Source organism: Carcharhinus amblyrhynchos, chromosome 4, assembly GCF_965287045.1.
Source record: "Carcharhinus amblyrhynchos chromosome 4, sCarAmb.v2.hapA, whole genome shotgun sequence".
NCBI classification, from domain to species: domain Eukaryota; kingdom Metazoa; phylum Chordata; class Chondrichthyes; order Carcharhiniformes; family Carcharhinidae; genus Carcharhinus; species Carcharhinus amblyrhynchos.
In genome coordinates, this window is record NC_137327.1 from 98037762 (window position 1) to 98181940 (window position 144179).

At 41.0% G+C, this 144179-nt stretch overlaps 1 protein-coding gene across 1 annotated transcript; it reads left to right on the forward strand.

Annotated features, from left to right (window-relative positions):
* The first annotated feature begins 46067 nt into the window (after positions 1-46067).
* klf5l (Kruppel like factor 5 like) lies at positions 46068-108927 on the forward strand. The gene is made up of 5 exons (XM_080187618.1): positions 46068-46393; positions 64202-64300; positions 70521-71394; positions 73126-73185; positions 105624-108927. The coding sequence occupies exons 1-5, from the start codon at positions 46226-46228 to the stop codon at positions 105800-105802; spliced, it is 1380 nt and encodes a 459-aa protein (XP_080043744.1). The 5' UTR covers positions 46068-46225; the 3' UTR covers positions 105803-108927.
* Positions 108928-144179: the final 35252 nt, after the last annotated feature.

Below are 144179 nucleotides of genomic sequence, written 5' to 3' on the forward strand. Positions count from 1 at the left end.
TGTTGTTTGGACCCACGTGTCCTCAGGATAAGTTTGGGCCTCTGGATTACTATCCAGTGACATTACCACTACACCACCCTCTCCCCTGATTTGCAATACAGCACTGGCTAAACTTCAAAAACATTACTTCATTGGTGGTATGGCACTTTGCCTCCCAGTTCTTTAGTGACCTGTGACATAATTTAAAAACCACACTTTTCAACCCACATTTTCCTGAATTCAAACCAAACAAAGAAGAAGGACACAGCTCGATGCCAGGTCGAGCAAAATGCTGGGATTGTGTGTAGTTTGGGTCATCTTAAGTAAGCAGACGTAGAAGGAAGGCGGAGGCGAGACTGGCCCAGCTGGAGACCAAGAGGAAAACAGCCTTAGTCTCGCCACTCTTCAGTTCTGACAAACAGCCAAATAGGCTTGAAACATCAACACTCCTCCTGATGGACGCTGCCAGACCTGTTGAGTTTTCTCAGCACCCGCTGTTCTTGTTTCAGAATCCAGCATCTGCAGCATTTTACTCATTTCGGCCTCCTCACTGTTTGCTCTTGGAATTAAGAGAAAATGCTGGAAACCATTCCACAGGTCAGGCAGCTCACCTGCAGATAAAGAGAGAGAGAGAGAGAGAGGAACATGCGGAGCTAATGTTTCAGATCATAAACCTTTAGCCATGGTCTGACAGAGCTGAAATAGGTCACTGGCCAGAAATGTTGACCCCGGATAGCACAGTGGCACAGCGGTTAGCACTGCTGCCTCACAGCACCAGGGACCCGGGTTTGATTCCTGGTTTGGGTCACTGTCTGCGTGGAGTCTGCATGTTCTCCCTGTGTCTCCATGGGTTTCCTCCGGGTGCTCTGGTTTCCTCCCACTGTCTGAAAGACATGCTGGTTAGGTGCATTGGCCATGCTAAATTCTCCCTTTGTGTACCCAAACAGGCTCTGGCAGGTGGCAACGAGTGGATTTTCACAGTAACTTCATGGCAGTGTTAATGTAACTCTACATGTGATACTAATAAATGACCTGACAAATCATTGTCATTCCAATGTCATTCTAGGGTTATTTATTCAATTTCTCATATTCCTCCTAAGTATTATCTCATGGCCAAAGATCTGTGGTTCTGTTCCACACTACAATTGGTTATTTGAGAAAAAAGTATCCCTCCTCACAGGACCTCTGAGCCCTGGAATGTTCCCAGAAAAGGCTGCTTTTCTGCATTTGGCAGCCAGCTCCCCTTATTGCAGCACTACATTTCTTTATTTTAATGAAAGGCAATGTTGAGAGTATAAGAGATGGGCAAAATCGAACAAGAGGATTATTCTTATTTCAAGAATGAGGAAATGATTTTGGCATCATCCTGGGGATTTCTCTCTTGTGGATGCAAGTCAGTTACAGCAAGGTCCACACACATAATACACACACCTGTGGTACAGACAAAGTTGCCAATAGTCTTCATTGTGAGATTTCAGTGACAATTCATAACTGAGACACCAAAACACAAGTATGTTTTCAAGTGGCAAGATCCATCTGCCATGTGAGTCACAAGGAATGGTCAAATGTTATTATTTTACCCTTTCTTAGTCTTATCTAGAATTATGAAATCATTGAATCATAGAACCCTACAGTGCAGAAAGAGGCCACTCGACCCATCGAGTCCACACCAAACATAATCCCACCCAGTCCCTACCCCCATATCCCTGCATATTTTACCCACTAATTCGTCTAACTTACGCATCTCAGGACACTAAGGGGCAATTTTAGCATGGCCAATCAACCTAACCCACACTTCTTTGGACATCTATTCCTCACATTTCCTTATCTCTTGTTCTCTTTCTTCTTTTTTTCATTCTTGTTTGTTTTTCCACCTTGCTTTCATGTTTGTTTCTCCGTTGCATCTCTCCCAGCGTTTTGCGCTCTTTCCATTGCTTCTCTTCTTTTGAGAAGGAAAAGCTACAAGACACTGCAATGAAAACAAGAGCTATTCCAGTATTTATAATGTCAAAGAAACTCTTCTGTTAAGATTATGGAACCTTTATAAATTTAATACAGGGGTTTTCACTACTACAGTGGTCATAAGGATAACTTTAATGCTCCTCTATCTACAGCACAACCTGAAGCCCTGATTTATTCCATGTCAGATACTGTACAGATTAAACGCAGAGAATTGCACTGCTTGCTCCAAACATGTTAATCCCAGCATCAGAAAGCATCACTTGCTGCATCAATATCATAACTTTATTCTCAGACAAATAACTCCTAAAGCCCATTGTAGGAGATTACAAATGTTATGCTGAATTAGGGACATGTCTGGTTGCGACACCAGAACTGCAAGGTGAATCATTTCAGATGGAATGCTTACAGCTAATTGATACATGACACTTTGATTCAGTCATTCTGGATTTGAGCCAGGTGAGATGATGTGGAGATGCTAGCATTGGACTGGGGTAAGCACAGTAAGAAATCTCACAACACCAGGTTAAAGTCCTAGAGGTTTATTTGGTCGTACAAGCCACTATCATTCGGAGCGCTGCTCCTTCATCGGGTGAATGGGAGTTCTATTCGCAAACAGGGTATATAAAGACACAAGCTCAATTTGCAACATAATGGTTAGGATGCAAGTCTTTACAGGTAATCAAATCTTAAAGGTACAGACAATGGGAGTAGAGAGAGCATTAAGCACAGGTTAAAGAGATGTGTATTGTCTCCAGCCAGGACAGTTAGTGAGATTTTGCAAGCTCAGACAAGTTATGGGGGTTACATGACCCCATGATCCCAGTTGAGGCTGTCCTCTACTCAGCAGCTCTGTGTTGTCGTGTGTCATGAAGGCCACCTTGGAGAACGCTTACCCGAAGATCAGAGGCCGAATACCCATGACCGCTGAAATATTCCCTAACAGGAAGAGAACATTCTTGCCTGGTGATTGTTGAGCGATGTTCATTCATCCGTTGTCGTAGCGTCTGCATGGTCTTCCCAATGTACCATGCCTTGGGACATCCTTTCCTGCAGCGTATCAGATGGACAACATTGGCCGAGTTGCAAGAGTATGTACCATGCACCTGGTGGATGGTGTTCTCATGTGAGATGATGGCATCTGTGTCGATGATCAGGCACTTCTTGCAGAGGTTGCTGTGGCAGGGTTGTGTGGTATCGTGGTCACTGTTCTTCTGAAGACTGGGTAGTTTGCTGTGGACAATGGTCTGTTTGAGGTTGTGCGATTGTTTGAAGGCAAGAAGTGGGGATGTGGGGATGGCCTTGGCAAGATGTTCAACTTCATCAATGACATGTTGAAGGCTCTGGAGAAGATGTGGCTTCTTCGCTCTGGGGAAGTACTGGACGACAAAGGGTACTCTGTTTGCTGTGTTCCATGTTTGTCTTCTGAGGAGGTCAGTGCGGTTTTTTACTGTGGCGCATCGGAACTTTCGATCAACGAGTCGAGCGCCATATCTTGTTCTTATGAGGGCATTTTTCAGTGTCTGGAGGTGTCTGTTGTGATCCTCCTCATCTGAGCAGATCCTGTGAATACAGAGGTCCGTAGGGGATGGCTTCTTTAACGTGTTTAAGGTGGAAGTTGGAGAAGTGAAGCATTGTGAGGTTATCCCTGGGATTGCGGTACAGTGAAATGCTGAAGCAACCGCCCTTGATGGAGATGCATGTGTCCAAGAATGCAACCGATTCTGGAGAGTAGTCCATGGTGAGTCTGATGGAACTTGTTGATGTCATCATTTAGTTGTTTCAGTGATTGTTCATCATAAGTCCAAAGGAAGAAAATGTCATCGACGTATCTAGTATATAGCATTGGTTGAAGGACCTGTGCGGTGAAGAGGTCTTGTTCGAGCCTGTGCATGAAGATGTTGGCAAATTGAAGTGCAAATTTGGTCCCCATGGCTGTTCCATGTGTCCAGATGAAGAACTGGTTGTTGAAGGTGAAGATATTGTGGTTCATAATGAAGCAGATGTGTTGTAAAATTGCACCTGGAGATTGGCAGTTGTCAGCATTGAGTACTGAGGCAGTTATGGCAATGCCATTGTCATGGGGGATACTGGTATCAAGTGCCGAGACATCCATTGTGACGAGGAGTACTCCTGGTTCAACTGCTCCGTGTGTGCTGAGTTTCTGTAGGAAGTACAGAATCGATCGACCAGCAGCAACCAAGCCTCCCCGGTACCATAGTAGAACGTCTGACAACACCAGGTTTTAGTCCAACCGATTTATTTGATAGTAAACTCACTAGCTTTCGAGGGGTTTCCCTCTTCTTCAGGTGAATGGAGAGTTCTGGCCTCAGACAGAGCATGTAAAGCACAGACAGTTTAGATTACTGATTAGAATGTAATAACAGCACCAATGTTATTATATTCTAATCAGTAATCTGTAAACTGTCTGTGCTTTATATGCTCTGTCTGAGGCCAGAACTCTCCATTCACCTGAAGAAGAGGGAAACCCCTCGAAAGCGAGTGAATTTACTATCAAATAAATCTGTTGGACTAAAACCTGGTGTTGTCAGACTTTTTACTGTGTTTACCCCAGTCCAACGCCGGCATATCCACATCATGACCGTAGTAGAAAACAGTACCTCTGCAGGGAAGTCCATTGTCAACTTGTCTGACTACACACTTCAAGCCGATGAAATCGATGTTCTCAGCCGCGGGCTCAATTTCTGCCCCACCACCAAATTAGACCCCATCAGTCTCGCAGCAGACACAGAGGAATTCATCAGGTGAAAGAGGCTGCAGGAGCTCTTCCGTAAACCCCAAGAGGCCAACAGCAAACACAATGAGACAGCCAATGAACCGGAACAACCAACAGATCCGCAGAGGAAAGAGTCAAATTGGACTCCTCCTGAAAGCCGCTTCCCTCGCCTTGATATATATGCCCAAGCAGTCAGGAGATCAGTGACCACGACACCACACAACCCTGCCACAGCAACCTCTGCAAGACATGCCAGATCATCAATGCCGGATGCCATCATCTCATGTGAGAACACCATCCACCAGGTACATGGTACATACTTTTGCAACTTGGCCAATGTTGGACTTTAACCTGGTGTTGTGAGACTTCTTACTTTGAATCAGACTCCAGTGATTAAAGCACAATGTTGGTTGCCATTAGTAACCTGCTCCCCAACACTAGGATACAGCAAGAATGGAGCTGTTTGTAATCTTTGTGTGATGTCTTTTCCTCATTCACTGCATTAAGGTCTACAAGTTTATAATTTCCATCTTTGCATTAAATAAAGCTCATGGGTAGAAATTGGATATATAGGTGACAATTAGGCTACATTAGGGTCTATTTTGAGGGCCAGGTTTCCATGCTCAATGAATGCCTGAAACATGTCTGGCTCAAAATTGTGCTATGTAATTTTTCAGGCAATGCGGTGACTGTGTAGGAAGACTTTTAGCCCTCTTACAATGATGAGATGAATGTCTTTTTAGGACCCCTCACTGAAATTCAGTCTCACAAAATGGGGTCTGCTCTATTCGAGATTCTTAGGCTGAGCAACCACCACTGTTGCTATTGAGCCATAAGGAGCAAGACTGTTCCCCAGACGTATAAGATGATGAATGGGATGGATAGGATAGAGGTGGAGAGACTCTTCCCGCTCAAAAAAGACAGTAGGACTAGAGGGCACAGCCTCAAGATAAAGGGGAGGCGGTTTAGAACGGAGTTGAGGAGGAACTTCTTCACTCAAAGGGTGGTGAATCTCTGGAATTCTCTGCCCGTTGAAGTGGTGGAGGCTGCCTCGCTAAATATTTTTAAGAAGCGGGTTGATGGGTTCTTGATAAGAGAGGGGATTAAGGGTTATGGGGAGAGGGCGGGAAAGTGGAACTGAGCCACAACAGATCAGCCATGATCTTATTGAATGGCGGGGCAGGCTCGAAGGGCTAGATGGCCTACTCCTGCTCCTATTTCTTATGTTCTTTTGTTCTTATGTTCATACCTACATAGAATTAGTCTCCTATAACATCTTTGCAACTCTATCCAGACTTACACATACTTTCATTTGGTACTACTTCCACTATGAAATAATGCAACTGGGACAATGTCGGAAAAACTCCCATTATTAATCTTAAATTGTCTCATTAGCTGTCATGGGACTTGTGCTGCCTTCGAAATTGTAACAGCTCCTTTTCGTACTTGTTCCCTAGCTATCTCGTTCCTGCTCTGCTGAACTCCTGTGAAAGCTCCAATTACAAGGGGTTGCCCAGGGATTTTGCCAACAATATTCAGCTGCACTTTGTTTCCACAGAGACATTCTGAACATGCTCTGAAACAAACAAGCTGCAAAAAGAAAAAAAAGCACGTAAAGATAATATTATAATCCTTAAGAATAAAGCAATGAAAAACGTATAAAAATGACTGTACCATCTGCAAGGTGCATTGTAGAAACTCACCAACGTTCCTTAGGCAGCACCTTCCAAACTGATGACTATTACCATCTCGAAAGGTGAGAGCAGCAGATGTATGGAAACACCATCACCTGGACATTCCCCTCCAAGCCACTCACCATCTTGTCTTGGAAATATATCGCCATTCCTTCAATATTTCTGGGTCACAGTCCAGGACTGTGGATGTACCTGCACCACATAGGCTACACCAGTTCGAGAAGGCAGCTCACCACCACTTTCTTTTAATGATGGACAATGAACTCTTGCTTAGCCAGTGAAACCAACATCCTTTGAATTTGAGATACTTTTGCTCCTTTAAAAGCTCTATTCTGCACAGACCTTTACATCCATTATAGACTGGCTGAATATACTGTAGGGCCCCATCATTGAACCAGAGAAACTTTGTATGCTCTAGTTCAGATGCATTAAGACACTGAAACTTGAATGTAACTGAAAAGAGAGACAGGTTGCTGAAACTGTTAGTCTTATATCGATCAGGACAAAAGCAAGAAAGCCAAATTTTAAACCATCACAACAGATGAGAGAATCAGCCGATCAAATCCAAACAAATTTCCATGAATTCTGACGTCAGTCCAAAAATAAGTTCTGCTCCTTCACAATTGAGCGACATCAGGTATGAATTTCATTGAGATGCCAGGTTCATAGGCTGTACGTCCCAATAATTGGCCAATCAAATCAAGCAAGGCATTCCTCCAGCTGTTTGTAATAGAGTACAGACCGTACTCAACCAACCCATCCTTGCAAAGTACAAAACAATGTGATTGGGCAGCACTTGACAACCGAGTACACGGATAACTACATTAACAATCAATTTAAGATCACAGAATTCTTACAGTGCAGAGAGAGGCTATTTAGCCCATTGTGTCTGCACTTGCTCTCCAAGAAAGCATCGTGACTTTGTGGCTTTAACCTCTACCCCTGAACATTGCTTCTATTCAAGTAATCATCTAATGCCCTCTTGAATATCTTGATTGAACTAGTCTGCACCACACTTCCAGGCAGTACATTCCAGAGCTGAACCACTCATTCTGTAGAAATGTCTTTTTCACATCACATTTGCTTCTTTTGCAAATCATTTTAAATGTGCGCTCTCTTGTTCATCATCCTTTTACAAGTGGGAACAGTTCCCATCTATGCAGTCCAGCCACCTCATGATTTGATAGAGATGTTATCTCTATCAAATCTCCTCTTCGCCTTCTTCTTTCCAAGGAAAACAATCCCAATCTCTCCAATCTATCTGCATAGCTAAAGCTTCTCAACCCTGGAAGTATTCTTGTAAATGTTTTCTGTAATTTATCCAATGTAATCACATCCTTCCTATCGTGTGGTGCGCAGAACACTCCAGCTGAGGTCTAACTAGCGTCTTGTATAAGTTCAGCATAACCTTGCTGTTTTACTCCATGCCCCTATTAATAAAGCACAGGATACTGTATGCTTTACTAACTGTTCTCTCCACCTGTCATGCCACCTTCTATTACCATTGCACATTTACACCCAGGTCCCTCTGCTCCTGCTCCCCTTTAAGAAATGTACCCCTTATTTTATATTGTCTCTCTACATTCTTCCTACCAAAATGCATCACCTCACACTTGTCTGTATGGAACTTCATCTACCACCTATTTGCCCACTACCCCAACTTGTCTAGGTCGTATTGAAGTTCTACACTGTCCTCTTCACAGATAATCAGTCAAGCTCATTATGTGGTTCATTTACACTCACTAGAAGTTACATATATTCAGGGTCTCATTCTCTATATACAAAAGGAATATGTTCAAGCCTTCTGTCTTTTTTGAATTACTCAGAGTCATAGGGAGCCAATAGTTCTGCATTTCCTACTCCATGATAAGGCCTTTGTCAAGCAGAGATCCATTTCTACTGTAGTATATACTGTAATTGTTTGAAATTTGGCATTCTTGGTTATGTTCTGATAGTGCAAGATGAAACATTCCAGTAACATGTCTCTTTTTTCAGCAGTATTCAAGTCCTGTACTGCCAAGCAACTGTTCATATGAAAGTTACACTTTCACAAAATCTGTTCAGATGAACCTCTGGAGGCATCACATCTAAAAACAAAATTACAGATGCTCAGACTCCAGTGGTGACTGTGTGTGTGTGATCACACCTTGCTAGATTTCTCCTTCACAGCCTGGTCTCAATGGTCAGAAAATGTCCTCTAAGAATGCAGATCCCATACCATCTTTGAAAATGTAAACCTCAGGCTAAAAGGATGATCTTTTAAAACAGAGATGAGGAGGAATTTCTTCAACCAGAGAGTAGTGATTCTGTGGGCCTCTTTGTTGCAGAGAGCGGTGGAGGCCAGGACATTGAGCATCTTTAAGACAGAGATCGATAGGTTCTTAATTAATAATGGGATCAGGGGTTATGGGGAAAATGCAGGAGAATGGGGATGAGAAAAATATCAGCCATGATTCAATGGCAGAGTAGACTCAATGGGCCGAGTGGCTTAATTCTGCTCCCATGTCTTATGGCCTTATGGTCTTATGGCCTGATATTTTCTCCTGTTGGAAGGGTGCACTCAGTCAGAGTGGAAGTGAATGCAAAACACATTCCCAGTCATAGTCAGCCCCGGAAAGCAATTTCACACTGACTGGCAAGCCCCTTGCAAAGGTATAGAATATTAAAAGTAAAGTTAGGAAGAAGTCCCATTTCTGTTAAATGATTGAAAACATCTGTATTTGCAAGGCTGACTATTTTAAGAGTGTAAAATAATGATCATGACATTTTCTGTAACGAAGAGTGAAAGATCCAGTCAAAACATGACATTTAGCGGTTTGTGAAAAATGCTGTGGTATTTTTAAAATGCGAAAAAACAAAATTCTTTCTATAAGCTGTGTATTGGTGTTGAGAGACCCTGTGGTCCGCTGAGATAGTGTACAATGGGGATTTAGTCTTCAGTGGTTGACATTATGTTCACAGCCTCCAATAGTGATACCTCCCCCTGTGACAATAAAAACAATGTTGCAAACCTGTGAAAATATCCCCTAATGGTTACCACTGTGCGCAGTGTGGGAGAAGAAAGTGAACACCTGCGTCATGTTTAAAACAATTGTCTATGGCCCTGCCTCCTGTCACCACCCAAAAACTGCCAGAACTTGTCAAGTGAGAGTCACTATCAAGACAGCAATGAATTCAAAATGCATTGTAAGTGTTTTTTTTACATTTTGTGATGTCCCTACATAACTAGTGCAAGTGTTTGTGAATTGGGCCATGTGACTTTATTTCACATCTTCTCCATGCATATTGAGATACTGATCTAATAGGATTCATGATTATTGTGCCCCAGTCAATTTGCCTGTGTAGCATTTTAGCCCTCAGGTTTCTTGAGACTTCACCAATCCCCCAGTGGAAGACTGGAAGAGCTGTCCCAGTAAAAAGAGTAAAGGTGGAATTTCTCCACCTGCCCGCCCCAGAAATTGTAGTAGGTGGGACACAGACTCTGCAAAGCTCCATTGACCTCAAGGGGGATTTTTCAGCTTTGGGGCGAGCGCGACCGGAAACTCTGCCCCATGTTGCACTAAATCTCCATTAGTTGGTGAAGTTTATTTCTTCCCTTGTAGGGGGTGCAGTTTCTGTTGCCCATTTGATTCCAATGATGGCAAAGAAGTGAAGCCAGAGCAATAATTTACTACGCCACACACTCACACTCCTCAGACTCAATCAGGGCCTGGAACGTCAGTGAAGGCCTGTACTCTGAGTGAGCTGAGGTACAACAATGGTGGATGATGACTTTACTGGTGGCTCCAGGCCAGGAAAGAAGGAAAGAAACATGGAAACCCAAGAAAGTGTTTCTGTGACTGGTGAAAGCCAAGTCAGCCTTGGCTGGCGTTACTGTAGCGTATCCTCCTTCACCATAGCCAGATGTCAGGGATAAGCATATTCCATGCTTACTTAGAATCAAAATATAAAGCAACTTTTCACTGGCCAGCTGATTAGACGTTGCAAATGATACCAAGTCCAATGTGTCTGATACCAATGTGTCTATTAGGTTTTTCACTAATACTATCACCACAGCGGAAGACATTGCTTTTCATTGCCCCCATTAATTAGGTAGTAGGTGGCCTCAGTGCTCTGCCCATTTTGCACCCCAGTCCCACTTTCCTTGTGAAACTTCAATTAAAAGAAAAATTACATTTGATTTGATTTGATTTGATTTATTATTGTCACAGGCATTAGTACACAGTAAAAAGTATTGTTTCTTGCACACCAAATAGGCAAAGCATACCATTTATGGAGAAGGAAATGACAGAGTGCAGAATGTAGTATTACAGTCTGAGCTAGGGTTTAGGGAAAGATCAACTTAATGCAAGGTAGGTCTGTTCAAAAGTCCGATGGCAGCACGGAAGAAGCTGTTCTTGAGTTGGTTGATACATGTCCTCAGACTTTTGTATCTTTTTCCTGAAGAAGAAGGTGGAAAAGGGAATGTCCAGCGTGTATGGTGGTGTCCTTAATTATGCTGGCTGCTTTGCTGGGGCAGTGGGAAATGTAAACAGAGTCAATGGATGGGAGGCTGGTTTGTGTGATGGATTGGGCTACATTCACAACCTTTTATAGTTTCTTGCAATCTTGGGCACAGCAGCAGCCATACCAAGCTGTGGTACAACCAGAAAGAGTGCTTTCTATGGTGCATCTGTAAAAGTTGGTGAGTGCCACAGCTAACATGCCAAATATGGAGTGTAAGAAGGGTGATCAATTCTCTGCCAGCTTGTTTTCTGCCAATCTAAACATTTAAAATCAATTCCACTGCCTGCTGTGAGATTTGGAGCAGAATCTGTATCAATGTCAAGCAGACAGAGGATCCTGACAAACTTCAAAGCTTTATGTCAACAATTCCAACTCACGTCTTGCTCAAGGGCCCTTCTCAGGATTGCTACCCCATGTTACTGGGAGCTGGTTCTTTGTCTGTGATTCCCCCACTCAGCAAGCTCCTGATTTTAATCATGGCACACTATCAGTTGCCTGATAAAGAGCAAATGCTTGAAATCATGAACAGGGAGACTATTTACAAATGCATGTATGATATTGATACATCTAGCAACCAGAAGATACCTTACCCAGTAATGAAGCAGTTCTTGGATGGTGACAGGGTGCAGGGACATAGACAAGTTTTATATGTGTCAGTCAAGCAGGCTGCTTTATCCTGGACGATGTGGGCTTCTGGAATGCTGTTGGAGGTGCGCTCATCCAGGCAAATGGAGGCTCTTCCAACACACTCCTGACTTGTGCCTTGTGGATGGTGGGCAGGCTTTGGGGAGTCAGGAAGTGAGTTGCACAACATAGGATTCATAGTTTCTGATCTGTTCTGAAACTGCTCTATTTATCTGGCTAGACTAGTTCAGTTTCTAGCAATGGTTACCCCCAGTATGTTGGGGCTTCAGCTACGGTAATGCCCAATTCCCACTGACACCAGGTTTGCTAGGGTTTCTTGACGTCACATTTTGTCAAATGTGACCTTGATGGCCAGAGCAGTCACTCCCACCTTTCTTCTGGCTAGATGAGATGGTTAGATTGCCTCTTATTGGAGATGGTCATTGCTTGGCACTTGTTAGCCCAAGCCTGAAAATTGTCCAGGTCTTGCTGCATTTGGACATGGACTATGTCAGTATCTGGGGAGTTGCAAATGATGCTGAACATTGTGCAATCATCAGCAAACATTCCCATATCTGATTCTACGATGGAAGGAAGGTCAGTGATGAAGCAGCTGAAGATTCTTGTGCTGAGGACGCTACCCTGAGAAACTCTTGCAGTAATGTCCTATGGCTGAGATGATTGACCTCCAACCGCCACAACTGTCTTCCTTTGTACTTGGTATGACTCCAACTAGTTGAGAGTTTTCCCCCTGATTCCCACTGACTCCAGTTTTGCTAGGCCTTCTTGATGCCACACTTGGTCAAACATAGCCTTGATGTCAGGGACAGACACTCTTACCTTTCTTCTGGTGTTCAGCTTCTTTGTCCATGTTTGGACTAAGGCTGTAATGAAATCAGGATCTGAGTGGCCCTGACTGTCAGTGAGCAGGTTGTTTCTGCCTGACAGCACTGTTGACAACCACTTCCATTACTTTGCTGATGATTGAGAATAAAATGATGGGATGGTAGTTGCCCCAGTTGGATTTGTCCTGCTCTTTGTGTACACATTACACCTGAGCAGTCTTTCACATTGCCAGTCGATGCTGCACTGGAACAGCTTGGCTAGTGGCGTGGCAAGTTCTGGACCACAAGTCTTCAGTGCTATTGCTGGAATATTGCCAGAGTCTATAGCCTTTGCAGTATCCAGAGTCTTCACCCGTTTCGTGATATCACATGGAGTGAATCGAATTGGCTGAAGAATGATATCTGTGAAATTGGGACCTCAGAAGGAGGCCGAGATGGATCGTCCAGTCAGCAAATCTGGCTGAAGATTCTTGCAAATTCTTCAGCCTTGTCTTTTGCACTGATGTGCCAGGTTCCCCCATCATTGAGGATGGGGAGATTTATGGATCCTTCTTCTCCAATGAGTCACTTAATTAAACACCACCATTCACAACTGGCAGGGCTACAGAGTTTAGATCTGATTCATTGGCTGTGAGATCACTTAACTCTGTCTGTTATTTGCTGTTTGACACACAAGTAGTCCAATGTTCTCGCTTCGCCTGGTGCTGCTCCTGGCATGACCTCCTATGATCTTCATTGAACAGGGTTGATCTGCACTTTGATGGTAATGATGGATGGACAATATGCCAGGCTAAAAGGTTACAGATTGGAGTTATGTACAATCTTGATGCTGCTGATGGCCCACATCACCTCACGATTGCCCAATTTTAAGTTTCTATATCTGATCAAACTCTATCACATGTAGCATGCTGATAGTGCAATCCCCATTCCTTTAGCTACCTGGAATACAAGCTATCTGGACCACCAGGTTACATATCTACACAAGGCATAGCCAACCTTTCCAGAACCTTCTCACCTCTCTTTCAATTTCCATCCTATCCACTATTTCTACTACTACTAATATTTTGTCAAATTCCCTTTCTTTAGTAAAATCTGAAACAAAGAATTCATTAGGTATTCGAGCTTTGCCCTAAATCTCTAAGCCTAAATCACTTTCTTTATCCCTTATTACACCTCTTTGTCCCTAATAGAATCCACTCGACCTCTTAGTAACCTTATTACTAAAGATTGTTCCACAATGAACAGTCTAGCACAACTCTAGTTAATAACTGATAGATCGGCAGTGAGCAACCTGCAGCCCAAGGACCACATGTGGCCCATCAGGGTTCTGAGTGTACCAATGAGACATTTTGATGACCGGTGCCCATGCGCAAGTTTGCCACAATACACTGACTTCCATCCACAAAGATATTTTCCTACCAGTATGACTCAAGTGACACACACTTAAAGCAAGGGCAAGTGAGGTGAATGGTGATTGCACACAACATTTACTGTGAGAACCGTGTGATCCCTTTGCATCCAATCAAGCATAAGTATTTCTTTTGTTTTTACCATTTGAAGTTGATAAAAGTTCTTTGAATGCATAAGTGATTAAATATTTTCTATAACTTGTTATTAAATATTTGGTGGTTAATCTTATTCATGGGGCTATGATTAGTGAACAAGCCTGATTTCAATCTTGCAGCCACTGAGATGAAGGAGGACCACTCATACAGCCCACTCACTAGCCCAGGCTGCCCATCAGTGTGCCAGAATATGTATCCCCACTTCCCCATTCCCGACATTGCTATCTCCCACCCCTCCTGTAATGTTGTACAGCCTCACTCACAACAAACATGTAAAGGAAGCACGTTTAGCTTGTTCTTGGACCTGCCTTGGAAAGCTACGTCCTCTTAACATATCCCCACTCACCGCAGCAACCCAGCCACTGGTCATGAGAGATACAATCCCAGCCCACAATCCACCACCAGTACACAAGACCCCTTCCCACTGTCCCCAATTTGAACAAGTCATAGAATGAAGGACCTAAAATGCTTTGATGTTAATGTTTAAAATTATTTCCACGTGAAAGTTGTGTATTATTACAGCAAATGTCATACAAATGGATGCAGGCATTATTAGGTCTTAAAGAAACTTTCCTTTAATTATTCAATAATTCTTTTGCTCCAATTCAAAATAAACCCTGTCTGCAGAGAAAATGAAAAACGCACTCAAGTAAGTAATGAGGAATGCCCATTTTAAACTCACATACAATTAATATAGGTAAGGGAGGAAAACATACCTTTGTGTTACTGACATTGCTTCCATTTTGATAGCTTGTTGGAGGAGCTCAGAGGAAAACTCCCACAGCAAACATTGTAAAATTAATATCAGAGAAGGAAACAAAGGGCCCTTTAGAGGCATACTTCTCCATTGCATGCTTTAACGCGTTCATGTTTTATGCTTCCAAATAACTACCAAGAATTCTCTTATCCGGGAAACCAAAGATATCTGAGGATTTTATTGTCCATTTATGATTTTTGAGTTAAAGCAGCATTGTGAGCAATCTTACTGAATCAGATTTCTTCGTTCCCCCAACTCTGTGGTAAATATTAACTTCCTGCAAATCGAACAGTGTCTCATATTGCAACATTTAACCTGAGGTTAAGGAGCGTAGAAGCACAGTTTTATGGAAGGAGAGATAAGCTGGTCCTTTGGAGATAGCCCGGATTTAAAACTGCATTCATGCCGAGGCAATAGATAAAGAACATATAAAAGAACAAATACTTAACTCTTTCAAAAGTCCCAGCAGCAATGTCTGAGCTTTGTTTGTGTTTTGATAATTTAACCTCTGCAGTAGATTTTTACTGATCAAACATTATGCTGCATTATTTTTCATACTACCTGCCCTCAGGATTTTCAAGATGATATTGAAAACCTTTTTGCTGGAATCAATACCATTAAAATATCAATTTGTTTTCAAAACTGTAGAAATGTTAGAGACTGTAAATTTCTGTAAGCATAGAAAGCGGCCATTAGATCTGGTTCATTGAAAGATTAGAAATCATAGAATCATAGAAACTATATAATACAGCAGGAGGCCATTCAGCCCATCAAAGCTGCACCAACATCAATCCCAAGCCAGGCCCTATTCCAACAACCCAATACATTTATCTAGCTAATCTCCCTAATAACCTAAACATCCCGGGACACTAAGGGACAATTTAGCATGGCCAATCCACCTAACCGGCACATGTTTGACTGTGGGAGGAAACCAGAGCACCCAGAAAAAACCCACACAGACACAGGGAGAATGTGCAAACTCCACACAAACAGTGACCCAAGCCACGAATTGAACCCAGGTCCCTGGAGTTGTGAGGCAGCAGTGCTAATCACAGTGCCACCGTGCCGCCCTCAATTAGCATTTTTTTTGTCTCATGTTCCTGATGTTTTCTTTAACTCTGTAACTTCTGTAACAGTGGGTGGCATGGTAGCACAGTGGTTAGCACTACTGCTTCACAGCTCCAAGGACAGCTTCAAGGTCCCGGCTTGGGTCACTGTCTGTGTGGAGTTTGCACATTCTCCTCACGTCTGTGTGGATTTCCTCCGGGTGCTCCAGTTTCCTCCCACAGTCCAAAGATGTGTGGGGTATGTTAATTGGCCATGCTAAAATTGCCGTTAGTGTCCTGAGATGCGTAGCTTAGAGGGATTAGCGGGTAAATGTGCAGGGATATGGGGGTAGGGCCTGGCTGGGATTGTGGTTGAGTCAGACTTGATGGGCCAGATGGCCAGATGCTGGCCTAGTCAGGAATGGCCACATCCCATGAATGAATAAAAAAAATTAAAATTTCCCAGCAATGTAATTTCCCAGCAGCTCCACCTCTGCTCCTCAACTCAAATCAAACAAATTCAAGAACAACCTAATGAACCCTCTCTACTGTAGAATCTTAACATCCTCCTTAATCAATATACTCTCCACCCTTCTTTTTGCCTGCCTATTATTGCTGAATGCTTGGTAACCAGGGGTATGAAGAGCCATTTCTGGCCTTTTTTGAGCCATGCCACTGTTAATTCAACATAATAGAATCCCATGCACCAATTTGTGTCTCAGCTCACCAACCTTATTTGTTACACGACAGACAATATAATATCTTCATCACTTTTATTATTCATTTCAATCTGGTCTTTGCAATTTTGGGGCATTTTTAGATGTCGTTTTAACTTATATTTCTCTTTCATCTGATTTCATTCTTCCTTTGCCGGCTCCCTCCATAATCCCACCCACCAACCACCCCCCCCCCCCCTACCCCCCCACCCCCCCCCCCCCCCCCACCCCCCAATAACCCAGCCTGCAACCTTTCCCTTCCACATTATTTTAAACCCTCTCCAACTGTACCCCTTAACCTGTCAGCAAGGACAGTGTTCCTCCCAATTTTGTTCAGGTGCCATCGCCGCCCCATCCCCACCATTATTTTAGTGAGATGCTCCTTATCCCAGAACTGGCCCTAATGTCCCATGATTCTGATTGTCTCACACCACTTCTCCTGCAGTGCTTTTATTGCACTCTCTTCCTGTTTCTATACTCACTAGCACTTTGCATTGGGAGTTACCCTAAGATTACTACTTCTGAGACCCTTCTTAAATTTTTCTCTTGGCTCCTGAAACTCTGCTTGAAGGACCTCAAAAATTTTTCAACCTAGGTCATTGGTTCAAACACGGACCATAGCTCCTGGCTGTTCCCCTTCTTTTTGTAGAATATCCTGCATACCTCAGTGATATCCTTTACCTTGCCATTAGGGGGACAACATACCATTCAGGAATCATAAATATAGTTATACAAATGTGTATCCTTAACCACTGAATTCCCTTTGACTACTGCTGTTATACTCTTTTTCCTCTGCATGCAGACTGATGTCCTATGATATCAGGGGGATGATCCTTATTGCACTCCACTAAGAATCATCCTCCTCCTCAGTGTTCAAAACTGAGAACTCGATTAGCAAGTGCCACTGGCTTAAAGCATTCTTGCACTGCTCGCATCTTCCTCCTATTCTGTCTGGTGATCACACATTTCCCCAACTCCTGCATCTTCTGTAGCTTTGAAATGATCACTTCCAGGAACATACATCTAAGGAAAATCTTCAGCCCCTGATATACTGCAGGTATTGCAGCTGTCCCTCAAACTGTAAAGTTCAGAACTTGATCTCAAGCAACTGACAGGACTTACTGTACATCCAAAACATATGAAGTGTTTTAGAGTTCCCACATAGAAAAAGATTTGCATATGGTGGTCTCGGTTGGTCTCCCATAGTAGTCAATCCACTAACTTCCAAATCACTGACACCCTTATTACTAAAACTTTAGAATTGAACACTAACAAATCTAAGATGCTAACATGTAAACTTTCAAACAAAATCTGACCTATGAAAGGCCTAGGTATTAACTAATGGCGCTGGAAATAATGTCTAAATCACAGTTAAAACTACCATGAAGTGAATTTCGACAGGCTCATTCACGCCACTCTTCATGAACAGTAACTTGATTATTTCTATCCAATACTTTCTGAGGAGGGATTTTGGGAACATGGGGAAGTGCCAGTAAACAATGGGGAAAAAGAGATCAGAGATCATAGAGAGTGGTCAATAAGGGAGAGAGATGAGTGGCCCTGTCAAAGCTGAAGATAGCTTAGCAACCTATAGGAGTTAGGGATTAAGAGCCAGTGGCACAAAATAATTGAAGATCAGTGAAAGATAGAAATGAACACTGAATGGGTAAGAGACAGCAACGATTTTTTTCAAACATTCAGACCACAGCCAAGGTTCTTTAAATTAAAAACTCTTTGACAGCTTTCTGTCTGGTTGGGAAACCTGGATGTGGGAAGCAAATGCTGTGGTGTGACAAAGCTTGCTTTAATAACAAACAGCTTATTGATTCGAGATTGGCCTAGTGCTTCATGTCGTTAGTGTGTGCTTAAACTGGACCAGATACTGGGCAAGACGACAGCTCAGTGACTATCACTGTTTGCTGTGCAGACACATGGATTTGGGCCAGTGTCTGTGGGAGTTTGCGCATCCTCCCCGTGCTTGCGTGGGTTTTCTCCAGGTGCTCCGGTTTCCTCCCACACCCCAAAGATGTGCTATTAGGCTGATTGGCAGTAATAAATTGTCCCTAAATTAGTTTCCCTAAATGTGGATGGCCATAAAACATTGGATGAGGGTCATGGGTGGAGGGGGGGACTGGCGGTGTTAGGATGGCGGTGCGGGCTCGTTGGGCCGAAGGACCTGTTTCCCGGGCTGTTTTTGTTCTTTGCTCTTTGCTCTTTGTTCTTTGTACCACAGCATTTGCTTCCCATTTTCAAGTTTTCTCTACCAGAGAGAAAGCTGTCAAAGAAAGAGTTTTTAATTTAAGAAACCTTGGCCGTGGTCGGAATGTTTGAGCTGTACATGGATTCCTGTGTTCCATCACCACAGGAGTGGAAAGGGGGCCTCATGAGAACGTTCCCATGGTCTCAGGTTCATAGCTAGAGGTTTTGCCATGGGATTTGAGGATCTCGAGTGAGCTGATGTTCTCTAAGGACAGGAAGAAGAGACCAGTCACTCAAACCAGGTGGGTATTGATGGAAATGGCTGAGGAAGTGAGCCAATCAGTTGTGCTCCCTTGAACTTGGATGGATGTCGCAAGCGAACAAGAACATTAGGAGGGCAGGAAAGGTGATAGTGCATAATATTTTCAGATGCTGACCCTATGAAGCTGACCTCCTCAGCGTTCTCCTGCACAGCACTTCTCAGACTGAAAAGCCTTCTAACTCAGTCATTCCTCTCTCCAGGCACTTCATCACAAGCCGATCTGAACAGTCAATACTCACAGTCACCTTCATCATAGTACCCAATCAACCTACATCAATATTCCTACCTCTCTGCACAATTCACATCTAGCACTCAGAACTCTATGCTTTCTCTTCCTACTGAACTGCATGAAGAGCAGAGAAGAAGAGCATAGAGAACCTGGGGTATAGGAAGAGAGGATATGCCTCCTGCTGGCCAATATGATGACCCTGGCAATGGATACCCCCCTGAATAAATTCAAAGATAGAATGAAGGCGGGGATCCACTGGATAGATAATTTTAATTCTACCTTAATACAAGGTCCATGTGATTCACACCACCATGGAGATGGGCTTTGAAATGGAAAGAGTCCATAGGAAGCCATTGTAGGATCCAAAAGAGAGGGTTAATGAGAGAGATATAAAAAAATGCTGGCTCTTTTGGTCACCGTATGAAATATAGGTGGAAGTTCACTCCCTAACTGAAGAAATCAAGCTTCTCAGCATCTGAACAAGGCTGAAAGATTCACCCAGCTTTTACCAGTGAAAGGGATTGGCAGGGTAAACCTCACCCAGAGAGACAGTTTGGCAATTAGTGAGCTGTCAGAGCTGAGAGTAGCTTTGGATTGATTCCTGGAAAAGGGACAGAGTAAAGCATAATCATGGAAGGAAATTTTCCATTAGTTTAAAGGTTAAACAAGCAGTCTTCTATACAGTATAAGTTGTCTACTGAATAGTGTTTAAACAATATTGTTTTTAATTTGTTTATTACAATTAAGGTCTTAAAATTTGTTGAGTGATCCTTCCAGTAAGCCCCTAGAAATTCAATTATTTTTCTAAAACTTATGATTCTCTCTGGAGATTGTTGGGTGTTTTACTGATCAAAGATTTGCCAGCCTGTCCACATCAATTAAATTGTTTTCTTCATTATGCTCTCATCTCATATATGCAAATAGTCTCTATGTAGCTCAGGAAGTTTGTGCATTGGCTGCTGAAACCAGAATGTTGGGTTAAATTGTCAGTTTATTGCCTCATTGCATATTTTAATAACATACTCATAAATTCCACCAAGATTCTCTGTTTGCCTGTAACCTTCCCGGTTAAAAATGGGAATAGGTGGGTTCTTGACCTGACACCATTTTTTGGAGATTTAAACCAACCCACACCCTTAGCAGTTAAAATGGTGCCAGAATTTAGGAAAAACTGGTCTGCATTTCAAAGAGGAAGATTACTTAATTGGATATCTGAAGTAGTTTGCCTCCTTTCACAGCAAATGCAGTGGAAATGGTTTATCTATTTAGCTCAGACAGGCCATTGTTGACATAACTGGCCCAGCAACAGGAATAATCACTTGTAGCGACCTGGCTTGTTTTTATGGGTGTTACTTCTAGAATTCCAGAAGAGTAATTGAAACTAAGTTTATGGAAGGTTTTTAAAAATTATAGCTAAAACGAAGGGCTAGTTTCATCAAATTGAAAGTCTTTCCCATCAGAAACACCACCTATATCTTCAGGGAGTGAAATGTGGCTACACCCTTGTCTGTTTATTGTTCTCAAAGCCAGTATTATTTTAACCTTGCAACCATGTTGTTATTTATTTTTTATTAGGCCTGAAATGACATGTTCCCAAGCTGTTCCTAGCTAACGGCTGAAATCTGTACCTAATAACAGCTTTAACTTTATATCAGTAGAAAGATAAATTTGAGTTGCGATGTCAGACGTTGTTAGGTTTATGCATTTAAAATTTGGATTCCATTTGGATTGTCGTATACAGTTCTGAGAAAGTTGAAGTTGCTGTGTATTATTTTTCCGACAGGGGCGAATAGATTGATGTCAAATTCTCACGCATGCTGTTTGACAATGTGCGCTCACTGTCAAATCACCTTTGCACTTTCTTATAGCTAATGAAGATGTGGAGCAACAGCTCTGATTTTATATTCAGGTGGTTAAGTTTGATTATTGCATTAGAAGCACCAGGGTGTATCACTACAATAAAGAAAGACAGAAAACAGGGATAGGAGTAGCGTATTTGGCCTTTCAAGCCTGCTCACCACTCAATATGATCATGGCTGATCCTTTCTCTCAAAGCCATACTCCCACAGTCTCTCCATGCCCCATGACACCTTAAGTGTCTTTAAATTTATTTCCTCTCTAACTATATTCAATGACTTGGCTTCCATAGCCTTTCCACTGGTTCACCAACTTCTTGGGCCCAATTTTACCATTGCGTTGCGCCGGTTTTCAGGCACGAAAACTGGTAAAGTCGGGTATGAGGCAAATAGCGTGATCTGTGCCTGCCTGTGCACCAGTTCTCCCTTCACCAAGGCCTGAAAATGGCTGCAATTGGGACTGCACCCAAAATGGGCGTGATGGCAAATTAAATGCATTTACATGCATTTAAATTGACTTAATGGGCTGCATGCTCAACCTTACCGACACTTCCCCCTTTACCACCGTGTTCACTCATCCAGAGTTGGCACAAAACAGACATGCTGCACAAAAGTCTGATTTGGGCGCTCCAGTTAGTGAGGAGGTAGGTGCCGAGTGTCCGACTGCTCTCTGCCTGAGATCGATGGGGTGGAGGAAGAGGGATCCTCTGCCACTCTGCCTGAGATCAGTGGGGGGAAAGGGGGCCGACTGCCACTCTGCCTGTGATCGATGCGGGGGGAGGGGGTCCACTGCCTCTCTGCCTGAGATCGATGGGGGTGGGGGAAGAGGGATCCGCTGCCACTCTGCCTGAGATCAATGGGGGAAAAGGAAGGAGGGGCCCACAATTGGTCTGGGTGGCAAGGAGATAAGGGGGTCAATAATGTTGGAGGATGGGGGAATATCTGTTGGGGCCGGGGGAGGTTTTTCCAGCCTGGAAGATATGTGGCAGGGAAGCAGCATTCCATCATTTCTTTTCTGCGCATGTGCAGTTGGAGGCACTGATCGGAGCTGCAGGGTTTTGGGCAGGCTTCTACTGCACGATTTGGAATCGCTGATTTTTTTTGGGCAGAGTGCTAAAAGGGGGCGCCTGAGAAAGGGTCTAAAAGTCGGAACTGAAGCACTCCCAGTTTCAAGTGTGCCCAGTACTTAGAATCAAAATGGTAAAATAGGGCCCCTTGTGTGAGAAATTTCACCTTCTCTCAGTCCTAAATAGCCTATCCCATAATCTGAGACAGTGACCCCTTGTTCCAGACCCCCCAGCCAGCGGAAACAACTGCTGGAATTTTACTGGCATGCCTACCCTGAAATCATTGGCCTCGGGGGGGGATTTTGCGAGCCTCTCCCAAGCAAGATTGTAAAATATTGGCCAACATCTTTGTATCCAGTCTGCCCAGCCCTATCAGATCCTCTTTCATTCTAAATTCCAGTGAATACAGACCTAGTCAACACAATCTCTCCTCATACAACAATCTTGCCATCCCAGGAATCAGTCTGGTGAACCTTTGTTGTACTCTCCCATGGCAAGTATATCCTTTCTTAGCTAAGGACACCAAAACTGCACACATTGGTCTCACCAAGACTTTATACAGTTACAGTAGACCTCCTTGCTCCTGTACTCAAGTCTTCTTACAATAAGGCCAATGTACCATTTGATTTCCTAACTGTCACTGCACCTGTATGGTAACTTCCAATCACTCACGTACTAGGACAGCCAGGTCCCTTTGTACATCAACATTTCTCCATCTATCACCATTTAAATAATATTCTTCCATTCTTCTCCATCTGAAGTAGATAACATATTTTTCCATGTTATACTATATCTGCCATATATTTGTTCGCTCACTAAACTTGCCTAAATCACCTTGAAGCCTCTTAGTATCATATGCTCAATCTATTCTGGAATACCATAGTTATGCACTAGAGTTTTTAATTTTCTATTTTACATCAAGTATCCCTATCTGTTTGTGCAGATGTGGTTTAGGATTGTCCATACATTTCATGGAGATCAGAATCAGGGATCACCTTTTAGGTCTTTCATCACTTTTTTCTCACTTCTTGTGAATTCCATTCTGCTTCCCAAGCTTCACCAGGGTTGAAGGGTAAACATCTTGTTTCAAAAAGCCTTCTGTGACCTCAAGTGCAATAAAGAGATGTTGTTGAGGTTCTGGCGGATAGGGAGACATTCCTAATCACCGAGTTGCTGTACCTTGCTTGAATGCAGCTACAAATGGGATTGGGAGTTACAGATAGTTCTATGGCCTGATAGGTATGGATATGATCGGTGCAACTTGTGGGCCGAAGGGCCTGTTTGTGCTGTAGTGTTCTATGTTCTATCTGGTCCATGCCAATACACTGTACTTGACTGTAGACCATGCAGACACCATCACTAATATCTGTAGCACTGATTGTGGCATCCTCCAGCTTCTGGGTCAGGTTGATCCTGTCTTTGTGGCTACCCTCTTCAGGTGGTCATGGAAGATTAGTGTATGGTCCATCTTCACTCTGAGATAGCTAGTTTTATCCTCCAGAGAATCAGCTCCTGCTCAAGTCAGTGACTTCCAAAGAGCCAGCAATATCCCAGCATAATCACAGTCATTGTGATCAAGCTTTGGCCCTCCTAATGGACATGTAAGTTGGATTTCAGAAGAAAGCCAAGACCAATTACGATTTTTAGATCTGCCATTGGCCTACAAATAATTAAACAGCTGATATTGACACTCATATAAATCATCCCCTGCCTCAAAGCACTATACGTGGCATGGACAATGCTGGGTGATAGGCTGCTACTAGTCTTATTGTCAGCTGTTTCTAGATTTGTAGGTGGTGTCCATTCATGAGCTCCATTTGAATCCAGCTGCAAGCCCACTAATTGTATTTGAATGTGCGGATTTGTATATTAATAGGCTTCCTGCCTGCTCTGGCTGGGAACCTGATCAGTGCTGGAATGTGGCCTGGGAGTGTTGCACTAGCTTTGGCACCTGGCAGAAAACCACCTTCACACCATCTCCCAATTCTCCATCGAGATTCACGATTGGGGCTAATAGGCCTGGAAAATCTTCCCCCAAAATTGGCATGAACAATTTTGTTCCTTTTATTGCATTCAGTTGAAATATCAACTATCCACCAGGTCCAGTGATGTGAAGGTAAATATAACACTTCAGAGTCAACCAAACTAGGGGAATTTCACAGTAACTTCATTGCAGTGATAATGTAAGCCTTATTTGTGACTAATAAATAAACTTTTACTTTAAAAAAATGGAAGAATGCAATCGTCAAAATGTACCAGAGAATTATTAAAGAACACAAATAGATTTAGCATTGCAAAATGGACAATTATGACTAAAGCAAACAGCAACTATCAATGATATGTAATGTACCATAATCAGCCAGCAAACATTCAGTCCTCACTATCAGCTAGTAGTCAATAAATTTGGTCATTGGTCTTATGCTGCAGACATTTCAGTGTCAATAATATTTTACCATATATTAACAGAACCAACAACAGAAACTTGACTGAAAAACAATTGATAGTGGATAAGTTATTTGAAATGTTTCTTCAAACCACTTGCAGCTGTGTTTACATTGCTTCTGTTTTAATTCATATTCTGGAAGTTTGATCCCTGTGAACAAACTCCTTTTAAGGGAACCTGATCATTGATTCACACTTGGCCTGATCTGAATCTCAATGCTGCTCCGCACCTGGTTTCATACCCAGAAATCCTGCTACTGCTTTCCTGCCTGACCTGCCAACTCAAGCTGGTCAAAAACTGTCCAGTGGAGCACATTTCCAAGGCCCTGTGTCGAGAGCTGGAGAATCAGAGGTCAGCAAGCCAGGCTTCCTTTTTCATGGCAAATGCAAAATATTGTGAATGCTGGATTCTGAAACAAAGACAGAAAAATGCTGGAGAATTTCAGCAGATCTGACAGCATCTGTGGAGAGAGAAAAAGAATTAATGTTTTGCATCTAGATGACTCTTCGTCAAAGCCCGTAACCTTACAAAGCCAGAGCTCTGACAAAGGGTCATCTAGACTTGAAACATTTGCTCTCTTCTCTCCACAGATGCTGTCAGACCTGCTGAGATTTTCCAGCATTTTCTGTTTTTGTCCCTTTTTTACGACACTAGCTGCCATAAAGCAGGTAAGTTTAAAGTGTAGGGAGTAGGTAGGTTTGTATGGTAAGTGGGTGAGGTTGGCGGGGGTGGGGATTCAGTTGGGCGGGGGGGGGGTTGGTCAATTGGCCATTGAGGTTCAGTTGATTGAGGTGCGTCAGTTAGTCAATGGGGTGGGGAGCAGCCAAAACAAGGTCATTTCATCAGAGGGGGTTTGAAGGCGTTTGAATTAGAGATGGTTGGGGGTCAGAAGGAATTAGTCAGTGGTGTCAGTTGGGTCATGCTGGGTGCTTGGGAGGAGCCAGTCAGAGGCAAATTTGTTGATTTGGGGTGGCATAGTTGGAGGGGTAGTCAATTGGTTAGAGGGGTTGGCTGGTCAGTGGGAATTGGTCACCCTAGGCTCAGGTGGTCAGGATGGTCAAGTGATCAGTACAGGGTGCTCAGCAAGTGTGTGGGGCTCGGGTGATTCAAAATGTCAGGTGCTTGCAGGAAATTACAGGCCAATATTTAGGATAACAACAATAATCTTGCTATCGTTTGAATATTCTTACTTTGGAGTAAGAATATTCAATAGAGGAGGATCAGCCGTAGCGAGTGAGAATGGTCCTGATCCAGGTAATTTGGAACCAATGTTGGCAGACAAAACTGTAACCATTGGCTGCCTTTAAAGGTGAGATAGTTCAGGTACAACCAAGGTACATTCCCACATGGGAAAGATCCGACAATCAAAATCAGAGCTCCCTGAGTGACAAAATAAATTTAAGATGAAGCAGGAAGTGGGGGGCATTGGACAGAGGTGAATTGAGAGCCGAGCTGAATTTAGAAAGCTCAGAAGTAAGTGAAAATTGAAATAAAATAGGTAAAGAGAGTACAGTAAAATGCTGGCCTTTAACACAAAGGAGAATCCAAAGTTTTGTTGAGCATATAATTATTAAAAATGCAATAAGAGCAGTGTGACCAATTAGGGGGTAAAAAAGGAGATTTACAATTGGACACAGAGGGCATGGAAGAGGCAATAAGTGAGTAATTTGCATTTGTTTTTAGCAAGGAAGAAGGTGCTGCCAAATTCACAGTGAATGAGGAGGTAGTTGAGGTACAGGATGGGATAAAAATTGATAAAGAAGAGATATTAGAGAGACCAGCAATTCTTAAAGTTGACGAATCATTGGGAATGTATCCAAGAATACTGAGAGGTATAAGGTTGGAAATTGTGGAGGCAATAATCATAATCTTCCAATCCTGTTTAGATATACAGGTGAAGCCAGAGGACTAATTTGTAAATGTTTACGTCTTTGTTCAATAAAAGGTGTAGAGATAAACTCAGAAACTACAGGTCAGTCAGTTTAATCCTGAGGCGGGGTGGGGAGCTTTTAAAAACATTGGCCAGATTTCCTATTCTCGTTCACCCCACCACTACTGCCAGTGAGAACGGGGAATTTGGCATTCAGCCAAAATCCCTTTGACTGCGGTAGAGCCAGAGAATCCCAGCCATGGGCAAGGTTGGAGAATTCTGGCCATAATCAGTTCAAAATTTTAAAGTTCATTTATTAGTGTCACAGGTAGGCTTATATTAACACTGTGTCGTGGAACGCGAAGGGCAGGACAAAACACAAAAGGCGTCCTGCTCACCCACTGCGCCTAGTCCCACCTCCAGCCGTCTTGACTCTTGTCTTGCCACTGGATCTAGATGGGAACTGGGAAGAGAGTGAGGCTGACGCTGCGCAAGTCTCCCTCACTTTAATCCAAATCAAACACTAGTTTTGACAACATCATCATCATTATGTGTCCTGTTCAAACCTTGAAGTCCTGTGGCAATGGGCGAGCGATGAAGCAGCAGGTGTGGATACACTAGGAGCTGTAGTCATGGACCTGCACACAGATGGCTCAGGTCTAATGGTTGTTCTCCGCTGACCGAAGCAGCAGTGGAACTCGGCGTCTACCTGGGTGACTGAGCAGTCCTCTTCAGGAACACACTGCTCACCTCCATAGAATGAGGAAGGAGCAAGAAAAGGTGCCCTAAACATTGCCTGCTTCACTACACCCTGGCCAGTTTACTGCGGCTGGCGGGGATCCCATCTTGTAGTTGAACAAACAAAATAAAACACAAGGTGACACCGCTCACCATTGGCACTTGGAATGTGAGCATGCTTTTGGACAACCCTACAGCAGACAGATCAGAGAGAAGAACAGCCTTACTTGCCAGAGAGCTTGCAAGATACAACATTGACATTGCAGCTCTGAGCAAAACTCATCTTGCCAACGTAGGTCAGTTGACTGAAACTAGAGGTGGATACATTTTTTTCTGAAGCAGTCATGGCAGCAATGAGTGTCGTGCTGCTGGAGTTGGATTCGCCGTCATGAGTCACCATGTTCAGAAACTTGATAGTCTACCCAAGGGTGTGAATGACCGGCTTATGACATTACAGCTTCAGCTACAGAACAGAAGTCAAGCCACCTTAATCTGTGCCTATGTCCTCACAATTAACAACCCGGACGAGATGAAAGACAAGCTCTACAAAGAACTAGACACCCTACTATCAGCAATAAGCAGTTCCAACAAGCTGATCTTGCTTGGCAACTTCAATGCAAGAGTAGGGTGTGACTCTGCAATCTGGCAGGGAGTCATTGGGAGGCAGGGAGTGGGCAAGTGTAACAGTAACAGCCTACTCTTAATGAAGACCTGTGCAGCACATGACGTCCTCATCACCAACACAACCTTCCGTCTGCCTACCCGTAACAAGACCTCCTGGATGCACCCCCCCCGCTCTAAGCATTGGCGTCTTATCAACTGTGTCATTTGTCAGGAAAAAAGACAGGCAGGATGTCAGAGTAACCAAGGCCATGTGTGGTGCTGACTGCTGGACAGATCACAGGCTCATTGTCTCCAAAATGAGGCTCCGCATCAGACCCAAGAGGCGACCACAAGGAAGCAAGGTTATGAAAAGAATCAATGAAGCCAAGCTAAAGAACCCCAGCACAGCTTCAGCACTGGCTTGAAGGCTTAGAAATCAAGCTTGCTAACCTACACCTCGCAGGCAGCACTAAGGACGACTGGGAACACTTCAGCGATGCTATCCATACATCTGCGCTGAAGACGCTGGAGCCCTCCACCCGCAAGCAGCATGATTGGAATTCTCTGCCCGTTGAAGTGGTGGAGGCCACCTCGCTAAATATATTTAAGTCACGGGTAGATAGGTTTCTGATAGACAGGGGAATTAAGGGTTATGGGAAGAAAGTGGAACTGATCCACTTCAGATCAGCCATGATCTTATTGAATGGCGGGGCAGGCTCGAAGGGCTAGATGGCCTACTCCTGCTCCTATTTCTTATGTTCTTATGTTCTTATGATTGGGTTGATGAGAATGATGAGAAGATACAGGCTCTACTTGTTGAAAAGCACTGTTTTCATCGGGCCTGTCAGAACAACCCATCTTCAGCTGCCAAGAAAAATGCTTTTACCAGTGCTCACGGGACAGCCCAGGATAAACTGCGTAAAATGCAGGATGCCTAGCTGAGTGCCAAGGCAGATGAAATACAGGGCTACACTGACAGAAACGACTTGAAATGGTTCTGTGAAACCCTCAACACTCTCTACGGATCTCAATCTCTCAGGAGTTCCCCCCTCCTGAGTACAGATGGTACAGCCGAAGTCACGAAAGCTGTCGGCCAGCTATTCAGTGGTACTCACTACCCTCCTGTATGCCTGTGAAACGTGGACTGTGTATCAAAAGCTTGCAAGGCAGCTCAATCATTTCCACATGACTTGTCTTCGCAGAATATTACACATCTGATGGTAAGACAAAGTACCAGACGCCGAAGTTCTCTCTAGGGCAAGTCTACCGTCAGTCCACACACTGCTGATGAGAGCACAGACCCGGTGGGCAGGTCATGTCATCCGCCCTACCTGGCGCTGCCTCATCCACAAAGGCTGTCAAGCTCACGAACTGTGTATTGCTGAAGCACAACTTAAGCGCGAGCTGCACAAGTCCAGAGCCACCAGCGCAACAACTACAGTGTCTGCACAAGTCTGTCTAATATGTGCCAGGACATTCCGTGCCCGAATTGGCCTGATCAGTCATCTTCGGACACACCAAAACCAGCCTCAAAATGACTAATGGTGTTGAGGTCCTCATTGATGATGATGGATGAACAGCAATATTAACACTGCAATGAAGTTACTCTGAAAATCTCCTAGTCTCCAGACTCCAGCGCCTGTACACTGAGAGAGGATTAAGCATGGCCAATGCACCTAACCAGCATGTCTTTCAAACTGTAAGAGGCAACCAGAGCACTCACAGGGAGAATGTACGGACTCCACACAGACAATGACCCAAGTCAGGATTCAAACCTGGGTCCCTAGTGCTGTGAGGCAGTAGTGCTAACCACTGTGCCATTGTGCCACTCCATAACAGGCATTTGAACACATATGGACTAATTTAAAAAAGTTATTATGATGGCATGAATTGGATTATAAAACTGAGATAACAAATAGTATATCACTGATACTGCCTCATTCCTATGTATGCTCAGGCTATAATATCTCCCTGGCTTTTCTGCCATCTACCATCTGGTCAAATATCTAAACTTATATGATTATGGCACCATAAAACACAACACGAGGAATGTCAAGTTTGTTGTGAGTTTATGACATTCAGTCTGAAAAGAAATCAACACAAACATGGATCACATATTTCAGAATCAGCACAAATGCTCATTGGTTAAGGGTACATGGATATATTTCCTGATGTTAATTAGTTTTATTAGAAACCTCAGATAGTTGTCAGATAACCCCTCCCTATGCCCTGAACATGGACACATGCATGAAGGAATTAAGAAGAAAAACATAATCAATTTAGAGAGAACTCTCAGAAAAATATATTGAAATAAACTCTAATTACCAGGAGTTCACCGTACGTTTTTGATAAGGTCCAACCCATTAAACTGGGATGCAAACAGTGCAGTGTATCTATAGAAAATGGCCTCTATTGAATTTCACTTATCAACTGATATCACCTATGGCAGAAAACAGCAAATGATGAGAGTATAAAGTAAAGCGCGCAAATGAAAGCAGTAATTATCAGGCATGTTTGAAGAAGCACATTTAACTATGAACATATAAACTTGGCAGCCAGCAAAAGACCAGCTCGCCACATCACATAAAATAACTAATCATGAAAAACATTCAGGTTTCAAAACCTACTTTATTTGGGAACACAAGCAACAGAGAAAATGTTTAGGTTTAGCAGCTGGATACAATTGCCCCCAAAATTTGCAATTACTCTGGGATCTTGCCTAGTGATGCTCATTAGCACACCATAGGTTAGCAAGAGAACGCCCATGTTGCATGGGGCCAGCAAGTGGAAGTGCCATTGCACTTACATAGCTAATGCTTGCCTGCCTGATGCAGTCACTTTGTATGCTGGATTAACATTGGGGTGAAATGCTCAGGGTGGGACGCAGTGTTACGGATCTCAGTACCCTCACGGAGGCGCCATGAAGGGCATTGAAACAGATTTTCTCTTTCCTATGCATTTGCAGAAAAGTTGCAAGATGTTGCAAGTTGCAAGAGCAGTGCTCAGATAGATTATAACATGGAAGTAAAATGTTTGAAAAATCTGCTCTGGACATGCATTGCTGTTAGAACCAAGATGCAAGTGATGATTACAGAAGAGATGTGTGCTTGCCAACATTTAAAGTTTGGGTGTTTTGTGTGACTCCAGGATGTGGCTACTCACAAGCATCAGGAATGAAGATGCACAGGTGATATACCATCATAGCTAAAGGAGCTATCCTAGAATATGGCATCATCTCTGGCATACTCATTCCTATATCTGTAAAACAAGCAAAGGAGAAATTTAACAAATACTGTCACAATCAGTGAGTGTCTTCCTTTTCTTTCTCTTGTTGTTATTTTTACTCCCTCTCACTCACCATCACATAAAATAACTAATTATCAAAGACATTCCTGTTTCAAAGAGTATTTCAATTTGGGAACCCAAGCAACAGAGAAAATGTTTGGATTTACCTGTTGGATATAGTTGTCCCCAAAATTTGCAGTTACTCTGGGATCACAAAGACATTATCACACATCAGTAGAATAGCACATAGCATGTTAGTACCTTCCCTCTATGGCAGGTATGAAAACATCTTTAAAAAGACAACACAGGATAAAGATTAAATGGGGCAACTTCTCTAGTGTTGAATATAAAATACTTTCTATTCCTTGTACCATATCATCTACGTCCTCCTGCATGCTCTTCAGTGTGATATATGAAGCAGTATCTGTACACCACAGCTGATGTTTTCTGTCAGGAGAGGAACTGTGAATTATTGCCCTTTACATCAAAGCACCTTGTGACCGAATGATTCAAAAAATTCCATGTGAAACTGATATCAGCGGGATCAAAAGGTAAACTCTCCAGAGGCTGAAGTCATACCTAAAATTAGGTAAGCCCATTGTGGTAGTCGGAGGCCAACTACCTCAGCTTCAAGTCTTCACAGCAGGAATTCCTCAGTACGCATCCTAGCCCAACTGTCTTTAGCTGCTTCATCAATGACCTTCATTCCAGCATCAAGGCAGAAATAGTGCTGTTTAGTGATGGCTGCACAATATTCAGCTCCATTTACTTTTCTTTAGATAATGAAGTAATCCATTCCAACATGTAACAAGACCTAGATAATATTCATGCTTAGCCTTTTAAGTGGCAAGTAATGTTAAGCAATGACTAATTCAACAAGACAACTTAACCACTTTCCAATAATGCACAGCAGGAATATCAAACCCTGAGTCCACCACCATTGACACCTCAAGCATCACCATTGACCAGCAAATAAAATTAGATTAACCAAACAGCTGTTCTGGCTCCTCAACCAGTAAAGAAATTAGGTGTTCTGTAGTGAGTGATTCACTTCCTGACTCTTCAAAGCATCTCCAACATTAACAAGGTACAAATCAGGAAATAATGGAATATTCTCCACATGCATGGATGTGCTATAACTGCACTCAAAATGTTCAATACCAATTAGGACAAAGTTGTCCACTTGATCAGTCTTCCACCTCTTAGGTTTTTAAAATTCTTTCACAGGATGTGGGTGTTGCTGGCTGGCTAACATTTATTGCCCATCCTTAATTGTCCTTGAGCAGTGAGTGAGCTGCCTTCTTGAACCACTGCAGCCCATGTTGGGATGTAGATAGACCGACGGTGCTATTAGAGGGAGTAAGTTCCAAGACTTTGATCCAGTGGCACCGAAGGAACAGTGATATAGTTCCAAGCCAGGATGGTGAGTGGTTTCGAGGGGAACTCATAGATGGTAATGTTACCATGCATCTGCCACTCTTATCTTTCTAGGATATAGAAGTTGCAGGTTTGGTATGTGCTGTTGAAGTTTAAATATCAATATCCTGGATAGTGGGCACTATCTACAGGATGCTCTGAGCAAATTACCAAATCTCCTTCAGTTGCACCTCTCAAATCCACAGTCTTCACCACCTTGAAGAGTAATACAGCACTATGATACTATAATCTCCAAATTCTCCTTAAAGTCACACGGTATGCTGACTTGGACACAAATTGCATTTCTTTAATGTCACCAGACCATGGAACTCCCTCTGTCACAACATTGTGGAAGTAAGTATATTCACCAGCTGGACTAAAATGTTCACCCCAGCTTCTCAAGGGCAACTAAGGGATGGACAATGAATACCAACCAATTACACAAAATCCCAGGAAAGGCCACATGAAAAAGAATTGCATGGACTCTGTGGTTTGTATTTAGTGGGTGACCATATGGAAAGTATTTCCTAAAGTACAATGACTTATTGTCATTCAATCCCATCAATCTGATTGAAATGCTTTGTGGCCCTATCCTTTGGTGCTAAAATTTTACCCCTTTGTTGACTGAATCATCTCTGTGGTCAGTTCCACCCAGTTCATGGTGGTACCTTCAAAATTAGTGTGTACAGAAATCATAACCGAACAATCCATGAGGGCATAAAAAGCATTTTGGTATTAATTATCTGTGAATTGTACATAATCTGAACATAATAATATTGTGTAATGTATTTATTTATTTTGCACCTGGTGAAAACTGATGGTGTGCAAAAGTTGTCTTAGGTCTGATTTTAAGAAAAACAATTTTTACTTGAGAGTTAATTTTACTGACATCATTCTCCCAGGAGGTAGCTTTCTTTGGGTATACAGGGAGTCATACATTGGAAATAGGATAGCAACACTGCAGTGCTGATTCTCTGATCTGTTGTTCATTCAAACAAATCTGCTCACTGTGAATGTGGGACCAGTTCATTTATCTTGGTTTATAATGCCACCCCACTTCATTGTCACGCTTTTCAATCATGCTAATCATCCCTAATTTTGTGGCGAATGTGGATGTAGCATTGTATACTGCTGATGCATCCCTGACCCTTACGGGGTTGCAACCTGGAAATGGTTTATGCCCCATCATCAGAAGATACCGCCTGTTCCTCAGAGGGCTCAGAAAGAGCAGTTCTATTTTCCATTTGCCACTAATATCAAATATTTTCCACTTAGATTAGAGAACCTTGTTAAGGTGGGAATAAAAATGCCATTGGTTCCATACACCATAAGACCATATGACATAGGAGCAGAAGTAGGCCATTCAGCTCATCGAGTCTGCTCTGCCTTTCAGTAAGAACATGACTGATCTAATACGATAATCCTCAACTCCATTTTCCTGCCTTATCTCCATAATCCTTGATTCCCTTCCTGGTGAATAATTTGTCTTTCTCAGCCTTGAACATACTTAATGACCTTCTAAAGCCCTCTGCTGTAAAGAATTCCACAGATTCACTACCCTCTGAAAGAAGAAGTTCATCTTCATCTCTGTCTTTAATGGACAACCTCTTACTCTGAGATTAAGTCCTCTGGTCCTGGACTTTTCTGCAAGGAGAAAGAACCTCTCAGCATGTACCCTGTCAAGCCCCTGAGAATCCTACATGCCTCAATCAAGACACCTCATTGTTCTAAACTCCAGTGAGTACAGGCCCAACCTACTCAACCTCATCCCATAGGAAAATCTCTTCATATCTGGCATTAACCTAGTGAAACTTCTCTGGACTGCCTCCAATGCCACTATATCTTTCTTTAGATAAATGGACCAAATCTGTTTACTGCATTGCAGATCTAATTAGTGCCTTGCATAGTTTTAACAAGACTTCCCTATTTTTAACCTCCATTTCCTTTGAAATAAAGGCCAACATTCAATTTGCCTTCCCTATTCCTGTTGAACATGCATGCTAGCTTTTTGTGATTTTTACATGAGGACCCCCAAATCTTTCTGTGTTGCAGCTTTCTGCAGTCTTTCTCCATTTAAATAATAATCAGCTCCTCAAATTTTCCAACCAAACAGCATAACTTCGCATTTTCCTACATTATATTCCATCTACCAAGTTTTTACCCATTCACTTAACCTGTCCATATTCTTCTGTATATTCTTTGGGTGGGATCTTGAACCTCCACTCTCCGTCCACGAGATCACCAGCGGGCACTCAAGATCTACAGAGACCCAGAAATCATGAATCTCGCCAATGAGATTACTGTTTCTGATTTTCGCTGTCCCTCGCCAGTGATGTAACTATGTTTATATTCACAACGGGCAAGAACATGATTAGCATTCATTTTAATAAATGTAAATATAATTGCACAGCCTCTTGCCAGATCTTTCCCCCTCATAAGATTCCACATCTCGCGAATGTGACACGACGCTGGCGAGATTTACAACAGGTTCGCCCAGACATAAACCTGTTGAGGGGATCCATCCAGGGCCTCAAAGGTCAGTATAGCCCCCAGGGGAGAGGGATATGGGCAGGCAGTGATTTTCATAAATTATTGCATTGAAATATGATTAAATATATTTATGCCATATCAGATTCTTTCCCCCTGCTGGGGGGAATCACTACAGGTTTCTAAAACGGAGGAACAGTCAGAATGACCATGCCAGGGGCATAGAGGTGAGTATAGATGGGGTAGTGAGGAACATGGTTCAGCAATATACTGGCACTACCAAGTTGGCACTGTCAGGGGTGGGGCCTCTAACATACCTCATTGGAGGGTTCCAATTAAGTGGGGGAGAACGATATTGGAGAGAAGGCTTGGGCTTGCATGGCAGTGGGGAGGGGGCAGACGATGGGAAAGGGGATGGTGTGCCCCTAATGCTGGTAAAGATGGAGGAGGGAGTAGTGGTCAGGTCAACCTGATGCCTGCATGGTGTGGGAGGGATGGCCCAACCATTGAGTGATGGGGAGGGAGTTTAGCCCTCTGTGTTTGAGGGTTGAAGGTATTCCTCTTGTCTGCTGACAGTCCTGATGTCCGTGGGGTGCAGGGGAGAAGGCAGGCCTTTCACTTGACTTTCAGATCAGGGTGCCCCTTAGCAATAGTACCCCAATCTCTGTAAAGTTGGCTTTGCCCATTCTATCAGGCCCCACCCTGCCAGAATGATGGTGCAAAACACAACCCGTGCTTATTTTTGACAAAGTGTCAGAAGATCTAGAGTGAAAATCTGGATGTGTTTCTCGGGAGAAACATATTGGTTTTCAGTCAGAATCTCACACTTTGCCATTTTCTTCTGAAAATTCCACTGTCTATCTTTTGCTGATAACTGAGCAAATTCCAGTAGAAAGATACTGAACATTTTAGAAGTTTTACTTCTCATTATACACTTTCCTCAAGAGATTAATCGATATTGGGAGTTGGAGAAAGGGGAGTGGAATCCTATGAAGGCACTAATTGCATGTGAGTAATGGAATTAAGGTGACTCAATGTCTAAAGTATCAAGTTTCATTGATTTACAGTAAGAACTAATTATTTTGATGTAACATTCATTAATTCTGGTTTAAAACCGCACCTTCTTTCAAAACTCTGAAAAGCAAATGCAGTCTGAAGTCCTTAAAAGAGTTGAAATTCACCTTTGGGCAGTACAGTGGTTATCACTGCTGCCTCACAGTGCCAGGGACCCAGGTTTGATTCCAGCCTTGGGCGACAGTCTGTGTCAAGTTTGCCCATTTTCCCCATGTCCCCATGAGCTTCCTTCGGGTGTTCTGGTTTCCTCCCACAGTTCAAAGATGTGCAGGTTAGATGGATTGACTATGCTAAATTACCCCTTAGTATTCAAAAACATGTAGGTGAGGGAGATTAGCAGGGTAAATACATTGGGCTACTAGGAAGGGCCTAGGTAAGATGCTTAGTGCAGGCTCGATGGGTCAAATGGCCTCCTTTTGCACTGTAGGGATTCTATGATTCTTTTCCTTGCAAATCTCCCACCTAATAAATCCCCATGTTGACAATAGTGCTTAATGGACAAGTGCCCTTTTTCTTTAAACTTCAGGGGTTTTTTTCCATTATTATATGATATTTTTAAATGAATTTGTGGAGATCCCAACTAGCATACTGAACTTTGTAGCTGCAATAGTTTTGTAAGCATTACAATGGCAAAACATTGCAAATCATGTCTGTAAATATTTACAGTGGATAACTTTCTCTTTAACTCTTTCATCTTTTATTTATTTTTCTCCCAAATTTTGGGTTTGTGGTTAGTACATAACACACCCAGTTGGAAGGTCTCTTGAAGCTTTGAGAATATTGCTGAACCCAAATTTCAAGAGGTGCGCAAGAGCAGCCTGCACTAGCTTCCTCCTTATTATAGTCTCTTACCTTGAGAAAGTGTCAGTTCTTTGCTGTGGGTCTCCAACAGACATCTAAGTCAAGAACGTAATTCTTGAGGTGAGTTGTGTCACCTTCAATGTTCTTCAATTATTTTACTTTGAGAGTTGCTTCACATCACACTATGGCTGATGACCTTGTAAATAAACATAGAAACATAGAAGATGGGAGAGGAGGAGGCCATTCAGCCTGTCAAGCCTGCTCTGCCATTCATCACAATCATGGCTGATCATCCAAGCCAATAGCCTAATCCTGCTTTCTCCCCATAACCTTTGATCCCATTCACCCGAAGTTGCTACATCTAACCGTCTCTTGAATACATTCAATGTTTTTACATCAACTACTTCCTGTAGTAATGAATTCCATAAGCTCATCATTTTTCGAGTGAAGGAATGTCTCCTCATCTCCGTCCTTAAGGGTCTACTCTGTATCCTTGTATTGATATGAAAATGTAGACATGAAGATGGTGTTGTGGGAAATTTACCACTTCAGAGTCAGACTTGAAGGTTTCAACAATACAGTTTTTTTTCGGACACAAAGCTTCAGGAGAAAGTACTTGGCAGCTACCTTCTCAACTACACAATGGTAGTTGATCATTTTTATACCTTTTAAACAAAGGCAGTACAGACATTAGCAGTTAACACATTGTTACCAGTTGAGTAGGCAGATGCGGACATCGATAGTTAACATATCGTTACAAGCAGACAGGTACGGACATGAACAGTTAACACATCATTGTACATAGAATGGATACATTTATGCAGTTATGTCCTCTATCAATGACTGGTTTTGATCTATTCAGTGGCTGGTCTTGTTACATTTATGTATTTATGTCCCCATCTGTGGCTGACCTCAGACTCATTGTTCTGGCTCTGCCCTTATCTGAAGTGGCTCAAGCTCTGACCAGCTTCCTGCAGCATTTCGGATCCTGCATGTTTTAACTTTTAAGTAACTGTCTGTGCTAAAAGCCAGTGCCTATTAATGTCCCTTCCCAGGTAACCATTTTGTGTGCCAGGCAACCATTTTGTGTCCATCATTTTAATTCCCCCACAACAGTGGCAATGGATAGCCTTAGAATTTTTTAACGCTTCTCATTAGTTGGAGTTATAAGAATTAGACTGAACCTAGACTGAACCTAATGTATAATGCAGCTGAAAGATAAAACAAAACTTAAGAAAGTAGGAAGTAGAAAACACAGAAGAGACTGCCGAAGCTGAGAATAAATTGTTACAAACCTCTGAGTGCCATGAACAACATACAGGAGAAATAAATAGCCATTGAATGGCTACAACGATGAGTATGTTACTCACTGAGACAAAGAGTGAATTCCAAGACATAGAGAAAGAGACCACCTGGGTGAGATAACCACACTGGGAGAAATAAAAGCCAAAGACAATTAAATGTGAGGAACAAGTGGCTGAATGACACACAAATAGGAAAGTCAATCTGTTTGATAGTAGCAATAACACATGATCGGTATCAACAGTACAGATTATGCACATATATCTGTTGTGTCAAATTTAAGGGCGATACTTGATGAAGAGGTTTCAGTTATATTTGTTTTAACTTTGCAGTCAGTGCAAAGTTAACACAACGTAAGGGAGATTTTATTTACCTTTTCCGTCAACCAGGTTATGAGAAAGTTTGTTTTGCCATTTTTATATTCAGGCTAGGGAGCTAGTCTTCATAAAATTGTCAGCCTCCAATTTTATAGAGAATCATCATCGGAAACAAATATATAAAATCAGCCGCATATGTATTCTTAAATTACAAGTCAGAATCAGGCTAATCAATCCAACAAATCCATGTTTGCTTTAACTTTCCAAATGAACAAATAGTTATAATCATATTTATCAATCTTCTTCCAATACCTCTCTAATTTCTTGCCCTTCATCCACCAATCCAATCTAATTATGAATGCTGTCCCCTCCTCTAACCCTTAGAATTAATTCCCCCAAAGGCTCACAACAACCTGTGCCAAATGATTTCTCCTATCTGCTATATCTCCTATATTTAATCCTGCATCTATTCTCCTTTGTTCTTAGCATTTAATTATTTGAAATGGCCTGTTGCTTTCTATGCATCTCATCCTGTAACAGTTTTAAACACAGTTCTTATATCATCTCATAATCCACATTGGTCTAATTAAAAAGTACCAAGTTTTAAATATTTCTTTATACTTTAATTTACACATCACAGACAGCATCTGGGCTGTACAGTTTGTAAAGCCTCACTCCTGTGACAGCACTTTCCAAACCCACTTGTTTACCAACTAGAAAGGCAAGAGCCCCAAATGCATGGGAACACCACCACCAGCAAGTTTCCCTCCAAGGCACTCACCATTCTGACCATTCACTGTTCCTTCGCTGTCACAGGATCAAAATCTTGGAACTCCCTTCCTAACAGCACTGTAGGCATTCCTACAAAACATGGACTGCAGTGGTTTAGGATGGCAGCTTGTCACTATATTATATTTACAAATATAAAATTAGTAAAAAAGTGTTGTGACCATTGATAAAAGCTGGCCACATCCCATGAATGCATTAAAACAATTGGAGCCCAATGTTGCTTCTGGTACTCCAACTGAAAATTTCCTTAAGGTTTCACATTGGTTCATTGGTATCTTTTTGGTTTTATATTCTACACCTCTTGAAATAAAACCTAGAATTTAATTGGCTTTTTATGCAACCTTACCAACCTGGACTGACCTTTGCAGAGCGCCACTTTCCATTTTTATACATTAAAAAATCACCCTAAACTTCTAAACTCCATTTCCTCCCAGCTAACCAAGCAGTTTGCTATTTAGTCCATAAGTTCATAGCCTTTAATCTTCTCTACCCAATCTCCCCTGAAATTCTTTCTCAAATGTTTCCTAAAATCCATTATTCGTAAATGGGTAAAAATAAATTATTTCTACTGCATTTCTCTCATCTATCATGTTTGTTCTCTCCTCAAATAATTCCATGAAGTATGTCAAGCATGGTTGTCCCTTTGGAAATCTGTGCTGGTAAATTCTAATGATTTTCTTTTTCCAGTTTCATGGAATTGTTATTCCTAATCAAAGACTCCAAAATTTCCTCTTCCATAAATGCTTAATTAATTGGCATGCAATTGCCCCACACTATTTCATTGCTGACTTCAAAATCCAGGGCAAAGTTTTGGATGAAATCTTTCATCAGAACTGGAAGTCAAACTAAGATTCTGTTATATATCAACCTAAAGTAAACAGGAAGTGGGAGCATAGTAAGAAGCAATCAAGAATTCATATGGGCTAATGTTTTATTCCTGTCATTCTCTCTCCCTTAGTTTTGCTAAAGTTCTATAAAAAAGAATGAAGAAAGGTTTTACACTTGGCAGCTACAAATACCAAAATACTCCAAAGTTAACAAATTCCTTTGGAAATGCAGACACTATTGTTTTGAAGGTAAATATGACATCAAGGCCATATTCAAGCGAGTGTGGCATCAAGGAGCCTTAACAAAACTGGAGTCAATAGGTTTCAGGGGGCAAAATCTCTGATGGTTGGAATCATACCTGGCACATATAAAGATGGTTGTGGTTTTAGAGGGCCCATCATCCCAGCTCTAGAATATCTGTGCAGGAGTCTCTCAGGGTAATGTCCTAAGCCCAATCATCTTCAGCTGTTTCATCAATAACCTTCCCTCCATCAAAAAGTCAGATGTTGGGATGTTCGCTGATGATTGCACAATGTTCAGCACCATTCGCAACTCCTCAGGAGTAGTCTATGTTCAAATGTAACATTATCCAGACTTGGGATGGCAAGTGGCAAATAACATTGGTGCCACACAAATTCCAGGCAATGACCATTATCGTGACATTCAGTGGTGTTACCATCATTGAATCCTTGGGATTACCATTGACCAGGAGCTCAGCTGGACTCACTACGTAATCACAATGGCTACAAGAGCAGGTCAGAGACTAGGAATACTGTGATGAGTAACTCACCTTTTGACTCTCCAAAGCCTGTCCACCGTGTGTACAAGGCACAAGTCAGGAGTGTGATGGAATTCTCCCCATTTGCTGGATGGGTGCAGCTCCAACAACACTCAAGAAGCTTGACACCATCCAGGACAAAGCAGTCTGCTTGATTGGCACCACATCCACAAACACCTATTCCCTCCATCACAATGTTCAATAGCAGCAGCATGTACTATCTAAAGATGCTTTGTAATAATTCACCAAAGATCCTTAGACAGCACCTTCTAAACCCACAACGATTTTCATCTAGAAGGATAAAGGAGCAGATATATGAGAACACCACCACCTGCAAGTTCCCTTCCAAGCCACTCACTATCCTGACTTGGAAATATATCTCCTCTCCTTCACAGTCGCTGAGTCAAAATCCTGGAGTTCCTTCCCAAACAGCATTGTGGATCAATCCACAGCGCATGGACTGCAGTGGTTCAAGAAGGCAGCTCACCACCACCTTTTCAAGAGTAACTAGGGATGGGCAATAAATGCTGGCCAGCCAGCAATACCCATGTCCCACGAATGAATGAGAAAGATGACAGACAAATGTACACAGCAAGATTTCATAAATAATAATAAAATAAATGATCAGTCAATCTGTTTTGATTGTTTTGTTTTAGTGATGATTATTGGCTAAGAGACAAATATAACTCCACATTCTCTCCAAAGAGTCATTGAAAATGCCTGACACAATAATTTAGCACAGGGATATGAAATCATAGAATCCTACAGTGCAGAAAGAGGCCATTCAGCCCATCGAATCTGCACTAACCACAATCCCACCCAGGCCCTATCCCCATAACCCCATACATTTACCCAAGCTAGTCCCACTGACACAAAGGGGCAATTCAGCATGTCCAATCCACCTAACCTGCAAATCTTGGACCGTGGGAGGAAACTGGAGCACCTGGAGAAAACCCATGCAGACACAGGGAGAGTATGCAAACTCCACACAGACAGTGATCTAGAAACAGATCATTTGATTTAATCAGTCAATGCCATGCTCCATTCAAATTTCCTCCTGTTTTCCCTCACCTAAATCTACCGTCATCTACTACTTTTCCCCTCTCCTTTGTGTACTTATTTAACGTCCCTTTAAATACATCAGTACAATTTGCATCAATCACTCACTGTATTTGTGAATTCCACATTCTCATTACTCTTTTGGTAAAGAAATATCTGAATTCCGTATTGGAGAAAACTGCTTTCTGCTGCATGAAAAGTTGGAAACTTACCTGAATTGGAGAAATATGCAGAAATGTCAAGTATTTGATTCTTTTTGACAAGGACACATCTTTGCCTAAAAATGCATCAGGGGTTAGAGGGAAGTTGAAGTTAGAAACTTCCCCCAGGGTTAGTTCCAAACTTTTCTTGCTATGGCTTGTTCCTTTTCTCTGTCACTGACACAGGCATCAATACAGCTACATTTTTATCCACATTTTTATATATATATGAAGTCACTCACTTCACAACATCTCCAGGAGACAGCACTGTTAATGTAGGCTTGAAAGAACAACGTTACCAGGGCTCCTGGAAAGCTATAGGTTCAGAGTCTCCTGCTCCACTTTGGAAGCACCAGGATGCCTACACTGGCCCTGATGGTTACAGATAGTGAACTTCAAGACATTACATCAAACAAGCCACAGTGCAAGGATGAGAAGAAGCAAATCATGGTCCCAATAACAGCTGATTGCAAGGCTTCTTTGACCTTTTGTATGAAATCCTGAGAGAGTGCATTGAAAGTGATCAATGGAAAGGCAAGTGTAAAGAGTGGATGGATTTCTTCCCAACAGCTGATAATCTTGCAGACTTGATATTAGGTGGGATGAGGGTGTGAAATCAGGAAAACCAAGAGTTGTATTACTATGCCCCCCTTTGGCTAGTACTTTGGTACCTCATAATCTGTGTGTTCACAAGGTAACCTTTGGACATCTGCTTCCTGAGTTTCCACCAATAGGGATTTTTTTTTAAATATTCTTGTGTCACAAGTAGGTTTACATTAATACTGCAATGAAGTTACAGTGAAAATCCCCTAGTCGCCACACTCAAACCCCTGTTTAAGCACACTGAGAATTTAGCGTGGCCAATGCACCTAACTAGCATGTTTTTTGGACTGTGGAAAGAAACCAGAGCACCCAGAGGAAATCCATGTAGACATGGGGAAAACTTGCAGCCTCCAAATAGACAGTGACCCAAGCCTGGAATCAAACCTGGGTCCCTGGCGCTGTGAGGCAGCAGTGTTAACCATTGTGCCACTGTGCCACCCACAATGTGTACCATTTGTTGAGAAAGATTAGCTTCTACCTTAAGTCGGGTGACTTTTTAAAAATGTTTGAAAAAGAGACAGAAACTTCTTTGTTATCACAGAAACATTGACCTCTGATTTAGATTTTAAAACGTTCCTTCAGCATTTATAGAATGGAGACAACCACAAATGAAATTATTTATTTGTAATTTATCTAAGATTCCATTTGCTCTGTAAAAAACATCCAATTTACATTGTAAAAAACATCCAATTCCTGAAATTATAGTATTCCTTATTGCAGGTTGAACTTGCATAACAAGAGTTAACTGTGCGTATGTCATAATGTAGGGTGTGCTGCCAAAAGCAGTGATTCTTCTTCTATTCAGATTTAACTACAGATAGTCACTGGATCATACCAGTTAAACCTGTTTTGTAAGTGATACCACTTCAAAAAAAATCAACACATTTTATTCATACATTTTTGACCAATTCAGAACCACCTGCTCACATTTCATACGTTATTCCAGGTAGCTGATGAATTTATTGCTATGTACCACACTTAGATTTATTTAAGACAAAAATCAGCCACTAACCATACCAACAACTAACTTTCATTCCAGAAGGGTTGGTTTTGTTGCCTTTGACATTTCACTTTTTTAGTGGCCCAGTAGTGAAGGTGATGAACTTGAAAGGGATATGACAACTACTAACCTGAATTGTTGAAGCTGTCGCGTTAGCCCCTTTAACTGGAGGGTGACCTTGTTGTTACTGGAATGGATTAAACAGGAAGCAGGATGAGGGGTAGGATCATATCCTGAATTCTGAAATTTCCTTGTTGGTGATGATGCAATTAAATACAGGAATGATAACATATTGGTAATGTTACTAGACAAGTAATGCAGAGGCCCAGACAGAAGCTCTGGATTGCAAATCCCACCATGGCAGCTAGGGGAATTAAAATTCAATTAATTAACATATCTGGCATTAAAAAGCTAATAAACATATAAGATCCTGAGTGGGATTGACAGGACAGTTGGTCAGATGGTGGGACAATCTCAAACAAGGGGGCATAGCTACAAGATAAAGGTCATTTAAATCAGGTGTGTAGAAATTTCTTCTCTCAGAGCGGGGTGAATTTCTGGAATTCTCTGCCCCAAAAGGATAGAGGAGGCTGGATCATTAGGTGTATTTAAAGTGAAGGTGGATAAATATTTGATAGATCGAGGACAGGAAGGCCATGGGAAATGGCACAGATAAGGAGTTGAAGTTGACATAGATCAGCAATGATTGTACTGAATGACGAGCAGGCTAGGATGGCCTTGTGGCCTACTCCTGCCTCTATTTCATGTGTTCTTGTATGTAGTCTCAGTAATGGTAACCACAAAACTATTGGATTGAAGTAAAAAGCCATCAGATTTACTAAGGTAAGGAAATCTGCTAGCCTTACCCAGTCTAGCCTATCTGCGAGTCCAGACCCACAGCGCTGCGGCTGACACAGCCCTCTGACATGCCCTAATAGCTTGCTCAGTTGTGTCAAGCAACCACATAAATAACATATAAGAATAAAGCAGGATGGGACCACCTGGCATTAACCTAGGTACTGCATACAACAAAAACCATTCACTGTCACTGGCTCAAAATCCTAGAACTCCCTACCTAGCACTATTGTGTCTGTACCTCTACAACAGGGACTGCAGCAGTTCAAAAATGTTGTGCACCACCATCTTCGCAAGTGCAATTAAGGATGGCAATAAATGCTGGCCTTGTCTGTGATGGCCTCATCCTTGAACAAATAATAAAAAGTCATCTAGGCCCTAAGCTCTGGAATTCACTCCCTAAACCTCTCTGGCTCTCCAACTCTCCGTCAACCTTTAAAATCACCCTTTAAAATGTACCTCCTGGTTTTCTGTCCACACAGTTACTTCTTCAGCTGGATGTGAATGTTTCTCTGGTTATACTCATACAAAATGGCTTTAAACATTTCATTGAGTTACAGACGTCAATAAATGCAAGCTATTATAGGACAACACTGGACAGTAAAATGTCTTGAGTTTATGTGGCTAGTCCTAAAACAACACATTTTCAGCTGTTTCTTCCACTATTCAATTTTCCTCTTTAATTCTCCCCATTTTCTGTCTATTGTTTTCCTGTGCAATTGCCAAATCATCCCAAACTCTGCAACTTCACGTGAATTTATTTAAGGTTCACATTCTGTAATAGAAAAGTAACAACATTTTTTAATACAGGTTGAACTTGCATAACAAACTTTATAAACTTGAAGTTGAGCTTCCTGTTTATTTGTATACATACATAGGTACAGATTTAGACGTAAATGCAGTGATATAGGTTACATCAAGCATGTCACAATGGTGTGAAATGAATGGGATAAAATCTTCAGACTCTTTCAAAACAATAATTTGAACTATCACTTCCGCTTGCACGAGTGCACATTTGCTGTTTTGTTAAAACAGTCAACAGGTGGATAAAGCTGTTAGTTCCTATGACAATTCACCTTTTTCATCTATTAGCTCTCGCTTCGGAGCTGAAGTCTCACATTCAGCCGCCTTCTGCAGTGATCGCATTTTAAACAGAATAATGTAGCTGTGGTTCTGAACTGTTAGAGAGGTCTCAAAGTGCATATGTTAGATTTATGAATGGACTGGATTGTTTTATTACTTAGAGTTACATTTTCGGTGCACACTCCCCACAAAAAAAGACTTTTTTCTATATTTTTGCAAAAAAAAACTGCAAACTTTTGTATTTCGCAACGGCCGGAATTGCTCAATGCGGAGATGCCAAACTTGGGTAGGGCCCCGCCCCAATCCCTTCACCTGGCCCCGCCCACTCGGATTGACATGCGGGCTCAAGCTGCTATTGGTTGCCGCGCTGTCAATCACCGGAGCTGCGTGCAGGTATAGTTCAGGTGAGTGACAGATTGAGAGCAGAGACTGGTGAGCATCGTGCACGGAGGCATTGCTGTGGGCAAGGGTGCAAGTCAGTCCCTTCGCTTTAGTTTGTCTCCCATTCAATTATTATCGATTGTGTGTATATATATATAATACACAGACAGATACTAAAAGGAAAGGTAAAGTTAGAGGGGGTAAAGAAAGTGATGTCGAGTAGTGGGCTGGCAATCAGTGTGCCCAACACCGAAGCAAACGCTGTCTTCACTCAGCTCAAACCAGTGAGCATGGCTGACGGAGCTCGCGAGGAGCAGCCCGTCTTTGAGGACATCAAGCCGGCCATCCGGATGATGGAGAACCCGCCCGACTTGTCTCAGGTAAAAAGCCAGAGCAATCCGACCTCCCGCTGCTTCTTAACTCTTACTTCCCAGCTCTTTCTCCAGGTCCGCCCTGTGCTCAGAACGAACCGCGCCAAAACCAAAAGGTGTTTATTAACTTCCACCCATCTACCCCCCCCCCCAACTTGTTACTTTTTCTTTCATGCTTTTCGTCAGCTGTTTGGGGAAGTTGGGAATGTTGGTGATGGGCCAAGGTGAGGATTGAAATAAAAGTGGGGCTTATGGAAGTTTTTTTTGGGTGTGTGTAATCCGTAGGACAAACTAGTTAAAATCAGAACAGGTCGGAAGGCGGCCTTTCTTCGTTAGCTGGGGCAGAGCCGCAAAACATTTGAAAGGGTGACGGCTCCGAGTGTGTTTGCAAAGTAAAACCACTTGCATCGACTTTCAAAATCGAAGGGTCGTGTAACTAGCTTAGGATTCGTGTATTTTTTTTTCTTTTATTTCGTTTCCTTCGTAAAATTCTGTGGCTGCGCCTGTTTACCCGAAACGAAAAGCTACAAATCCAAGGGAGATTTTCATTCGAGTAAATTTAATCAAATGGACTGAAATGCTCTCTCTGTTTATGTTGAATGAGACTTAATACTTGGACCGTGAACTGTCAAAGGTGGGGACTGATTGAAAGCAGGTCGGGGAGATATTTATAAACAAATTGTAGAAGAAGATAGTTTACTCTGGTGCGTATCATCAATAAACAATGCACTTTCTAATACTTTATCGCAGTTTAAAGTTGAAATGCATCAACTCCAAACAGCACATGCACGAGTCCGTTAGAAAACTCCCAAGAGCTGCTGTAAGATAGTAGGGCATGGCCAAACATGAACTTCCAATGGAGGAGAAACAAAACAAAGAACGAAAATTTTTTGAGATATATACCCACACAGACAGTTTAAATCCATGATTCTGTGTCTAGACTCCTTATCGCTATGCTGCGGGCATTCAGGTGGGAAGCATTAATGACTTCAAAAGTTAGTATCAAGTCCGTTGAGCATTTCTCATAATTAGCACAGGATCGGGGAGATTTGAGACTATGACAGCCATTTTAATTTGAATTAAAATGTGATCTTTATCTTCTCCCCACCCCCGTGATTAGAATAATAAATATATATTTGTTAGTGACGGGCAATATTTTGGTATTGTTTTGGGCAAGTTGAGAAAGAAGTGCCAAAATTGGGCTGAATGTTGCCTGGAGAACAGTGGCCACTGCTCCTGAGCATTGTTGTAAATTGTTAAAGGTACATCCTGTGACTTATTTGATATACTGATAGTCCATTTACAATTGTTTTAATTAATTCAGAAAGGTTATTGTTATTGTCAAAAAATTCAAAATGAATAATTGAAATTTAATAGTCTTGTTTATGTTACATATCCAGTTTCATTGTTAGCTGCTGCCTTCGGAGATTTGGATCTAGGAGTCCTTGCTACAATGTTAAATTCATTTTAAGTTTTAGTTGTAGGCATGCTGCGCAAAGAGATAAGGTACTCAGTCTGGCTGAGATGCAGAAGCCATTGGACCAGTGTTGTATCATTTCAGGAACAAATATTGGCCATGGTCAGATCCATGAGCATGACTGGAACCAGTCTTTCAATCTTCCATTTGCTTTACTACTTTTATTGTATCTTTAATGATAGAATCTAGAATTAAAGCAGTCATAAACAAATGCTAAAATAAGAACAAAAATCATATGCATTTTTTTAGCAAGAATAATTTTAGTATTTTATTGCCTCCTGTGATAATCATTAAGGTTTAGGATAAAAGTTACTGTGCAAAAAATATTCAGGAGAACTTTGTTTTCATCTTTATAGCACAAATATAGAAATGGGAGGGTTGGCACCATCTTGGTCAAGATGAGAACTATGGAATATAAATTGAAGACACCTTTTTTGTGTATTTATTTAGCAAATCATTTGAGAATAACTTCCCTGAAACAATCTGGTTTTGAAAATTAATTGATTTCTTTAAAATAATATTAGGAAAGTATTACTTTTTACAATATATTTTGTTTTTTTTTTCAATTTTGAATTCTGGGTGTACATGCACCTGCGATGTGTGATACATACACATGCATTTTATACGTACACACTGGTGTCAACTAGGAATAAGAAAGCAGCCACCTTGAAGATATTCAGTGTATCTAAAGTTGTTTGAATTAACCTCTTTATTAAGTAGCAAGATGAATGGTAGCTTGGTGGGTGTGTTGTTTAGCTTTTATCTTAGTTTTTGCTCGGATGTAGTACTCATCTACTGTTAATGTGGCTGTATTTTTAAAATGTAGGATAAGTAACTTCTACAAATACATCAATTAATTTAATAAGATATCTAAAATTCTTCTGGGATTGGATTTAACCTGCTGAAACACCAAATGCATTAAATTCCAATGATTTGTGCACAAATAATAAAAATAATTGTCATCAACAAAATTGTTTGTTTATTCTTTTGAAATATTCAAAATGAACTAATATCATTGTGGCTTGAAATCAAAATTAATAGCATAATCCTTTGCTAAACCTGGTTAAGAACCTTGCCTTTTTACATTTTGCAGAAAAGCATTGTTAACAATAAATATGCAAAATGAATAATTAATGGTAAAAGAATCCCACATTGGAACATAAAATAAATATGGTCTGTTATGGATTTTAATAAGAGTAATTCAGAAATACAATTGTTTTGTACTGTCAACACATGAAGAAGCAGTCAGTATACACATTGACAGATTAAAATGCCCTTAAATTTTGATGTATGAACTACTTTTAAATTTTATCAACAACATTCTTTTGAATATATTTTGTTCTTCACTATAAACACCGGTCCTCAGCCATCTAGAATGGGAGAGGTTGTGTCCTCAATTAAAATGTGCTTCTTTAAATCTTTTAGTTGACATTCTGAAACATTGGAAAGGCAAAACAAAAATTATTGATATCTTCCAATATCTGTATGTTTAGTAGATTATATATCTTATTTTTAAGCTTGAATAGTAAGTATGTGCTCTCAAATCCAAGCTGCATTATGAAGTCTCAACTGTGCACTGTTTACATTTAATTGTCTCACTATAGAGTGCAGTGATAAACTACAACTTATTATTCATGTTAGTTTTTTTAAGTCCAAACATTGAAACTCAAATGTATTTTAATGTGAATATGTAGAATATTAATTTAACATATTAAAACATTTTAAAGCTTCATATAAGCTTAATCAAATGCTTTCTTTGTATGAGTGTACTAATATAATTTTCAACTTTCTGCATTATTTTCTACTTTTAAGTCCCAAATACCTTTTTAGTAACTTGCGAACTGTCTACATTGAAAACCATTTGAGTTTTTATTATCCAGTAAAAATTGTTTATAGATTTTGAGTATAAATAACTGTGCTTCCACTGTATACCTCCAATCCCCAGGCTCTTTCTATAGGTCAGCTGAGTCCTTCTCTAGACATTTATTGGGCATTTTCTTTCTGCTCCTGTTAATGTCCAGCGGCTGCTGCAGTTTCAAAAGATAAGATTTGACAATTGTTTAAAGTTAATTAAATTAGCACAGGTGGCACAATGGTTAGCACTGGTGCCTCACAGCTCTAGAGACCTTGGTTCGATTCCTGGCTTGAGTCACTGTCAGTGTAGAGTCTGCACATTCTCCCCATGTTTGCATGGGTTTGTTCCAGTTTCCTCCAACAGATGTGCTAGTTAGGTGCATTGGCCATGCTAAATTCTCTCTCAGTGTGCTCAAACAGGTGCCAGAGTGTGGCGACTAGGGCATTTTCATCGTTGTTTCATTACAGTGTTAATGTAAGACTACTTGTGACAATAATAAAGAAACTTTAATTACCAATCAGTGGCAACTAGATATTAAAAATCTAGATGAAGAAACTTTTGGGCCTTAATTTCTTTGAACCTGTGTTAATGTCAAACAAATCTTACCAGCACATAAAGAATAGATTTAAAGAAAGAAAAGCTGATGTTTTGCCCAAGTTTGCCTGTAAGTTACTAATTTTACAATAATGAGACTTATTTTGCAATTACCTGACTTTTGTTAACCATTCTTATATTTTCTGGCTTCATTTGTGGTTCCTGCTAATCACTTTATCCTGAAATTTGTCTTAGTCAAAAAAAATTAAGCATTCAGGTGAGAGTTCCAAATCTTGGAAAGTCAAACCAAATAGCAAACCTTTGTAACTAGCAAGAGTTTTCTGCCATAATTAGCCAATACAGCCATCAGGATGAAAAAAATGATTTGGCAAACATACTTGAACTTTGCTTCACTGACTTCATTATTACATTTATTTTAATTGGATTTAAGTCCCACTGGGACATGAGCACAAAAATCAAACCTGACACTTTGGTGCAGCGCTGAGGGAGCACTGTATTGTCAGAGATGCCATCCTTCATAGGTCCCAACTACCCTCTCGAATGAATGTAAAATATCTTGTCACTGTTTTGATAAAGAGCAGGACAGTTATCCCTGAAATTCTGGTCAACATTTATCCCTCAATCAACATCATAAAAACAGATTATCTGATCATTGCTATGTTTGGGATCTTGCTGTGTAGAAATTGGTTGTCTTGTGACTACATTTCAGAAGTATTTCATTAGCTGCAAAACTCTTTCAGATGTCAACAGGTGCTATATAAATGCAAGTTTTCTTGGAATGTTTAAGTATAATTAGCAATGCTGGCAGAGACTTCTGTATTTGTGGATAACTAGTATTCAAAGGAGAAGGCTAATTTACATTGAATAAACTATTTGATATGTGCTGCTCGAGTTCATATATAACTGCTTTGCAACTGAACCCACTTTTATAACAGATCATAAATTTGTGGGGTTAGATCACGGTAGGTAATTTAACTGATTCTATTTCATTGGCCAAAATTTAACACGCTCAAAGTTACATGGTTATTGACCCAAGTAAAGCATTTTTAAATGTTCTGGTTGGCAACAAAAAACCTCTTAGGCTAAAATTGATTGTTTAATGGCCTAATTTTTATAGCATGCCAATGCTGGAGTTAACTGAAAGTCCCTAGGCTATTCTATGTACTGTTATAAACTTTCTGTCTTTGAAATGGGCATTATCATTCCTATCAAGTTACCTAATTTAATTTCCAGAGGTTGTCTGGTTTATTTGCAGTTACAATATATTCTAACAGTTATTACTGTTTCTTAGCAATGTTTTAATTTTACAGTAATTTTAATATATTATTGTTGGTAGCCAACCCTATCCCGAATAGTTGATTGCTTTCATCCTTATAATTTGTTCACAAATTTCCTCCCTTTCTCTCCAGGTAATGGTGGTGTGTGCCAGATGCCTTCTTGTAACTTGCCCAGATTATGTATACTAAACATAGAGCATGCACAACATATTGGAGCTACCACAATTGAAAACTAGTTTAGCTTCATCCAATGTTCTTGCATCTACTTTCCAGTAGTAGATTGTGGTCAGGAGTAGGAAGTCTGATATTATTTTCCCTTTCATAACCATGAACAATTGATTACTGTGTTCACAAGTAAGACTGGATAACTCTATACAATCTAAGTGGTTCAGTATGAATTGCAATTACAAATGTTATCACTGGGGAGGTTCTGTGTGGTACATTAAGGTGAAAATATTGCATATATGCATAAAAGATTGCTGTTTATCTTGAACACAGCTATTTGTCTTATGAAAATTATGAAAATAGGTAATTAGAATTTTACCGCACAAAATCATTAAAATATTTTAATTTCAAAATATAATCTTGAATGTTCCTAGGTTAGATAAAAAAATTATATTGATGCAAGATCTAACCTTCGTACTTTTCATCTGATAATAATCCACTTGTATTGATTTTAAAGTGCTTTGTATGCTAGTATTATAAATCATTATTCTGAAAAAAACAATCAGCCTTTGGATTGATTTTGGGACCAACAAAGTGGGTTGGACCAGTTTCATCCATTTGTGCTGTACTTGTCTTCCACAATTGTAAATGCCCTTTGAACCTTTAGGAGTGCTATTACCAGACCTTCAAACACAATCATTTTCTTAAATGGACATTGTTGCTTTTGAAGTTTTAAAATTAAAACTTCAAGGAATTTCTGTTTCAAGCTGAAAACTGTTCATCCGTTTCTGTAGCATGTCATATATTAACATCAAGTCTTGAGTGCACAATGCAAGGAAATAGAATAGGTGAAATGAATGGCCACCATCTTTACTATGCTGCTGCAAAAGGTATTTGTAATAGAGACTTATAGCAAGAACTCAAATGAGACTCAACATGCATATGCTGTGAACAGTTTGTAAACCCAACAACCAAATTCCTGACACAAGAATCCATAGTACTATCCAATCAATATCTTCTTTTAATCCTTGTGAAAAAACTCAAAATTTACTATCCATATTGCAAAAGGTGCAGTCGCAATCCTGATTGGAGGGAAATGTATCTAAGTTACTCCTCTCTCTAAAGGAAAGGTTGGAATTCAAGGTCTTTTTGTCGAATCAGGATTATCAGTTCAGAATTATTTGGATTAAATTTAAATCAGATACATGGGCTGGATTTTATAGCCCCTTGCAGCCCACCTGCCTTAACCAAATTAAGAATTAACAGCCAATTGATCAGGATATTACGCTGCCCACACCATAACGCAGTTGACATGGGAAGGCAGTCAGGAGCAGGTAGGCCATTTTTTGAAAAAAGATGGGAGGCAGGGAGGGCAGCTCATTGGGGAGTGCCCTGTGAGCATTGGGTACATGGTCTCCCACCCTTCCCAAATGTCATCTTCGGCTTCCAGTTGCAGTCTCAGCAGCACCCACGACTATGCCCTGCGCTGTTGAGGATATGCGACTTCCTCACACTGAGGGGTGGAATTCCCACTCTCACCTAGTCTATCCTGCTGGCAGTGCTTTATGGCTGCCAGCTGACCTTCCTTCTGAGGGTCTGCGTGAGGGATGGGGGGCAGTTTGCCATCTCCCACGCCATAAAATCCAGTCCATTGTTTCTTAATTTTTAGCATAATTTCTTTAGGTTTCGGAGTAAGCATCCTTACTCAGTGGTTAGCACTGCTGCTTCACAGCTCCAGGGACCTGGGTTCGATTCCCAGCTTGGATCACTGTCTGTGTGGAGTTTGCACATTCTCCTCGTGTCTGCTTGGGTTTCCTCTGGGTGCTCCGGTTTTCTCCCACAGTCCAAAGATGTGCAGGTTAGGTTGATTGGCCATGATTAAATTGCCCTTTATAGTCCTGAGATGCGTAGGTTGTAGGGATTAGTGGATAAAATATGTAGGGATATGAGGTAAGGCCTGGGATTGTGTTTGGTGCAGATTCGATAGGCCGAATGGCCTCTTTCTGCACTGTAGGGTTTTATGATTCTATGATTCTACTCAGTAATTTTTAACAGAGATGACAATTGTAATAAGTTTAAGGCCATTAGGCATGCTTAGTTAAAATGCGGCAGCACGGTAGCACAGTGGTTAGTGCTGCTGCTTCACAGCGCCAGGGACCTGGGTTCAATTCCCAGCTTACATCACTGTCTGTGTAGAGTTTGCATGTTCTCCACATGTCTGCGTGTGTTTCGTTCTGGTACTTTGGTTTCCTCCCACATTCTGAAGGACATGCTGGTTAGGTGCATTGATCCAATCAGGTGCTGGATTGTGGTGACTAGGGGAATTTCACAGTAACTTCATTGCAGTGTTAATGTCAGCCTTATTTGTGACTAACAAATAAATAAACTTTACTTAAATTTGTCCTTGTTTTGTTTCTTGAATTCCAGCAGTCTTGATTAGAAATAACTTATGTTGAGTTTACCTTTGCACAATTAGCTTAGAAGTTACAAAAAAAAGTAATAGAATAAAGATAAACTGTAGGTGTTCATGTTGGACAGAAAACATCAAGATCCTGATTAATTAAAAAGTTATTTGACTTTTTTTCATGTCCTTTCAAATTTCTTCCTTCCTGTCTCTGAGTCATGCTGTGGAATGATGCCACTGGTACCAATGCATCTTTGGCAACTCGCCAAGTGGTTACACTTGTGTTGTCACGCTGTTTTACTGGATAGGCCATCACACCCAAAACTGATCCTGTCCCCACCAGACATGCAAGTTGTAGCATTCATCAACTGGCTGTGCACCTTCCCAACCCAGGATCACTGAAGCCAGTTGTGCCTTTGCTGTCACCTTGGCTGAGATCAGCTCACTCAGCCCAAACTGGACCTGGCCCTGGAATCTTCCTGCCATCTGCTGTCCAATGCCTCATAAAAGAATATTTTCTTAAAGCAATTGTAAATCTGAACACCTTTGCCTTCCACTAATCAACTTCAGGGAAAATGGAAAGTTAGGTCAGCAAAACCAACATAAAATTATTATCTGTCAATATTTTAAGGAAATGGTGAATGAAGATGGTGACTCATTTGTGGCAGCACGACTCCTGAAATGTACAATTACCATATTTTATCACAATGATAATCAGTTGAAAAGGCACAGGTGCAATTGGGACAGATACTAGAAAATAATCACTTACCCAATTAAGCTCTACCTTTTCCAGATGCCCGCTGAAATGATTAACAGCAAAACAATTTAACAAGAGGTTGAATTGTTGCAGTATTAAGTCACAATAGAGACAGTGCAAGTTCTAAGTTTCATGACCTTAAGTCAAATAGCATTGTACTGACATCACTGTGCCAAGAATCACTTAGTATTATGTTTCTAATGGTGCCACTTCTTTGTCAGTTGATAAAATGCAGGACTTGGTCAGGAGCAAAGAGCCGTTATTTCCTTCTCCATTAAGAAATACAAACACAATCAATTTATGGATAACCAAATTGAGGCTTATGAGACATGGGCCACCTGGACAAATACACCTTTCCTCCCTTCTGGTTACTGCATGTCTAATTTTGGTCTTAATAGCCCAGCTTTCATTCGTGGTTTTTGGGAAAATTTCAGAAATTTATGCCTTACCTAATTTTTAGAGTATAAATATACTCTTCCATTGAGATTTATCATGGTATAGAGATATTAATTAAGACATTCAATTAACTTTCATCTTTTGCAAAGCAAATGATCAAAATGAAGGAATGATCATAGCAAACATCCCCACATTCAGCGTATTCCATGTTAAGTTTTGGACTAGGCAAAGAGTGAAAAATATGTTCTTATCACATTGGAGATTAAAGATAGCTTTAAGCTCTCCAACTCTACCTGTCAATCCTGAGAATTTGGTCTTACTGTTGTTCAGAATTCTTAAATCAGTAGCTGTAGACTTGATTTCCCTTTTGTAATGAAAACTACATTGGCCAACTAAAAAACAAATCCTGTTCCTTTAAAAGGATATGTAAAACAGAAAACTTTAATATCAGTGGATTTATTTGATCTCAGCAATGTTTAATCTCAGCACACTGATCAATCCTACAGTGATAGCAAATGAAATAAATGTAATATAACCATAATTTTGCACTTTAATTATGAGGCTTGCTGTAAACTACATTGACTATTGTGATAAAGCAATGAATTTGATATTAATTGGATATAGTTAATCGGGTGGCACAGTGGCTAGCATTGCTGCCTCACAATGCCAGGGGTCCAGATTTGATTCCAGCTTTGGGTGACTATCTGTGTGGAGTTTGCATATTCACCCCGTATCTGTGGGTTTCCTTCCACACTCCAAAGATGTGCGGATTAGGTTTATTGGTCATGCTAAATTGCCCCATAGTGTCAGGGCAACTGGCAGGGTAAATACCTAAGGTTACGGAGATACAGTGGGATTGTTGTCGGTGCTGGCTTGATGGGCCAAATGGCTTCCTTCTGTGCTGTAGAATTCTACGATTCTATAAGGGCAAACAGTTGCTTGAAACTAATTGTCACTATCTACTAATCAAAATCATTGGTTGCTTTTATCAGCCACAATTTGCAAAGCTAATATGGAAACAGAGAGTTTCATAACTGAATGGAAGGAAGACATTGATGTATAGAACAACCTACATGACCTGTTGTGCATGACTTTTCTGTATATTTCCCATCAAATTAATATGTTGGAGAATTTGTGATGACAATTGGGTCTGAATAATTTGTCAGTTCTTTGCTAATACCTGCTTACATGTTTTGATAGGAAGAAAATGATTATTTACTAATGTTGATGTTTACCTAATTGTTCTATAAGAAGTCCTATTTTGTGTGGTATTTTAAATTCATGCATGAGACTTGGGCATCGCTGGCTAGCCAGCATTTATTGCCCATCCCGAGTTGCCTGAGGGCAGGTGTGAGTCAACCACATTACTATGGCTCTGGCATCACATATAGACAGACTGGATAAGGATGGCAGATTTCCTTCCCTGAAGGACATTAGTGAACCAAATGGATTTTTCCGACAATCGACAATTGTTTTATCGTCATCAGTGGATTCTTAATTCCCAATACTTTTTATTGAATTCAAATTTCGCCATCTACTGTGGCAGAATTCGAACTTGGGTCCTCAGAACATGAGCTGATTTTTCGGACTAACAGTCTAGCAATAATAAGTATTAGTGATGAATATTTTAACATACCATGTAGATGTTGCTAAATGATTATACTATTTATCGAGTTGCTGGACATGTACATGTTGACTATATTTGAATTGCCAATGCTGCCCTCTTTGTTTTTCTTTATCATTTGCTTACCTGAGGAATACTTTACAGAGGTAAAGACTCCACTAAGTGCCAAATGAGTAATAGTTACATTTTCAAGGAACTTAAAATTGCTTTAGGCTTCCAGAAATTCTGTGTCATTACATTTGTTTGATTAAAAAATGTGCAAGTAAAGTAAATAACAAAACACAGTGCATTCGTGCTGAGAAATATACTTTAAATAAGATGAGTTCCTTACAATACCTGACTAAAGGAGTGAGCTGAGGGCTATCCTAGCCCCAGGCTATCCCCAAAGGCACTATTGAAGTTGGACAAGAACATACTCTGATTCACCAGCAGGGGAAACACCTCACTTCCATCTGGTGCCTCTCTTCTTATGCAAAATTCATCACATGCACAAAGGGGAGATACATTCTCATTTCATAACTTTAAATCTCAACATGTACTAAACCTGGGGTGAAGTATTTTCTGGGATATCTTAGAAGTATACTTGTAGTGAACCATGACCAAAATAATTGAGAATTTTGTGCATTGGTCACATTGCCTCTGTTCTTACTTATACACAAAGGGCTACATTTTACGTGGCCCCACCAGGTGTGTTTTCTGTGTTGGGCGGGGAGGATGGTGCACATAAAATAGATGAATTCCCACCCTGCCATATTCGTGCCCACCCCCATAATGGAGGATGGGGCATGGTGAGTGAAATGGGCAGCTTTCCCACCATTTTTTAATCAATAAGCCAATTGACCCTGACAGTACATTGCCTAACCCATAAAATGGTTGGCAGGGGCAGTTGGGTGGGAGTGGGCAAACAGATTTTTTAAAATTTCTCAAAGAATAGCAAAGAAGGAGAATATTAATTTCAGAACAAATTGGGGGGGGGCGCGGTTTGTGGAATGACGTCCCTAAAATAACATCACCATTTTCTTCTTTCTCACCTGCTGCATTAAACACTTCACCCCACCCTCTTCCTCCAACTTCCCCAAACCCTCTCCATCCAAGACCCTTGACTCTTGGATTCATTAGGTTTTATTCTTTCTGGTTGCAGTCCTGGCAATGTCCCCTAATGTGCCTTTGGCACCACTGGGACTGATGGTCCTGCCGACAATCAGATTCTCCAGTAGCTGCTGACTGTGGGACTTCCTCTCCAGTAAAGGGCAGACACCCCACACTGCCCCTTTCCAGCCCACCTATAGTGTATTATGGCTACAGGGCAGACTAGCGTGAAGTGGGTTGTTTCCTTGCCGACTTTAGTTTGGGGGAGGTGGGGTACAGTGTGAGGGGGAGGCGAGCAGTCTTGCCCAAGGTTTCACAATGAGATGCGGCTTTAATGTGTCATTATTATTTTAGATACTGTAAGGACTGTGTTAGGAGCTGAGCTTTTATACCTCAGCGGAAGATTTTGCACAATGGGACAGAATTTCACCAGCATTTGGGAGCACATATGGAGGTGGGTGGGCATGGAAATTCAGTTTGACGACACCTTCCTGCTCCAGATCAAACCAACTTTGATAAGTTAATGGACAATCAGCTTGTGGATTACCCGTGGTGTTGAGAACTGAGCCAGCTGCCTAGCTGCAACTTCCTAGTGCACAAACATCAGCGCTCCAGGCAAATTTTGTAACCATTCCTGCCTACCATGTTGCAGTAGCTCCAATTGCAGTTCATCCTTCCCCTCTGTAATGGTGGCACAAGACACAACAGGAGTAGACCAAACAGTCCGTAGAGCCTGTTCTGCTGTTCAATAGGATCATGGCTGATCTTGGACTTCACCTCCATTTTCCTATCCACTCACAAATATACTTTGATTACACGACAGTCTAAAAATCTGTCTATCTCAACCTTAAATATATTCAATGAAGGAACATCCTGAACCCTCTGGGTTAGAGAATTCTGAAGATTCATAATCCTTTGAGTGAAAAAAAAATTCCTCAGCTTTGTCCTAAATGATCAACTCCTTATCTTGAGATGGTGAGCTCATGTTCTAGATTCTCCAGCGAGCAGAATCAATCTCTCAATGTCAAGCTCCTTCGGAATCTTCTGTGTTTCAATAACCTCTCGTTCTCTTCTAAACTCCAGAGAATACAGGCCCAATTTACTCAGCCTTTCATTATAGGATAACTTCCTCATCCTAGGAACCATTGTCATGAATCTTTGCTGTTCTGCCTCTGTGCAAGTATATCCTAAAACATGGAGACCAAAATGGCACATAGTACTTCAGGTGCGTTCTCACCAAAGCCCTATACAGTTGTTGCAAGGCTTCCTGCACTCCAATTTCTTTGCAATAAAAGCTATCACACCATTTGACTTCCTAATTGTTTACTGTACCTGCATACTAACTTCTTGTGTATCTTGCATACCAATCCAGTCTCGCACTTACCAATTTCATGTCATTTAAAAAATATTCTGCTTTTCTGTTCTTACGACCAAAGTGAATAACTCTACACATACTCGACCTGCCAGTCTGTTGTCAACACATTTTAATCTGTCCACATCTTTTTTCAACCTCACTGTGTTCTTCTTGCAGTTACATTTCAATCTAACCTTATATTGTCAGCAAACTCAGATGCATCACTTTATATCTGTATCTAAGTCATTAATATAGATTTTAAATAGTTGGCACTCCACAAGTCACAGCTGACCAATGTGAAAAATCCCATTTATACCTACTCGTTGCTTCCTGTCCATGAGCCAATCATCTATGCATGCTAATTTATTACTGCAAACTTCATTAGCCCTTATCTTGCCTACCAATATTTTGTGTGGCACCTTATCGAACATCTTTTGGAAATCCAAGTATGCTACATCTAGTAGTAATCTTTTATCTAACCTTTTTAGTTGCATCCTCAATAGACTCTAATAAATTTGAAAGACACAATTTCCCTTTCATAAAACTATGTTGACTTTGATTAGGCTATGATTTTCTAAATGTATTGTTATGACATCCTTAATAGTAGATTCCAGCACTTTCTCAATTACTAAAATCAGGCTAACTATTCTGCATTTCCTTCTTTTCCCTCTCCCTCCCTTCTTGCGTAGCAGTGTTAAATTTGTAGCCTGGCAGCTGTGTCTATTTTTAAAATTCAAAATTTGCTAAGAGCCCCTCAAGGTGGAGGTGCTCTCTCTCTATTACCTGAAATGACAGACTGCAGCTTCTCCTGAGCTGGAGGACCTTGCTGGGTGTCTGTTCCCCACACTGTTTGGAGTTGGGACCCCAACAGTCAGGATCCTCTATCCAGGCAGTCAGAGTTGTCATACTGAATAACTATGGCATGCATTCAGTGGGATTCCCATCTGCAGTGTGGAGCCCAAGAAAAGGGAAAAACATCTCTGATCTGGGATTCAGGCATTGAAGATTGTGTTTGAATGTTCTCAGGGCAGGTAAATAAATTATTTTTCACAAAAGTACATTTCTTGGGCAAAGGGTTTGTAATCCCTTACAACAGTAAGGGATTACAACAGTAACATAATACAAAAGGAATATCCCAGCATTCCAACTACCTGATATTACCATGGTTTTAATAATAGGAGATATCTTAAATGGGCATTTGTTTTAGTATTAGCATTAAATGTGAATAGAGCCACTTTCAATAGAGCAAGCATGTTCAAAGTTCTATGTCTATTTGGACAGAAAATCACAGAAGTGCCACTTTGTGCAGATGACAAATGCCTACCTTGAGAACAAGCACAATTCCAATGGATAATCTTCCCTAGCATGTTACCATATCTCAACTGGTAGCACACTATTAGGCTTCAGACTTCAGATCTTGCAAGTATAATCTAGGCACACACTAAAGAACTGACTTCTTGGTTAAGTGATCATTAAATCTGTAATGAAAAATAGATAATTATGATCTTCTGAAAAAATGAGATGAAATAGATCTGCTTCATCCAAACCTCATGTGACCATAAGAAATAGGAACAGGAGTAGGCCATTCAGCCCTTTGAGCCTGCTCCACCATTTAATAAGATCATGGCTGATTTAACACTCACTAAGTCTACTTTCCTGCCTTATTATCTCTGTAACTCTTAATTCCCCTACTGATCAAAAATCTATTGAACCTCTAGCAATTTCAATGTTCCATGAATACCTTCCACACTAATATTCCTGTATTTTCTTTATTTTGCTGTAATTGCAATGGTTTGCATGATATCTAAATGAATGACAAAGAACAAGGGATAAGGGAAATGTTCATCTTTCTAAAAACCATTAACAATATTCAAAAGGTCAGCTTTGTTGTAAGTCACTGAGTGCAGGACAGAGTTTTCCCTTCGTCATATTGATGGGAAGAAGGTGGAGGTTGATCTCCTTCAGTAACTCTTCTGTATCCCCTCATGTCTGTTAACCAGGGTCCTCCCATCAGGTCTACCTTTGAGTTTGCTGAGAACATGTTGTGCAGTGCAAGGCTACAAGGCAAAATTGGATATGTTACAAAAGAAACATTGCTAGATATGTGTAATATTCCATTTACCATTGAAATTTGTTAATATTAAAGCTACAGAATAGCAAAGGATTAGTGTACTAACACTCAGAATCTTATGTTGCTATGTAAACATTGAGAGCTGAGCTAGACAGGACTCAACACCAATCTCTGAATTAAAGGAATCTTTCTGTGGAAAGAAAGGGGGATGGGTACATAGCGATGAGAGTCACAATTGAACCAGCTCTCCTGCCTCCTGAAAATCAGGTACAAAGATAATTGGTGTAATCACTTGCATATTTACAACAAGAATTGATCCAGAGGGTCAAAAATGATGGATTATTTACAAAGGAAGAACATTCAACTGGAAGTATTAGGTACAAAAGTGCAGAAGTGTTTCTGATGTGTATCAATAGATCAATTTTGGACTTAGTAAACAGAGCAGAAAGGTAATGCTATGTGACTGTAAACCAAGGATTAAGCTACAATTAAGAGTTGTGTTGAGTTTTGAGCACCCTATTTTAGAACGAGTTATAAAGCCATAAATTCACCATGATAAGAAACTGTTGTTAGAAAATTGAGATATGGGATTGTCATAAGCTTCAGGTGTGTTGTAAGTACCCCATATTCAATGATCTGCTCAATCCTGTAAGCAGACTCCATTGAGCAAATTTTCCCATTCCACCCGCCACAGGAATCACAGTGGGTGAGGGGCAGACCATAGAAAGGTCTGTCAACATCAGGCGGGATTTTCTAGTTTGAGGGCGAACACGCCTGGAAAATCCCACCCTATATCCTTTATACTCTGGTATTCTAATACTTGCCCTGTCTAATATCCAATAAACAATGCATTGCATACTTGATTATTTTCTGTGGCAAGGTGGCCAAGTAATTGAAGCTTTTGATTCCCCATCTAAAAGGCACTGCAGGTTACAAATGGTTGTCAACCTTGCAGCACTCCCTCACAAAGAGGCATAAAGCATCCATCGGGTGGCCTTCACAATCAAAAATGAGCTATCTGGTAGCTCAGCAGCTCCCCCTCATGACTGCCCTGTTCACCCAGAGGAGGAATCAGTATGCCACTGTCATCAGTCCTTATGCATCTACACTTTGGACAACAGACATGACCAAGGAAGAATTATAAACCAACCTTGAGAAATCCTTAGCTTGAGTCCCAAGAGACAACAAACTAATTGTCCTCAGAGATTTCAGCTGCAGAGTCGGGAAGGATCTCTGGAAGGATGTGTTAGGCAAGGAAGAACTATGGAAAGTAAATTCCAGCTGAGTCCTCCTTCTGACGAAATCTTGTCATGACCACACCCTGTCTTGCCAGCAAGACAAGCACAAAATCTCTTGGCATTACCCACAGTCCAAACTCTTGCTTGACTGTGTCATCTCCACCTAGGGACTGCAGAGATGTCCATAACACCTGCCCCGTGACAGGCACTGATGATTGCTCGACCAATCAGCATCCTATTCTATATCTCCATCAAGCAGATCTTAAAGTGACCCAAAAGATACAGGACCTAACCAAGCATAGGTGCAGAACTTTAGTTGACTGGAAACCCCATTACAGCTCAAGACAAAAGAGGCATTCCTACAGGCAGCTGAAGGCTGAGGTGTAGCTTAAAACCCGTGATATAAATAGCAAATAAAAAGCCTGAGAGATCCAGCAACTTGCAGACATGGCATTTCTTCAGCAATGTCCATGGCCCAAGCACTACAGGACCCACCCCACTGAAATTCAAGTATAGAGGCGAGATCGTCAAGAACAAGGAGGCAGTCAGTGCTTGTTACAGGAAATATTTTGAAGGCCTGCCGATTGTGGAGGCCCCTGCTGCATGACACATAATAGATCATTGCCAAGAGCCTCTTGAGAAACTTCATCCCAGTGGCTGAGGAATGCAATCAGATCTCTAGTGTGATTTTCATCCATAAAGAAGCACCGCAGACCTGTTGTGAAGCCATATGGGAGCATTTGGCTGCCCTCAGAAATTTGTCACTATCTTCTGCCTGCTTCATGATGACGTACAAATCATGATCCTCACCACTGCAAAGCCTATCACAGTGAAAACCAGGATCAACCATTATTGCACCAAATAACTCTCCATATTCCTGACTGAAATTACACAGCTCACCTCCAGCAAATTACCCACATGCATGGGGATAAGCTACAGAACAGAGAGGAACTGTTCAACCTTCAATCCAAAACCAAAATCACTTCAATTTCCCTCATCTAGCTTCAATGTACAGATGATGCTTGTGTGTGTGCTCACTCAGAAACTGAGCTCCAGGTCATTGTCAACTCCTCCACTGAATGAGCATTTCAAACAAAACCTGGAAAACTAAGGCCCTCTTCCAATCAGCTCCCACAGCAAAACACTTGTCCCAACCCTTCACTTCTCCCCAAATCCTGAAGTAGGAGATTTTATTTAAGTTTTTAAAATGATGAAGAATTTTGATTGGGTGAAGATGAAAAGAATATCTAGTCAAGCTGGGGGAGATAGTGGTGTGCTAATGTCACTGGACTCACACAAGGTTAGAGGGAGAGAAGACAGAATCTCCTTACTGAAATCCCATTTGCATACTTCCCAGCCAGGGAAAGTTTTGGTTATGGATTCAAAGCAGCCTGTTTCTTGCAGTATGCCCCTTGGAGGTCAATGATTGGATTACAGGAAGTAAACTCCTTGAGTGAGGGTTTTTTTCCCTTCAGTGAAAAACACAAAGACTTATTGTAATATCATGGAGAAAAAACCTTGTATTTAAGTACTCTTTGCTTTCTTTTTTGTCCAGGCCAACATATTTCTAGGAGAAGACACCATTAAATCATCAGGTTTACTGAAATCACATTTACTGCAATTGTTACAAACAACAACATCTTCACCAAGTCAGGTAAGTTTAGCTTTCTCATTTTACATAATTCCTAATAACATTCATTCAGAAAATGCTTACAATGCAAAAAAAGTGACCCAATTTAGTGACTTGACATTGATTTCCTTTTTATAAATTCCAAACTGTGACCTTATGGTCCAATAACATTTTACACGGCACTTAGCACGTAGATCAAATGGTATACAAGTGGGTGAGAGGGACCTCAATATGAAATGTTTAAATCTGAGGAGGAGATAGAACCAAAGTCACAGTGTTAGCTTGTATCATTGTAAAAATACTGGTAGCTCAGGTGCTGAAAGAATATAACTTCTAATGTTTGGAAGATTCTAATAAAGGAAACATTAAGAAATTATAACTGATGCAACCAGTTCTAGAATTAAATGGTGTAAGTTTGGCTTGAATATTTGCAGTTATTTTTTGTTAACAATGAAATAACTTATTAAGTTTTTAGAAGTAAGAAATGTATATCTGTATAACCATAAAGGTTTGTTGGCAATGTACATATCTCAGCAGCTCCTGTGCTATTTTCCATTACATACCAACAAGAACCATATTCATGAACAGATGGCTCGTTGTTAAGCTATATCATTATGTGCTTAATGTTTTTTTTGTCATGTTCTTAAGTACAGTCAGTGATTGTTGACTGCAGCAAAACACAATTGCCCATTCATTATTCTTACTCCAGGAGAGCAGCAATAGATAGGTTATGAATTCCTCATTTATTGTTTTCTTTGCGAGTAGATTAAATAAATTGTTTGATCAGATTTCTTCCTCTCTCTAAACATCTCAGAAAATCTACCAGCATCAAATTTTGGCATTTGACAGTGACGCACATTTAACATCTCGTGGGAGCAGTTGAGTTCAGTAAATATGAGATACATTTTATGATGCTGTGTGCTAATCTAGTGGAGTCCTGCTGCAGTTGTGTGGAAAGGAAGTTCTCATTCAGTGCTTTCAGACCAGGTTTTTGCTTTTCATTTTCTCATGCGCCGAGTTTCCTTGTGAGGTGAATCTATCTACTCCAATGAATTTGACTAAATAATGCAGAAATAACATTAGACATAGCAGAAATTTATTTCCTGAGATCTAATTTGCTTAATGCATACACTGTACGCCTTACCATTATAGGTTCTTGAAATATTACGCAGTTAGGAAGTGGTCCAGAACTAAGAACAAACAGCCAGAGCCACATGTTATATTTTGTTTCTTCAAAGCTCCAATCTATGACAAATACAAAGTTAAGATCTGATCTATAAGACAGAACATAATGCTCTCATCTATAATGAAGAGGGCTATAATTTGGTCTAGCATTTTGAAAGGCAATGCAGGTACATAATGCAGAGCATGATGACGTGGTTCATAACAGACATCTGTAATTTGGTTTACAATGCTCCTGTGTATGATATACAGAGTGCTTTCTTTCAGCCTATAATACAGAGCATGATCCAGCCTAGAACTATAGAGACTGAGCAGAGTAAGTCTTTGTCTTAGTGACAGCATTTCTAATTCTCGAGTTGGAAAGTGTAGGCTTCAGACATGCCAGAAGGATGGTGAAGAGAGCTCCAGATTTAAATTCTAGATCGACATCCAGCAGTGGATTCTTATTTGCTAGTATAGTGCCCTTTGCATCATTATATGGGTTGTGGGAGTGCATGAAGTCTCTTCCTGTATAGTATGAACTGCCCTATTAGCTGAAATAAAGATGGCTTTGACCACAGAAAGAGTACCTGCATTATAACTTAACGAACTATTAATCAGCCTGTGAATCCTTCCACTATTTCTTGGGGAGAATGTGAAGACACAAAGACAATGACCTTGATGCACACAGAATTAGCATAAAACAATAGTCAGAAAACTTGGGAGTTTAGTTATAAACAACAATGACATGGGGTTGTCGGAAATCTGTAGGATATTTATCTAAATGTGGTAACTAAATAATTTATTGGGGATTTTTTAATTTGAGTTGGTTGTAGAGGAAAATAAATGACGGTATGAGAGAGATTAGTGTGAAAGCTTAATTCCATATATAAAGATGGCACAAAGAAAAACCTTTTCTACACAGCAAGGGTAGGATCAGGAATGCACTGCCTGAGACTGTGGTGGAGGCAGATTCAGTCATGGCTTTCAAAAGGTAAAGGTTAATTATCTGAAGAGAAAACATTTGCAGGGCTATGGGGAAAAGGCAGGAGAGTGGGATTAACTAAATTGCTGTTGCAGAGCTCTTGCAACCAAACTATGATTCTATGACATGTTGGAACAGTCAGTTGCAGAAATTAGTTTTTGAAACACACATTTACTGGAACTAGTGACTTAAAAAAAACTTCAAGGCTTTTAACCATTTCTAAAGACACTCCCAATATTATTCTGGCAAAACAATGTTTAACAGGTAGTTATTATCTACATGTGAAAACGCCTACAAAGGAACAACTTGTATTTACATAGCTGCCTGATCTCAGGACATTCAAATGCACTTTACAGCCAGGAAGAATGTTTTAAGAGCAACCAGTGCTGACCACTCAGCCTCCCTCTGTGTTAGGTGATATTGTTAATGGTCCTCTCTCTTCAAGTGTTGTACTTTTGTCTTTTAAATCTACTGTCATCATTTTTTCAAAAAGCCTAGCCTTGACCCTGCTTTTGGAAATGATCTCCCCAACTCCAATTGTTCTTTCCTTTCCAAAGTCCTTGAACATGTTGTTGCCTCCTAAATTCTTGCTCATCTTTCCCGGAACTCCACATTTGAAATCTTCCAATCAAGTTTTCACCCCGCCATATATTGAAGCAACTCTTTTCAAGATTACAAATGCCTGTGACTAAAGTAGGCAATCTCTTCTCGTCCTTTTTGACTTCTCTGTAGCTATTGACATGGTTAACAACGTCACTCTCATGTAATTTTGTTCTTGTCTCGCTCATCAGAGCTAGGGTATCACTTGCAGTGGCTTCTCTTCTTGCTTCCTACCATTACCCCTGATATCCCCCAAAGATCTACCCTTAGTCACCTTTTGTTTCTTATCTACATTTTGCCCCTTGGCATCAACTGAAAACACAACACCAGTTTGCGTGTGTCTGCTGATGACACTCAGTTCTATTTCACATTACATCTCTTGACTCCATCACCTTTACTAAATTGTCAAACTATCTGACATTCAGTACTGCATGAACAGAAATTTAATCCAATTAAATATTGGGGACACTGAATCCATTTTTTACAATCCCCGCTCCGAGGTCTGCTTCATTGTTACCAACACCATTCCTCCTCCATCTCACCCTGTAAACTGTCTGAAACAAAGCCAGACTGTCCACAACTTTGGTATCATATTTGGTCGTGAGATAAGCTTCTGACCCACATACATTATTCGCATCATCACTACGGCCATCTGTTTTCCAAATGTGTGACATTGCTCAACTTCACCCCAGCCTGAACTTACCTATCATCATCTTATCCCACTTTCTATCTGCTGCAAACTTGAAGTCATCCAAAACTTTGCTGTGCGTATCCCAACTCACACCTAGTCCTGTTCACTTTCAGCCCTGTGTTTGCTGACCCTACATTAGTTCCTAATGAAGCAATGTGTTCATTTTAAAATTCTCATCCAACACAAAAACAGAAAATGCTGGAAATTCTGAGCAGGTCTGACAGCATCAGTGGGGAGAGAATAGAGCCAACATTTCGAGTCTGGATGACCCTTCATCCGATGGTTCTCCAGCATTTTCTGTTATTCAGATTCCAGCTTTTACCTTAAAATTCTCATTCTTGTTTTGGGGTGTCATATTATGCTAAAGGTATTACATAATTATAAATTATTATTGCTGTAATACAGAAAATATGGCCGTAATAAGGTTATCTGTTTCAATAAGGATGAGAGATAAATATTGGCCAGAATGCCAAGGAGAACTTCCCTGCTCTTTTTTTGAAATAGTACCATGAAATCTTTTATACCGTCCAAAAGAGTAGAGGGATCTTGTTTTAACACTGCATCCAAAAGACATCTCCAACAATGTAGCACTCCTTCAGTAACCGGTTTGTGCTCAACACCCTGGACTGTATCTTGAAACCACAACCTTCTAACTTCAGTATGCTGCCATTGAGCAAGATCAGGCAGTGAATGACATGCTGAATTATGCCAGTATTAGAATAGAACAGCCAAACATTTTATTACAACAGGTTACTGCAAAAGCAAAGTATAGAAATTGAAAATAATCGAAGTGCTATGTATTTCACACAGTGCGCAGAACTCATATGGACAATGTGTACCTGTGTGATAACAGTAAGAGTGCTAATGGTCTTTTATAACATACTTTGTGCTTCTTGACAATTTTATTGTGTGGCACAAGTTGGAGTGTGAATATGAACCACTGTGGGAAGGTGACTTAAAAGGGGACAATTATTCCTTCCCAAGAAAAGAAAGGAAACAAAGCTGAAGGAGTGTCAATGAGTGTTATTATATCTGGGCACAGTTTGTTGGAAAACATACAGCTTTCAATAAAGTATGCTCATTATTTATAGAGGTATTCCTGGTATGGCAGAGTAGCTGTGGACTCCTGGTACGACCACCTGATGACCTTAAACTCCCTTCAGTGTAGTTGTTAGTTAAGGTTGGAAAAACTGAATGGGATCCAAGGAATTTTACCGTGAAATCGTTAATTACTCCCATTGAGCAGAAGCCATCAGGAAAAAAAATTAGGAAATCTTGACTTGACAGCTATGCTTTTGAAATATGAAGGCACTCTGATTAGGAAAATATATTATTTACTGGTACCACAATCTTGAATCAGCCAAGCAATACAGAGATTGCAGTCAGTAAACACCCCCACATAGACTTTGGCTGCTGCAGTTAAACGCAATCTGGATAATATACAAATGAATAATGCTGCCATTTTTACGATGAAAATGTCCCTGAAACCAGTATAATGTCAGCTTTAATGGTGTCATAAACTATTATAACAGCATACCAAAGCACTAGTGCCAGTCAGACTACTTACCTGGAGTGTCATTGTCATTGAAAAATCAAACATCTAAATTTAACGTAGAATTACCTAAAAGTGCTTATGTTGAGAAGTAATCGGCTAAAATAAAACAAGAGTGCTGAAATTTCTCAACATCAAATGATAATCGTCCTGACGCTTAATTTTATGAGCAATGTAGGAACATGAATCTCACTGTGACCTCAAGCGATAAGTTAACAGTTTGTGCCCTTGAATGCCCTCTGATTGAATTTCTGATGTGATGGCACTGAGCCGATATTATTGACAGAATAAAGTGTCACTTTCACTCAGCTGTCTGTTTCAAAGCAGCTAGCCTGGGAATAACTTGTGTTTATAGTGCAGAATGAGGCCATTCGGCCTATTGAGTCTGCACGCACTCTCTGATGGAGCATCACACCTGACCCTACTCACATAACACCACATACTTACACTGATAATCACCCTATCCTACACATCTTGGGACACTAAGGGGCAATTTAGCATGGCCAATCCACCTAACATGCACATCTTTGGACTGTGGGAGGAAACCAGAACACCTGAAGAAAATCCAGGCAGGCACTGGGAGAAAGTGCAAGCTCAACACAATCACCCAAGGTCAGAATTGAACCCAGCTCCTTGGCACTGGGAGGCAGCAGTGTGCCACTGTGCGACCCAGTCATGTATTGTACTTGCATTAAGACCTTTAAAATGAGAAAAAGGGTAAGCCATTTTAAAACAAAAGATATTTTCACCAAAAATAAATGCATTGGAGTGATCACTTTAGTGGTTGCCGTTTGAATCATTAGGAACACGACCATTCTGTAGAGTTTACTGACAGTACCGCCAAGCTGTGGTGTACCTCCTATACAAGTGTCAGATAATGCATTCTATAAACCTGCAAGTAACAACCAGCCTCTCTTACTAGAAGAGCTTTGTTGCAAAGCACTGCTTTAAACTATCTGAAAAATGCCTCTGTTAACAATAGGAACTAGGTACTGGTTAATCGATCAAAAGTGCAATTTAAATGTACGGTGGCAAAAAGGAATAATGGTTTTCTATTTTAGGATATTTTTCAAAAATTATTGAAGTTCATTCGCATTAGGGTTGGTGAAATAGTCAACTGAAAATCAAATACAAATAATTTTAATATTTGCTTATTGTGGCACCATGAAACTCAAAGTATTAGCAAAGTTGGCATCCTTTAATTATATGACAATGTACGCAAAACAATGAGTATATCCATTTTCTTTAAAAAAAGGCAAGATCAGAAATGGACAAGTATCTCGCCCCACTGATTCCGCCAGCTCCAACAGTTCTGGACCAGAAGAAATACCGAAGAGAGAGTGCCTCAGTGGTAGATGAGTTTTTTGAGGAGCAAATAACATCACCATACAGCTTGAATATCAACCTGATCCTGCCTGATATCAGCCACTTAAGAACAGGCCTTTACAGACCAACAAAGCAAGCTCTTCCACAAGTCAAGACAGAGCCAGTTACTAATTTCACCCAGTCATGCACGTCCACCACAACGCATGCCCTGCCCGAATTCACCAGTGTGTTCAGTGTACCACAGTCAGTTCCTGTGAATAATATCTTCATCAAGCAAGAAGCCTCTTCCCCTGAGCTACAACTGCCCGTCAGTTCACATCAACCCCAACTATATCAGATGCCAATCAATACAGATGTTGTCAACATGCCTTTGAGCTCTACCCAGTCTCTTGGCAACACTACAGTTATTCACAGTTGTAACAGTGTTACCATGTCAACAGGCATGGCTGGAGCAACCAACCTGTCTACCCAATCTGCAATTAAACACTTCCAGCCTGTTGTATCGACACCAAACAACTTTGCGGTGCCAGCTCAGTTTTATCCGCAGCAAACCTCATACCTGCCACCCTCGCCGCCAAACTCTCAACCCGGTAGCCCAGAAAACCAGCCTGACCTTATCAATACTCTCTCGCCACCACCATCATATGCTGCATCAGTAGCATCAAAGATAGTTCATCATCCACCAATGCATAGCCTTCAGACCAGCTTGTCGCCCTGTCAGCCTGGCTTCCAGTCAACAAAATACAGTCGGCGTAATAACCCAGAGTTGGAGAAGCGACGTATTCATCATTGTGATTTCCCAGGTATGAGTGCTTGTTGCATTAAAACCTTTAAATATTTGTTATTTATACAAAGGTGATTACTATGAATTTTAAATTCAATGTCAAGCCTTTTTTGTGCCTCCTTCTCCTCTGTTAAAATATAAATTCATACTGAGACATGTTGCCTGGCTTCAGTGGCTATTCTTCATGTATAAACAGTAAGCTTTGGAAATCTATTCCAACATCTTAGTCTAACTCAATGCCCAATTATACTTTCTAGCATCTCAAGGACAATTGGAGATGAGCAATAAGTGCTGGCCTTGCAGCGATGCTCACATTCCAAGAATGAATAATATATTTTTTAAATTGCTGAATCGCAAGAATCTAGTGTGATTTTTTGCTTTAAGGGGTAGTGAAATCAGTTGGAGCAGCTTCACTTCTATTCTAACTGAGATCAGGTAAGTGTTCAGACAAAAGAATGTATCTGCAATCTTCTTGGGCTGTATAGCTCAGTTTTAAAAACCAGAATGTCAAGTTGTGAGGCAATTTTGCAAGTGATCGAGACACCAATCTGTTTGCCTGTACTCATGGAGTTCTCTCAATAGAAAATTTTGATGAGATTTTCAAGTCGTCAACTCACCAGCTCCCCAACTTTTGTATACATAAGTTTTGGACAGTTAAATACTGGATCATTTATTCAAAACTCAAGCTGATTCATTGTAATGATGTATGTCTCATGTGCAACGTTTTGATTCTGAATTCAGAAAATAAAAACCCAGCTGTGCCATTTTATAATTACCTCACAATGTTTAGAGGATCAGTTCAATGTTGAATCTCCATATGGGGTTCACCTTCTCATCTACTGTGACTTTAATCCAAAGCCACAAAAACTTTAGAAAAAGGGAGCAAACACCAGTTGCAAACCTTCGACACATCTTCCATCAAAGCTTGTGACAGTCGAGCAGTAGAATCTCAATGGAGATTCGTCTTGCCTATGTTTGCATTGTGCAATAGACATATATGCAGACAAATTTGCAGGATTTAGACAAGGAGGCTAGATACCTTGTTTCAACTTCTGATCTGCTATACCTCTTAAATTATCTTATCTGTAGTACCAACCTCCTGTGACATTGGTAAGAGGTGTCCTTCATTCTGGAGTATTTTTTTTAATATTCAACTTCTAACCTGTCCTATATCATTAAGTCCATTGCTTTAACACCATTAAGTCAAGATATTTGCTGCTATTTAAAAACTGCTGAAATCAGTAAGTCGGATCAATGGCTTTATTTCTCACTTTTCTGAAGAGTGTTTAATATCCACAATCATGTCTGATGCCTTTTTCATTAAGTGTATATAAAGAGAGAGATTCTGATTGAAGCAGAAAATACTAGACCAGACACGTGCACAGGTATTTAGGCTGGAATTCTCCAGCTATTCACACCTCACTGCCACTGCCAGCAAGAACAGAGAATTTGATGCTCAGCCAAATCTCTGTTCACGGCAACAGGACCGGAGAATCCCAGCTGCAGGCAAGGTTGGAGAATCCGACCCTTATTAATCTAATAATGATAGTATAGTAAGTTATAGTAGATAACTTCTAGAACGTCAAGCGCCTTATTCTCAAAATAGCTCAGCAGCTTCTTTCTGAGTGAAATTCCATAGTTCGAGGTTTACTGCTCTGGAATTAATAAATTTAACAGATTTTTTTCAGAGCAAGGGGGTAGAATTATACATCTGAAATGAAACAGAATGTTATTCTGTATTGTTTTACAGGCTGCACCAAAGTTTACACCAAGAGTTCTCACTTGAAAGCACACCAAAGGACCCACACAGGTATGCTATTTTCCTTGACGATCAAATATTAATATATGCATGTTCTATGATATGCTGTCAAAGCAATTGTGCACTTTATGTGATACATCACATCAAGCTATTCAAGGTTTAAGAATGGGACCACTGAACTGGATCAAATCTCAGCACTTTATATGGCTGGGTGATGTAATGCACAGTACTTCCACAAAAGTAAACACTCACAATTTAACTGTAATGTACTTTGGTTTTCTGACATTTCCTAATATCTGCACATACAACTAGTGGATACTAGCAAAAAAAGATTTGTGATCTGTTAAAAATGAAATTTGTTAAGACTGAATTCATTGTCAAATCAATGGTTTTGAAAGATTCTCTTCCAAGTCTTCAACTCTGTTCAATTTCCTAACAACAAAGAAGAAATTAATGACAGCAGATAACCCTGAAGGCCTGTTTTTTGTTTCTTTCTTACTTGCAATTTCTCCCCTATTTTACTATTTTGCTGAAGTCAATTCCTCTTACATATACCACTATTCAGCAGTCCACACTCAGTTGTTTTAGACAGTATAAATCTTGTCTGCGGTGGGGTTATACCAATTATGTTGAGGACACATAGCAATGAAATCTCAAATAAATGAATTTAAAGTGAACTTTGGTCAAATTTCTCATCACAAAGCAAATTTTTACATCAAATTGTGCAGTTTTCTAGAAGTATTGTATTGTTTCAATACAAGCTTGTGGAATTCTATTGGTAATTCTTTCAAAAGCTTGAGATACTTAAGTAATGTAAAACAAGTCATACGCTGGATGATATTATGGAACTGGGAAGGGGCTTGATTCTGCTGATTAACTGTGATTGATGTAAAACCATATATCAGAATTACAGATTCCTGCTGATGGGGCAGATTATTATTACAAATTGTAAGATTCATATTAGAAATCGGGTACTTTGCTGTTATGGAGAGTATACAAGGTCCATGAACTTAGATAACAACATGTGATGTAAACAGGACCATTATTGAGACAGAAGTATATGATGCATGCGGGACTATCACTGAGACAGCTTCGTATCAAATTCTGACATTTACTGGATTTAATTAATGCTGCAGACACAGCATTATTTGTGCTGCTGTGTTTACTGATTTCTATGATAGGAGGTTACACATTAGTTCCCTGCAGCGTTCACTGATACTGTAATGCAAATATCACTGTGAACCATGCACAACCAGAAGAGGCCTATGGAAACTTCATTCTTCAGTACAAGATTTGGAAGTAGAAGGTGAGTGTAAGTTATTTCTTCCCTCTCCCATTTTTGAAATTTATATTAAGTGTATTTTAATATTTCAAAAGCACTTCCATTTATCCTTTCACAGAACGATAACTACCCGACTGCTCATTGATTGAAGGCATGGAACTTCTCTGATGGAGACCTGTAAACCATCCTGGGGAAGATTGAAATGAGCAAAGATCAACTTCTGTGCAGTTTCTGGTTAAACTGGCCAAAATCATGAATCATTGTGCACAGCTGCAGTTGATATTAGCATGGATTACCAACTCTCTCACTCCCAGAATGATGTAGGAAGTTCAACGACTTGACAAGAGCTAGCTATGCAAGAAATCCAACATGTCATCCTTTTCTTTCTTGTCTATGCTGGGGATCACTTATCTAAGCACTCTTGAAACCGTACTCAAACAGTGTGCTCTTCAACCTACCATCCAGTTGAACATTTCACACTATCCTGCAAACAACAAGCCTGCACAATTCATTCTTGTTGTGTATTTATTTAAAATAATCCCCCGATTTGGTCAGGCATCTGAATGTGTTCCTCTCCACGCCTGCCAAGTTCCTTCATGGATTCAACTGCAATGAATCTCATTGATCCACTGAATGGAATCAGCAAGTAGGACTTCTGCCCAGGATCCGACCTTCATTTTAGCTCCCCTCATTAAATAACTATGGTGGCTGAATGCTGCAGAATTGATGTACTTTGGCAACTTCACTTATGCTGTGTATCGCAAGCAATTTGCATGAACAGCAAGCAGAAGTTTTCCCATTGATGTATATCAGTGAGTGTCCAAGTTGTCGCCTTCAGACCTCTATATCCTTTGGAAGCTTGTGAACCTACACATTTGAATAACACTGTCTCTTTGTTTTGTTGGGGTTATGCCATGATTGATGGAGTCAAGTTTCCTTCAAATTAGGGCATCAGTCACCTAGCTAACACATGCCCTTACAGTTCTTCAGTTCATATTACATCAATGGGAAAACTTCCGCTTGCTGATCATGCAAATTGCCTGTGATATCCAGCAGCAGGGAAGTTGCCAAAGTGCATTAATTCTGTATCTGACTGGAAAGGCCTGAAACCATAAATTTCCAAGCCAGGGAAAACTGACCTGTATAGATAATGAATGCTGTGCCTGCAGTTGACTGAAGCTTCTTGTCCTTGAGGTCTTCTAAACTTTCACACAGGTGTCCAATGGCTTTTTTTGGACAGTGCATTCCATAGACATAGATTATGAGAAATGTCACAATACTGCCTCAATGTTCTCTGGAGATGGATTCTTGTCTGCCATGATGCCCACTCTGGTTGGCTCTGCTGTTATTCTTCTTCTTCTGACATAATAGAGTGCAGAGGTATGCCCATTGGAAAGCCCATACCCACTGCTCAGATGTTTGAAATACTTGGGGGTTTCAAAATATCTTCGCAACAATATGTACAAAGCAATTCTCACTGATAAACATAAAACAAATCACAGGGAAGGCTGGAAGCAAAATACAGAAAGCTAATACAATGTTTGGCGATTCTTCCATGCTCCAACTCTTGAGATACATCCAAGTCAGATGAATAGGGTTGTTCTGGAATTCTTTTACATCCAGATCTAAGTCTATACCAGCACATGGGTGGCACTAGCAAAATGTAACTTGAGTAATTGAATGGGGGCAAAGCTATCAAAATGAGAAATACAGGCTTGGAACAGCTAAAATGTTTAAGGGATCTGGTATATATAATTTTTTCAGCACAAAAGCAGTGGAAATCACTCAAGCAGTTTTTGCACAAAATCAGCACTGCGCTTAAAACTATATAACGTATTCACAGTGAGATAATAACATAAGAACTAGGAGCATGAGTAAGCAATTCAGTGGGTGGCACAGTGGTTAATACTGTTGCCCCGCAGCACCAGGGACCTATGTTCGATTCCCGGCTTGGGTCACTGTTTGTGCGGAGTTGGGCACATTCTACCTGTGTCTGTATGGGTTTCCTCCGGGTGCTCCTTTTCCCTCCCACAGTACAAAATACATGCTGGTTAGGTGCATTGGCCATGCTAAGTTCTCTGTGTGTGCCCAAACAGTCGCTGGAGTTGTGCTGATTTGGGGATTTTCACAGTAACTTCATTGCAGTGTTAATGTGGGCCTACTGGTGACAGGAATAAATAAAGTTAAACTTCAGCTCTTGAGCCCACTTCCCCATTCAATACAATCATGACTGATCTCATTTTGGCCTCAACTCCACTTCCCTGCCCATTCTCCATAACCCTTCAATTAATTCTTATTTGAAGGTTACTGCACAGTTTTTAAAAAGAAACAACAACTTTTGAAAACAAAGTCAGAATTAACCAGTTTGATCCTCCCAACCCCTCATTTCTTTGCAAAGGAGATTTTCATCGAATACCTGTCTATCTCCTCCTTAAACTTATTTGACGTCCCGGCATCCATCGGCCTTAATGAATTCCACAGATTCACAATGCTTTGAGAGAAATAATTTCTTCTCATCACTGTTTTAAATCTGTTATCCCTTATCCTAAAGCTATGACCTCTCATGCTAGATTGCCCTACAAGAGAAAACATTCCCTCTACATCTACTTTGTCAAGCCCCTTTATCTTCTTATATACCTCATTTAGATCTTCTTTCATTCTTCTAAATTCTAGAGAAGATAAGCTCAATCTCTCTTCATAGGACAAACCCGTCATCTCTGGAACCAATTTAGTGAACTTCTTCTGAACTGCCTCCAATGCAACTACAACCCTCCTCAAGTAAGAGGACTAAAAGTGTGCATATTATTCCAAGTGCGGTCTTACCAATGTCTTGAATAGTTGTAGCAACACTTTTCTACTTTTATAGTCTAACCTTTTAGCAGTACATGCCAAAATTCCATTTGCTTTCCATATTACCTGCTGTACCTGCATACCAGTTTTCTGTGATTCATGCACAATGGCACCAAGATCTCCACTGAAGCACTCCCAGGTTTCTCTCCATTGGATAGTAAGTTGCCTTTCTATTTTTCCAATCAAAATGTATAATCTCACATTTATCCACGTTAAACTCAATTTTGGTCAACTCACCTAATCTATTCACATCTATTTGGAAATATCTTATTTTCTCGTTGCAATTTACTGTCCCATCTATTTTAGTGACATCTGCAAATTTGGCTCTAAAATCTTCTATCCTTGTATACAAGTCATTAATATAGCTTGTAGATGTTTGTTTAACTAATTTAGTGATTTTTTTTGGAATTACAGACGATGGGGAACCAGTGGATGTGGTATATCTGGATTTCTAGAAGCATTTGACAAGGTGCTGCACAAAAGACTGCTGCATGAAATAGATCCATGTGTTGTGGGTAATGTATTAGCCTGGATAGAGGATTGCTTAACTAACAGAAACCAAAGAGTGGAGGTAAATGGGTGTTTTACTGGTTGGTGATCAGTGACTAGTTGTGTGCCTCAGGGATCAGTGTTGTTTTTGTTTACAATTTACATAGATGATTTGGAGCTGGGAACAAGCATAGTGTGTCAAAATTCACAGATTATACTAAGATGAGTGGGAGAGCAAGGTTTGCAGAGAACACTGAATGTCTGCAAAAGAATACAGATAGTTTCTGTGAATGGGCAAGGGTCTGGCAGGAGGAGTATAATGTTGGTTCTGGAGCTGAAATTGTTGGCTTATGAGGAAAAACCAAGTACTTTGGGACTCTACTCGTTGGAATTTGGAAGAATGAGGGGGATCTTATAGAAACATATAAAATTATGAAGGGAAGAGATAAGATAGAAACAGGAAGGTTGGTTCCATTGGTAGGTGAAGCCAAAACTAGGGTGCATAGCTTCAAAACAAGAGGGAGCAGATTTAGGATTGAATTGAGGAGGAACTTCTTCACCCAAAGGATTGCAAATCTGTGGAATTCCCTGCCCAGTGAAGCAATTGAGGCTATTTTGTTGAATGCTTTTAAGGCAAGGATAGATACATTTTTGAACAGTAAAGGAATTAAGAGTTATATTGAGCAGGCAGGTAAATTAAGCTGAGTCCATGAAAAGGTCAACGTGATCTCATTGAATGTGGAGCAGGTTCGAGGGGCTAAATGGCCTACGCCTGCTCCTAATTCTTATGTTCTTATTAAATAGTTGGGGTCTGAGGACTGTACCCTGGGGCACCCCACTAATTACATCTTGCCAACCAGAAAAATACCCATTTATCCTAACTTTCTACTTTCTGTTGATCAGCCAGTCTTCTATCCGGACTAATAAATTACCCATAACCCCATGTGATTGTAACTTATCATAGGATCAGAGAACCCCTACAGTGCAGAAGAGGCCATTTGACCAATGAGTCAACACCGACTCTCTGACAGATTATCTTAACCAGGCCCTCTCCTCTGCTGTATACCCATAACTCCATACATTTCCCATGGCCATTCCACCTAACCTAAACATCTTTGGACTGTGGGAGGAAACTGCAGCACCTGGAGGAAACCCACACAAACACGGGGAGAAGTTCAGAGTTTGCACAGTCACCCAAGGCTGGAATTGAACCCAGATCACTGGAGCTGTGAAGCAGCAGTGCTAACCACCGCGCCACCATGCCGCCTTTTTCTGTGCATCTTATCTAATTCTGGAAGTCTAAATATACTACATTTACAGGATCCCCTTTATCTACTTTGTTTGCTACATCTTGGAAGAATTCTAGCAAATTAGTCGAACACAAGTTACCCTTCATTAAACCATGTTGAGTCTAATGGATTGTGTTTTGACTTTCCAAATGTTATTACTGTTATTTTTGTTATTAATTCCTTAATAACAGGTTCTAACAATTTCCCAATGACAGATGTTAAACTACCTGGTCTATAGTTTCCTACTTTCTGCCTCCTGCCCTTTTGAATAATATGAATACTTTTCTAATCCACTGGAACCTTTCCACATTGAGGGAATTTTGGAATATTGTAACAATTGGATCCATTATCTCCTCTGCCACTTCCTTTAAGACTAGAATGTAGACCACAGGCCCTGGGGACTTGCCTGTCTTCAATCCCAATAGCTTTCTCAATCCCTTCTTCCATAGTGATTATTCTATGTTCCTCCCTTTCTATAACCTCTGCCTTACCTGTTACTATTGGGAAGGCACTACTGTCCCCCACCGTGAAATCTGAGGCAAAATACTAGTGTCTCTGCCGTTTTCATCCCCCCCGCCACCCCCCCAACTATTGAGCGAGAAACAAAGCAGGGAAATTGAGTCCTGCCCAACATTTTTAAATGGCTCTGGAGTCATCAGCTTCCATAAAAATCCGGTGCATAATTTAACACTAAAGACTATATTGATTCCCATAAATCAATACTTGTTTGTCAGAAATTATTCATTCTGCTATTTTAATCTGTTTAATTTGATCTTGCATTAATTTCTTTCAACAACCTTGGGGATTTATTGTAACAGTCCCTTAACAATACATATTTATAGAAATGAATAGTATCAGATCAATAGATGTTCTAAACAAATAGCATTAATATGATAGTTCCAGAGCAGACTGAATGACCTACTTAGCCCATGTAATTCTAAATTCTGAATATATTCTATTGTTTCTTCCAATCTTTAAATAAGTCATCGACTGTAATTTTTTCTGTTACATCCTTACTGTGTGAACTCATAATGATGTCTCTTACTTTGATTGCCTTCCTTGGGTCTCAAGACTTTTGACTTGTTTGTCTCATTCAGTCTTTTCTTCCTCCTTGTTTTTTTTCTGAAGGACCAGCCTAGCATTACCTAACTGGTCCTTGATGTTTCTAACTTATTTTTCTCATTTCAACTTTACTGGTGTACCGGATTATTAGCCTTGTCCTTTTATCTAGGTTTCTCTTTTTTTAAAAAAGTTCAGAGCGCATGGAATGACCTGCCAAGAAAACGGATGTTCTAAGTTAAGTTAACATTAATGTTTTGCTTTCTATCAATATCCCAAGCAACATTACAATAAACATGAGGATATCCAATAACAGCAGAATAGAAAACGTCTCTCTATCTTCATTTAAAATTAGGTCAATAGTCTTTCAACGGCCATGGCAAGATGGCATTTTTCTTATTGTTATATAAACCAAAAGTTATCCACAGCTATGCCAAAAGATTATCCACAAAGCATATTTGTAACTTCACCATTTTGTATTGGAGTGTTTTCATTAGCATTAAAGCACAGGACCTAATCTTTTGACTGCATCAGCCCTCAGAGTCTCCACATGTCCGAGCTTGTTCTTTAGCATCAAGTACAATGCTAGATAAACAAAACCACCCACATGTACACCAGTCAAATACTAACAAGCATGACTGACACAGTGGATCCCAAAGCAAGTTATTTAAACTTTGTTTAGTGGCCAATAAATAAAATTCAACACGCATACAATCAGGTTCCAAAATGAATTCAATATCCATTCTCCCATATTGAAATCTGGTGGGAGCTTACAAAAGCAGCACAAAAGGAAATAATTTCATAATGGACACAGCTGTGGGTTTGAAATTTCAATTAGTGAAGCTCATGCAAATACTTAATGTAGATAAAATTTCATAGTATTTGCATAAGTGCACACACAAATGAAAGAAGAGTATTCTAAATTTATAAATGGACTTCATCAATTGAAACTTCCATGGCATTTCTCGCTTCAGCTGCATACTCTATGCTAGATTCAGTATTGCAGTCATTACCTGTGTTGCAGCATTATAATTATATTGTGTTTTTAATTCTGCTATGCTCTATCCAATCTATAGTGAGGTGAGCAAGTTTGCTGTAATGCAACTACTTCAAGTGCATGGCAGTCATTCACATACGCAAGCATGTTATTAACATAAAAATTGTCAAGCCCCTGTCTCCTTTCTGATTGGTAGTCATGTATACTACTGACCATGCGATTAATAGCAACCACATTGGAGAGAAGAAGGTAAAACAAGGAATTACTCATGTTTGCCTGTCGGCTGCATCTTCAATCTATAGCCAACCAAGAAGTATTAAAAAAGTGAGTAGTATAAAATAACTTATCTACCACTTAGTCCATAAGTCCCGCAGCCCTTGCACCAAACCCACCTCCCACCATCATCCCTATTTCTCAACTACTCTGTGTCGTTTAGGTCCAGGCTGCTTCTCACTTCACTCTCTTCCACTCATTTTTGTCTATTTCCTTACTCATTCTTGCCATATGGATATCACTGACAAGAGCAGCAATTGTTGCCTATTGCCAATTGTCTTTTAGAAGTTGTCTTGAACTGCTCCAGCCTGTAATAAAGGGATTTCCCCAATACTGTTTCTTAGGGAGCTACAACCTTTTAACCCAGTAGCAATAAAAAAAGGCAATAGATTGTATACAACTTAGAGAGGTGGTTGTGTTTCAATATGCCTGTTGTTCTTGTCCTTCTAGATGGTAGAGGCTACAGGTTTGGTAAGTGCTGTCAAAGAAGACTTAGCAAATTGCTGTAGTGTGTCTTCCAGATGGTGTTCACAGTGGCCACAATACTCCAATGATGATGGAGCAATGCCATGAGAGTCTCAATAGTGTTTAATTTAGATACATTTTAACTATGTTTAATTAATACTTTATGGCAAGATAGGCCGAATGGCTTCTTTCTGTGCTATAACATTTCATGGCAGTACAGTGGCACACATGGTGGCACAGTGATTAGCACTGCTGCCTCACAGCGCCAGGGACCCGGGTTCAATTCCTGGCTTGGGTCGCTGTCTGTGTGGATCTGCAAGTTCTCCCCGCGTCTGCGTGGGTTTCCTCGGGATGGTCCAGTTTCCTCCCACAGCCCAAAAGACATGCTGGTTAGGTGCATTGGCCATGCTAAATTCTCCCTCAGTGTATCCAAACAGGCGCTGGAGTGTGGCAACTAGGGGATTTTCATAGCAACTTCATTGCAGTGTAAATGTTAGCCTACTTGTGATTAATAAATAAACTTTAAACATATTGTTGCAACCTGTCATGCAATTAAGAGCTAAGTCTTCCCTTGCAAATTGTAAAGTAAATACATTATCATCAATCACTCAATAGAGAGAAATAATCCAATATGTCATTCAGTTATCATCTTTACATTTCAGTGTTGCTATTCTTACTTTGGTTACAGCCTTATGAATAAGAGGTACAGATACCTCTGTATTAAACAAAGTACAAAGACTTCAACCTCAAAGTTATTCCCGCTTGATTAAATCCTCTCCCCGCTGCCGCCACCCACCCCCAAACATGCCACTAGTAACTTCATTGCAGAGTTAATGTAAGCCTTACTTGTGACTAATAAATACACTTTTAACTTTAGAGACAGCGGAAAATTCTGCCTAATAAATCAGGATAATTTTGTCAAACTGTTGTACTCTTTAGAATAACCTGGAGCTGATATAAATGAATGATCAGTATCAGGTTAGGGTTTCTGTGCTAAAGTAATAATCAAACCCTTTTAGTTCTGATACCAGGATCTCTACCATATAAAACAAACTGCCATGTCTCATGGCAGAGGCACCAGAAGATTACATTAATTAAAATAGTTAATTCTGCCCAAGGGTCTACCAGAGTTCACTTCTTCAGATTGCTGTTGAAATATGTTTGGGCAAACCTGCTAAACCAGATTTTTTTTTTAACCTTGTTCATGCTATTTCAGGCAATGCTGTAATGCTGGTGAACTGTTGACATTAAGGAAACAGGAGCTCTGTGCGCTTTGTGGCAACCCCCCATTCTCCTGGGAATAGGGGCCCTGATTACCTCACATTTTATTCTCTTATTCATCTCAGTGCACTACTTTGTTCTTATTGTGCAGATATATTAAAAAGAAGAATTCTTGCTTGGAAAATTGATCCCACGCAATTAGGCAAACGTAATGAATTAGTGTTACATTGTGGTACAAGCTGCCTTCACATTACGGTATCTCAATATTTACTGATAATTCCTCATCAGTCAATAGGAAGTGGGAAACCTGCAGAAAGTGGCAGCAAACCTGGAAACACACCTCAAGTGTGCATGTTAGTGAGGAGGGGGATAGAATTAGGGTAAGCAGAATCCTCTTGGGAAATTTTGTCCCTGCATAATTTTCATTACTCACGCAGTATTCTGTTTGTTGTAAAACAGTAAAAGAAGAGATTTTAATGGGGAGAACTTTCTACATGGTTAACCCTGAATACCAACAGGAGTTACAGAAATTCACTTATACCTTTGAAATTAAGAAACTACCTCTCGTATAACTCAATCTACAGATATTTTAGAAAAAGAAAATGTTAGAAACACAACAGGTCAGTCAACTTCATAAAATCATAAAATCTACAGCACAGAAAGAGTTCATTAAACTTATTGTGTTGGCTCTTTGAAAGAGCAGTCATGTTTAATTCCATGTCTCTGCTTTTTATTCAAACCTCATAAGTTCTTCATCCTCAAGTACCTGTCCAACTCCATTTTATAAATTATTCCTGGAATTAGCTTTTATGACAAGAAAAATATACATTTCCTGCTTCAGGAAAACTGATGGGGCAACATGTGCACAGAAGCAATAAACAGATAGACACACATGCACACCCAAGAGTCATGAGTGGAACAATACAACAGTTATTCATGGTCACATAATGAATAGAATTATCAAGATATTAGAAAAACAATCATTTGATAAGTGGAACGCTCGACTTGTGTGTAAAATGGGCAGTAACACAATGGCTACCGAATATAAACCACTCCCAGGGCGGCAAGGTGGCACACAGTGGTTAGCACTGCTGCTCACAGTGCCAGCCTAGGTTCAGTTCGAGCTTTGGGCGACTGTGTGGAGATTGCACTTTTTCCCCATGTCTGCGTGGGTTTCCTCCAGGTGCTCTGGTTTCCTCCCACAGTCCAAAGATGCGCAAGTTAGATGGATTAGCAACGGGAAATGTGTGGGGTTACAGGGAAAGGCCTGGATAAGATACTGTGTCAGAAAAGGCCATTCAGCCCAATGCATCTGCACTGCAGGGATTCTATGACTATATGAAAAGTTTTTAATTAAATTGTTAACCTATCTTCGCTCTTTTCAATGTTCATAAAACTTCTGATTTCAATTTAAATTGACTTTGAAGAAAGGTTGCTGTAAGGGCGAAAACAGGTACTAAGCAGATGCTGTGCTAATAAGATATACCTGCTTGAAAATCTGATGCGAGTCTACAATTTTGGGTGTAATTGATGACTAACCATGATTTGAACAGACCTGGAGACACTGAAGCAGATTCCTGCTAGTTCAGCACGTGAGCATTGTTTGGAAGTAAATTTTGTGTAGTAATATTTCAAGATGGTCTCGATAACAGAGAGAAGCATATGCTCTTAGACATGGCAATGGAGGTCCAAAGGAAGAAGAGATGATCTACATTAGCAAAAGCAGTGGTGAAATGAGCTCTCATACTCTCCTGTAGCAGCTGCTGATATTCTGCCTGGCTTCCTCTCCTATTATGTAGAGGTCAGCTAACAAAATAATCATGATCATGCATTGATCCTTCCTGCAACAGTTAAACAGTGAAAGTTAAACACTGCTTTAAGTAATGCTTCAAATCCTCAGCAAGAACTTATTTACTTCAGTTCATTGATGGCTGTTAGGACAGTAATATTTGAAGTGGTAGTCACCAAAATGGCATGCAGCCTTTTTAAAGAGCACTGGTAGGCAATTTCAATGTCAGTCTGAGCCTTAGTGATCCTTCAGGCAACTCTTCCTGGAGCGCACTTCAGCTTCTTTACCAAGATGGTATTTTACGCTGAAGGCAGATTAAACCAGCATTGCAGCTCCAGACCCAATTTTGAACACCTCAAAAACTCTTTAAATATACGGGATAGATTTCTGCCTGCATAGACACATGAGACAATTTCAATTTCTGAGCCCCCTAACAACCTCAAATTGCTGTTAACGTTCTCTAGGTCCTCACAAGATTGCCCGCACTCCTCCCTCCAGCTCCAAACTCAGCTTATTCAGTGTCCAACTTCCAGTCTTCCCACAACCGGCAAGCTGCAGTGGATTATTTGCTTGGTGCCGTCCCTGCTTGCTTGAGGTGCTTTAATGAAGCCAGGCTTCAAAGTGACTCCAGTCTTGTGCCCCTTACCTATGTTACTGATTTAGTCTCAAATATAGAGCACATGATAAAGAAGTGGCAGATGATGCAAAAATTAGCCATCTGGATGACAGTGAGGAGGAAAATTTCAGACCACAGGAAGAGGGTAATGCATTTTGGAAGTGCAAAATGGCAAGGGAGTACTGATCAGATGAGAGAATATTCAGTAGTCTTAACGAACAAAGGGACCTTGGAGTATAATAAACCTTTAAATGTAGCAAAGAGGTCAATAGGTGTTTTAAAAGACAATTGGCGCGCTTTCCTTCATCAGCCGAGGCATAGCGTAGGAAGCTTGTGTATATAAAAAAAGTTAGAATACCACTGGAGTATGATGCATATTGCTGGTCACCAGGAAAAGTGTGGAAGGTGCCAAGGGGATTTAGGAGGTTGTTACCAGGAGTGAAAAATTTTAACAATGAGGAAAGATAGGATAGATTGAAACTGATTCTCTTGAAAGAGAGGCGGCTAAGTGATGACTTAACTGGAGTGTATAAAGTTATGAGGAGCCTAAATAAATGGGGTGATCTACTTACTTTAGCGGGGGGGTAAGAATTGTTGGGTTGCAGATTTAAAGTAATTAGTAAAAGGATTAGAGAGGAGAGATGAGGAAATATATTTTCACCCAAAAGGGTGGTAGCAACTTGGATCTCACTGCCTGAAAACATGAGGCATAAATTCAAATTACATTGGAAAAGTACATCTATATGCACTTGAAGAGCCATCTCCTATTTTCACAGTAACTTCATTGCAGTTAATGTAAGCCTAGTTGTAGCACTAATAAATAAACTATAGAATGAGTGACCATGTGCAGAAGAGTTGGATTGGGTTGGGTAGCCTTCAGTCAACTGAAACAGACATTGTGGGCTCCAAAAAAACTTCCTGTGTCATAGATTTTCTATGGTATATATAGAGTGAGATGCTTCTGGTAGTATTATTGTTTCATACGTTGCCATATTTCCGGCAATGAATAACAACAGTTATGGGTTCTCTAATTACAACAGTCACTGTAGTACTATAGAGACAAAGGTGCAGCGTGCAATAATGGTCCGATGCACATGCAGATGCTAAAGAGTAAATGTGTTACATGCATTAGATTGAAAATATCACTTTAAGCCAAAAATGTTTGGCACATTAAAAACTTTTTATGACCCATATTCATTTCAGATATAACATCCAATGTAAATGTAATAGAAACTATGCATTGTAACACTTTGGAACTTAGCCTCCAAGGATTTCTGGCTATCATTATTGGCCGACAGCCAGAACGTTTAAGTTGCAAACTTAATTTTTATGAACTATACATGCACAAGCTTGAAAAAAAAATCCCCAGTGCCTTCTGTGCTCTGAATTCACAATATATCCAGGTTGAATTCAGCACAAAGGAATAGTATAGTCACATTTAACTTAATTGCTATCCACCTGTCATTTTTGTGTTCTGGAGGCACAAATATTAATGTTGCTTTTAAATAGTGATTCTATTTACTGGCTATAGAACCAATAATTGTACTGGCAATGATCAAATTCCAAATATTTTCTTCTACAACTTTGTCTGGAGGGAGTACAGTCAGTGTCATCTAGTGACAAGTTATAGTCAACATCTAAATTGAGCTATCAAAAGATACAAGAAGATCTAATTAACCTAGGAAATTCCCAGATGAATGGAGGCTGGTAATGGTTTTGTAAGCACCTAATGAAGCTTTCATGAAACCTCTTGAAACCAGTGAACAGCTCTTAATCACATTCATAGAACATGACTCAAGAGAGCTAGATCTTTCTCTTTCTTGCAATACTTTTCCCCTTAGACTTGGTTTAACCCAAAAGAAATAACATAAGCAAGAATGCAGCGTTCAAACAGGTTCTGTTGCTGTTGCAAGATTGTTTCGCTTTACAGTTAACAGATGGTACAATGCCCACATAATGTTATTTGCATAAAGGCTTATCATTCTGTTGATTTTTGTTTCATGTCTACTTGATTTGTAAGGTACAGAATGAGGGTTGCCATCCAACTGTTCCAAATCACTGAATCTTCATTGACCTTAGATGAAAAGTTAGATTCTCAACTTCAAAAAAAGATTCAAAATTAGATTACGGTAATTGCACAAAATTTGGTAGTTTTCTGATAAAGAATGGAGGACTAGAGGGAAAGAACAGGAAGAATAAGAGAAGTACAGGTGAGACCAATTACACAATCCATACAGAACATATATCTCCTGCAAGACAATTGCAAGGCTAAACTGACAGGTCCTTTGGAAACATTCCTCCTCCTTAATACTGAAGTTAAATGAGAAGTGACTGCAGTAGTGCATGTTAATAGCATCAAAAGTGGAATCAAAATGTCGGAAGGGCTTTGAGAAGTAACAGCTTAAAACTTTTCAAAAAACAATTTCTTGATTTTGTCTTCTGCTGATGAACCGATACAAATTTCAGAAAATGTAGGGTATAAAAAACATCTAATTTCTATTGCTGTTTGCTTAACACATAGAAAAGAATTATAGAAACTCTATTCTTTATCATATTTGGCAATTTGCATAGTGAATAATTCCAACATAGTCAGTAGTAAACATGATTGCATCAATGTCATTTCACCTTAAAACAGTTGCATCATTATTTCAACAATTTACATTGTTTTACATTTCCCACCTGCAAGCTAATGACTGGAATCATCTGCCCTTGCCTGTGCAGTGTTTGATGCTGGGAGAGGGTATTTAATCATGTTGAAGGGTGGAACCCCACCACCTTCCTGACCTAATGCTAATTGAGGCATTTGAGTGGTCAATTAATGCCCACTTAAGGGCCTCATCCTGCCACCCTGCCAACTTAGCAGCAGACTCACAATGTGAAAAGCATGATAAGAAAACCCCCTGGTTGGCTATTTTCCTTCCCTTTGATCCTTGATCTATGGCCCCAGATAATAACTTGCTATTTGTCTGTCAAGTGCCTGAATAGCACATTATGAGATTTGCATTCAAAGGAAGAGGCAATGCAAGGCTCTTGTCAGCATTCTATATGGCAGCTGAGAGTTCTATTACCTCCATAAGACTCCAGCTGATGTCTCAGAATTACTTTGCTTGTCCTCTGTTGCCTGCAAAAGGAAAACACATTTGGACTGCATGATAGGGCAAAGGTACAGTCAAAGAGAAAGGTTCTCAATGCAAATGCAGTGGCCTTTAGTCAGGTGTGTAGTAGTTGAATAAACAGTTATTCCTGTTGAGCAGAGGGAGTAGAGGACGTTGGGTATCCCAGTGTTAGAGGAATGGCATTCGTGTACAACAACTTGCATTTAAAAAGTAGGGATGGATGGCTGGATGGGATTACAAAATTAGTTCAATCCCCCTGAGCTAGGGTGCGCTGATGAAATTTCAAAAGGACAGGGGCAACAGGAACATGGGACTTCAAGTGCAAAGAACAAAGAACAACCCAGCACGGGAAACAGGCCCTTCGGCCCAACGAGCCCGCGCCGCCGCATCACCCTACACCTATTCTACCCAGTAAGCAAGGATGCAGACTGTACGGAGCTATAACATATGAACGGTTCAGGCATGTATTAAAAAAGTTAATATTTGTTGTGAAAAAAAACATGAAGTAAACTTGAGACAACACTATTGAAAAGATGACAGCAAAGATTTCAAGATGCTAGAAGGAAGTAGTGAGATACGGAGGAAACCAAGCTGCCTAATTTGGTTCATTATAGCTGCATTTTCAAATGAGTTACCAAATGCAATTTAGTCTTGACCTGCCCGGCATTCATCATTTCTGCATCTATTGCGAAGCTTAACCTCACTCTTACCTCCATGTCACTGCCCCGTTGGGGCCCATTACTTTTGCTCACTCTGTTCATTCTCCTTGTTCTGGCTCTTATCACCACTTCCTTCAGTTCAAGGGACACAGATTTGAATGTGTATGGAGGACAATTTGTTTACCCTTAAATTGTCAGATCTGGTTGTGCTACTTAAGGCATTATAGCAGATCCTGTTCTCTTGTCAAAAATACTTACTATATCTGGGTTATCCAGGATTACAACCCCAGGATTCTCTTCCTTGTGACAAATCATCTTCTTAATTCAGTTTCCTTGTCTCCTCTGCCATCACTCCAAGAATGAGTATGAGGAGTTCATAAACTTCTTTGTGACTCTTTAAAACCTACTGCTTGGAACAAGCTTTTAGTCATCTGCTTTGATACCTTCTAATGTGACTCAGTATAATTGTTTATTTGATTATCATAGAATTATGGAATCCTTACAGTGCCGAAGGAGGCCATTCGGCCCATCAAGCCTACACCAAAAGCAATCCCACCCAGGCCCTACCCCGGTAACCCCACATTTTACCCCACTAATCCCCCTGACACTAAGGGGCAATTTAGCATGGCCAATCAACCTAACCAGCATATCTTTGGACTATGGGAGGAAACCGGACAACCCAGACACGAAGAGAACTTGCAAACTCAACACAGACTATCACTCAAGGCCGGAATTGAACGCGGGTTCCTGATGCTATGAGGCAGCAGTGCTAACTACTGTGCCACCCTTAATGGTCCTGTGAAGTGGCTTGGGATGTTTTATAATTGTGAACGCCACTATGTAAATGTAGGTTACATTGAATTAGGGCAGCACAGTAGTTAGCACTGCTGCTGCACAGTGCCAGGGACTCAGGTTTGATTCCCGGATTAGGTCATTGACTGTGTGGAGTCTGCACGTTCTCCCAATGTCCACCTGAGTTTCCTCTGGGTGTTCCAGTTTCCTCCCACAATCTGAAAGACGTACTGGTTAGATGCATTGGTCATGCTAAATTCTCCTTCAGTGTACCTGAACAGATGCCAGAGTGTGGTGATTAAGGGACTTTCACTGTAATTTTATTGCAGTGTTAATGTAAGCCTGCTTGTGACGCTAACAAATAAACTGAAACTAAACAAGTTGTTTAGAATTTTGGCAACAATTAGAAATGCAGGTTAGAATTGGAACATGGGAAGACCTGCAATCTCACCACTATGCCAAACTGGCTTATTGAAGTCCATGATGTAGTGCACAGAGCATATTAAAGTAATAATAGCTGTGCACTGCAGCACAATCATTAAAAGAAAAATAATATTCACATTTGAGTGAAGAAATAGATTTCAAAGAACTAAAGCCACGTTTTGCTTCTATGTTTATAATTAATCCAGTGAATAATAAAAATGAAACTCACTCGATCTTTTGCAGTTGATAAAATATATATTGCTGCCAGGAAGAGTCAGGTTGAAGGTTCAATCCAGACCAATGATCCTTCATGATCAATGTACACAGCGGGAATAGAGTCCATCCAGAATTTTCATTGTTTGAACAAAAACCTACAGTTGTGTGAGAAGCATGGTTATTGCTTTGTATACAGCATTATATAAGCATTAAACTGATCAATTTTCACAATTTTTACAACCTTTTTGGATTCGGGACAGGAGTTGTAAACTAAACAGTGCTCTTTGTACTCATAACAAAGATGATAATTATGGATGGTCCCTCACACAGTGTGGCTTTGTTCTATCTTTCTGTTAAGAATATGGTGAGTTTGAATTGGTTAATCCAAAACAAGTCTGGATTAGTTTCATATTCATGGTTGTGTTTTTTTTTCACATTTTACCCAGACTACACCAGGCTGTGTCCTTATGGAACCATTCTGTAGATGGCATACATAAAAACACCTGGGAGCCTGAATGAAATGAGCAGCTGTGTTTTAATAACTTAGACAAAACACTAGAGACCACATGCTGCTGTAACAAAATATCTGAACATTTTGTTGTCAAATCTTTCAAATGATTTAGTATAAAACTACACTTTAGGATATTAATTCAAAAGATGCTCCACATACTCTAGTGTAAAGCATGCATATTCTTATCATAGAATCCCTACAGGGCAAAAGGAAGCCATTCAGCCCACTGAGTCTGCACTGACTCTCCAAACGAGCATCCCACCCAGGCCCACCACTCTCCACCCTAACCCCGTAACCCATGCATGTACCATGACTGATCCACCTCTAACCTACACATCTTTGGATACCAAGGGGCTGATTTTATCAAATGGACGTGAAAACTTGGTAAAATTGGGCGTGAGGCCATTAACATGATCTGCGCCCATGCCGTGTCCATGCGATACCCACTTTACCAAGGCCTGGAAATGGCTGCGAACCGAATCACGCCCAAAATGGGCGCAACACCGATTGAAATGCATTTGCATGTATTTAAATTGAATTAATGAGCTGTCCGCCCAACTTTACCAGCACTTCCCTCTTTACCATCATGTTCGCGCATCCAGATTTGGCGCCAAACAGACATGCTCGGCGAAGGTCTGTTTCGGGTGCTCCAGCTTCTGAAGAGGTAAGTTCAGAGCTTCCAGTGGCTCTCTGACTCAGATCAGTGGTGGGGTAGGAGGGAGGCCCGATCATTCTCTGGTGAGGGAGGGATGCCCGGTCGTTGTCTAATGGTGGGGGGGGGGGGCGGGGGTGGCCAAGGGAGGCTGGATCATTCTCTGATGGGGGAGAGGCCAGATCATTCTCTGATGGGGGATGGGGGAGGCCTGATCATTCTCTGGTTGGGCCGGGAGGCCTGATCATTCTCTGGTTGGGGCGGGAGGCCTGATGGATCTCTAGTGCGGGGTGGGGGAGCCTTTGCTGCCACTCTGTGGGCGATCAGTGGGGGGAAGGGGGCAGGGGGTCACAATCAGTCTGGGTAGTGGGGGGGGGGTAACGGGGAAAGTTCTGTTATGGGGGTGGAGTGATATCTGTGGGGGCCATCGTTCCTGCTTTTCGCTCCTGGGCCGCTTTATCCACTTTTTGCGGCCTGGGAGCAATTTGACAGGGGCGCGTTTTTCAATTTTTTTCTCAGTGGCCATGCACAGTTCAAAGCTCCAATCAGACCAGCAGCATTTCAGGTGCAATAAGCCCCGCCCACAGCGCAATTCAGATTCACGATTTTTTTTTCCAGGCCGAGTGCATATGGGGGCGCCTGAGAGCAGATTTCCAAGTCAGATCTGAATTGCGCCCAGATTCAGCACTTAGAATCAAAATGGTAAAATCAGGCCCTAAGGAGCAATTTATAATCTATGTCAATATGAATGAGCAATGTACGTCATCCAGGAATGACTACAAAAAATCCTAAATATTTAATATTTCCAGACATTTTCAAAGTTTCTCATGCACCTCTTCCTACGTGACAAAATACCAAGTTAAACCTTCCATTTCTTCCTCTCCCATGCAGCCAAAGCTCTTGAATGATTCAGACCAGGCAGAAAGTCAGACTGGTAATTGCAGACCCATTAATCTTAAATCCATGAAAAATAATGGAATTCTTTATCAAAAGTAAACTCAAAGATCATTAATAAGGCACTGACTTAGCTAACAATTCTCAGAATGGTTTCAGAAGGTAAAGATCTTGCCTGACCACCTTCATCAGCAAATTTGGTAAGATGACAACTAAAATGCACTATAGCTGACCCTATGACTTGGTGCACCTAGACTTCCAGAAGACTTTTGATTAAGTGAAAGGCTGTTAATTAAATATAAATCTGCAGGAATTCAGGACAAACCCTCAGAGGAATAAGAAACTGGCAGAAGGGTAGAAAGCAACAAGTATTCATTAGATGAATTGTATAAGCGTTGGCAGATGAAGGGATAATGGCTCAACAGGATATCTTGGGGCTCATTACTGGGATCATTATTGCTTTAATTTATATTGATAACCAAGATACTAAACTGAAAAGTGCAGAGGAAATGAGAGGAGGGAGTTCAGAAATACAATAAATACAAATTCAGACAAAATATAAAAGTTGTCAAATCAATGAGGAATGGAATTTATTGCAGATAAATATAAAATGTTATACATAGGAAAGAACAAAAGAATGGCATGTATATTCCATGCAAGGTATTGATATTGATGAGGATTAAGTTGAAGAAAACCTGGAGTCTTAGTAAATGCAACACCAAATCTGTCTGATTACTACAGGACAGCAATCAACAAAGCTAATAGGATGTTGAACTAGGTAACACTGGCATTGTATCAGCCACTGGTTATATGCAGTTCGATTACTGCATCCTGTTTTGGTCCCCAGTGGAAACAGCAAAGTGGCACAAGATTGAATGAACCCCAATATCTAGGACTGTGTTTATAAGAACAAAGGAAGTATCTGAGTGATTGTCTGGAATTTTACCACCTGCCCACCATGGGAATCAGAGCAAACAAGGGGTGGAACATGAAAAGATCCATTGATCTTGGGTGGGATTTTATGGTTTTGGGAAGAGCGAAGCCATAAAATCCCACCCATTATCTGGATAGAAAAAATTAATCCAGAACATTATTGTGTTTTAAGTTAAGTTGTGGGAGTAATACAAAGGTACACATATGAAGATACAAGCATACAGATTAGGAACAGATGTAGGTCACTTGCCCCTCAAGGCTGCTTCACCATTCATGAGGATGATGGCTGATCTCATTTTAACTGCAACTTCACATTCCTGCCTAACCCTAATAAATTTTCACCCCCTTGTTTTATTAAAGTTCTATCTACATCTACTTTAAAGATATTCAAAGACTCTACCTTAACTGCTTTTGAGGAAGACAATTCCAAATTGTCACAACCCTCAGAGGAATATATTTTCCTCATCTCTTCTTAAATCAGTGACCCATTATTTTTAAACACTAGTTCAACTTAGTAAAAGGTAATTTTGGGAGTGATGTCAAGAAATTCCTCTTCACATAAACACACTTCAACATTTGGAATAAACTTCTAGATAGAGCTTTGGAAGCAAAAATCTTTGAATCATTTAGGAAAATATTGGAGGCCACGGTGATGAGGGCCAAGGATGGTGGTAGTTGGTGGTGGAATGTGGGGTGCACATAGTTCTCTGGATGGATTAATTCAGTTGGGCTGAATGGCTGTCATTATCTGTAAATGTGATCTTGTGAAGTTTTGCAAGCAGTACCATGAATTTTAAATTCCCCAGAGAGATCAGGAAACCTGTAAAATAATTTTTCTTTTTCACGTCTACTTTCTGTAGGTTGCCTCCAGGAAAGTATTGAGCCAATTCAATAACAATGCTGTAGCAACAAGAGCATTTCATTTCTAATTTACCACAGTGAAACCTGGCCTTCCAGCCTCTATAATTAAACAATCACATCTCCTAGGCAGGGATTTAGAGCCAGTAAGTTCTCAATGAATTTAATAAAAGTTCCACCTTCTGCGAATGCAGCAACGTCACTGGTTACAAGTGAAAAGGAGAGCCTAGAATTTCTATAATACAAAGGCTCCAAACATTGGCATTAAGCCATGAATCCAGCAAACTAAGTTCTGTTTAAATATACGTTTATCTGCCCTTATTAAATTTTTGTCATAATTTTGGAAAAGGCTTTCACCAGCACTTTTATCCAATTGATTAATAAGTTGTAAATCAAACTGAGTTTGTTTAGTTAAAAGCTGACACCGTGGCCAGCATTTTCACCATGACCAAATTCCTCTCTGTAACTGCAAAATGGTGCAAGGGCCAGAAAAGCAGAAGTCATGGCATCTACTATTTTACTGGGGGTAGAAATGAGACTGGATCATGTTGCACAGAAACAGCTGTCCATATGAATTCTAATTTTTTTGATCCAAGTGTGTGAAACACAACATACAATGTTAAAACCTGGGAGGAGTTGGTCTGAACTTTGCGGAGTCATTTGGGCACATCAGTATCCCTTTGGATATGGTGCCAGGACACTTTTGAGGAAGTCAGGTGCCCCTGGGGAGAGGTCAGGTACCCCTGGGGAGAGGTCAGGTGCCCCTAGGGATAGGTCATGTGCCCCTTGGGATCGTTAAACAAATGTATGAATGTGCATAAATTCATTTATTGTCAAAAGCAACTGTTAAAGCTGTCAAAATGAACTTGCAAAAGCAATTGTCAAGGCATTTAAACTTATGCCCTTTAAATCTTTAAAAAATTGTCTTGAGAGTTTAAAAAGAAAACATTGCTTGTTATTTAGCTCTATCTGTTGACATAATCCTGAGAGCTACCATTACTGGATTAGTGCTACCATTCCTGAATTTGCACTGTATGGCTGACCACAACATTTCCTTATCACAGCAGGTGCCTGTCATTTCACAGTTTGATTTTCAGATACAAGTGGTTTTAGATTATTTGAAGTGGAACAGTGAACTCCAATGCTTGCAATGTTTTTATAACAGATTATGCATTTGAATTAAATGTTCTTCTAAAAGATTATGTAGTTGAAGGAATGTAAATGTACTAAATGGGTTTTTATGAATACATGTTTTTTTCATATAAGAATACTTAGAACATTATGATAGTTGATCGCAACATGATTCCTATGATTCTGCCCGTGATGGGTTCTGTGTGAGTTGGCATAGTAGGTGTAAGGGAAAAGTGTAATGGGTGAGATGCACAGGTTGGCATGAGCTCTAAAGGACCATGGATGTGGGTAAAGGGGCAAGTGGTAACATAGGGTATGAAGGGTCATGGTGAATGGGCTGAGGGGTGTAGGTTGAGATGGAGGGTCATGAGAGGTGGACAGAGAGACTTCGGTTATCATGGAGGATATCAGAGGCCATGGGGGTGGACAGAGGAACACAGAATCATAGAACTGTTACAATGCCAAATGAGGCCATTTAACCTATAATGTCCACATTGAATCAACGTATGAGAGGCTTGGAAGGGGTCTTTCAGGTATGTGTATTCCCATGTTTCTGCCACCCTTGTTCATTTTGGGTGGCACAGTGACACAGTGGTTAGCACTGCAGCCTCACAGCACTAGGAAGCCAGGTTCAGTTCTGGCCTCAGGTCACTGTCTGTGTGGAGTTTGCACATTCTGCCTGTGTCTGCGTGTAGGGTAAATACATGATGTTACACGGATAGGGCATGGGTTGAATTGTTAACAGTGCAGGCACGACGGACCGAATGGCCTCCTTCTGCGCTGTAGGGATCCAGGATCTTTCATTTTATAGTCATTAGACAGACTTGATTTGGGAAAGATTTTCACTATGAAGTAAAGGGTATCAGAAGCATACATGATATCAGAGATAATGACACAGGAGAAGTGAAAGAGATGTGTAAGGAGGAGAAGCTCCAACATCACATAAAGATCCAATGTGTAAGTAGTTACTATAAATAAAGAATGCTTTTGAAGGTGGTTCACCCTACACAAAATAGTTGTTTGTGTAGGCAATTCTTAAAGTCCCTGCTCTGCCAGTGGTAAATGTAAATTCTGCCTTTGGCAAAGGTGGATGCCGTTTTCTCTTGACACACGATGCAGAGCACTGCACCCAGCCATACGAACCAAAATGTGATATTCACAACAATTGAGTAAGCGCTAAGAGGCAGAAAGTGAAAGTCATGCGCTGTGACTTTCAATTAATTGCACAGTTCACTTAACAAATAAGGGGTGGACTCCACAGCACTAACAGCCGAGGGCATTCGGAAACCGCCTGTTCTTCATATGGTTCTTTGTTAGTATACATAGAATAAAATGCTATTTAGAACTTGCACTTTGTAAGAAGCTGTTGTAAAGATTGGGGGCTGCTTGATGCACGCTAAGTGATCAGATGTGTGCATTGCTGAAATAAAAATGTTAATATTCACCTGCGTTTAAAAATTGAGGACTGCTTTGAAGTGTCCCTATCTAGCACTTATGTTATTCTGAAAAGCTGTGCAAATTGATTGTGAGCCAAACAAACAAAGAGAAACAAGTTTATTTTTCCCCCATTCAGTTCCTACTTATCTAACTCTGTTTGCTTTTTTCACTGATAAAGTTTAAGTGTTGGGCAATGGTGACCCCACACAATCCAGTGTGTAGCACATGTGTCTTGTGAAAAGCTTATCTCTGATAGCTTAATAGCTGCTTTAGTCATACTTTGATAGCATGTTGCTCAATTATTAAAGCCTAATTTGACTTCAACAACAAATTCTGATACACAGAAAAAATTGAAGAGTAATTTGAATATTAGCTCACGTCAACCTCCACTGGACACCACTCACTGGCTGATCTGTTGCTGGGAATTGATTCAATACCTACCAACATATTATTGCACAATAAAAAAAATTAAAAGGCCCTTGAACTACAAAACAAAGTTGGGGGCTACATTGATTACAAGAGGAATTAAACTATTATGTTTAGTGTATTATTGTTTTGAAATCACACCTTTGATGAACAATTATGTCAGACCTCCTTGGTTATGCAGATGAATGATAAAGATCAAAGGGCTTCCCTCAGATAAATAACATGTTCTTCTGGTTTCCTGTTCAAAACATTGTACCCTCAGCCAGCATGACCAAAAACAGATCAATCTGTGGCTGTTTATGGAAGATTATTTTGACTAGATTACTATAATAACTGCACAAGTCATTTGTTTAAAGTGAAATACTTCGGAAGTTTCAATCTGATTGGATGCTACATGAATGCAAATATGGCGTCCCTTCGTTTTTATAATTTGATATTTGCCCAATAATTTTTCTTTTGTTGAATCCAGTATGAAATGTTGTGCGGTTTCATCCATATCCAGTATTCAAACTAAAGAAGTCAAATGTTTCTGTTCACACGTTCTGTAAAAAAAAGTCACACATTCGAGAAGATGAGTTAATAAGCAGCACAGCAGATATTAGTATGAAAGTATTCCATTTGGTTCATTCTGGGAATGACCTTGAGCTATTCACACACTTGCAAATCAAACTGATATTTAAAAATATATGCCATGTCCATTTCAGCCAGTTTCTTGTTAACAAAGTATGTTTTAAACATTTCAGAGCTTTATTTCTTTGTCATATTGATGTTGACCAAACTCAAGACATGCTAACTTATTGAGAGAATTCTGCTCTGGGTCTTTTTTGACGCACTGTATAACTATGAAGCAAACAAACCGTGGAGCAAGGATCTTATTTTGCCTACTTAAGGGATTCAAGGTTTAGGATTTCTTCACAGAACATTGTTCATTACTTAGCTCCTTCTAGCAGTTGGCTAGAACACAGGAAGACACTGTTCTCATCAGTTTATTTTTAATTAGTGTTTTGAACGTTTTTTTTTTCCATTTTTGGGAGTTCAAGATTAGATTCAGGATCCACACAGCCGTTTCACGCTGGAAAAATAGACAAATAGATGGGAGACTTTTCTGAGAATAGTTCTAAAAACTGTTGTGGTGGCCTGCTGAACCCTCTCCTCCACCCCTTCTTACCCTGGGGCAGACTGGTGATGAATTTGGGGCTTTACTTGTGTCTGTGCTGTAATCTATTTATTCAGTGAGCTATTGAAGTAGCTGAAAATATCATTTGGTTTCAAATTGGTGTACTCCGAGTGTTTGAATTGCCACGCTCTTGTCTTTCACCCAAGAACTTGGACTCTAACCTGCAGTTACTAATATCAAACAGAGTACTTACTTTTACTTGAAACTGCATGGTATTTATTGAAGAATGACAAACATTTTAATAAATGAAATAATCAAAGGAGCATTTCTTTTAAATTAGCCAACAAAAAGCAAATATTTGAGGTCCCAGTACCTCTGAATTTCCTTCCCTCAGCTTTATTATTCCTACTATCAGAAAACGTGTGCTAATATTTGGACCACACCTTAGTGCAAAAAGCAATCCAGTCTTGTGTATTCTCCTATTTACAAAGTATTTATTGACTTGGCCAGAACTTATTCCAAAGGAACTCATTATCTGACCCGATGTGTTGGCTCCTCTAACCAGGAGGCAGAGACCAGAAAAATTTTCTTGCCATTGTTCTGTTGTCAGGAATTTCTACCTCTCAGTGCTTAGAAGGAAGCACAAACAAATGTGATGAATGGGTAAAAATCTAATTATTTGAAGGGCGATCAATAGCTTTTCCAACCTAAAAATGCAAGGGTGTATACCTGTGGTTTTTGAGAGACCATTGTGCAACAAAGTGGCCGTGTATGAGGCAGTGAGAAAGGGTCACTCATTTTAAAACTCAAAGAATACTGATTGATGTTACCATCCTTTTCTTTCTCTGCAACCTTTTTAAATATTTTGTTTAAATAATAAGTTTCAATGCTATTCTCAGGAGTTTTGATTTGAAGGAAGTGTCAGAATGGTCCTCAAGAGTTTGTATTATTAGTGATTGGGGGTGTTGCACAGATTTGCATTGTCCAACAGCTAGGCCGTGTACACACACTGATGAGACTGATGGCACTTTCTCTCCCTCCTTTTCAAATGTTAGTACAACAATATTTCAAGTCATAATGCAGCTTCCCCATACAACCATTAATATAGATATTTATTTGCTAAAAGAATTAGCACATAAACGTAAGTGCTTAACAGGCTTGTGATTTGATGTGAAAGAAAGCCGTCAATCCAAACCTTTGCAGTTATTTCTTCAGCATGTCGTTTTCATCAACTGTATATTTCTTCTTTTTTGCCCATTAAAACCATTAATTTCTTATTTACATTTGTCAAAACTTGGATAGCCAGGTGGTGAAGGATTTTGGAAACAGTGGTGATGGTATTATAAAATATGTTAGTCATGCAAAAGAAAAATAAGAAATCAAAACTAAAATAAATTTAACTGGAAAAGGATGAATCTTAGTAAAGTGAAAATGGATCTGTCCCAGGTAAGTTTCACAGTATCTTATAACATCATTACCAGTGTTGCCAAAATGTTCCTCTACTGACACCTGGTCTAGTTGATCCATCTCATTCTCCAGAATTAGATCCAGCATTGCCCCCTTCCTCTTTTTCCAGGTAAATAGGAATAAAAGATTAGAAGACAAAATATAATGGAACGCTGGGCTATCTTTAAAGAGGAGATAGTTCAGATACAATCAAAATATATTCCTACAAGGGGAAAACCAGAGATCACAAGATGACAAAACAGAATAAAATGAGGCAGCAGAAGAGGGTGTTTGGCAGATGTCAGGTTGATGAAAGGAAATGAAAGGCAAATAGAGTATGAGAAAACACTCATACTCTAGGTATGGCAGGTGACATTAAAAAGTAGTCGATTGCATATAAATAGTAAAAGGATAGTAAAGGCAGGATGGGGCTGAATAGGGAACCAAAAGGGGATTTATGAATAAAGGCAGAGGGCATGGTTGAGATACTAAGCGAGTACTTTGCATCTGCCTTTACTAAGGAAGAAACTCTGCCAGTGTCATAGTGAAAGAGGAGTTTGTTGAAACACTGGATGGGCTAAAACATTGATTTTAAAAAAAAGACATTAGATTGACTGATGTACTTGAGATTGATAGTTACCAAGCTCTGTTGGGATGCAACTGAGGATATTGAAGGAAGTAGTAATGGATATTTCAGAGGTACTGATCTTCTAATTATCCTTACATACAGCTTGGTGCCGGAAGAATTAAAATGTTGCATCCTTCCTTAAAAAAGAATGGAAGGATTAACCCAACAACTTTAGACCAGGGAGTTTAAGTTTGATAGTGAGAAAGCTTTTAGAAACAATTATAATAATTAAGAAAAAAATTAATTTTTAAAGACAAATCATTCTTCACTAAGTTAATCGAGTTTTTTGATGAGGTAGCAGAGAGGGTTGACGAGGATAATGTGGTTGAAGTGGTATATATGGACTTTAAAATTGTATGATAAAGGACCATGTTATTACTTGTCAGAAAAATTGGCACAGTGGTCAACATTGCTGCCTCACAGCCCCACAGACCTGGGTGTGATTCGAAGCTTGGGTCACTGTCTGTGTGGACTGTGCACATTCCTTCCGTGTCTGCATTCGTTTCCTCTGGGTGCTACGATTCCTCCCACAATCCAAAAGACGTGCTAGTTAGGTGCATTGGCCATGCTAAATCCTCCCTCAGTGTACCCGAACAGGTGCCATAGTGTGACAAAGAGAATTTTCACAGTAACTTCATTGCAGTGTTAATGTCAGTCTACTTGTGACATTAATAAATAAATACTTTAAAAACTTGGATGCACAGTTGGCTGAATGTAAAAAAAAACAAAGTAATGCTAAACAGTTGTGTTGTGAACTGGAGAATTGTATACAGTGGGGTCTCAGAGGTTGTTACCAGGGCCACAGCTTTTCTTGATCTGTCTTAATGATCTAAGCATGGATATACAAGGCACAATTACAAAATTTCCAGATGACGTTGAAATTGAGAGTATATTGTACCGTGAGAAGGATATTGATATGCTTCAAGAAATCATGGTGAGGCTGGTGGAATGTGTGGACATGGAATATTAAACTTAATGCAGAGAAATGTAAAGTAAAATATTTTGTGAAAAGAATGAGAAAAGTTAATCTAAAACAAAGAGCATAATTATAAAATAATGCAGGAGCAAAAAGACCTATGGGCTTTGTATACAAATCCTTGAACTTGGCCAGGTTGGTTAAACAAGTGGTAAAAAAGGCAAATGGCACGATAGCTTAGAGTACAAAAGCAAGAAAGTAATATGAACTTAGATAAAACATTGACTCAACCTCAACTGGAGAAATGTGACCAATTAGCTGGTCACTGCACTTTGGAAGGATGTAAATGAAACCTTTATAGAGGCTGCAGAAAAGATTTATGAGACTGGTTCCAGGAATGATGGAATTTAGTTGTATATATATAGATTGGAAAAGCTGACTTTTTTGTCCTTAAGAGAAGAAAAGAGTCAGAGGAGATTTGACAAGGCGCTCAGAATTATGAGGAATCAGAAAGAAACTCCTTCCATTGCAGAATGGTTGAGAACCAGAGGACATTGAATTACGATGATTAACAAAAGGATCAACAGTGACATGAGGAAAGACATTTTTACATAGTAAATGGTTAGGATATACTCTGATTGCAACTTTGATGGAATTAGATTTAATTGTGGCATTCTAAAGGGAATTGGACCAGCGCATAAACAGAGGAAGTTTGCAGGACTCTTGGAAAAGAATAAAGGAGTGGGACTGGCTGAATTGCTGTTGCAGAGAGTTAGCATGGACACAGTGGGCAAACGGCCTCCTTCTGTACTGTAACCATTCTATGATTCTAAGATTTTGCTGTAGTTCTAGTGCCCTAGGAAGTTATTTAAAGTTAAGCCAGTACCTTTAACTTTTAAAATGTTGCCCTTTCCACTATTATCCTGTTTTGTGAGCATTAATTCGAAAGGTATTCAGCACTTTTCACAATTTGAGGTGTCTCAAACTACTTCATAGACAATGAAGGACTGCTGATTTTCTAATCCCTGGTGTATTGTGGGAAACACAATATCCAATTTGTACACAACCAGATCCCACAAATAGCAATGAAATAAAACCAGAATTTGTTCTAATGGTGATGATTGAGAGATATATATTAGCCAAGATACCAGGGGAAATTCCTCTGCACTTCTTTAAAACAGTGCCATGAGACCTTTTACATTCCTCTCAGAGGATAAACATAGCCTCGGTTTAATGTCAAAACTGAAAGATGACACCTCCAACAGTGCAGCAGTGGAGTGTTGGCCTAGATTTAATGTTGAGACCTGAATCTACAACCTTCTGTCTTAGGCAAGAGTGCAACAGCTGACACGTATTGACACTTAGTGAAGTATGTCTCCATGGGCACCTAAATAAACGGAGATTCGAACTAAAGACTTTCTAGTCTGTTTGGCAGAGTGCTTTTATCCAGTAGGTCACTGATAAATCTGATCTCTTTCTTTCTAGTCTGATGATTTTCTGTTTCGCCCCATAGGACAGTAGATGAACTAAATTACGCAGCTATCACTTAATTTGTTAATCCAACTCCATCTCCTGTTCCAATGTAGAATACAACAGTGTATACATTACAGTCTTATCAGTACATGGAATCTCAAAAGCCCTATTATTTTCATCCACATAATTATATGCACTTTGTTATAATTTTCCTGTCAGGAAGCATACCTGGCAACACTGAGCAAGCATTGTTGTATGATTAGAAATGTAAACTAGTTCTGGACATACATAGTTTCATACAGTCTCATCCAACGTCAGTAGGCTGGCAGTAGGCCATGGCACACTGGTGAAATTTGATTGTGTTTAAACCTGCATGAATTATGCCCGTCAACTATTGCCGTGGAACTATTTTGTATATAAAACAAACGAAACTTGAATGCAAATCCATCCCCCAAATTACATTCAAAATATGTTTTAAGGAGCCCCAGTGGCTTTGAAGAAATGTATCTGTGCCATGCAAACAGCTATTTACCATTTATATAGATGATCTGGAGGAGGGAACCGAGTGTATGGTGTCGAAATTTGCTGATGACACCAAGATTGGTGGAATGGCAAATTGTGCAGAGGGTGTGGAGAGTCTACAGAAGGATCTAGATAGGCTGGGCGAATGGGCCAGGAACTGGCAAATGGAATTTAATGTTGGCAAGTGCGAGGTGGTCCACTTTGGTAGGAATAATGGTAGGAAGGATTATTACTTACGTGGCAAAAAACTGCAGCAGGCAACGGTGCAGAGGGACCTCGGGGTCCTTGTGCATGAGTCGCAAAAACCCAGCTTGCAGGTGCAGCAGGTGGTCAGGAAGGCTAATGGGATGCTGGCCTTCATAGCGAGGGGGATTGAATATAAAAGTAGGGCGGTCTTGCTGCGTCTGTATAGGGCATTGGTGAGGCCGCAGCTGGAGTACTGTGTGCAGTTTTGGGCGCCATACTTACGCAAGGATATTTTGGCCTTGGAGGGAGTGCAGAGGAGGTTTACTAGGCTGATGCCGGAGTTGAGGGGGTTGAGCTATGAGGAGAGGCTGAATAAACTAGGCTTGTACTCGTTAGAGTTTAGAAGAATGAGGGGAGATCTCATTGAGACGTATAAGATGATGAATGGGATGGATAGGATAGAGGTGGAGAGACTCTTCCCGCTCAGAAAGGACAGTAGGACTAGGGGGCACAGCCTCAAGATAAAGGGGGGGCGGTTTAGAACGGAGTTGAGGAAGAACTTCTTCACTGAAAGGGTGGTGAATCTCTGGAATTCTCTGCCCGTTGAAGCGGTGGAGGCTACCTCGCTAAATATTTTTAAGACACGGGTTGATGGGTTTTTGGTAAGAGAGGGAATTAAGGGTTATGGGGAGAGGGCGGGAATGTGGAACTGAGCCACGACAGATCAGCCATGATCTTATTGAATGGCGGGGCAGGCTCGAAGGGCTAGATGGCCTACTCCTGCTCCTATTTCTTATGTTCTTATGTTCTTATGAACCGTAGATGCCACTTTCATGGGACGGGATTTTCCAGTCCTGCCTTTCCCCGGGTCATTGGGTCCAAGTCAGGCACAAGCTGGCTATGAATGATATCTTTTTCAAGGACACTGCAGCACCTGTGTAACAAAAGACTGGCACATCCATTGACAGTAATGGTGAGCTGGTCATTGGTGTGTTACAATTCTGATCTTTGATGAATGGTATTGGCCATTTGATTAAATTATAAAACCTAGGCTTATGTTTCAAAGCACGTCTTCTAAAATAAAAAAAATGTTTTCATTATATAAATATAGGGTCAAACGCCCTCTGCTCAGCGCAGATGAGATAGTAGCACATGAAAGATTACAGAGATATCTGACTGCTCATTCCTACCCTTTGCCATTTTCTTGAGGGCTTCTTCATAGGATGGCTAGACAACCATCTCTTTCAGACAGGAGCCTAAATTCTAATATAGTAATCAGGGTCCTAACACAATAGGGCCTTGAGACAATTTTGAAGTATCAATGAGCCATGCGTGTTGGTCCATTGACATTAAGCAGTGAGTAGCTTAGCTAGTGACCATTAAAGGCAGCAAAAAAAAACCATCTGGAGCAAGAAGGAGCATAAACAACATTTGTAGTTCATCATTATGGGCACAATTTAAGATCTCGCTCAACCGGGGACCAGAAAATCCCACCCAAGATCCTATTGTCCGCCGCTCGTCTGCTCCAACTTTTGAGGCAGGCAGGGCGGTAGAATTCCAATGCATATGTTGAAATTAAACCTATCCCTCAAAGCAGTTTGGATCAATTAGCAAAGTCTTCTGGCAGATTGTCAGCTTTTGTCTATATTTAGATAATTAGATATAGCTCTCAATAACTGGGTTGAGTGTAAATATCATGGAAATTCACTTAGCAATCTTTAAGATCCAGGTGTAGAGCTCTTTTCTCGAGATTGTAAGTATATTAAAGTACCGTTGGCCTGCAAAGGAGCCACTTTATTCACATTCATTTATTTTAATTACAGGTGAGAAGCCATACAAATGTACATGGGACGCTTGTGACTGGCGTTTTGCCCGTTCCGATGAACTCACAAGACACTACAGAAAGCACACAGGAGCAAAACCCTTCAAGTGTATTGCCTGCGGTCGCTGCTTTTCACGTTCAGATCATTTGGCTCTCCACATGAAGAGACACCAGAACTAAGCCAATACCTGTTGCCCTGACAACGAATGTGACTGATTTCTAAAGTGTACAGATGAACAAAGTACTGCCATTATACAAACACACACACACACACACACACACACACACACACAACACATACAAATAAACAGGAGATAAATTACTTCATATTTTTCAGAGGATATATCGTTGGGAGAGAAACAGTTGGTTAACTGGAAACCAATTACGCAAAACATTTAATTCTCAGAAAAAGAGAATTTGTATTATTTATTTTTTTATTTCCTGGAAAATGGTCTGTTATCCTATGCCTGGAATATTGTTGAAGAAGCCATTCCAATGTTAAGGAAATAAATTACTGATCAGCAATAAATTGGTATTCCTTCACTGCATAATAATCTTGGAATTTAATTAGCCAACTGCCATGTTTAAATGGTCATATAATCAAGGGACAAGACAGTACCCAGTGCTGTACTATGCCTTAGAAATGACTAAAAGTTTTACAATTAACCCATTATTCCTCTCCATATTGATTAACAGAAGGTTAACTTGTTCATTTTAAATTAATTAGCACCTAGTGACAGAGGAGTTTACTATGTACACATTAAGGTTTTTGATCAACCATTGTGCTTTCTCTCTAAAATGAGGCTTGATTGATGGAGCACAGTTTGGAGAATCAGTACTACAGGATTGTAGCCATATCTGTGGCCTGCAGTTTCATTACGAGGAGCACAGGAATTCTGATTTTATCCTTATGGGTTAATTAACTTGATGTGTATGCATTAAACATTCTTGTTGTAACATCATTCATCGTCATTTCTTAGTTAATGTTGAAAAAACAATGTTTTATGGCTGCATGGGAAGATGGATAGAACCAACTACCATTATTAAACTCAAAAGAGAGGCACCGCATCTTCATCTGTAAAAACTAATAATACCTAACATGTTAAAACCTACAACAATTGCAGCACAAGCTGATTTAGGAGTGTTTCTCATTCCAACTGCACATTCAGTCTAAACATTTGAACAGCTGTATATATCAGCCAAGCATTGTAGTACATCCTAAAGTTCTTAATTCCATACTTTCCTTTGTAAGAGACCAAAGTAAATATTGTTCTCCTACAATGATGAACGATTGAGCAATTATGCTGAAGATTGTGAAAAATGTCTTAATTTGCAATTAATTTACCCAAAAGTAAAGCTAACTGAATATTACCTCTATTTTGTGCCAAGAACTCCTGTTTAAAGTATACTGTTAGTCTTTTTATTATCTCGGTGTACATGAATTGCTAAATATTGATTGCATCGACGAGAGGCATTTGAATGTAGACAATTTGCCTTAATTACTAGTTTCAGGTACTGAACATTGTGAGGAAACATTTTTTTAGCAAGTGTTGGATATAATGCATGATGGAAAGGTGCTACAACTACTCGTGATCATTACCAATTAAAATTATTGTAATTGGTGAACATTAGCAGCAGGTAGCCAACCATTGACTGCTGGCTATTCTTCAGGTTATCAATTTTGAATAATTTTAATGGCCTGCTTCAGCATTTTTTGAAAATAAATGTCCCCACTATGTTTGTACCCCAATTCATCTAGTTTCCATTAACACTGATGTCTGTGAAGTTTTACCAAAAGACTGAACTGATCATCATCCTGATTTAGGAAAAAATAGTAACCAACAAAGTTAAATGCATGTGCCTCATACAATCTCAGCATTACTTAAAACAGTTATAATGAATATTCTTGCATATATCACTGATATTCTTTTGAACATTTATCCTTGTCTGTCTCTGTACTTCACTTAGATATTGTTTTTGTAAAATTAGTGGAAGGAATCACAAATTGGTATTATCTGTACATGCAAACAATCTGAAAAAACACTGAATGGCAACAGATCGGTAATTTGAAAAATAAATAATGTGCTCCTATCACAGTGCGTGAAAGGATACACGCTTGATGGTAAGTATAAGCATATGAATATACTGCAGTCATCAAAGTTTATCTGAAAATGCAAAGAGTTGAACTGAGACTTTCCAGAATCCCAGTTAATCAGATTCCATTTGGGGACACTTGGCAGTTATAATTCTGAAGCATTTAGGAACTTACCAACACACATCTCGGGGTTTGACATGGTAAGTGCAGACAGACCAGTTTTAAATTGCTGCCCCACCCCCAGCACCACCTCTCCACAAGGTGGCCCATAATTTGGGGCAAAACCCTTTTACACTGAAAGGTCACCCGGGCCTTTTACATGGGAATAGGTGTAGGCTATTCATCCCAGCAGACCATTCAATTGGATCACAGCTGATCAAAAAGTGTCTCAACTCCATATACCCACATTCATTTCTTATTTCCTGCTAAATTCTCATACGGAGGATGTGAATGTTTGAAATGAATAGAAAGAAGATCAGTCCCAACCAACAATGACCTTCGCAAATCTACTGGAGAGAATTTTATCAATTTGAATGATTCACTATGTGGAGAGACTGATTCAGTAAAGAAGGCAAGTCAAACAGTGAACAACATTAACAACAGTAGTTGTTGGTCCACATGTTGGGTTTTCCTCACTGTCAGTCAAGGAGATAGTATACTCTAACACTGAAGGACAAAAATGGGATGAAAATCCCCTAAACCACTTGAAAAATTGCAAAAGGTGAATTTCGGGGACATGTAATCAGCTAAGTAAATCCATGTTAATTCAGATGTTACACATGGAACATGCAGCACAATCAACTTTGATGGAAGATTCAGTGTGGGATTGTGTATTATTGGATGGAAGGTTTACACTAAATTTTTGGCTTGTAACGTTTTTAATTGTATGTTAGTTTTCTATCAAGCTCCCTAAGAAACATTGGTATGTAAATATTGGGATATCTAGTAATGTATATAATTTTTATATGTTGTTAAAGTAATGTTTATATTCAGAACAAAGGGGAAGAAAATGGTGGTAGTTTTGCTTTGGTTTGTTTTAAATGTATCACTTATTTTTATAATGTAGTGTTTCACAAATTTGAAGAAAAAAATCAAAAATATGAATGTTTTAAAATAAAAATCTTCCAATATACAGTGATTTCAGATTTTGTTAAAAGCTGTGCTGTGTATAATAAGAGAAAATGAACAAAATAAAAAAAGCTGTTTATAGATGAAACATTATTCGACTCATTTTCTTGGCCTTCTAATTTATTCCAATGTTTTATCCGTTAATAAAATGAAGAGGCGAGTGGCATAGAGCTACAGGACCACAAAATATGGCTTCACAGCACTAGTAGCTTTGGTTCAATGGGACCAGTTTAGGAGAAAAATAGCATTCACATTCTCCCGACCATTTCTGGTATTGCCAATATTGAAGGAGTTCAGTGTGGGCATGCATTTGAGCTATATGGTGTGGGCAGATTTTGATGTCAGTCCGTGTGTACTGCTGACTTGAATCATATGACCTACCATTTTTGCATAGGAACATAGGAGCAGGAGTAGGCCATTTGGTCCTTCGAGCCTGCTCCACCATTCAATAAGAACATGGGTGATCTGGTGCCCTTTATTTGTGGAAAGCAGGAGATGCCTGCAAATCCCACAGCCCTGGCAACCTGACTTGGTTCATTCATGCTGGACTGCACATACTTCTATGCTTTGTTGAAAATGGCCTAATATATTAATATGTTGGCGATTGTGTAATTTCCCAAAAATCCCAAGTGGAACCCTGAAATGATTCATTAGCAAAACAGTTGAATGCAGGAGTTACCTTCAGTGCAGGCCAGCATTGGTTAGACTCCCAACCATGCAGAGGCAATCTGCCATACTCCCTGTGAGGCTATTATGATCCACCACGCTCCTTGACAAAGACGCCTGGGGCACTGCTTCTCACTGAGCTCCATGTATGAAGGGCATATTCTATAGACCCTTGGTCATGTCAAATGCCCCTGTGGAAGCAATCCCTTCTTATCAGCATCTGGGTCTTCTTGAGCCCCTGCTGGTTCTTGTTCCTCAGGTCAATGTTCTTCCCTAAGCTGTGCCATGTGGCAACAGGCCCAACTTCTCACTCACATCAAACTCATCAAGAAGGCAATATTGCCTGCAGCCTGCATTCCGCACTCCTACTTATATCCGTGGACTTTATCCTGGAATGCTTTCCCTCGGTGACCATGCCAGGAAGCCAGTGTGAAGCCTTAGGCCTGCTTTCCTTCCTAACATGGCATCCTCAAGCTACCCGTCACAGCCGAAGCACATCCCAAAGGTTCACAGATGGCTAAGCATCCTCCTCTGACATGACTATACACCATCAAACAGGCTTTGATTGGGGTGAATACAGCCATGTGCTCGTAACCTCTGCTGTCAGCCTGCCCCCTTTAATCAAGATACTAACTCAACCTCACAACAATTTTATGACTGCTAGGGTTACGGCATATAGACCATGACCATTCAAACAATAATGTGAAGTTTTGTCAAGAGCTTGTTGCTTATGTGCAGCAGCTGTGCCCCTTAATTGTTTGACCCTCCTTCTCACCTTGCATACTTCTTTGATGGACAATCAGACCAAATCAAATGTTTAATAAAACAGAAAAGGCTGGGGAAGGTCAGCAGGCTGGAAGCATCTATGGAGAGAAAAGCAGAGTTAACATTTCAAATCTGTATAACTTTTCTTTAAATCAGATTTTTCCCCAAGCCTTCATAGATTCTCGCATGAACACACTCTATGAGTTAAGGAGCTAAACTCCTTCAATTGGCATTCGACACATGTTAACAGATCTCAGCTGAACCGTGAACTGTAGGATCTGATAATTATTAGAGTGCCCCTTCCATTGGCCCAAAGTTGCAGCTGTTGACTGCTCACACAAAGCCTCAGATCCCTCCCACAGTAGTTAGCACTGCTGCTTCACAGCACCAGGGATCAGGGTTCAATTCCCAGCTTGGGTCACTGACTGTATGGATTTACACGTTCACCTCATGTTTGCATGTATTTCCTCTGGGTGCACCGGTTTCCTCCCATAGTCCAAAGATGTGCTGGTTAGGTGCACTGGCCATGCTAAATTCTCCTTCTGTATCTGAACAGGTGCCAGAGTGTGGCTACTTTGGCATTTTCACAGTAACTTCATTGCATTGTTAATGTAAGCCTAATTCTGACACTAATAAAATAAATAACCTCCCCAGGCAATTTCTTGTTAAGTATTATTTTTAAGCTGTGTAATTGCTAGATGTTGATCATCATGGTGGTGTGCAGTTTGTGTAGGCACCCAGCTTTCAACCTCCCCATCTTACCTTTCAAGTCTCTCTTATCCCCCTCCATCCTTACTATATTCACATTGTCCTTCCCCCAATCCCTCTACTGCTTCCACTTATCACCCTGGAGCAAATGTCAAAATGTTGACATTCCTGTCCTCCCCCTGAACCATTTAATGTTGATGTACCCATGACTTTGTCAATCTGACCCCTCCCTTTCTTAAGGCCACATGCACCATGCTTTTCAAGGATCCTCTGCATGAGTCCATCTAATAACCTCCCATGATTTATCAGCTCACACATTACAGGATGCGGTTGCCTCCCCTGACTGTCACTGTGCCATCTGTGGCCAGTACAAATCCTCAAACCCCCCAGGACCAAAAACTGTAACCGACTGACCACATGGTGCATATCATGCTAGGCCTGACTGTCACTGTCCAGAGAGAACTTCCCTATCTCAGATCCAAGACAAATGTGCCATGCAGAGCCTCTGGTATGACCCCGACAACTCCAAGATTGTCTACTGAATCTAGCGCCTGACTGTGTGAATTGAGCCCCAGGACTGTCTTACACCAATCCCTCTGTACTTTTGACAATCACATGCCCTCACTGATTTCCTGCTGGCCTGTGTTGCCTGACTTCAGGAAGGGCAACAGCATCACGTGTTAATCAGGCACTTCACAGCCAGAAGCAGGCCTTCCCCTGAGATCAAAAACCCCAGAGGGTGTGGAAGTTCTTCTTACCAAGAGCTGCTGGCCAATCAAAGGCTAATTGATTGATTGAATGGCATCAGCAGTGAGGCAGTGGCTGCATCACCCGTGGTCTTGGATTGTCGATGAATCCCACAGCACAAGTGAGTGACAGTAGAATGGGTGTCATGATGTGGGGATAGAGGGGAGGGATAGTGATGGTATTTGGCAGCAAAAGTAGTGGAAGACTTTAGTTGGGCCCTTTCTTTCCAATGCCAGGTCCCTCAATCAGGAACTGAGTCCCTTTGAACAATGGTTTCCCTCCCATGCGGCAAGGGCCTCACATATCATGACTTCTCCATGGCCAGCCTTTCACTTGCCACTGGTTCAATACTAATTGGACACTTAAGGTCAGCTATGGGTCTTCCCACCATGGACTTAACTGGGTTAAAGACCCCCACCCATCATGCTCCCTCCAGATGAAATGTTCCCTTCAGTCTCCAGTCACCGAAAACAAGTTTCCACACATAGAGTGAATAATATTTTTGTGAGCCTGTGCACAGGCCCTGAATTACCGCCTGCAGCAGATGATAGAGTTGTCACTGCCTATCTGTGTTAACTAAATATTGAGTTGGTCTTTAATTGTATTCAATTAATTAATTGGCGATTCACTTATGGTCATATATAAGTGGGAGTAGACTAAAACTGTGGCTTTTGGGTTAGGAGGCGCATGTTTATAATGTGTACTTCTATAAATAAAACCTTGCAAAGTGCACCAAGATTAGGCGAGAGTTCTATCCTTCAGTGTCTGGCTTCTTGAAGTACAACAATCTTCTGAAGCAGATATAGCTTCCTTCTGACTGCACTAAATTTCATTGGTGTCACCTCAGGATACAGCATCTAACAACAAAGCAGGAGCACTCTCTGGATAGAGTGCAGATGAGGTCTCACCAAACTTACCACTGTTCCCACTAAATATGAACTCTGTGCCTAATGTCACCACAGGTAAAAAGGGTGCACTCTGCTTCTTCCCCTTCCTCCTTGTACTCTGCCAGTGACTGCAGCACGTCAGGTAAGAGATTGAGCTGGCCCTTGACATTGTGTATTTGGTTACATCCCTGAATCTAGAAGACAACTCAACATTGATGTTACAGTTTTCAAAGCACGGGATAGAAAGCTGCATCCCCTCGGCATTGCAGTTGTAAGTTACAACTAATTGTAAAGCAAATAAACGGAGAGCCAAAGAGGTTATTGAATTACTATTATTGAAAATAAGTTATTGTAATTTTGAACCTTCAGGGTTAATTCCACATCTGGCGATAAGTTGGTCAGCAGCTATATATTTACAAAAACTACCAACACAAAAGCAAGTTATTAATAAATGGAAGTGGAAATGCTATCCAGAAGAAAATTATATTTTATCAAGTTACAGACAATTAATATAATGATAATAAATTTGATACTCGTGTTGTGAACAAAAGTCTCTTAGATTAACCTTTAGCAGGATAAGGTTGATTCTTCTTATTTTGGTGCAGTAGTTAGTTTTTCTCCACATAATACAGGTAAGATAAGTACTACACCTGGAAAAGCAGAATGATATTTTACCCACTAAGAGTCTTTTTGCCTGGAACCCAAATAGCTAACATTACAGCATCAAATAAAACTATTCCCATTCAGCATCATTTTAAGATTCAATGATAAGGTTACAAGAATTTGCTTCTATATTCAGATCAGCAATTTCAGCCAAGTTATAACCTCAATCTTTTCTGATTTAATTAACCAACCACAAAGTGTTTAATCAAAGGTCAATTAATTAGCATTATACAGAGTTAGAGTCATTGAGGCTTACAGCATGGAAACAGGCCCTTTGCCCCAACTTGTCCACGCTTTTTTCTTAAACTCCTAAGCGAGTCCCAGTTGCACGCATTTGGCTCATATGCCTCTATACCCATCTTACCCATGTAACTGTTTAAACGCTTTTTAAAAGACAAAATTGTATCCATATTTACTACTATCTCTGGCAGCTTGTTCCAGACATTCACCACCCTCTGCGTGAACAAATTGCCCCTCTGGTCCGTTTTGTATCTCTCTCCTGTCACCTTAAACCTATGCCATCTAGTTTTAGGCTCTTTTTTTTTAAGAATTTATATTAGTCACAAGTGAGTTTTACATTAACATTGCAGTGTAATTACTGTGCAATTCCCCTAGTCGCCACAATCTGGCTCCTGTTTGGGTCATTGCACATCTTTCAGACAGTGGGAGGAAACTGGAGCACCCGGAGGAAACCCACCCAGGTGCAAGGAGAATGTGCAAACTCCACACAGTAAGTGACCCAAGGCCGGAATCGAACCAGGGCCCCGGGCACTGTGAGACAGCAGTGCTAACTACTGCGCTACTGTGCCGCTTGTGCAGCGCTGCCAATCAACCACTTTGATTTTGCAGGTGGACCTGCTTTATAGTTTCCACCTGTATAGAACCATAGAAATGCTTTTGGTGCAGAAAGAAGCCATTCGTAGTGATTTATAGAAAATGGTCACTATTGCTAAAGTCAGGAGAAAAATCATAGGTTGTAGCTTCAAGTATCACTACAGGACTTACCACCAAGAAACTGCAAGAATTTTCATAACCCCACACAAATGATAAAGACTAGTGAGTGCAGCTTCAAATGTAGAAATGGAATCTGTTGTGTAGTGCATTCCCTTGGTCTTCCCCGTGCCTTTGCCTGACCTGGTGCACTACATAGTGCTGTCCTAGTGGCTGCAGCATGGCTAATAAAAGACTGCTGACTTTCAGTGGGGGAGACTGCAGCTGGCCTTGGAGAATGTTCCCCAGCAACCCTGGGCCTATGAGACCCAGCTGTGAACAGCAACACCTCAGCATAGAAAGTAGCAGCCTGGACTGGCTGACTGAAAAACAACGTCAAGGTCTTTGGCAAAGTGGCAGGATTGAAAGATAAATTTTCTCTTGCTGAGAGAGGACAGCAAATTAATATCATCGAACCAATGCATCTCAGTGCCTCAGGAGTCTGAGTTAAGTGTAGGAGTGGATATCTGCACTGCTATAACATCCTGGAAACATATTTTCATAATGTAACCCACAGCCATGATGGCCGCAGTCTGAGCTTGTATGATTTCAGTCTGAACTTCCATAACAGTATTCAGATGTTGTGCGACCAATGCTTGAGCTACAATGAAAGCTGAGACCGGGCCTGTACAATTGTTGGGTCTGTAAGTGTGGGAATGGAGTTGACCATCATTTCCATGCTGGAAAGGGTGGCCTCCAAAGTCTGAACTAAGCCTGTGCTGGGCTCCTTCATGCTCCTTCACGTTGGCTTTCAGTAAACCTTCCAATGGACTAACATTTAGTGGGAAAAACGTTTGAGTGCTCTTTTGTCACTTGTCTCATTGAAGTGCTGATCTGAGTCGCCTGCAGCAAATCTGTTTCCAACTTCACCCTTGGCTAAGCGGTATTCTTGCCTTTGTCCTGGTTGTAGGCCACTTGTGACCAGTCTCACATCACACTCAGATCCCATCATGACCCTCTGTGATAAGCATCAAGTCAAACCCTGAACTGCTGTGTGAGAATGTGAAAACAAGTTGTGTCTTCATCATCACTCTCTTGATCTCCCTCCACATTGGATTCTAAACAAAAAAGGAACAAAGTTATAGCTGTGATATAGAGGGGGAAAGCAAGAGCTGCATGTTCACAACTTCGCAGCTCATAAATTAGGGTGTAGGATGTGAGAAAGGGGATTATGAGAATATCATCGCTTCAGTAGTTTCAGACCCACCACTGGTCATGACCGCAGCAATGGATGTCCCAGTAATACCAATGCTGATTTCTTCACCAGGGTTAGGACACACAGGCATGCTCTCTCGCTGGTTATCTCTCGCTGCCTCCGGTTTTGTGCCATCTTGTTCTGCAAAAAGAGGGCAATGTGCCAGTGAATGTTAATACCTGTTTGGCTGATGTCGGTAGTGATGGGTTTGTGGTGAGTTGAGCAACATCTGAGGCTTGTGGTACAGTTGGTGGGATATGACATTTTGAAGATGCATTCACTGGTCTTCATCACTTGTGTGAGGTTATTAAAATTCCTGCTGCAATGTATGCAGCTTCTTGGGGAATTGATCTGGTTATCTGTTCCTACTGCTTTTTGAATGTTGCCAAGGATAGTATGAAGATGATGGGCATATTTTATAAAAGCAGCATAGAATATAGACATCTTAGCTTAATCCAGGATGGATTCTGAAGGATTTGTGATTTCTGGAGAGAGGCTAATTCATGTCTCTATTAAGTCATGAAAACATGATTGTCTGTGTGGAAGTCCTTACACAGCAGAGACATTCAGAATACCAGGTCACTGTGGGATTCACAGTTCCTATTATCTGGATATTTACAGGAACTCAAATAAAGTAACTGTAGAAAGTTGTTTGCAACTTAGAAACCTAACAAAGGGAGGTATGAGGAAACACTTCTATCACAAACAAGAGAGATAGTGGTGTAGTGGTAATGTTATTGGACTTGTAATCCAGAGACTCCAATGCTTTAGGGAAGGAAATCTGTCATCCTTACCTGGTCAGGACTACATGTGACTCTAGACCCACAGCAATGTGGTTAACTATCCTCTGAAATGTTCAGTTCAAATACAAGTAGGGATGGACAACAAGTATTGTTTTTTTTCAACAATGCCTACATCCCATGAAAGAATAAAGGAAAAGTATGAATAGCCAACATTCATTCCCCATTGTGTGGCAATAGCTTGTGAAATCAAAATAATTTGGGATAAAAGAAGTATTGATTCTGTGGCCATATAATTAAAACTGTCTTGAGATAACATATTTTTTCAAGGACAGGGCACAGCAAGTCTGTCTGGGATGACACAGCACAGAGGACATCACCACCCCCCAAGAAGAACAGAGCCCTGCCTAAACAGGCAATCAACTCAGGCAGTGAAGAGAGAAGCTGATGTGTTTTCACCTACATGAGTATATTCCTTTCTCTACAGGAACTCAATTTTGTATGAAAATCCAGAAACTTGCAGCATCCGTTTATTTTTATAGAACCATGAGAGAGAAACCATTCACCCTTGAAACATTTTCATCTTTTGTTTCTTGTTATTCTATAAATAATCTAAGTGCATGCAACATCTTTAGAACTCATTTCTTGTGTGAAGTATATCTGTGTATTGAATATTGAGCGTTTCATTGCATTCAAATTTCTGGTGTTGTGAAAATAAGCATTTATTCTTTCTTTTGATTTAACCTAACCAGACAGCCTGGCCATTCTTTAAAGTCAAAAAGGATTGAAAAACACGTCTTCTAAAAACAACCAAGAGAGAAACAAAAAATGGGAAACATTTTTCCAGCATTCCTGCCTGTCCGCAGCACTATGGGTGGAATTTTCCCATCCTGTCAACCACGGGAATTCTAGCAGGCGGGACAGAAAATTCGGTGAACCCTGTAATGGTCCGCTGACCTCGGGCAGGAATTTCCAGCCTTGAGGCGAGCACTGTGTCTGGTGGGATTCCTGGCCTTCTGTGAATGTAAGACATATCTCCTACTTCCTACATCCTCTATCAGATCCCAAGCACAACGTCAAAAAAAAACTTGGAACCTGCTCATTCCTCAATTCTGTCATTCTTCACTGTTCCCTGGGTCAGATTCACCAGCATCTGCAGCAGCCACGGTGCATCTCCCCTTTAAGAGATGCTTGTTAACGTTAAACAGTGCTGGCTATCTTTAACTAGTGCTGGCAACTTCCAGTTTGGGCTCCCAACTGATGTGCACAGGCACGAAGAACATTGTTCACACTAGCTATGAGCAGCAAACATTTAATCAAACAGGCAGCAAAAATTGGCTCAGTGCCTGCATGACATTGGCAATATGAGAGTTAGAGTGGAAGCTTTGTGATACAAATGTTCAGGGGTTACCCAATTCAGTCCACAGTATAATTGTGCTGTCAAAAAATAGCACAGGGGCGACACCCCCCAGCATACAAAGTTCAAAAATCAGTTGCAATATCAATTTTACTTCAACACCGTTAGATTACTACAATAAAGAACATTTTGCCAGTTTCAATTTTAACCACTAATAGGCAAATACATTTCTGTTAAACTCAATATGAAAATAAGACAGTGGCACTGATTATCAATAATATAAAATGCCCAACAATTCAGCATCTTCACAGACATGGGCCCAGCAAGAAGATGCAGAAACCCGACCACAAAACAATTATATCCAAATGCATCCATTTCCAAAGTTTTTAATCAGTCCAAGGTCACAGCCTCATTTTAATTGATTCAAAATTTCTCACAAAAATGGCACAAAATGTTGCTTAACAAGAAATAAGAGTATAGGAACTTTTCTTTGACGCAGGGTCATCCTGACCAGAAACTTTTATTCTATTCTCTCTCCATGAATGCTGTCAGATTGCTGAGATTTTCCAGTATTTTCTGTTTTTAGTCCCGGAAGAATGCTTTTCTCGTGCCCAGTCTCCCATCCACTGATGGCCCATCTAAGGCTGCCGTAAGAATGTATTTGCATACCTTGTTCTTCCATACACACCACCCTACCCATCCCCATTATACTAAATCTTGAGAAATGTTCATGCTCTACACTTGCATTTTAACCATTCTTTTCAAAGGTGATACTAATGTCCTTCAGGGAAGGAAATCTGCCGTCCTTACGATCTGGCCCACATGTGACTCCAAATCCACAGCAACGTGGTTGACTCTATACCACTCTCAGGGATAGGCAATAAATGCTGACCCAGCCAGTGAAGCCCACATCCCATGAACAAATATAAAAATACGCGACTTGCAGTCAATTGTAGCAAACAAATGACTCAACTGCAGAATGTGATTCCAAAAGTTAATGCAAATCCAGAAGTTCAGTGCAATAACTCAATGCATTCATTCAACTTGAGCCAGTGACCTTGCATAGTGACCCAGGGCTTTGTTTAAATTGAACTTTTTTTGAGTTGTTAGTTGTTTTGGAACTGTCAACTTCTGGAAATTTCTGAGTTTTGTAGGTTGACTTGTATCTATCACCTTTCTGCCATGAGTTCTCAGGTTTCAGCAATTAAAGAGTTAGGAGGTGAATTCTGTCGGAGTTGCAGGCAAACTCTTTATCAAAAGGCAGTTTTAAGTAGGTTCTTATCCATTGTAATGCCATATCAAAGTCCGTGGACAAGGTTGAGATCTATAAATAAAGAGCAGAGGCCCATGGGCAAGTGAAATGTATATCACTTTAGCCTATCATAACTCTGCAGATTGACTTTGTGACATGAGCTTCATTGTACTGTTGCTATTTACTTCCATTAGTCCAATTTGACTGTGTATTTCCTTAGTCACAAACTTAACCGTTGCTAAAGCTGAATGGGTTCCCTTATTCCCTTGGTAACAAGGCATCTAGTTGCAATGCCATTGCAATTTATCACAGGATCACAATAACTCACAGCAGACTGGTAATCAAATAAAGCTGCATTTGCGAAGAATAGTGAGAAAGTTATACCGTCAGACCCTCAAACAGTCAGTCACTAAACAGTCATTCTCTAAACCTGCTCAAATTTCTCAGGTAACAGTTGTGTTACGGATTTACATAGTGTGCACATTACAATAGACTTTGAACAAAAAGTCATGATCCTCCCATCATAATAGAAATATTTTCCAGACATATAAATATGCAAACAAGTTGTTTTCATTCAGAACATATTTCTGTATTTTTAAGTACAAATCATCAAGAGTAAGAATCCCTTCTGAAGTCCACCCACACCTCTGCTTCCCCAGTCTCTTTATCATAGAGGATAACCCATTTACACTCACATTTTAAGGTTACAAATGAAGAATATCCACTTGGGCAAGGTACCAGAGTGCTGCTGTCACCCAGTGTAACTACTAAATTTCAATGTGAATCACTGGAATTCAACTTGTGAACCCAGGTCTGTTGTAAGTACTTTTGGAATGGAAAATTTATATCATTAGAATACATGTCTCAAGTAATGTAACTGAATAACACAAATTACTCGGCCTTCTCATGACTTAACACATGTAATAATGGGTCACATCAATCCTGACATTCAGAGACACCTAGCAACTGGAGTTAAAAAAAAATACACTTCTAAAAAAATGACTTTTTTCATTTCACTTATACCTAGTCCAGAGAATTTTATTTCTATTGTTGCAGAGCAAGAAAGCAGAGGATGCAAGGATTGGTTTATTGTGGAGCTCAATTTTGGACTTGTTGTATTCGGGTTCTGGATAACACTCATGTTTGGTTTCAGGGTTATTATCCCAAGGTGCTGAACAATGGGCTACCTTCAAAACAGAAATGGTCCATAGTGTCACGGCATGATCCCTCAAATGGGAAAGGTAGGGCAGACAGAAATAGAGCTCCCAAGATGAAAAATGAGATAGAAATTAAGATAAGGAAGATAAGTGTGTTTAAGACCTCTTCCACTTGTTTTTAGGCCTGTTTTGGGATGATGAAATTAGCAAGGATGAAAAAACATCCCAACTTATTTGTTCAGGTGTATTAAGTACTGCTTCAGTAGTCTTGTACATCAAGAACTAGAGGGCATAGATTCAAAATAATGGGCAAAAGGAGTAAAAATAATGTGAGGAATATTGTTGCAGTTGTAGTCTGGAATGAACTTCCCGGAAGGGTGGTGGAGGCAGGGTCGATTGAGGTAGTCAAAACAAAATTGGATTTATATCTGAAAAGTAAAAATGTGCAAGGTTACCAGGTAAGACAGGAAAATGGGATTAGGTTGAGTGCTCTATCAGTGGGGTTTAGTCATTCCTGGCTAGGCTAGCATTTATTGCCCATCCCTAGTTGCCCTTCAAAAGATGGTGTTGTGCTGCCTTCTTGAACCACTTAAGCCTTTGAGACGTCGGTACACCCACAGTGCTGTCAGGGAGAGAATTCCAGGATGTTGACCCTGCAACATTGAAGGAATGGCATTATATTTCCAAGTCACAGAATCATAGGATCTCTACAGTACAGAAGGAGGCCATATGACCTATTGAACCTGCACCAACAACAATCCCACCCAGGGCCTATCCCCGTAACCCCATGTATTTACCCTGCTAGTCTCCCTGATACTAAGGATCAACTTAACTTAGCCAATCAACCAAAAGCAAATATCTTTGAAGTGTGGGAGGAAACTAGAGCAAGTGGAGGAAAGCCACGCAGACACGGGAAGAATGTGCAAACTACACACATGCAATGACCCAAGACCGGGTTCGTGGTGCTGTGAGTGCTAACCACTGCTCTTGTCTTAGTGGATGGTAGTTGTCTTGAATTTGAAAAGTGCCGCCTAAAGAAACTTGGTGAGTTCCTGCAGTGCATCTCATAGATGGCACAAGTAGTTGCCACTGTTTGTCGATGGTGGACGGATTGAATGTTTGTGGAAGGGGTAGCAATCCAGCAGGCTGCTTTGACCTGGGTGATGTCAAGCTTCTTGAGTATTGTTAAAGCTACACTTATCCTGGCAAGTGGAGAGTATTCCATCACACTCCTGACTCCAAAGACAGCAGATACGTGGCAACACCACCACTTGCAGATTCTCCTTCAAGCCACTCACCATCCTGACTTGGAAATACATCACAGTCATTGAGTCAAAATCCTGGAATTCCCTCCCTATAGGCATTGTGTGTCAACTCACAGCACATGGACTGCAGCATCTCAAGAAGACAGCTCAGCACCACCTTCTCATAGGCAACTAGGAATAGGCAATAAATGCTAGCCAGCCAACAATACCTATGTCCCACAAATGAATAAAAATGAACATGTCCCTTGTAGATGGTGAACAGGCTTTGGGGAGTCAGGTGAATTACTCACCACAGGACTTCTAGCCTTTGATCTGCTCTGTTAGCCAAAGTATTTATATAGCCAGGTCAATTTTTGGTCAATTCTTTAATTCTTTGAGGAGGTAGCTGAGTGTGTGGACAAAGACAGAGCAATTGATGTGGTATACATGGATTTTAATACGGCGTTTGATAAGGTTCCCCATGGTAGGCTCATGAAGAAGATAAGGATGTGTGGGATAAAAGGAAATTTGGCCAATTGGGTAAGTAACTGGCTGTATCATAGAAGACAGAGGGTGGTGGTGGAAGGAAAATTTTCATACTGGAGGCCAGTTACTAGCAGTGTACCACCAGAGACGACATTATCTAGAGAAGGCATGCAGACCAGTTATCATTGGCTGGAAGAACAGATCTGCCAAATCTGGGGCCTGATGAAAATTCAAGATCAAGTCTTACAAAGTCCTGACTTGAACCTTCCCACAGCCCCTATACTACCAGACCTCACCTTTTGTTCAGATGCAGAGACAACCTTTAGATCCTATGTCAGTGCTGGTTAAACCAACCACCAATGTTGTCAGTGTGAAATAGAAGACACCGGAGATCCACCATCAATTGTTCCAAGAGTGATGACCTCGAGAACAGTTACTGACTTATTGGCTGCCCGCCATGGGAATCAGAGTGGGCGAGGAGCGGACAATGGGAAGGCCCATTGACCTCGGGCAGGATTTTAAGCTTTTGAGATGAGCAAGGTCGTAAAATCCAGCCCACTAATTATTGTTCACATTGAACTTGCTTTGAACTTATTTGGGGATGTTTAATCGAAGGGGGAGGAAGTGTTATGTATTTGTATTCATTCCTTTTGGCTCTCTGGAGCTCTGCTGCACTGGAAATGATGTAATGGACCTAGCGCAGGAAACAGAAAGAGAAGAAGCAAGAAAGGAAGAGATCGTACACCATCAATGTAGCTCCCTTTGATTTTAATCAAAGTCTGTCCTGCATATCACATCTCCAATATACAACAAGGCAAACTCAGATAGTGGGAAGTTGAAGATCAAGGCATTTTCTGAAAAAAACATTCATTCCAATTCAGTTGCAGGAAGCAGCTTTAAAGATGCAATCTCTCTGAAACATTGATTACATTGCCAGTTCATTTGATGTAAAACTGCTGGATTACTTCATCAAACATTTGCTAATCACACGCTGTTTATTGTAATTAAGTTTGAACAAGGCACTTGCTCTGCCGGTTAGTTACATTGTCCAGCAAACTGTCATTCAGTAACGTTTTTTCAGCCAGCTCTTGGGAAATGTGACTTTCCCTCCAGTGACACTTGCAGCGAACAGGAATGCAATATAAAAAGCATTCAATATTGTACCAGGTACATGACACAGAAAACACATTGTGTGTCCGTGCTGGCTTGAGGTCACACTAACCAATAAAACAACTGGGGCATATTAAGTATGAAGAGGCTGAAAAGAATAGCTGAGCCCAGTCAGGTGGGATTAGAACAAGTTCTATATTACTGTAGAAATCTGGGCTGCGGTTCTCCCAAAAGTGCTGAATTGGTGGGAGAACTCTTCCAAACCCCGACTGTTTTGTCAGTTCAACTTCTCACCTGAATCTCTGCACTCTGTGCACTGCAGAGACCCCAGTTGGGAATCTTATTAAAAACCAGGGGGGGCAGGGCCTATTCACGCCAGAGTTCTGAAAGTTCTGGAACTCTGCACATTCACAGTGGTCCCGATCTATCGGTCTCCCCATTTGCTGGCCAGCGGGGACCCCCACACAGCCCAATCGTGGCCCCCACAGCAATTTCCACCAGCCCTGATCCCCCTCACCCCAAAGTGCCCAGATGTCAGCCCCACCCATCCGGCAGTGGTGATCCAGCATGGTCTGACTGGCAACCGCTCACCAGCTCTGGGAGATGTGCGTGTGTTCCCGGTGCATGCGCAAATCCCAGAACAAGACCAGCGATGCATATCTCCCACCCCAACCTGCCAGAAAAGTTGTGGGTCGCGATGGGAGAATTGCGGCCCTGATTTCTAGAGCGCAAGAACAGTCAACAAACACATCACACTGCTGAAAAAGATGTTAAGAATTGCTGAAAACTTCAAAGATGATGACTTTCATTGTATAAATTAGTTTTTGTTCCATAGCCTTATGTTTCACCATTCTTCCAGCTTGCACACTGTGCACATTGGGTGGGATTCACTACTCCTGTTCATGGTGAGACCCACTGCAAGTGAAAACAGAAAATTTGGCATTCCACCCAAAATTCTACTCACTATCCCAGCCGCAAACGAGAACAGGAGATTTTGGCCATTACAGCTGTTTTGAAAAGTGTTATAACACTATAAAGTAAAACAGTCATGATAAACTAATTAAAACCCAAGAGGTGTTTATGGATTTCAAGCATATTGCCTCAAGCTTGCAATTTCCATTTACCATTTGGGTGGCAGGGTGGCACAGCGGGCAACACTGCTGCCTCACAATTCTGTTGGGTATTTTCCTCAGAAAACCTGCTGCTAGAGATTCACAAGAAGATGGACAAAGCAAGCGAATGCAGGGCGCCATGAGACCTGGTCGTCAGCAGAGACATGCTAAAAATTGAACATTTGAGAAGGCTTTACCCTGGAATGGAATGGCAGCAACACACACAATCACCTCAGCTAATTGTTTCTTTGTTTTCAGTGCATGGATTGCTGCCATGCCATTGCATTAGCCTAGTTTGAAGTTAGCTTGGCAAATTTTCTCAAGTGTTCAATGTTTTGCACATCTACGCTGATGACCGGGCCTCACGAGCTCTGGTGGTATCCCACTGTAAAACTTCCTGCCAGATACCACGTCTATGCTCATTGCCTCAGGGTTTTCAAAAACCAATTCTTAGCAATGATAGATTTTCTCACACATGTATCACCCCATCAATTTACAATTACAATTACAGCAAACAGAAGCCTATAACAAAAAGAAAGGTAACAAAGTATAATATAACAGAAAGAATTACCATGACTTTAACCAATTAAAACGCTTAAACATGACAAAATATAATTCTTAACAGCTAGCTATCTCCAGTTTAGCAGTATGCCTTAGATATGAATCTTTTGTCTAGAACCAGTTAACACAAAATCAAAAGGTGCCTTTGTAGGTACTAGATTTCCAGCCTTTTGACACTTCTGGAGAGTGATCCAGACAGGCACTTGTCTTCTAATTCTCATGCAGCAACTTCCAGAGAAAGCTCCACCCCCAAACAGTAGAATCTCAGAGGGAATGGCTTATTTCTTGGCAAATTCCAGTCTCCAGATTTCAGAGAGAGAAAAAAGAGAGGCACTTCTCCCAAAAAAAGCAGACTGCCTTGAGTTCTCTGTGAAAGTCTAGCTGTATCCAGTCATACGATCTTGTCTGTCAATCAACCTAATCAAACCCCACTCTGCAATATCCAAGGGGAAAAAATAAAAGAACAAAACCCTGCATTAATTCAAATTGAAACAAACACTGCATGAATTAAGATCAATTATGTTGCCAAAGTAATTATTGTTGCCAAAGTAACAATAGTGCTGCTTGATCCAGACAAAATAGCTCCAATAAAATGGAAGAGACTAGTGAGCACGTTGAGCACAGAGACATGACTAAAATACATTTCTTAAAGTACAGTATCATCACACTGGTCTGCTAGCTAGAACCAGCTTATAGATCTCAGGCTTGTGGATGCTTTACAGTGACTCCAGCCAAAGACCGAGCTCCAAAATGTAGATTTTGAGTTGCTTCAGCTGGAGTCTCTTTCTGCACATGTGTTCGCCCTGGATACTGGAAGTGAACCTTACTTTCCACATCACATAGGAGGAACATACCACATGGCTGAGCTTCCCTGCCATGACTTATCATGTGTAGATTCATAGAATGATAACATTACTGCATGCAGCCACTTTTTCCATCATGCCCATTATATCAATTGTATACACATAGATATCAATCACATCTACTTACGCACACATTTTACCTATTCTTGGAATGTCAGTCACTGACCAATCCCTGTACATATTTTCCCCATTGCACTGAAATCAGTCACTGAATCAACTCTACCTGTGTATACATTTCCCTGGAAGTTTGTCACTCACCTACACCTGTGTACACATTCTTCTTTAAATTGTATTGCATTCTCTTGTGATTGTCTCTTTAAGGGCAACACATCAGAGTAAGGTCAAGTGGCTTGTGTGCCTAATCAGGAGTCAGAGAGTGTTTCACCCATTTCCAGGTGCTAAAACTTGGTAAAGTCGGGTGTGAGGCGAGCAGCACAATCCGCGCCAGCCTCTGTATCGGTTCCCACTTTACCAAGTCCTGAAAATAGCCGTGATTGGGACTGCGCCCAAAATGGGCACAACGGCCATTTAAAAGCATTCGCATGCATTTAAATTGAATTAATGGGCTTCAAGCCTAACTTTACCAGCACTTGTCCCTTTAACACCGCATTCACACATCCAGAATTGGTGCGAAACAGACATCCGCCATAAAAGTCCAATTAGGGTGCTCCAGTTACTGAGGAGGTGGGTGCCTAGCGTCCGACAGCTCTCTGCCTGAGATCAGTGAGGGGGAAGGGGGAATCCGCTGTCACTCTGCCTGAGATCAGTGGAGGGGAAGAGGGGTCCACTGCCACTCTGCCTGAGTTCAATGGTAGGGGGAAAGGAAGGTCCGCTGCCACTCTGTCTGAAATCAGTGGGGTAGGGGAGGGTGGTCCGCTGCCACTCTGCCTTAGATCATGGAGAGTAGGGGAAAGAGGAAGGGCTCACGATCAGTCTGAGTGGTGGGGGGGGTGGGAGAAAATGGTGGTCAGTAATGTTGAGGGGGTTGGGGGGAATGTCTGTGGAGGCCACAAGGAGGCATTATCCAGCCCAGGAGGGATGTGGCAGGGGAGGGGCATTTTTTACTGCACATGCACAGTTGGAGGCACTGATCGGAGCTCAGAGTTTCAAAGATGTTAAGCCCCGCCCACATGCTAGTGCAGTATGACTTGGATTCGCTGATATTTTTGCAGGCAGAGTGCGTAAGGGGGCGCCTCAGCGCGGGTCTAAAAATCAGATCTGAAACACTCCCAGTTTCAAGTCTGCCCAGCACTTAGAATCAAAATGTGGAAAATAGGGCTCAGTGGGTGGAACCACCCCATGGTGAGAGCCCTTTTGGGAGCAAGTTTCAGACATGAAGCTGCTGTACTATTCTTATTAATAAATATCTTTTGTGTTCGCTAATGAAGTCTCTGAAATTGCATCTTTACAAATCTCAGTCACTCATTACTGGATACAAACTCTCCCCTCTATTCCTTCTCACGCATAGCTATATAAGCACAACTCTATCTTATGGTGGTTCAACCTTTATGATTTACCCACAGTGGACTCTAGAATCCAAATAATTACAAAGTGTTAGGGCACCTTCTATTTCATCTTATTGCTCATACTTCAATCACAGCTTGTTTCGCTGACACGCTTTTATATTTTAAACAATTTTGTGTCAACTTTGCCTTGTATGTTATCTGTTGTATTAAAGGGGGAAGCTGAAAGAATGAATAGATTCTTGTGAAAGACGTCATTTTGATGTGATTTTGGGCTGGTTTTTGCCCCAGACCTCATGGTGTGATATTTGGATTCGTGTATCTATGCTTGGGATGCCAGGATGACAAAAAGTTGGCAGAAATGGGACCCAGAGTGAGTGAGTGCATGAAGCTGACTCCACTAGCGAGCCAATGGAACAGTCCCCTGTGTAAATTCGGTGATCATGGCAGGATCACGGCTGAAGAAGAGAAAAAACACCACGGTTGGTTGAAGGCTTCCTTGAGCAGCCAGAGGACAGGAGAAATCTCCTGTTTCTCCACAATAAATGTTGTGAAAGACACCGAGAGCTCTCCCTCCTTTTTGCTGCTTGCTATCCTGAGTCCTGGAAAACTCATGCACCAATTGTTAAACTTACATCAGGCTATGGTGGTCTGATTGAGATTGTGGGAGGCTGATTTAAATGTGCTAATGGAGGTGTTAAGGCAGCACTTGTAGCCCATCACAGTAAAAACAGAAACCTGCATATACATGGCAGATAAAGATTGCATTTCCAGTTTGTAAATGTTTAACTCACCTGAGGCCTGAGTGCAATAGAAAAGTATTTAATTCCCATGCATAAGAACGGCCTGACCAATGATAAGCCTAGTTTCCCTGAGTTGCATTTCTTCACAGTTTAATATTTTATTTGTTCTCAGTCAGTAAGGTCACTGAAGTGTATCCTCTTTCCATCTGTTTACCATGTGTCCAATAAGTTTCTATGGAATAGTTTCGCAATATCCTCAAAAAGCATTCTGATAAGATAAAAGTGTACGTGGGAGGGCAGTTGTTTGCTTTAAAAGTACTAAACAAAACCCTTGACACGATGACTTACTTCTCATCTGACTGAATTTCTAAGAAATGAATTTTGAATTGGAATTTATCAGCAGCAAGCATCTTTTTTTTATTCACTCATGGGACATAGGCATAGTTGACTCAGCCAATATTTATTGTCCATCCCTAACTGTTGTTGAGAGTTGGTGGTGAGCTGCCTTCTTGAACTGCTGCAGTCAATGTGGTGTAGGTAGGAACACCGACCTATAGCACAGTGTAGGAACACCTACCTACAACACAGTGCTGTTAGTGAGGACATTCCAGGATTTTGATCCAGTAAACAGTGAAGAAACAGTCCAATATTTCCAAGTCAGGATGGTGAGTGACTTGGAGGGGAAGTCTAAGTGGGGGTCGTGTTTTAATGTATCTGTTGCCCTTGTCCTTCGAGATGGTAGCAGGCATGGGTTTGGAAGGTGCTGTCTAAAGATCCTTGGTGAATTCTTGCAGGTTTTCTTGTAGATAGTGCACACTGTTGCGACTTTGCATCAGTGGTGGAGGAAGTGAATATTTGAGGATGGGATGCCAATCAAGTGAGCTGTTTCATTCTGGATGATATCAAGCTTCTTGACTATTGTTGGAATTCATTTAGGTAAAAGGAAAGTATTCCATCACACTCCTGACTTGTGCCTTGTAGATGGTGGACAGGCTTTGGAGAGTCAGGAGGTGAGTTATTTGCTGCAGGATTCCTAAGCTCTGACCTGTTCTTGTAGCCATCATATTTACCCAGTTAGTCCAGTTGAGCTTCTGGTCAGTAATAACTCCCAGGATGTTGATAATGGGGGATTCAATTATGGTAATGTCATTGAATGTCACAGGGAATTGGTTAAATTCTCTTTTCTTGGAGATGGTCATTGCCTAACTTGTGTGGCATGAATGTTACTTGCCACTTGTCAGCCCAAGCCTGGATATTGTCCAGGTCTTGCTGCATTTGAACACTTCAGAATCCGGGGAGACACAAAAGTTTCTGAATATTGAGCAAGCGTCAGCGTCACCTCTATTCCTGACCTGATGATGCAAGGAAGGTCATAGAACATAGAACATAGAACATAGAACATTACAGCGCAGAACAGGCCCTTTGGCCCACGATGTTGCGCCGACCAGTTAAAAAAAAAAACAACAACAATGACCCACTAACCTAAACCAATCCCTTTTCGTCCATAAACCTGTCCACAGACCTCTTAAACACCCCCAAACTAGGCGCATTTACAACCGCAGCAGGCAGGGCATTCCAATCCCTCACCACCCTCTGGGTAAAGAACCTACCCCTGACATCTGTCCTATAACTACCCCCCCTTAGTTTAAAGCCATGCCCCCTCGTGCTAGATTTTTCCATCAGAGGAAAAAGGCTATCACTATCCACCCTATCTAAACCTCTAATCATCTTATATGTTTCAATAAGATCCCCTCTTAGCCGCCTTCTTTCCAGCGAAAACAACCCCAAATCCCTCAGCCTCTCCTCATAGGATCTCCCCTCCATACCAGGCAACATCCTGGTAAACCTCCTCTGCACCCTCTCCAAAGCCTCCACATCCTTCCTGTAATGTGGGGACCAGAACTGCACACAATACTCCAAGTGCGGCCGCACCAGAGTTGTGTACAGTTGCAACATAACGCTACGACTCCTAAATTCAATCCCCCTACCAATAAACGCCAAGACACTGTATGCCTTCTTAACAACCTTATCTACTTGATTCCCAACTTTCAGGGATCTATGTACACATACACCTAGATCCCTCTGCTCCTCCACACTATTCAAAGTCTTCCCGTTAGCCCTATACTCAACACATCTGTTATTCCTACCAAAGTGAATTACCTCACATTTCTCTGCATTAAACTCCATCCGCCACCTCTCGGCCCAGCTCTGCAACCTGTCTAAGTCTTCCTGCAAACTATGACACCCTTCCTCACTATCTACCACACCTCCGACTTTGGTGTCATCAGCAAATTTACTGATCCACCCAACTATACCCTCATCCAGATCATTAATAAAAATCACAAACAGCAGTGGCCCCAACACAGATCCCTGAGGCACACCACTTGTAACCGAACTCCATGATGAATATTTACCGTCAACCACTACCCTCTGTCTCCTATCCGCTAGCCAATTCCTAATCCAGTTCCCTAGATCACCCCCAATCCCATACATCTGCATTTTGTGCAGAAGCCTACCATGGTGAACCTTATCAAACGCCTTACTAAAATCCATATACACCACGTCCACTGCCTTACCCCCATCCACCTCTTCGGTCACTTTCTCAAAAAACTCAATAAGGTTAGTAAGGCACGACCTACCCGCCACAAAACCATGCTGACTATCTCCAATCAACTCATTACTCTCCAAATAACTATAAATCCTATCCCTAATAATTTTTTCCAAAACCTTGCCCACAACAGAAGTGAGACTCACCGGTCTGTAATTCCCGGGGAAGTCTCTGTTCCCCTTCTTAAACAATGGGACAACATTCGCTAACCTCCAATCATCTGGTACTATACCAGAGGCCAACGACGACCTGAAGATCAGAGCCAGAGGCTCTGCAATCACTTCTCTTGCCTCCCAGAGAATCCTGGGGTAAATCCCATCCGGACCAGGGGACTTATCTATTTTCAGACCCTCCAGAATATCCAGCACATCCTCCTTATCAACTGTAACACTGTCAATTCTACTCCCCTGCAACCCAGTGTCCTCCTCAGCTATATCCATGTCCCCTTGCGTGAACACCGAAGAGAAATATTGGTTCAATGCCTCTCCAATCTCCTCCGGTTCCACACATAACTTCCCTCTGCTGTCTATAACTGGCCCTAATCTTGCCCTAACCAACCTTCTGTTCTTAACATACCTATAGAACGCCTTAGGATTCTCCTTAATCCTATCAGCCAAAGTCTTCTCGTGTCCTCTTTTAGCCCTTCTTAGCTCACTCTTCAACTCCCTCCTAGCCAATCTAAAGCTCTCTAGTGCACTATCCGAGTGCTCACGTCTCATCCGAACATAAGCCTCCTTTTTCTTTTTAACCAACGAATCAACTTTTTTGGTGCACCACGGTTCCCTAGCCCTACCAATTCCTCCTTGCCTGACAGGGACATACCTATCACAGACTCGCAGTAGCTGCTCCTTGAAAAAACTCCACATTTCGGACGTTCCCAATCCCTGTAATCTCCTAGTCCAACCTATGTTTCCTAATTCTCCCCTAATAGCCTCATAATTACCCTTCCCCCAGCTAAAACCACTGGCCCGAGGTTCATGCCTATCCCTTTCCATCACTAAGGTGAACGTAACCGAATTGTGGTCACTATCACCAAAATGCACACCAACTTCCAAATCCAACACCTGATCTGGCTCATTTCCCAGCACCAAATCCAATATAGCTTCACCTCTAGTTGGCCTATCTACATACTGAGTCAAAAAACCTTCCTGCACACTTTGCACAAAAACTGACCCCTCTAACGAGCTAGAGCTATAACAATTCCAATCAATATTAGTAAAGTTAAAATCCCCCATAACAATTACCCTATTACTTTCACTCCTAACCAGGATCATCTCCGCAATCCTTTCCTCAACCTCTCTAGAACTTTTAGGAGGTCTATAAAAGACTCCCAACAGGGTGACCTCTCCTCTCCTATTTCTAATCTCAGCCCATACTACCTCAACAGACAAGTCCTCATCAAACCTCCTCTCTGACACTGTAACACAATCCCTGACCAATAATGCTACCCCTCCCCCCCTTCTACCTCCTTCTCTACTTCGACTAAAACATTTAAACCCCGGGACCTGCAGCATCCATTCCTGCCCCTGCTCTATCCATGTCTCTGAAATGGCCACAACATCGAAGTCCCAGGTACTGATCCACGCTGCAAGTTCATCCACTTTATTGCGAATACTCCTCGCATTGAAGTATACACATTTCAAACCCTGTTCCACCCCACCCCTGCGATGCCATGCATTGCAGTCCCCATCCATGCACCCCTCACTTTCAACCCCTCTACTCAGGATCCCTCCCCCCCTCCGAATCAGTTTAAACTTCCCTGCATAGCCCTAGCAAACTTACCCCCCAGGATATTGGTCCCCTTCTGATTCAGGTGTAGACCATCCCTCTTATAGAGGTCCCACCTTCCCCAGAACGAGCCCCAATTGCTTAAGTACCTGAACCCCTCCCTCCTGCACCATCCTCTCAGCCACAAGTTCAAACTTTCCCTTTCTCTATTCCTCTCTAAACTATCTCGTGGCTCATTGATGAAGCAACTAAGGATGGTTGGGCCTAGGGCACAACACTGAGGAATCATATCCTGCAGTGACATCCTGGAGCTGAGTTGATTGACCTCCAACAATCATAACAGTTTTTCTTTGTGCTCATTATGATTCCAATCAGCAAAGAGCTTTCCCTTCCGATTCCCATTGACTCAAGTTCTGCTGGGGCTCCGTAATGTCACACTCGGTCAAATGTTGCCTTGCTGTTAAGGGTGGTCACTCTCACCTCATCCCGAGTTCAGCTCTTTTGTCCAAGTTTGAACCATGGCTGTAATGAGGTCGTAGCTGAACCCAAACTGAGTATCAATGAGCAGGCTATTGTCAGGCAAATGCTATTTGATTGCACTGCTGATGATTCCCTTCAATCACGTCACTGCTGATTTAGAATAGATAGATGGGGTGGTAATTGGCTGGGCTGGATTTGTCCTACTTTTTTTGTACAGGACATATTTAGGCAATTTCCCAATGAGATGCCCACGCTGTAACTGTACTGAAATAGCTTGGCTATGGCCGTGGAAATTTCTGAAACACAAGTCTCCTATACAATTGCTGGATTATTGTCAGGGCCTACGCCTTTACAATATTCACTGCCTACAGATGTTTCTTGGTGTCACTTGAAGAAAATCGAACTAGCTGAAGAATGACATCTGTGATGTCAGGGACCTCCGGGGCAGGCCACAATGGATCATTTGGCATTTCTGGCTGAAGATTGTTGCAAATGCTATCGCCTCGTCTCTTGCATTGCACTGATGTGCTGGGCTCCTCCACCATTGAGGATAGGGATAATTGAGGAACTTCCTCCACTAGTGAGCTGTTTCATTGTCCACCAACATTCATGACTGGACTGCAGAGCTTAGATCTGATCCTTAGTTGTGGGATCACTTAGTTCTGTCTATCACTTGCTGCAAACGCAGTTTGGCATGTAATTTTCCACTGTTGTAGCTTCACCAGGTTATCATCTCACTTTTAATGCTGCTTGTGGCATGTCCTCCTGCACGATTCATTGAACCAGGGTTGGTCCCTGGTTTGGTGGTAATGGTAGAGTGGGGGATAAGCCACAGGATGAGGATGAATATATTTCTGCTGTTACTGATGGCCCACAGCACTGGTTGCCCAGTCTTGAGTTGCTAGATCTATTTGAAATCTGTCCTATGTAGCAGTGCGGTAGTTGCACACAACACAATAGAGGGTATCCTCAATGTGAGGATGAAACTTGTCATCATAAGGACTATGCAGTGGTCACTCCTACTGACTCTGCTTTGGACAGGTTATCTGTAGCAGTCAAGGATGAGGTCAAGTATGCTTCTCCCTCTGGTTGGTTCTCTTACCATTTGCCGCAGTCCCAGTCAAGCAGCTGTGTCCTTTAGGACCTGGCTAGCTCGATCTGTGGTGGTACAATTGAGCCATTCTTGGTGATGGACATAGAAGTCCTCACCCAAAGTACATTCTGCACCCTTGCCACCCACATTGCTTCCTCCAAGTGGTGGTTAACATGGAGGAGTAATGATTCATTAGTTAAGGGGGTAACGAAACATGGTAATCATTAATAGATTTCCTTGCCCATGTTTGACCTCATTGAAATCCTACAGTGCAGAAAGAGGCTATTTGGCCCATCAAGTCTGCACCGACCACAATCCCACCTAGGCCCCAGCCCCATATCCCTACATATTTACCTGCTAATCCCGCTAACCTACGCATCTCAGGATGCAATTTTTAGCATGGCCAATCAACCTAAGCCGCACATCTTTGGACTGTGGGAGGAAACCAGAAGATCTGGTGGAAACCCATGCAGATATGAGGAGAATGTGCAAACTCCACACAGATAGTGATCCAAACCGGGAATCGAACACAGGTCCCTGGAGCTGTGAAGCAGTAGCGCAACCTGGTGCCATGAGTCTTCATAAGGTCCAGAGTCAATATTGAGAACTCTCAGGGCAACTCACTCCTGACGTTATGCTACTTGCTGTCACCTCTGTTCTGCCAGGGAAGATGATAGTAGTGTCTGGGATATTATCTGTCAGGTATGATTCGATAAGTATTACTATGTTGGCTTTTGCTTGTCTAGTTCTCCCAATTTTGGCACAACCTGCCGTATATTAGTAAGAAAGACTTTACAGAGTCAATGAGGCTCAGTTTGCTATTGTTATTTCATTTCTTATTGAGCACATTTCAAAGTCAACCACATTTGTGGGCCAAACCAGGTAAGGATAAAGTGGGTTAGTGAATCGGATGAGTTCCTACAATGATCAACAATGGTTTTGTGGCCTTCGTTGCAGACTTCTTATTGATTGCTCTGCCATGGTAGGATTCAAACCCACGTCCTCAGAGCATTACCTTGGGTGTCTGGCTTACTAGCCCAGTGACATTACCACCAACCCACTATCTCCCCATATTGTGAACCGAACTATAATTGTTATTGATTTTCATTACTGAAGCAGTTTAAGTTTGAACCAGAATAAGTCCAATCTTGTCCTGTGTCCTCATTTAAGCTTTATTGTTGGGAAAGCTACAAACTGGAGGAAATGACCAGTAACCCAAACAATCCTATCCCTTTATGACTGTTATTACCTTCTCACAGATGCCCCATATGTCCTTCTTCTGTAAAAAAAAACACAAATAGGGGCCTAAAGTTATTGCTACTTTTACTGATGTTAATGGAAATACAGATTATGAGCACAATGTGAATGGTGGAAGGCAAAGGGAAAGTACAAATGGAGTAGAATTGGAGCAACAAATAGAGGAATGGACAAGGCGGGTGGAAGTTTTTATCAATGGGATTTTCCATTCCCGCTAACATCAATGGACTTTTGAATGGCTTGCCACACCCCCAACCCCAACCCGCCCCATCCCCTGCATGATAAATTTAAAAATTCAATTAAAAATATCTGGAATTAAGAATCTACTGATGACCATGTAACCATTACCAATTGTTGGGAAAACCCATCTGGTTCACTAATGTCTTTTGGGGAAAGAAATCTATCATCCTTACCTGGTCTGGCTTACATGTGACTCCAGAGCCACAGCAATGTGGCTGACTCTCAACTAACTGCCCTCTGAACAAGGGCAACCAGGAATGAGCAATAAATGCTGGCCAGCCAGCAACGTGCTTGTGCCATGAATGAATAAAAGAAATGTAAAAAGCAATCTTTGTCCTGCCTCAAAATTTTTAAAAAGTGGGCACGGAAACTGACTTTTCTTTTTAAAAAGTCAGTCATTAATGAGGAACTCATTTAGCATTCTGTAGATATCTGGTCAAATTGAAAAGTAGATGCTTTACTTCAAGGCAGGCATGAACTCTGTTGGATATAAATGAAAAATTTGAACCTCTACTACTGCAATGATTCCAAGGATCAACAACTTAAAAACAACCAATCATGAGGTGCTGTCTTAGTAGAAAGAGTAGCAGTGATGTTGGGGCAAACTCTTATACAAAATAATTATGTAATGTGGAAATTATTCCAGATTGATAGGGAGAACATAGAATACCTCGTAACATTGCTTGGTATGTTTTCAATATTAAACTATTTATAAAGATTTTCAAATAAACATTTCACTGAAGCATTATTGTGAACAAATCATGTTTCCTCAATTGTTATCACATGTCTTTTGCAATTTCCTTTGTGACTGGGTTCAATAAATATTATGTATGCAATACTAAAATCTCAGCATAAAGGCAGTTCAGTTTTAACAGCAGCACAGCAGTTAAGATGAAGACAATGCATTAATATGTTTCTCATTACACTTCAAAAGTAATAGATTTTTTGAATAACTTGAGACATTTCAGCTTACTAAATTTCTAAAGAAATGCAAGTTTTATATTTGAGCGGCGCGGTGGCACGGTGGTTAGCACTGCTGCCTCACAGAGCCAGGCACCCAGGTTCAATTCCTCAAGTCACTGCCTGTGTGGAGTGTGCACATTGTCCCCGTGTTTGCAGTCCAAAGATGTTAGGTTGATTGGCCATGCTGAATTGACCCCAGTGTCAGGAGATCAAGAGGGTAAATGCATGGGGTTAAGGGAATAGGGCCTGGGCGGGATTGTGGCCAGTACAGATGGGATAGGCCAAATGGTCTTCTTCTGTACTGTAGGGATTCCATAATTCCATGAAATCCTGAGGATTTTTATATCAATAAGTCTGAGACATAGAATGCAAAGAAAATAAAAGCAGGAATAGGCCATTTTGCCCTTTGATCTGTCTTTCATTTTGATCATGGCTGATTATCAAAATCAATATCGTGATCCCCCTTTCCTTCATATCATTTGATCCCTTTAGCCCCAAGAGCTGTATCTAACTTTTTCTTGAAATCACACAACGTTTTGGCCTCAAATATGTAATGTGATAGTGATTTCCACACATTCACCCCTCTCTGGGTGAAGAAATTTCTCCTCATCTCAGTTCTAAAGGTTTACTCCTTATCCTCAAACTATGACCCCTAGTTCTGGACTCCCCCCACCATCAGGAACATTCTTTCTGAATCTATCCTGTCTAATCTCTTTGTTCTTAAGAGCAGAACTTCTTATTTGTTTAACCTTGAAGAGTCCAATTAAATTTTCTAATTACTTTCAGCGCAAGTGTACTGTGGTATTTAAGCAGACAATAGAACAGGAAACAGTTACACCATTTTCATTACCTAAGTAAAAAGATCCTGATAATTGGTAACAAAGTCCTATATTGATTATTAAGCTTGTACCTGACAACAATAAGAACTTCATGGAAATTTCCATCTATTATCTTGTTTATTAGATAAAGATTTTTGGCTTGAATTTTACATCCCCCCAGCGGAGTTTGACACGGGGCGGGGGGGATGGTGTTGGGGAGGGGAAGCATGAAATTGCATGGACGGGATTCCCTCCAAAATCCTTCTCACACCAACCCAGATAAAACTTTATAGTGGGACGCGTCCTCAGATGGGAAACCTACCCTTGCTCCAATTAAGACCATGAAGTGGCCACCCAATAGCCACAAGGGCCTATTCCCACCCAGCCTCAATTTTTAAACTGGCCAGTGCCAGATAACTCAAGGGGGGTATAGAAAATTTCACTATCTTTGATCTCGGGTCGGAAGGCATGGAGGGAAAGGGTGCCTCCATCGTAAGCCCCCTCCTCTCAAGGAACAGACACTTCCAGAATTTCCCCCACCCCCAGCCTATCCTCAAAAAGCAAAACACTCCCCCTTACTATCCCCGTTGACTCTGGATGGTGGAGATTGAGTCCCTGCCGTCAGAAAATTCGGATCTTTAATATTTTTTATGTTTTCAACCTTTTATATTGACCATGTACGATTTTGCACTTTGATGGAAAAATGAATGGGATAGTGCAATATCTTGAAAAACCAGTAAAAAAGATCAGAAAATGTATAGTAAAATTGGAATGTGACTTTTTGGACATCCTGCTGTCAAGGCCTGTGTGGTGATATGAAGACTTCTCTGATGTGATGAAATAGAAAAGACATGAAAGGCATTGGTTTTCCAAAGAGAAAACCAGGGTGGGAAACTAGTTCAAACTGCTATTTCTGTGTATGGAAATTAAATGGTTGCGTGGAGTTAGGTTGATCCTTGGAATTGAGCTTGTTCCTTAAGATAGGATGGTTATATGGAATTAGCTTGGCTATGTAAGATTGCTTCATTCATGGTATGCCTGGGGCAACTCAGCAAATACGTTGTGATGCTATCTCCATTAAAATAACAATTTCCAGCCAGGTATGTTTCAGTGGCTCTTCTAATAGCTCAACATGTTTATCCAACGATAAAAACAAATAGAGGCCCCAAGTCTGCTTTGAGTTAACTGATTTCAGACAAGGCCAGGCATTTCAGTGAGTCTCAGGAGCCCAGGAGAAAGTTAAAAAATCAATCAGGGCTCCAGCTGTAGGTATCATCTGTGTTGTTGACCAGACACAGTAGGATCTCATCAATTACAATAGGTTTCAATGCTTGCTCACCATTGAAGCTTACAAATGAATAGTGTCTGCTTGGTGAGCATTTCAGCAGAAAAAGTGGAATTGGATCCCTTCAGAAAGCTAATCTTCAAAAACAGACAGGAAACATAAATACAGAAGAAGCAAAGATGATTTTGGAGAAGGTTATTGTTTCCTCTAGCCTTTTATGAGTAATCACACAAAGTAGCATGAACAATAGGATTTACTTTACAAATGAAGTCCAGCACAAGTTTTGGGACATGGTTGTAGAAATTGTAGAAATAAATAAGAGATAACTGAGGGTACATTATATTAATATATTAACTCAACTCAGAAAGTAGTGGATACAATTCGATGAATACCTATTTTGAGCAGCATAAGAAAGGTTTAGCTAATTTGGAAGTTAACAGGCATCTCAGTGGTCTTTTGGCCAGAAAATGCTTTTGCTAAGGTGAAATTGCCAAATCTGCAAAGGATTACTGTTACATTTGGTTATTGCTTGCCGATGTCTGTTTTGCAGAAATGCAACTAGTTAAAAAAGTCTTCTTGAATAAAGAACTGATTAAAATAGATCTTCTAAATGAACTGATTTCTCTTAGTTATTCATGCACACAACATGGTCTCCCAACAGTGCAGGGGATTTTAATAAAACATATTTCCTCCAACATTTTGAAGTGGACTCAACAAACTCCATTACCAGTGCAACATTCTCTTCAAATTAAATGGCTTCAAGTAATCACATGCTGTAGGAATGTCTAACAAACAAACAGCAAGGTTGTAAAGATTATAGTATAGAGTCTAGTGTAGACTTTGGCACATTAATGACTTTATATCCCAGTCAGAACACAGTTCAGTAAAAGCAACTACGATTTCAGATTATATATGAAAGGTCTGATACCAACAGAATATAAACAATAGGTTTGTCTATGCAATGACTTTGGAGGAACCATTCTGTTTATGAGATGGAGAACATTTCATATCAGAAAGGAAAGCAAATCACCTCTTACCTCCACAGGTTATATGAACTCCATCCGTACATGCATCATACTGGAAGCAATAACCTGTTAGCAGTATCTATATCCTGGCATCATAGTATACAAGTTGTCCAAACAGAATTATCTAAGCCTGTTCTGACAATCTATGGGCCACACTAACCCAATAACAGCCATGTTTCTCTCTATGTCACAGTAGCCAGTCCAGTGGCTCAGACACACTGCAATACACTGTACATGAATATTAACTCAAATTAGAGGCTATTTGACTAACAGAGAACAAAAAGGGAACAAAAACTCATTTGTAGTCAATAAACGGAGTGATTCTGCATCAGCCATCTTTTTGTAACATGTGCTATGTACACTGAAGTTAAAATGATTAATAAATACACTACAGAAGCAGTAGGATTTTCAAATGCTATTGGGGACTTAGGTGCCAATTCAATAGAAATGGCTGTACTTGTTTGGTCTTCTAAAGATATTTAGTGATAAATCGCAACAAAGAACCATATGAATATTACATTTCTTTTCTGCAGTGATTTAATATTGAAAAACAAAACAGAAAAAGTATTCAGAGGATTATCAAGATTTGTAAGGGATTCATTCCCTGGCGAGTCAGGAGAAAGTCTATAGGTCAGTTCCACTCACTTGTCCTGCTTAGTTACATCATGTTGTGTTCTGGGCCTAGAAGTGGTTAAGCCTGGGGAGTTTAAGTTTATGGCTTGGAACAGGACTGTAACATCATTCAGAGAACTTCTCAGCACCCACCGCAAGGAGCATTACAACACAACTTAATCCACAAACTTCAAGAAGTGAATATTATCCACCTTACATTTTCCTGACACTGTGCTTCCTTGCCTGTTTAAAAATGGTTTTCCTTTTCTTTTCCTTATCCTCCTGTTAGATGCGATCTAAGCGCCAGCTTCAAGAGACATGGCTGGCTACCCTAGTGTTAGGAAAGGCACAGGAGAGCTGGATGACCCTTCTATTATATTAGCTGCAACCCAGAATTTGCTGAAATCTGGCAATACATTGTCGAGACATTCTTCCTTTAGTTTAACTGTACTAGTATTGGAAGTTTGGTCTTTGTCAGTAGCTGTAACCATTACGAGAGAATTGCATTACAAGGCAACATCACCTTCTAAAATCTAATTTACTTCATTCAAAATTTCTATCCCATAGTTGCATCCCATACTTTCACTCCATGCCTTCCTTGTGATTAGAAGATACAGAAAGCTTACATTTGGAAACACGACCTAGGTCACACTCCCAGAAAAAGGCCCTCTCAGTTTCCACCAGAAAGAGACAGTAACAGGGTGAATGCAAGTTTCTCCATTGCTTCATCCCACACAAACTCCAGAATTGCCCCAAATCATTCAGACAAACAGTGTTAAGATCGCAGCTGTAACATCTGTTCAGGTCTTGATTCACTTGCAGTGCTTCTTGCAGTATTTCTAAGTGTGGCACGGTGGCACAGTTGTTAGCACTGCTGCCTCACAGTGCTAGGGACACACAGGTTCAATTCTGGCCTTGGGTCACTGTCTGTTTGGAGTTTACACATTCTCCTCATGTCTCCATGGGTTTCCTCTTGGTGCTCCGGTTTTCTCCCATACTCCAAAGCTATGTGAATTATGTGGATTAGCCCTAGTTATCAGGGGGATTAGCCATTGTAAATGTGTGGAGTTCGGAGAATAGGGCCTGGGTGGGACTGATGTTGGTGCAGGCTCAATGGGCTGAATGGCCTCCTTCTGCACTGTAGGGATTCTATGATTCCATGGTGAGGGGTAGATTTGTTCGAGTCATTTGAGTTCCTGAATTTTTCTTTTGGAGCAGGTCCTGCAGGTAATTGAGAACATGGTTGGCCTTATCACACTATAACTGACCACAAGCTTACTCACCAAGAAATGACTGCAACTCACAGGCTTCCAAACTATCACTCCAAGCAACAACAAAGCGCTTCCTTCAGCTCTGAGGTTAACCAAATGTTTCCCAAGAAACCATGTAGGCAAGATGCCTCCTAAACATTTGTCAGGCAAATAAAGCAGACTATACTTGGAGTCAGAGACAAACCAAGAAGTTTGGATATTTTGTTTGGACTTCAGTTTGATCAAACCCTTAACACAACAGACCAAAAACTGCCATCCTTTTCAGGTATCAGCCAAACAAATAGCCAGGTGAGCTCTTATCCAGCATGTCCTGCGCACCATAGTAAAGGCCATGACCCTGGCAAATTGTAATCCCACCCAAGTGCAAACATGTACCTAATTGTGCAGAGCCTTTAGTGTATATATTTACACGTTTAGTGTAACCTACATGGTAACATATATACTGTTATTCAGTTTCCTCTTATCAGATAGAATGCAAATTTATGTATAAGATCATGCCAAAATCTTCAGGAAGAATAAAGAAGCATTATTAAGCCACACAGGCAAAAAGGGCTCCTTGTTCACTCTCCTTGATCCAAAGGTTAAAACTTGTAAAAGTACTATAATTAGCAACCACCACAAGGCAGCGCTCAAGTTAATTACATTCTGAACACGTCAGTAATGATGCAGAGATTACTGCTAATTTCAACCAATATCAAATATAAATAATCACACGCAGCTCCTACAGTGCTGGACCCTGTTCCAGGGATACAAGTTGAAATATACTTCCACTAATATCCTCAAGCACAGCCAAGTTAACTGGGAAAAGGAAGGGAAATTGGTGGCGGAAAGATCTTCCAAAACCATGGCTTCTACTGATCTGATCAGGGACAACAACAACAGAGAATTGTGTGCTTCAACATTGAGTGACCTGAGTTGGAGCAATAAAATGAACACAACAGTTATGAACAGTGATAAAGTAGCTGTATATTATTGAAGCAACAATTGCATTACAGCACCAATTAAAGCCAGTTAGCTGTAAGCATTGCCAGCATTATCCATTAGATACTGCAAATGTGCATCCTTCCTAGCCAACTTGCTGAGTTCTGTGGTAATAAGCACAATGTCAGCTTTCTCATCACATCGGTGCACTTTCCAGACCATTGACTTCACTTTCCCAACTTCACGCCATGCTGGATGCTCCATACGTTGCTGGACCAAAGTGATATGAGACTGCCTCCTAGGGGTCAATCTTCCAGAGAGTTGGCGTCACATCAAACTTGAAGCTGGAATTATGCAATCATGCCAGTATGTATTCATCCCAAAGCAGCATCTTAACTACAACCAAAAATATCTTAGGTTATGTACCATCTCCTCTAATAGAGATCCCATGACATGATCTTGCAGTCACAGCCACCTGCTCAGATATTGACACTGCACCTAACCAGAAGACTGGAATAAAGTTTGCAAGGGGTCTGCAAATTGTGAGTCAGCAGGCACAGTTTGGCAGCCCAGCGCTGGAGAGCACTGCTGGACATGTATGTTGAAATGCTGAATGCAATACCTGGCCTGCCAAACATTTTTCTGTCACTGTCAAGGAGCCTGGAGATGCCTGCTTGTCCTTTCTGCAACTTCTGCTCCATTCCACCCTGAAACATTGGAACTGCAACCCCCATCCCTGTAGCCTTAGTGTAGACTGCTCACCTGTCCCTCTGCCCTCCTGGTGAGGTTGCAGCAACACTCCCTACCAAATCCAGGAACTCATCACAAGACATCCAGAAACATTCCACAATACTTCCAGAGACTTTGGCTGGAACTTAATGAGGGCAACGAATGGCCCATTTTCCACCACCAAAACTGACAGCACTCCCGCCAACCCTATGCCTGGGAAGCCTGAGTCGCTTGCTGGCAGCGGGGACACTGCCGCCAGGGCTCCTGGTTTCAGGGGAGACATTTAATTCCAGAACTTTCCCCTTGGAAATCTCACCCTTGAGAGCTGCTGGCCAATCAGAGGCTGGTAGCTCTCCTTACCAGCAGCAACATCTGGAACTGGGGCAGCTGCCAGTAATATACTGAGGCCTTCACCTGGGATCGTCGTGGGATCCCTGGAGAAAGGTAAGTGAGAGCGGGATGGGGGAGGGGTTAGAGGGAGGGGGGTCATAAAGTGGGGAGGTATGGGGGGGGCTGAGTTAGAGGAAAGGGCAGAAGATGGTTCTCAGAGTGCCTGCGAATGAGGACACACCACAAGCCCCTGCCCCACAGCCAGATCACAGGCAAACCCAGTAGGGTTCGGCACTCTGCATAGCAAGCACGCTGCCCACTGCTGGTTGAATGGCGGTATGAAGGTCTTAAGCAGTGTTAGTTTGCATCCAAGTGGGCAGGCCATCCACCAGTCTTCCCACCCAAGACTTAATCAGAAAGGGTGGGGTGGTGGTGGTGAGGTCCCTGTCCCATATACTCCAGCCAATTAAAGGACACCGTCCCCATGGTATTTGCTTCCTGGGTGGAGGGCATTAAATTCAGCCCTTCATCACAGCAGATGTTATTCTAAATTATTTAATCTGCAAGGTGGGTGCCCAGTCCTTTCGATAATGCTCATGCTGGAACTGTCTTACTTAATGCATGTCCTTTGCATGTCCTTTGTTAACAAGTTAATAATTTTAATGGAGCTGTGTAGATTGAGTTTGTGAATGGAGAGTCAGACCAGCTGCTACAGTTGTGAGGCACAATGGCAGCACCAACTGGGAGGATTACAATGTAAGGAACACCCATGCAAACACCCTTCCCAGCATGGGGTGCTGTGCGGGCTGCACCAGAAGCGGCTGGAAGTGCTGCACATTGCTCCATCTCGGAGAATCTCCAGCTTCAGGAACACCTATTCCAGCATCTGGGATTGGGATTTCACTCCACAATTGTTGTGTGTGAACTGTTCGATAGTTCAGATGCACCTTTAAAATTCTAATGTGAATAAAAGTCAACGTCCAAGATAATTCATCGTGCTGCCTTACAAAACATCCATCGGAAGAACATCATAACATGTAAAAACATAGATTGTCACTGTGTTATACAGTCTGTATATTCACAAAACATATACATTTCTCAGCCACCTATTGAAAAATGTGCATGCACTGACAGATATACTGTGGCATTGCTGATGATGAGTCAGAAGTTGCACATTTCCACTAAGCGTAGGAGGCTAAGAACATAAGGGCATAAGATAGGAGCAGAAGTCAGCCCTTCAATAAGACCAGAGCTAGCCTTTTAGT

Excerpts from the sequence above, each read along its gene's own strand:
- klf5l (XM_080187618.1), top strand. The coding sequence starts at position 46,226 with ATGTCGAGTAGTGGGCTGGCAATCAGTGTGCCCAACACCGAAGCAAAC. Across the intron at positions 46,394-64,201 it reads ACCCGCCCGACTTGTCTCAG|GCCAACATATTTCTAGGAGA; the intron begins GTAAAAAGCCAG and ends TTTTTTGTCCAG. Across the intron at positions 73,186-105,623 it reads ACACCAAAGGACCCACACAG|GTGAGAAGCCATACAAATGT; the intron begins GTATGCTATTTT and ends TTTTAATTACAG.